General features: G+C 39.9%; 6 protein-coding genes across 7 annotated transcripts; 2 read left to right on the forward strand and 4 right to left on the reverse strand.

Annotated features, from left to right (window-relative positions):
* Positions 1-1,763: 1,763 nt before the first annotated feature.
* tbr1b (T-box brain transcription factor 1b) lies at positions 1,764-5,583 on the forward strand (the record flags this gene model as incomplete). Its single annotated transcript, XM_080037593.1, has 6 exons — positions 1,764-2,464; positions 2,729-2,883; positions 3,082-3,203; positions 3,477-3,635; positions 4,041-4,102; positions 4,728-5,583. 6 exons carry the CDS (start codon positions 1,764-1,766, stop codon positions 5,581-5,583), a joined length of 2,055 nt encoding a protein of 684 aa, XP_079893719.1.
* Positions 5,584-8,973: 3,390 nt separating this feature from the next.
* slc4a10b (solute carrier family 4 member 10b) lies at positions 8,974-32,548 on the forward strand (the record flags this gene model as incomplete). Its single annotated transcript, XM_080038661.1, has 25 exons — positions 8,974-9,021; positions 10,154-10,195; positions 17,345-17,426; positions 19,042-19,194; positions 19,670-19,808; positions 20,361-20,521; positions 21,082-21,267; positions 22,635-22,723; positions 24,415-24,572; positions 24,731-24,818; positions 25,285-25,431; positions 25,528-25,631; positions 26,422-26,596; positions 26,770-26,903; positions 27,244-27,489; positions 27,613-27,718; positions 28,615-28,776; positions 29,037-29,150; positions 29,271-29,432; positions 29,964-30,215; positions 30,473-30,541; positions 31,771-31,944; positions 32,098-32,217; positions 32,313-32,374; positions 32,473-32,548. 25 exons carry the CDS (start codon positions 8,974-8,976, stop codon positions 32,546-32,548), a joined length of 3,249 nt encoding a protein of 1,082 aa, XP_079894787.1.
* A 4,409-nt stretch (positions 32,549-36,957) lies between these two features.
* Positions 36,958-38,203, reverse strand: gcgb (glucagon b; the record flags this gene model as incomplete). The annotated part of the gene is made up of 3 exons (XM_080037781.1): positions 36,958-37,078; positions 37,347-37,502; positions 38,109-38,203. 3 exons carry the CDS (start codon positions 38,201-38,203, stop codon positions 36,958-36,960), a joined length of 372 nt encoding a protein of 123 aa, XP_079893907.1.
* Positions 38,204-39,525: 1,322 nt separating this feature from the next.
* fap (fibroblast activation protein, alpha) lies at positions 39,526-46,790 on the reverse strand. Of its 2 annotated transcripts, XM_080037804.1 has the most exons (27): positions 46,673-46,790; positions 46,487-46,581; positions 46,187-46,268; positions 45,659-45,745; positions 45,447-45,541; positions 45,267-45,341; positions 45,058-45,110; positions 44,758-44,830; positions 44,359-44,479; positions 44,112-44,266; positions 43,842-43,939; positions 43,597-43,726; positions 43,464-43,502; positions 43,270-43,368; positions 43,099-43,169; positions 42,966-43,019; positions 42,727-42,851; positions 42,501-42,551; positions 42,126-42,224; positions 41,808-41,877; positions 41,512-41,706; positions 41,312-41,366; positions 41,126-41,225; positions 40,539-40,597; positions 40,353-40,425; positions 40,094-40,167; positions 39,526-39,975 (listed from the first exon to the last, which is right to left on the reverse strand). In XM_080037804.1, the coding sequence occupies exons 2-27, from the start codon at positions 46,487-46,489 to the stop codon at positions 39,874-39,876; spliced, it is 2,238 nt and encodes a 745-aa protein (XP_079893930.1). In that variant the 5' UTR covers positions 46,490-46,581; positions 46,673-46,790; the 3' UTR covers positions 39,526-39,873. The 2 variants fall into 2 exon arrangements, with proteins under 2 accessions (XP_079893930.1, XP_079893931.1); XM_080037805.1 differs by lacking the exon at positions 46,187-46,268 and having other exon boundaries at positions 46,487-46,783.
* Positions 46,791-46,925: 135 nt separating this feature from the next.
* Positions 46,926-58,181, reverse strand: ifih1 (interferon induced with helicase C domain 1). Its single transcript, XM_080037660.1, has 16 exons — positions 57,675-58,181; positions 57,192-57,366; positions 56,914-57,039; positions 55,693-55,743; positions 53,602-53,828; positions 52,725-52,935; positions 51,525-51,742; positions 50,666-50,767; positions 50,431-50,554; positions 50,120-50,335; positions 49,546-49,802; positions 49,308-49,457; positions 48,756-48,917; positions 48,456-48,649; positions 48,185-48,278; positions 46,926-47,822 (listed from the first exon to the last, which is right to left on the reverse strand). The coding sequence occupies exons 1-16, from the start codon at positions 58,104-58,106 to the stop codon at positions 47,625-47,627; spliced, it is 2,937 nt and encodes a 978-aa protein (XP_079893786.1). The 5' UTR covers positions 58,107-58,181; the 3' UTR covers positions 46,926-47,624.
* Positions 58,182-61,516: 3,335 nt separating this feature from the next.
* kcnh7 (potassium voltage-gated channel subfamily H member 7) lies at positions 61,517-100,905 on the reverse strand (the record flags this gene model as incomplete). Its single annotated transcript, XM_080038444.1, has 15 exons — positions 61,517-61,837; positions 62,521-62,701; positions 64,898-65,054; positions 67,148-67,309; positions 67,472-67,559; positions 69,182-69,387; positions 72,069-72,321; positions 75,138-75,337; positions 75,582-75,981; positions 78,642-79,067; positions 81,386-81,597; positions 83,129-83,563; positions 89,196-89,351; positions 100,234-100,464; positions 100,830-100,905. The coding sequence occupies 15 exons, from the start codon at positions 100,903-100,905 to the stop codon at positions 61,517-61,519; spliced, it is 3,504 nt and encodes a 1,167-aa protein (XP_079894570.1).
* Positions 100,906-144,179: the final 43,274 nt, after the last annotated feature.

Raw genomic sequence — 144,179 nt, forward strand, 5'->3', positions numbered from 1 at the left:
CAGGAATAGATTGCTGGACCCTATAGCCCTACTTTAATGACCCCTCTTGTTAGCATCAGAGATTCATGGCTGTTCATTAGAGATTCAAACTGGCTGGATGTACCTGCCAGTGAAGCAGGCCTTGATCGGTCCTCTATATTAACCCATGCCATGGTTCACATTGGACAATGCACACTTGCTGGTTAATGACAAACTGCAGGATGCTTCACTCAACCAAAAGATGTTCAGTGAAGTGGACTTGATCTGTTTTTCAAGCAAGGGTCAGGGCTTTTAAGTTGAAATTTGTCTTATATCTTGTCTATTTTGTTTATGCGAAAGACATTTGAACTTAATGCTATTGAAAATATCTGCACAAACTACAGTTAAAAAAATGTAATATAATAATTAAATACATATGTATACACAGTATATAGGCCTACGAACTAATTACTGTGTGTTTAAATAGTGTTGAATCAACACTTCTTCGAGACAATCGTCATAAAGGTTGTAGTCTATTATTATCCAGATGGACTGGAAATGTATACATCTAGGGTAAATAATCAAGGCTTTATACAATTGTAGGGTGCCTTGTATGCCCGACCTTCAAAAGCAGTTTGTGTTAACTTAGCAAGTTAGCAAATTGATAAACGAGTTGTTTGTGCTGGCTGCAGCCACTTTCACTTTCTGCACTTTAACTTGTAAACGCCTTCTAATACTTTATTTCATTGTGAGGACTTCTGATCTCACCGAAGATCAGAACGTGTAATTGAATGATGGAACATTTTGAGGGGTTTGCATTAACAATCCACTCAAGCTACTTTTGCTTATTTTAACTCCACTCAGAAATCTTCAAATCCAATTTTTTTTATGTAAGTTTGAAGGTAAAATTAAATTAATTTTTTCTCATGCAGTTCTGATTATAATAACCAGTCAATCAGGCTTAAAATGACTTTTAACTAACATTTGAACTTTTCCAAAAAACAAAGGTGGATTTTATAAAATCAGATTTTAAATCGTAGGCCTATAAAATCAACAGCCCCAAAACCTAGTTGACTTCCCTTCACTTGATGTGAGATTTACTTTGCCTGAAGCAGCTCTGTTATCAGTCCGACGGCTCATAACTTTAAGGCATGAAATATTTACCAGCACTGGGACTCATAAACACATCTTCAGTGGGACGCCATGATTTCACGCTATATCACAAACATTTTAAGGCATCAGATGCACTGCCTGTCATGGGCTGTCATTTTTGGCGTGTTAATAATATATCTTGGTTTCTTCGGCAGACATACTTTGGCACTCATGGCACATAAATAGGTAAATAACGCAGATAAAAACAGGTAAATAACGCAGCTGGAACGTTACGGCTGCCAGCAGAAGACAAAACAGCCTTTATAAGCATAGTACTTTTTATCCTTATTTTTGGGGGATGTTTTTCTTGTTATAAATGAAAATAAACCGTCGGATTCCATAAATTTGAATCCAATATAGGCCCGTGTCACACCACAAACACATCACTTTGCTCACAGCGTTCCACAGATTGTCCTAATTAAGAGCTGTCTAATTAAATTACAGCCTTGAGTTAACCAATTGCATTACTCGTTTCATTAGAAAAGCAGGGGGAGTGATGGAGAGAAAATCCTCCCTGATTGCAGGATGGTGTCAATTGGCTAATTTGCTGCCGTCGGTAAAGTCAAGTCATAGCGAGGCGTTTTTCATAGTGTTGGATTAGAGTAAGGCGTGTGATATAGGGTTGGAGCTGAAAGTGCGCTTCCTATTGAGCTATGCAGGTCGAGAATTGCATCTCGCCAGCGAGTGAACTCTCTAAGAAATGTATGAATGTGGGCAGTGGCTTTTCGAGCTCCGACGGATCATCAGAGCTTTCGTTGCAGGACCATCCTATTATATCTGCGAGTGACAACCTGGAGAGAAGTTCACCTCTGAAAAAAAACTCTAGGGAGATGACGAATCAGTCAGAGGCAGACAATTTTCCCGACTCCAAGGACGCATCAGGGGACGTCCAGAGGGGCAAACTCTCTCCTGATCTTCACGGAGTCTCTGACATTCGTCATAATTTCGATGGATCTGAAGGAGAAAGGTGCATCTATTCTCCGTCATCTACTCAGCCACAGTCAGTCTCAGTAGCAGCTACCAGTGCCATGTTCCCTTACCCGAGCCAGCATGGAACAGCGCACCCGGCTTTCTCCATTGGAAGCCCCAGCCGTTACATGGCCCACCACCCGGTTATAACTAACGGAGCTTATAACAGCCTTCTGAGCAACACTTCTCCTCAAGGCTACGCGGCGGCTGGCTACCCTTACGCGCAACAGTATGGACACACTTACCAAGGAGGGGCTTTTTACCAGTTCTCCTCGGCGCAGGCGGGACTGGTTCCGGGGAAAGCGCAGGTGTATCTGTGCAACAGGGCCCTGTGGCTGAAGTTTCACAGGCACCAAACAGAGATGATCATCACAAAGCAAGGGCGGTAAGTGCGCGCACAAAAAGGTGTTGGGCTAGATTACTTCGATGCTTTTGTTTTCAAAATTCAAATGTGATATGAATAAAAAAATATTATCAACTTTTTCCCCAATAAAGGGGAATATGGACTTTGCATCAAACTAAGTGTCATACGAAAAACTGTGAATGTAATCTGATTTTGTGCTCTTTCCCTCTATTATTATTATTATTTAATGTTTTGTACTTTTTGTTATGAAATGTGTTTTCTAAACCAATGCTCCTTTTTTCACAGACGAATGTTCCCATTTTTAAGCTTCAACATTTCTGGACTTGACCCAACTGCTCACTACAATATATTTGTGGATGTTATACTCGCTGATCCAAATCATTGGCGATTTCAAGGAGGCAAGTGGGTGCCATGTGGAAAGGCAGACACAAATGTAACAGGTATTACAATTTATGAATTCCTACATTTATTGACAGTTGTATTTCCACACTGAAATTGTCTTTTTCAATTGATACAATTTGACCACTGTTAAATCAAACATTCAGAATAAAAAAAATGTTGGTAAACAATTTAAGATGAAGTCAGAAATCACAAATGATGTGTTTAATTTTTGTGTACTTTTGCGTATTCCTTTTTAGGAAATAGGGTTTATATGCACCCGGATTCACCAAATACCGGTGCGCACTGGATGCGTCAAGAAATATCATTTGGAAAGCTTAAGCTCACAAACAACAAAGGTGCATCCAACAACACGGGGCAGGTAATGCAACAACATGTCCAATGCTTAATTGGCTTCAATAATGTTTGCATTATTTATATAACACAAGTTGCAAATATATTTTCCCTATACTTTCTTTCTCTTTTATTAAATCATATATTGTATAGTCTATTTATTTCCCCTTCATCGTTTCCAATTCAAATACAGCTGCCCAATTATAAAATAAGGATCAAATGATATGGAATGCACTGCTTTAATCATTTATCCAAAGTTTGAAGCCGAATTCCTGACGTGCGTCTTTAATTGGATCTCCAGATGGTGGTTCTCCAGTCTCTCCACAAGTACCAGCCCAGGCTCCATGTGGTGGAAGTAAACGAGGATGGGACAGAGGACACCAGCCAACCAGGCAGAGTCCAGACTTTCACCTTCACCGAGACGCAATTCATCGCCGTCACAGCTTACCAGAATACTGATGTACGACCACTTCATATTTAAGACACTGAATCTCCCACCGAAAAGAAAAGAAATAAAAAAAGTCGTAGGCCTATCTATTCGATCAATTACAATATTATTCTAACATGATGAATTTTATGCAATTTCAAATATTAGCCTAGGCTTTTTTAGCTGATTTATTTTGAAACAAAGTAAAGAAACAACAAAAAAACAAAACAACAACAATGCGGATTTAAATGGGAAGCTAGAATACAGGTTCGAACTCTTTGAGAAGTTGAGTGGGAATTACCTCATCCTATTGGCAGCTTTTCCAAAGAAAGGCCACAATAAATATGAACCCTGTTTTTTGTAATTGACGCTGCACTATACATAAACACACGTCTTTGTTTTCTAGTAGCCTAAATGGATTATTTTTTTCACCCACAGATTACGCAACTGAAAATTGACCACAATCCGTTTGCCAAAGGATTTCGGGACAACTATGACACGTAAGATTACGTTTCTTTCAGTATTTTCACGACTTTTATTCGATTGCAATTTTGTTTATTGTATTGTTTATTATTTTGTTATATTATGATGTCATCTGAATCTATAAAGTATCTGGGTTACCTCTTATTTTTCTTCGAAAAAATAAGATTAAATTCTATATTGTCTTTCATATGTTATCTAAATTAGAAAAGGCTCATACGATTTCGAAAATCCATCTGACACGGCCCTTTTAAGCTACTTTTGAATGATCCAAATATTCGTTCAGATGATTCCGTGGTTCAGAGAGCATTCATTTTTCATGACTTTGTCTTGTCTTGTACTGTAAACAAGTGCATGTTGAAGGAGCAATTTTAATATTGATCCGTAAAATGAAGATTTGAACATGTAACTAGTTTTTGGTGTGTGAGAATTTTGATGTGTTTTTTTCTGTATGTGAGGCAGAATGCCTATTTCGAAAGCCCCCAAATGTTGCTATTGGTTATTAGTTGTGAACATCTGCTTAACAAAGTCATTGGGGAAAATTAAATGGATATTGAACTTAACGTCTTTGGTTTTTAGACAAACAGCCATGACGTACGCTTCAGTCTCTGAATTGTTTCTCTGTTTTCCTCTCCATCTTTTCAGTGTCTACACAGGCTGCGACATCGACCGCTTAACTCCATCGCCGGGTGACTCTCCGCGTTCACAGATCGTGCCGGGTGCGAGATATGCCATGCCTAGCTCGTTCCTGCAGGACCAATTTGTCAGCACTTATGCCAAATCTCGCTTTCACCCTGGCGTGGGGACCGGTCCTGGCACGGAGCGCAGCGTCCCACTCGGCAACAGCTTGCTCTCCCCGCAGCAAAGCGAGGAGCCCACTGTTGCCACCCCCCCGCAGCGATGGTTTGTCACCCCTGCCAACAACCGACTGGACTTTGCTGCCTCGGCATACGACGCCGCTGATTTCGCCGGTAACGCGGCCACCTTGCTATCCTACGCAGCGGCCGGAGTGAAAGCTCTTCCGCTGCCGACTGCAGCCTGCTCCAACCGGCCTCTTGGCTATTACGCAGACCCGTCGGGCTGGGGAGGACGCACGCCGCCGCAGTACTGTGGCGTCAACAGCAAACCCAGCTCGGTCTTTTCATGCTGGCCCGCCGCCAACTCTATCGGTGGCCGAGCGGGCACCATGAACTACCTGGCCGAGGAGGTAGACTCCATACCGACGGAGAGGTCACCCATAGGCGGCGGCTCGGAGGAGGCCAAACCCAAGGACATGACGTCAGAGTCGAGCTGGATAGAGACTACGCCGTCCTCCATAAAGTCAATCGACTCCAGCGACTCTGGCATCTTTGAACAGGCGAAACGGAGGAGAATCTCACCTTCTGCCACGCCAGTTTCAGAGACAGTGTCCCCGTTAAAGTCGGAGCTGCTGGCACCGAGAGAGTGCGAGAAGAACTGCACAAAGGACATTGGCTACTACAGTTTCTATCCTCACAGTTAAATAAGTGTATCTATCTATCTATCTATCTATCTATCTATCTATCTATCTATCTATCTATCTATCTATCTATCTATCTATCTATCTATCTATCTATCTATCTATCTATCTATCTATCTATCTATCTATCTATCTATCTATCTATCTATCTATCTATCTATCTATCTATCTATCTATCTATCTATCTATCTATCTATCTATCATTAAACAAGATAAAAAGGACTGTCACCTAAAGGCCAAAGTGTACATTATTGCACTACTGACTGCTCTGTTCTGTCATGCGTTGGGCGCCATGTTTCCACAGTAATGTCAGAAAAAAAACCCACTGTAATTATGAATATAATGTAAATGATACTGAACATTTGGTGATAGTGATTTGGATGTATACAGCATAGATAAAAATCAGATTAGTGTTTAAAGAAAGCGAACCCCCTTCTGTTAAGTATAGCCTTAACTATTAGTAAATAAATATAATCATGTAAATGAAATGTTCTTGTGTAGCATAAACTGGCATAATTATCCCTGTCAGTTGAAAAAAATAAATGTATTTTGTACTTTATCAAAGCTCTAGGCTACCAGACCTTCAAGACGCTACTGTTAAAGAAGTTATTATTAATGTTGGTAATGTAGCCTTACAGTCTTTTTTATGTCTATCTGTTCATCTCAGCCGGTTATTTTACATAACCCGTATGCTATATGCTTTTGTGCAAATCTCTGTATCTGCTGTAATGTGATTAAATAAATAATAAATTATGTTATTATCAGGAAAAGTAAGTTATTATTTTTCTATTAGCCTATATTAACCCCGTGGCCCTATTAAAACGAGTTGTTTTAAAATTGACATTGAACAAACGTGATTGACCTATGTTTCATGTACTCATCGTGTGGAGCATCTCTCGTGAAATAAAGAGCGGAGGTTAGCTACATAACTGTAAAGGTGCTCGATAAAGGCTAAATAATATTTTAATCTGACTATGATCACAAGAAATAATGTAAATTAGTTAATGAGATAATAATGTTCTCTGCGCGCATGAGGCACACAAGGAAACCATTAGGCCTACGCTTTCTTGCGTTTGCAGATTGGTCCAGAATATGAAAAACAAAAACAAAAAAAAATGTAAAGGTCAATTTAATGACACTTTCACCTGGCAAAACACAAACTAAAAAAACGAGTGCCTTATAATGGAAAACACAGCAGGAGCGACTCGATACATCAACGTGTAATTTATCAATCATTCCTCGAAGTGATGCTGGATTAACAGTAGAAGGCTAACCCTTCTTGACTCAATGGATCCACCGTTACATTTGGTTTGGAATGACTTGGAAAACACTTGTTTTTTGAAGGACTTTGTGTGCCAATAGAGGGTAACAAAGCTAAATTGCTAAATGTTATCTTAGGCAACCAAAAGGAAGTGACACACCAAAAGAAAAGTATTTCTCGTGGGGGAAAAAGTGCAAAGGACCAGAATAGGTAAAGGCATAAAATAGCCTATGTAGTAAATAGGTGGTAAAAAAGGTAGCTTTTCTTCTCCAGGCCTATTTGACTGATGGCTGTATAAAGATCAATTATTCAACGCCTATTTATGTTCCGCTTTAATCATCCGATTTTTAATTGCGATATTTTAAAGATTATTGTGCACTGATATCAAACTAATGAAGTTAAGAAATGTAATTAAAAACAGATGCATAAAAAACTCAATGTGCACTTAATTGGAATTTTAGTGCGAAGAAGATGCTCACAGCTGTCAATAAGACGTGGGGGTTTTTAGTCATACAGCGCGCGTGTGTGTGTGTGCGTGTGTTTAAAATACTCACTCTGACCGTCAGCGATAGGCCTTCCCAGGGATAAACAGCAGATGGCGATAACTGAATGCAGGTCCTGTCACCATGCAGCTCTCAAGGGGCCACTCCAGTCCAGAGGCAGCTATGAGAACATGGATGTTTACAAATGGCTACCTTTGAATAAAAAAGCTTCTATTCATGACTCAATTAAGCGTGCTCCTGCGGTTTGCCTCTCGATACACACGTATTGAGATCATTCACACCAGATGGAGACAAACAAAATCAGAAATCCCTGTGGTAAAGAAAATCCATAAGAGCAGAACAAAATCCAAAAGAGTCACAATTTAAATTCAAGCTTAAACAACAATTTTCTTTATTATAAATGTTTTGTATTGGTAAGGATGGCCGCACCCTATAGGTCAAGAACTATACGTTCATCCTCAAGTTCAGTTCTTTCACACACACCTTGTTAATCATTCCCAGTCTGCATCATGTCCTACACGCTCTGTGTGCGTTGAAAAAAAAGATGGTGTTTATACACAGCCTAGCAACATGCCCGCAGAGCTATAGGCTGTGTTTTAACACTTGGTTTTTTCAGTGCACACACAAAGTAGGCCTAGATACAATTAGCGGATTCTGAGGAGATATTTACTACATTTAAAAAAAAAGTTATTTTGATAACAAGCATTCTCCAGAAGTCACTTTTCCCCAAATCATTTTTAAAGCCATCAAAAAATTATGCAATTTACTGAATGACTATAGGAATATGGTTACAAATTATAGTTCATTATACAATTCCATTAACATCATCATTATCACATAGGTATTAAAGGTGCAGTATGTAGTTTCAGAGGAGGAGTTTTCTTTTACATTTGCAGATCCTGCAGCCAGGTTACAAAGCACATTTACTCTACATGTAATTCTTATTATTGAAAAATTCTATCAACATAAATCAAACGAAAATATGCCAAACTGTAGGCCGTGCTGCTGTAAACAACAACAGTGAAACGGTAACTTTTCAGGAAGCTTTCTAACAACAACAAATCTTCAAGGGATCACATTTTCCTGTGAGGAAAGTTTCTTTATTAAGTTATGAGAAAATACCTTAGAAAATGTTAACTTCTCTCACACATTTAAAGTTACATAGTGCACCTTTAATGAAAGATTAGTGAGCTATTCTATAGGTGTAGCATGTTCTTGTAGAATGAGTAAGCCTTTGCGCAGTGATTCACAGTCCAACAAAAAACAAAAACACAATAATAGTGTAATATAACTTGCAGTGACAGATAGCACAACTCACAGAAAATGTTACGCAGAAAACACAGCTCCCACAAAAAAACACAGTCTAAACGACCTCGGCGTCTGCAACAACAGCTAAACACTTCCTGAGTGACGCGTCAGATGCGCGTACCTTGATGAACGCGAGGGGCAGCGCGAGGGGCGCAAATCACCGCCGAGCTGCTGAGCTGACCGACACACATGTAATCATGAGACAGCTGTGAGTGCTCGCTCAGTTACTCCTGGATACAACCATAGCATATATACAACATACACAGCGGAGGTTTCTGCTCCATCACTCCGACACGGTGAGCTGCTTAAGGGAGGAACGTCATGGACACCACGGACCAAGGTGCTCAGGTTGAGCCTCTGCTGCCCACGGTAAAGAGCCCTGATCTTTGCGGGGGGATTCTACTTGTGTGGATTCATATTTACAAGACGCTTTAGATTTGTCCTGAGTGTCAAAATGAATGTGCTGTATAATATTAGAAGACTGTTGGTAACATTTAAATGGTGTTAAAAATGCAGCAATTTCTACAAGAGGCAGATTGAAGAAGCCACCTGTGGAGGTTTGGGCAGCTGCAGCTCACCTGCACATACTTTTTCTCTCTGATCAAGAGGGATGCCAGTGTGTCAGTTGGCTATATGATAGTGCATTATAATGTACTTTATTTTGTATTATTTTATTCAATCCATTGTCGAGTGAACCAACATGTGACTTAATCGTACTGAGGCATGACATGAAAAGTCAATCTGTATTGAAAAAGGCACAACCAAGCCAGGCTTTCACATGGCCAACATGTAAGCTGAAGGAGTGATTAAGTGAAGTCTCATTGCTTTGCCCTATATCATTTTATATAGGCTATGTAAAATCCCTGTAAGGAAAGATGCCCTATTACAGTAAATTCAGACAAAATCTATACCTTGTGACATGACAATGCAAGTTGTACACACATTTTGATATAGACTAAGGTATGTGTTAAATACTGTGAATGTACTGTGTGGTGATGCTGTCATGACTATTATACAGGCTGTACAAATGCTACTCACACATGCACATGCTTTTTTTCTTTTTTTGGGGGGAGGGGTAAATCATGCTGATATAAAAGCAAAATAAAGTCTGTAAGGGGAAGCACTCAGAAACACTGGTCATTTCAGAGATTTGTTGTCATTATCCATTTGCTGTTTACACACAAACAGATTTTTCCATTTAGCTGGAGGTTTAAGACGAGGAGGATTTTGGCTGAGAGTTTCTCTGCTCTGGTACTACTTTTAGAGCCACATGGCTTTTGGTTTCAAAATGTCGGGTCACAACCTGCCCTGAAAAGTCAGCAAACATTTAAGAATTTAAAAATAACGCAAGTTCATCTTGGGGTGAAAAAAAACCATTTGATTTCGAAAATGCTTTGAGTGGCTGGTTCCAGAAAGTTGGAATTTGAACGATTACACTGAATACTGCATTAATTACCTCAATATTAAACTAAAGTAATATATTTTTTTTAATATCTTTCAGCTACATTCTTCCTTCAGCTCATCAATTGTGCGTAGGAGTTTGGTGAGTAACTCAGTTACATTCTTTCAAAACTAATAACAAATAAAAATGTATATTGTTGATGCTTTTGGGTAATTTATTTTTTCTTTGATCAAATCCTAAAGAGTTTAAAAGTGGAGTCAGTGATTCCGGAAAATGTTTGTTATCAAAATCACTTCTTGTCCAAATCAGCAAATATCTCCACACGATACACTATCTGTCTGTACTGGGTGTCCTGAAAGAAAATCCAGGGTTAATACACAGCCTAGGCTCTGTAAACGAGCACGTTGCTAGCTATGGTGGGCCTGTTTGTTTACACCCACTTTCCTTTGCATACCAGCAGTTAACATAGCCTAGGTGTATTTACACTGGATTTTTTCACACAGTACAGACAGATATCGGAACGTGAGAAGGTATTCACTGATTTTGACATAAAGTTTTCTCCAGAATGGTTGTCTCCATCTTTAAGCAGGGTGGAGCTGCAGAAACTCTCTCTTTCTCTCTTGTTTTGATTACCTTGTGACAAGCTTATCCGATAGCTTTACTTTACAAAGAAGAACAAGAGGAGACACAGTATGATCAAGCTTGGCCTCTGTTAAAGGGATAGTTTGGAATTTTGGACATAGGGCCTGATTCCCAAGTTAGCCTAAGTGTTCTTTATCATTGGAGACAGTTTTCAACACATTTCATTCAGTCCTTCTAGTTGCAGAGTTTGCTCGTGCTAGGCTAGCGCACATGATTGGGGTCTAATTAGCCTGCTACTAAAACAGTCTCACCAACTCCACAGTACACCTGAGGCCAATCAATTATAACGCTAGACTATCGATGTAAATGTCTGTGTTGATAGAATAATGTTAGAAATAAAACCAACCTTGCATATTGCATTTTGAGGGGCTTGCTGTGTCTCAGCAGCAGCGTTATATTCCTGGTAGTAGGCTTCGGTAGCGGCGGACTTACCTAGGTTACAGGCTCTATAATAGTTTGTTTATCTGCCGCTGTCATTGCTACAGACGCAGAGTACAGTGCACGAAGGAATTTTATTAGCCTATTCAATTAACAAGATATGGCCACGTTTGGAGGACTTAGCGATGCGTCTGCTTTTGAAGACGATTATGAGGAATTTGCTGTATCCAACACTAATCTCCACTAACGTTATCATCAATCTGTCAGTAGGCTAACATTATGAAAGGGGCCAGCTTTATTAGCTAGTGTAGCCTACCAAAAGTTATTACCTGTTCATCAGTGGCTGTTGGTGCATCTGAAAAGACGGATGGCACCGCTTTCGTTTTCAGTGATTTATTGCTCTTTTGATTGCGGGGGTTTCTCGAAGTCATCCGGTCTGAAATTATCGTTATAAATACTCTGTTTGCGAACAGTTTCCACCTGTGTTTTTATGTCCAAACCAACAGCAACAAGCCACTGGAAATTGGCGGAAATAGGGTTTATTTTTACAATTCATAAATGCACACTGAACCACCGTGTTGCCTAGTCCTTCGTTTCCGCTTCTGTCCCACGCTGCTCTGTTTACTTTCTGTTGTAGTGATTCAGACAGTTACACAACTAGCCGGAGCAAAGTAAAATTCCGCTGCTGCTGAGAAAGTAGTCCCTCAAAATGCGATGTTTCATGCGATGCGAGGTTGGTTTTATTTCTAATATTATTCTATCAACACAGACATTTACATCGATAGTCTAGCGTTATAATTGATTGGCCTCGGGTGTACTGTGGAGTGGGTAAGACTGTTTTAGTAGCAGGCTAATTAGACCCCAATCATGTGCGCTAGCCTAGCACGAGCAAACTCTGCAACTAGAAGGACTGAATGAAATGTGTTGAAAACTGTCTCCAATGATAAAGAACACTTAGGCTAACTTGGGAATCAGGCCCTATGTCCAAAATTCCAAACTATCCCTTTAAGATGTTGATGCCGTGCAGCAGTGTTGCTGTCACAGCTGTAATCCCGCAGAGAGATTTTGGGTGGCTCTCTGTCCATAGATGCTCAATGACAAATTACAGTTGTCTCGTCTGACATCACAGAAGGGAATCAACGCCCCCAGACATGGTGTGAAGCAGGGCAGAGAGGATTTACACTTTAACACTGTGTCACTCAGTCTTAACTGATTGTACTGCAGAGGACACAGAGGAGAAGCTCATGTATTCTAACTCGGAGGCTCCTTGGCTCTTTAAATATCAGGTAGGGCAAGACTTGATTTTAACCTCGACTGTTATAACATCATCATGACTAATGTAAGCATGCTCAACAGAGAGAAAGCTGTGTTTTACAAGACAGCATCTTGTGAAGCACTTGACATCTTGACATTTTGTAGATTCATTGGGACTCTTCTCTCACAAGGTGTACGAGAAGAGTGTAAAATCCTTTGCAAAAGTGGCTTACTGTGACTGATGCATGTCGCAGTTGGGAGATGGAGGTATTAAGTCTGCCAAAAGCAGAGCTGCAAAACACCTTATCGGAGCTGAAAAAAGAGAAATGAGTACTAATGAGTCCCCGTAAAAGGATGTTAAAGTTTATAGCAGAAACATTCAAGAATTATAATGCATTTTGTGTCACACAAAAGCCTGCAGTTAATAATACTGCTGCCACTAATGGTTCCAAAATTGCCTCAGCCATCTGTAGGGATCATATCCAAATATGTGTGCCACATCCTGTGATATCATTTCAGCTGCGCGGTTTGCCAGTCCCATAAGGTAATCTTTCGCTGGCAAAATTGGACCACAATACCTTTTATTGAGAATTTTTTTTTCTTTGTCACGAAAAGTTTATTTATCTGGCTTTTTTTTAATGCCTTGTCTGAATTAGTAGAACAGCCTGTCATTTCCCTGTCCAATCATCCCCTCTAAAACAGCAATGCCATCATAAAATCCTTGTATGAGTCTGTTCATATGATTTTATACATAACCATTATGGCAGTTTCTTCAAGTTGGCCTTTGTTTCAAAAGGGCTCAGTAAGGAATATAAAAAATTGTATAGTAGAAAGAGATTCTACTCACCTTCAGCATCCTGGCTTGGTTTGGCTCCCTGAGTGAGGTGAACAAAGGTCCCCTCAACAGGATCATAAAGTTGAGTGGGAAGATCATTGGACAGCCACAGACCACCCTCACAGCCATATTTGAAAAACAGGCCATCAGGAAAAGTAGACGGATCATATCGGACCCCACCCATAACCTCAACAACCAGTACCACCTGCTACCTTCAGGAAGGAGACTTCGTTCCCTGCCCCTAAGAACCAAACGAGCCATGTCCACCTTTGTTCCAGCATCCATCAGGCTGTTGAATAAACAGTAGGCCCGCCAAACCCAACCCATTACTCCAGGCTTCAACCTATTGAAGCCTTCTCCCTACCCACAGGGTTTTTAGCTTTTAAGAATTTATTTATTCTCGTACATGATACTGACTATTTATTGTTGAAGTATGTCTTGTTTGTATGTGCCTGACCACAAATGAAGTTCCCTCACGGGAAAAATGAAGTTATTTGAATTGAATTGAAAGAGATTGCTCTGCTCCTGGGAACATTTAATTTAGCAATTTAAAATGATGGTGGTGTAGCTGGACATTCGCTGTAGTACTAGTTCACTTTTTTGATCATGTTTACAGAGTTATTTTCACCAGCCTGCAGCTCAGCACTAATGCAACCAACATATAACTAAGTGTCTTAGTGATTGCAGTAATGCCTATACATGTTCACTACAGATAGATCAGTGTTAGCCAACCCTGTCTCCTGCAGGTTGCCACACGCTCTCATCCACATCACGCCTCTCCTGCGTGTCTGGGTTGAATATTCCAATATTCCCTTGCAAAATTGAACTAAGACTTTTAAAATGTTTGTTACAGACAGTAGAAAATACTGTGATACTGTCAAGAAATGTAACCATTGTATGTGAGCACATGTGCACATTTAATACAGGCTAATGTGGTATTTTATTCTGTAACAAATATTGGCAGTTAAATCTGAGCTGGGATGGTGAAGCATGCCCTGTAGTATTTGTAGATAGATTATCAACATCTGCCCATCTGGCACCACAGCTGTGAACAGCAGTGCCTTTCATTATCATAATGCCTCGATGGTCAACTGGTGCTCAAGGTAGCTCAGGGAAAAGCAAGCTTTCAGGATAGAAAGACCTACTCTTATAAGTTGAACCTGCAGAACTCTCTCAAGCAGTAAGGGCCCAGTTTGTATTTCTGCTTTTGTTATGTCAATCTCATCTTTTTCTGCTTGGATTTACAGTAAATGACAGTACCAAATGGAAAACACCAGCATGCTGCCCTACTCTAATAAGTAATTACATCTTAATATTGGTAATATTTTTAAATTACACATTTCACCTATTGTTTGGCAAGAATTGTAGAAGGTCAGGTGCTTAATGAATGCTTGCAGTAATAATGGTAGTCATTCTTATGGTTTTATTTATTCATTATTTTTATTTTTTTATCAGCTACGTGCTTCAAGTGTAACATTACCATAAGAGGCATCTGTTCTACACCAGACTACCTGTGTTGATTTGCAATGGCAGCTTAGTCGGTCAGTCACTTTGGACCACTATGAAAAATGGAGACAACAGGATTTTCATGACAATTGGACATTATATTGGTCGATTGAGGATAAATCCTATACAACACCTTGGTGAAGCCCATTGCGCCCCACCAATATACACAGATTCCTTTCTTGTATGAAAACATAGGTAGGCTAATTGAATTATTAGCCAAGTGTAATGATTTACTATGGACTAGGAAATCATAGAGGTTAAACATACTATAATAGTTAAAACTCAACCCCCCCTTACATTGCCAGTTTTTTGTTTTTGCACTCTTTTTTTTACTGATAAACCCCAACATGATAGCCTACAGCCTTTTATAAGTTGGCAGATGTAATGCTTTATGCTAAACTAAGCTAAGCTAACTATCTATCAGTAGCTGAATGGACAAATATGACAGAGGCATCAGTTTTATCATCTAATTCTTCTTGAAATAATATTATGGCCTTTCATCCACTAGGCTAATTTTAGAGATATAAGAACAGCACATATTTTCTGTGCTGTGTTTGTGTATGTTTTTAAATGGAAGGGACAGCTGAGGCATTTAACCAACATTCAACATTCGTTAAGTGTTTTCTCCTTTAAAACCAGGCCTACTGTTTTTTTTTAAATACTTTGGAGAGAACAAACATAAATCCCACCTTTATGTCGCTTGTCAAAGTTCGCTTTCGAATAGCCTACTACGTTATGGTCTTTTGTTGCCCCTTCTGTCCGTCTGAAAAAAAAACAGTCATTAGGCTACTATTGACTTTTCAATAGCCTACTAACTACCAGCAATGAGTCCGTGAAGGCTACGTGCGCCACAACGAGGTGAAAAAGCAGCAACTCAAAAAAAACGTGGATAAGAGAAGGAAAGGTGACATTGTTGTTTTATCCGTGTTTATCATAAGTGTTCTAAACTGTATTTGGGTTTTACAAGAAAAAATACTTACGAGGGAAGAATAACTGGTGAAACCTACCATGTTTTTCAGGGAAGGAGTCAAATGGAGATACTATTTTTTCTCTATGAGGAACCAATTGCACGCGACCATAGACTGAACGTGACCCCCTTGGACCCGCTCGTCACAAAACTGTTGCAGTTGACAGGCAAAACTAGCAATTATTAGCTGGTAAAGAAAGTGTTGCACTGTTGCAGTTATCCAAGAGGCAACTATTGATACAGATACAGTGGCGAAATGGGAACGCGATACAATATTTGCAACATTCAGGGGACAGAAACACCAGTGGTCAATTATCTTTTTGAGATATGGCTACCTATGGTCAACTCTTTGATTCAAGTGGGCTAAAGACCAAATCAGAGCTAAAAGGAGAATGAATAATGGATTTATTTATCAAATGACTGCAATGCTGCAGCTGCACCATGTCTGCTGTATGATTAGCGTGTTAAAGAGTTCAGCCACCCAGGGTTTAAGAAACAGTTCTCCTATGTTCAAGTTACCTAGATTAAAACAAAAAGTATGTATTTTTTTTGTTGCTGTGTGCTGCCTGGTGCCTTCAGTAGCTTCAATGTTAGCGCCGGAATGTGGTTGTTTTTTGAACAGTGTTCGTCAATGTAATTTTAAATGTAAATGTTTTCATCCATGCGTGCACTGTAAAACAAAAACAAATGATTTCTGCTGGTTTTTACAGATTTCCTCTCACCACCACCTACTCTCTTTCATCTTCCTTCTTGTTTATTACATAAGCAGGACCGACATTCACACCAAAGCGTTCTCTGACTCTAGTCAAATAGATCCATTTCGTCCAAGCCGTCGGCTGCTATGCCTTCATGCCCTGCTGCAGGTCTCTTGTTGAGCCGTCAGAGAGTGTAACTGGTTGTGGTAAACTGCTTACTGTTGTCACAGGTGGATTGGGAGTCCACTACACTATGAGCATGGTGGTTATGTAGCTGTCATTCATTAGTCTCTCTAGTAATCTGACAAAAGCTCTGCCCTTAGGATTATGTTCTCTTCCAAATGCATGCTTGCTACCACGTTCGTATTTTAATTTCTTTGTGACCTTTATAAAAAACATTAGACATAGCCAGTTTGCATAACCTCCACATTGACCTGTGGTATAACCTGCACGCTTGTTGCATTGACAATCAGTAACGTGATATCAAAACTGATAGTCATAAAACTGTCATTTATTTGGAATAAAGCCTGATAATGTGTTTCTCTCTCCCCTCAAGAACAAGTGTCATGTTTAGTTGTGACTGGATCAGTGTGGATGGGTGATGAAGAAAAAACTAAAATAAAAAATAAGAACATTTCAAGTAGCCTAGTAGTTCACCCTTTTACCAATAACACAGTAGTACAGGTCATTGCAGGAGTACAACTTTAGTTGTGGGTGGTAGTGGTAATATATTATTCCCATGACGAAAAGCTTTGTGCTGATACTCTTTTCTCTTCAAGATGAGACTGCAATGCAATTAGTATCCGTGGAAATCACTCTATTCGGTTAGATAATGTGTGTGCTCATAATGCCCTTTGACTGTGAGGCAGCACAGAGTGAGCAAACATTTTATATCATGCTATGTTCAGGATACATTAGTTATTTTCAGCTTTTTTGTCGACTCTGTGCTCTTGTAATTTGCATAACGTTATAATGATGCAGAAATATGTGTTTGCAACTCGTGTTTCCAACAGAGGAATGATGACGAGGCCGTGGTGGACAGAGGGGGAGCACGATCCCAACAGGGCACCAACTTTGAGCAGGAGGATCTTGAAGGTATCCCGACAGACCCTGAATGCATCTGGAGTACAAACAAATAACTGGATGCTGCAGCTGAGTCCGCCTACTCCGTCGTTAAAACTGCTGCTCTTTCTCTCAATAGCTTCTTCTTTTTTGTCTTTTTAAGTAAAAAGAAAAAAGCAGCGTGGGAGGTAGAAACTGTGGGTGAGCTGTGTTTGCATCAGTCATGTCATAATCGCTGAAAAACTAGGACAATCAAAACAAACACTACAGTTGAGAAACCTTGGTCGACTAAAGGCACAGTTTCCTTCCAGCTCATTCTTTATATTTTAATTAAATACGGTCCATCATCTTTGTAGTGAATGAACTATTTAGATACTGCAAAGCACACTTTTTCCAGACATGTAAGCAGTTGTATAAATGGTTGTACTGTTAGTGTTAATGGCATTTTTTCAAAGAATGCAGCTTTATTAACCTGATGCATTTAAAAAAAAAGGTTGATTCATCCGCTAATATAGTGCTGACAATATTCTGAACGACATGGTTATGGCATTTTTTGTTTTTAAAGTTAAAATACCAAATACAGAGTGAGCTCAATTATTTATTTGTGTTATTGGTGCAGTCATTCCAGAGAGCACTGTGTGTATTGTGCAGGCTGCTTGAATCCTCATGTCACACTGCAGTGAACTGAGTGGGCTGACTTACAAGTGCAAACACAGACCTGCTCTCTCTCACTTGCGCTCTGTCTCACACCTGCACAAACACAAAAATCAACTCACGCTAAGTTGCGCAGGGCATTCGAAAAGTAAAAGAATTGGGGTATGTGAATTAACACCTGGGCAAATTCCCACGGTCGTGGGACATGAGTATATACACAGTAATTTAGAGCATATACAATGATAAATCCTCCATTATTAGGTAACTGCAACATTACATCTTACACATCATGTTTGAGTGTGAAGCCCACACACTACATAATAGTCAAACATTTGTTTGCATGGACCTGATAAAGATTATGATATGTCCTGTTTCATTGTATACAGAACCAGGGAAACAATGACGACTATTGAGAACTCTTTCATGAAGGCTTGGTACTACTTCTGTTGATTTTCTTTTTAGCAAAAGCCTTGCTATCCCCAAGAATCTCCTTTTCCCACAACAGTTTCTATGTTGTTTTCTTGTTAAACACAACTATTGAATATCCTTATTTTCATCCGGCAAAGCTCATTCTGATAATGCTTCATTGTAAAGCCATAACAGGTGGATTCATGTATGGTATTATGTATGGCATTATGGTATGCTATATAGCAGCAGTAAGCATTCTATTATTACGTATTGATCCAGTTGATGCACTTCATCACACTTAAAACACTCTGCATGCAGCAGAAACCCATGATAGATAATATAAAGCTTAACAGAGTAACAAAGAAGTAGTGCTAAACACTGTAAAATCATTCTGATTATCTGTAAAGCTTCTGAGAGTACACGCACACACACATACGCAAGTACACACACACACACACACACACACACACACACACACACACACACACACACACACACACACACACACACACACACACAAACACACTTTAACAGACAGACATGTTGCGGTTGATCCTCCTCTAACCACTGTGCAATGTGTCCTCAGGCCACAGGACTCTCTACATCGGGGTCCATGTGCCCTTGGGCAGCACCAGGCACCACAGCCATCGCAGGCACCGTAACCATGGAAACAAACACAGGAAGAGGAGCAGGGATCGGGCCCCCACCTTGGTAGAGGGGAGAGAGTCTCCTAATTATGGTACTGCTGACCACCATCATGGACATGCTTACATCACATCAGAGAAACTAAGCATTTATGCACCTCCTCAAGTTACTCAGTGACCATTTAAAGGCGCAGTTAGCAATTCTGAAGTATGCTTATTGTCAAAATCCCTTTTTGTCAAAATCAGTAAATTATTTTCATGATCCGTACCTGTCCTAACTGTGTGCGTGCTGAATATGTATTAATACACTACCTAGACTCTGTAAATGGGCATGTTGCTAGCAACAGTGGGCCACCTTTGTTTACATAGTCTTTGTTTACAGAGCCTAGGCTGTGTATAACCTCCAGATTTGTATTTGCGCACACACAGTACGGACAGGTAACAGGGTCGTGAAGAGATATGAATTGATTTTGACAAAAAGTGATTTTGACAACAAGCATTCTTCAGAACTGCTGGCTCCACCTTTCAGTTTGAACCAATCACGTGCAATCCCCTTGTGTTTCTTCTCAGACACTCCCTCCCAGAGAGTGCAGTTTCTGTTGGGCACGGAAGATGACGACGAGGAGCACATTCCTCACGACCTCTTCACGGAGATGGATGAGATCTGTGTGAGGGATGGAGAGGATTCTGAGTGGAGGGAGAGCGCCAGGTAGGCTACTGTTAGACTGCCACTGTCATTAACGCAACATCTACACACACCGCCGTGACCCACATGTCAGCACTCAAAGCTCTGATTGAATGGAGCGGTCAGGACCCCTCTTACACTAATGAGAGATGTAACCTGGGTTGCTCATGTTTGTGTTGCATTAAGTAATTGAAATGTATTTGTGTAACTTTGTTTACATACCAGTGTACATAGCCTAGGCTTTGTATTAACCCCAGATTTATTTTCAGTGAACAAACAGTACAGACGGGTAGCAGATTGTGGGGAGATATTCACTGTTTTTGACAACAAGTGTTGACTCAACCTTTAATACCAGAGCGTCCCCCTAGAGGCTCAGTCCTTATCGCAGCAGACCCCGTTCAAATCTGACCCGTGGTCGGTTCGCTGCATGTCCCTTCCTCTTTGCCCCATTTCAACTTGCTCTCCCAAAAATCTGTCTAATAAAGTGAAAAAACACCCAAAAAATAATCTTTAAATAAAACACAGAACAAGAGAGAGAGATATGACAGTGAGTGGAACCTCAAACTCCTGTTACAGGTGGCTGAAGTTTGAGGAGGACGTGGAGGACGGGGGAGAGCGCTGGAGTAAACCCTACGTGGCCACCCTGTCTCTGCACAGCCTGTTTGAGCTGCGAAGCTGCATCATCAACAGCACCGTGCTCCTCGACATGAGGGCTAATACCATTGAAGAGATTGCAGGTAACTCCTGTTATTTTTCGATTCAGTTGAAAGGAGGATTACAGGATCTACTCCAGTCCACTACGTGCTAAGAGGCATTGTGGCAAATTATGGCATGAAAGCAAATTAAAGTCCATGTCTTAACTATCTTAATTTAAGTCTATTTTAATGTTAAGCTTATAATGCATGTGATTTTAAGGCAAGTCAACATTACCGGCGGCAGCAAAATACTTAAAAAAAAGAAAATCGCAATAATCTAATAATAATGGCATAGGAAAGATAGGAATCACAATTTTTATCTGAATCGATTTTTTCCACCACCCCTACAGTTGTAACACGTTGCTGCTTTGGTCAACATACGACCTCTCAACTCACCAAATATCGTCTTGGTGACACTTTGTTAACCTGAACTGTAGCTTTTGAGGGTAAACATTTGTGCTCCTTACAACCATTTGATGCACTGTTTCTAATGTAGGAGGAATATTAGGCTCCTTATTCATTGCACTAAAAGTTCAGTGTCACAGTCACAGACAGGACCTTCCAACATAACATTCCAAATAGCTTGTCTGTGTCTATTTTAGATATGGTCTTGGACCACCAGGAGTTATACGCACCCCTGGGAGATGAACTCAGGGAGATGGTGCGTGACACACTGCTGAAGCAGCACCATCATCAGAACCAGAAGAAGTTGGCCAATCGCCTGCCGATAGTACGCTCTATCGCTGACATGGGTCGACGGGCATCGGAGCTCCACCTGGACAAGAATGGTGAGAAAACCAGAGAACTGGGATAATGTCCTGTGTTCAGCTGATTAACTGCATGGGGAGAGGAGGTTATCACACTTCTACTATGCAATTTATATTCAAATTAGCTTTTTCTGGGTTAATTTTACTCCACAGGCTTATTATTATTATTATTATTATTATTATTATTATTATTATTATTATTATTATTATTATTATTATTATTATTATTATTATTATTATTATTATTATTATTATTATTATTATTATTATTATTATTAAAGGGCATACTAACCTATATTGAATAAAACATTCAGACAGGAAAAATCAACTCTTACCTAAAAGTTACTCTGAGAAGGGGATCCATGAAACACATCACTTTTCAAGTCAAAAACATTGGGAACTACAGTTTTACAGGATTCTGTCATGAATCTGGTGAGGAGTGATTAAGTCTGGAGGCTCTGTAAATCTGGGATATGAGTGTACGTGTCTTATAAGCATATGGCCATAACTTGCGTACGTTCTTCATTCCCGATTCTATCCAACACCTACCATCTGCCCACCCACCTGCCACAGCCCAAATGAAGTCAACAGGTGCTGGTTTGTACAGTTCACCTTTGCCCATTCACCAGCTTATACTTACATAACATATTGTAGAGGCGAGTATTTTCGTGATTCACATCGATACTGGCTACTCAAAATAGGCTGCTTTTGTTGATTTGAAGTGATTGTGTTAAAGAAACAGGTCTAAAAACAATGTTCCATAGTATGCTCTATAAATATACAAAATTATTTTGCTGTTGGTTTTCACGGCACATTGTCTATGAGGTTTAATTCCGGGCAAAATTTAGTCCAGGACAGCCTTGTAGTTGGAAGCATTACCTACTGTATTGGCCAACTACATTTAATAAGCATCAGGTTTGCCAATTTTCTATGACAAAATTAGCTACACCAAACTGTTCGTTAAATAGTTTTTTATTTATTTACTAGAAATCCCATCATGCTCTTTAGGAACAGTTTAATTTCACTGGTTTTCGATGTCTTTTTAAGCAAGAACCGCAGGCAACCTCTCTATAAACTCATTAACCTCTATAATTGGTGTTCATTTTTAAGCTTGCTGTTTGATGAATAAATGAATTAGGCCGGACCTGTCAGTTATCTTGTCAGCATGTGCCTGATATTTTTTTGTTGTTGTTACCCACAACAGCAGTGGTAAACACACGGGCCTTTGACATCTGAGTGTGATCCTCACTTTTGTTTTCCTTTCCTACAGAATCTCTGTATACTTGGTTAGTCTCCGTATATTAAGGGAAATCCTTAGTTGCTGATTTTTCTGAAATGTTAATAATGGTTTGGATTTGATAAAGAATTCTCCTGTGTGGATCATCCAGGCCAGCTGATGTCCTCGCAGTCTCAGTTAGCGAATCCAGACGGGAAAGGGGACCCAAGCAGAGAGAACAGTTCTGTGGACTTCAGCAAGGTAGGTATAGTGCATTTGCACTGTAACGCATGCTTTAGTTCAGTATTTCTACGTCATACTACTTTTTATTTCCAGGGGAAAGATAATACATTTTATGCAACTAAATTCATACAGTATCACAGGTTCACTTTTCAAACCAATGAGTTGTTAATTCTCTTACTCAAGTACATTGTGAATGATAGTCTTTTACGTCTAATAATTAACAATATTTATTTGTACCCCACTTTACAATAAGGACGTATTGTACTTCTATCACAGTGGCTATTATAGCATGGAGCTGTTTGGAAATTGTAGCATAAATATAGCAGTATAGCCTGAATGTATTATCGTTATATTTAAGGTATATGAGCAGACTGTTACCTAATTGTATTCATGGAAAAATGGACAGGAATAAGTCGCTGCTATTTTTCTTTCTATAATTTCTTATTTTTAAAAAAAAAAAATTTGGGGGGCATTTTCAAGGTTTATTTGACAGTACTGAGTTGAAATGGGGAGAAAGAGAGAGAGGGGGGATGACATGCAGTAAAGGTCCATGAGTCGGACTTGAACCCGCGACTGCTGCAACAAAGCCCGGAGCCAATATGGTACGCACTCTATCCACAACGCCACCGGAGCGCCCCGAGTCGTTGCTATTTTTAATGCAAAATTAATTTAGTAAGGGATTAGGATTAAAACCATGTAAGCATTATAAAAATTAACCACATGTGCAGCAAATACAAGGATAACATCGTCATTGAACTATTTAGCATAATGTACCGTATATGAGTTTAACCCTTTGTCCAGATCAGTATTTGAACTGGGTTTGAATGTACTTTGTCCTGTTCATTCATATACATGAATGAAATAGGTTTTTCCTTCACAGAGTGTTCTTTTATGGAGTGTTTGTGTGTGTGTGTGTGTGTGTTGCACTACCAAATCATCCACAGTAGCCTCTTTCTTAATGAACACAATGTATTACGCCATTAATGAACATGGCTGCATATTATTATTTGCTGACTGCCCATAGTAACATGATTAGTACTATTTACCTTGAGATTAATAAAAAAGCTGTATACTATTTTTATGACCCATAAATATATCAAACTATTCATTTGTATGTTTCTGAACAGTCGGCCTACAGCCATGTGTACTCTATGAAGGAACGGACAACACTTGTGAACTCCACATAATTATCACTGGAAAATCAACACCTTTATCTTCCAAATGTTCTCGTACAATTCAGTTCCACTACTTCGAAGAGTGGAAAGCAGATAAGTTAACGCTTCTGTTAGAGGTTTTGTTTCAAGGTCTGGGATTCAGCTTTTATACGCATTTGGAAGCATACTTGTGAGAAATAAAAGATTGAACTATGACACATATAAACACGTCAAACTAATATCTACTTTGACTAATCTCCATTTCAATAATCTTTTGTAATATTTGATTTTTTAACACATCTGCGACTCAGCTGGATGTTACGACGTATGACACACACAGGCTTCGGAGAGCTGGGTAACTGATATTCCACTCAAAGGATTTCATTTGAGACTAAATTTGAGGGCAAACGATCAACAAAATACCATATTTATAGAATGCCCTTTGAACACGAACAATTTTTTTCAACTTTTCAAAGCATGCTCTCAGTCAAAGCAGCTTAGACGATAAGCTACTTGAACAACCTTTTACTTTGTGCCTCTCTGCCCCTCTTTCAGATAGATCTTCATTTCATGAAGAAGATCCCAGCAGGGGCCGAGGCATGTAATGTTTTAGTGGGAGAGCTGGAATTTCTCAACAAGCCAGTGGTAGCGTTTGTCCGCCTTTCACCAGCGGTCCTACTCAATGGGATTACTGAAGTCCCCATCGCCACAAGGTCACTGCTTGCTGATTCAACTAAACCAGCTCAACTTCTATGAATACATATGTCTTATTTATCTAGCTGAACCCTGTATTTTATTTAGTAAATATGCATTTAGTCTTGATACAGATTTGATTCGAAGCTTTATTAAAAACATCTGTTTTTGCCTTTAGGTTTCTATTTATTCTTTTAGGACCCTTGGGTAGAGGGCCTCAGTATCATGAGATTGGAAGGTCCATTGCAACACTTATGACAGATGAGGTAAGAATTGACTACATTGTTACTATGTAAGCATCCTGTAGGGGTTCATTTATTCCTTACTTTTTTTAAATGGGTGGACTGGTTCGAATGTCAACCAGATGTCGTACTCAGATTTGACTGCATGCACTTTGCATGCATTCATTGGCCAGCAGAACACTGCAAAAAAAGTCATGGAACATTTTTCAGCATGAAACACAGTGTAGAGCTTTTATGACAAGCTTTTGGTGATTAGTCAGCCCCTCATGTCCTAATTTTTTTTGTCTGGGATTTAAGCTGCCATCCTTCAGCACTGTGGAAAAGGTGGGCTTTGATAAAGTCCAAACCTCGTGACACTCTCTTTGGAATGGGTAGATAGATTTCACTAAACTGGGTATTTTACAAAAGAGAAATTGGAGTGGCGAGTCAAGGACTCAGGAGTCAGGAGTGCGAAGTGAAACTAAACTTCCATGTTTTTTGCTGTTTCCAGGTTTTCCATGATGTTGCCTATAAAGCTAAAGACCGCAACGATCTGATCGCTGGCATTGATGAATTCCTCGACCAAGTGACAGTCCTGCCTCCAGGAGAATGGGACCCCTCCATACGGATAGAGCCACCAAAAAATGTTCCTTCACAGGTTAGCAGGAGCTTTGTTCACTAGTTGGTTTGCCTTCTTTTTCTTCTCCTTTTGGTTTCTATGACATGTACCATTGTGGATTATTTTGTTCAACAGGCGAATAGGAAGAAAAGTAACATTTTACCCAACGGATTGATAGAGGGTGATGAGGAGGAGGAGGGGGACGGCCATGGTGGTCCAGAACTGCAGCGCACAGGAAGGTGGGGCATCACAAAGAAAAGCTTTTCTGTCTTAAGGGCATTCTGATCACCAGTAAAAGGGGGCAACGTCTTCATACAGAAGTTAAGACATACAATTTAAAATAAATATGTCTATTCTCCATGGCTTAAATCTACGGTGCATTATTATTTTGTTATAATTTAATATATAAAGAAGAATTTAGATGGAACCTGCAGTGCAGTTAAATATAATATGGGAATTTGGAAGTGTGCCTATTTAACTGGATCATTTGAAAGAAATTGTCTTATGTGTCTGATAGATTGCTTAACTGTTGTAAAATGCATGTGTCGTGCATGTGTTTTGTGAATAAATTACAATAGAAATGGGTATTATTTGAGGTAATACATTGCAGCTTGGGTTATTTAGACATCAGCCTTCTCTTTTTCTATATTGCCAAATGTACTGAGGTCTTTTCTACAATCAAGCCAGAAACTGAAAATGATCACATTTCTTCAAAATGCACACTCTGATGCTGATAGGCTATTTCTGGGTAAACTTGGTCTGTAGTTGTAGTCATGAAATGGTTTCCATAGAGACATCTTTCCTTTATTTGCAGCTAGACTGTTCTGTCTTCGAAGCATATCAACAAGCCGGATAACATTTATTTTTAATTTGTGGGGGGGTTCGGGGTAAGAGAAAACATGAAAGGCACGATTTACTCATTATTTGAGATTAAGGCATCCAAAAATGAAAACGTTATGTTTGTGCGGAATTTGTTACGTTTTTCGAAAATGAAAAGGGGAATGATTGTTTTTATTTTTATTTTTCCAGGTGGTTTGGTGGTCTCTTTCTAGACATCAAACGCAAGGTCCCGCACTACCTGTCCGACTACACTGATGCTTTGAGTTTACAGTGTGTGGCCTCTTGCCTGTTCCTATACTGTGCCTGCATGTCCCCCGTCATCACCTTTGGAGGATTACTGGGCGAGGCAACAGAAGGACGCATAGTAAGGCCCATGCCCTTTTCCTCACACAGTTCATAATGTTATGCCAAGGTCAGCTGCTGTACACTGCACTAGCCTTTTTTTAATACATTCAACCAGACTACAGTGTATGTTATATATATTAAAGATTAAAAACTACTATCCATCAATCTATCTGTCCTTGTCCCGCTCCACAGAGTGCAATTGAGTCGCTTTTCGGAGCCTCACTGACTGGAATAGCCTATTCCCTGTTCGCCGGGCAGCCCCTCACCATTCTGGGTAGCACGGGGCCAGTGCTTGTATTTGAAAAGATATTGTTCAAATTCTGCAAGTATGTTTTATTTTTCATGTGACATTTTTCAGTTTACACATCACTCATTATCTCACTAAACCACCAGTGACTTCAGGTTCATTCCATATTTACATTACATGATTTTGTGATTACATTGTCTTATATGGTTAGAGCAAACCCTCTCTCAAACCTCTGGCCGCCTATAGACCATTAGATATTGTGATGGTATCGACAAAATCCTTAATATTTAATTGTGATAATGGCTTCTCCGATACACCACAATGCAAACCGGTAATAACGTTTACATTTTATTATATAATACATGATCCAATATATCCCTACAGTGATTTTTTTTCTCCCTCTTTTTATCTCCACATAGGGAGTACGGCTTGTCCTATCTGTCACTGAGGGCGTGCATTGGTCTGTGGACAGCTTTCCTTTGCCTCCTGCTGGTGGCCACAGATGCCAGTGCCCTGGTCTGTTACATCACCCGTTTCACAGAGGAAGCCTTCGCCTCACTCATCTGCATCATCTTCATCTACGAGGCCTTGGAGAAACTCATCCACCTCGGAGTCCACTATCCCTTCAACAAGAACAACAACCTGGACAAACTCACCATGTATTCGTATGTGGACACTGGTTTTCACACAATATGCCATTAAAAAGTAGCCACAGAATGTAACCACTAAGTACGTCTATGATGATGAGGGGATTATTTGGTCACCCAGATGTTCGTGTGCTTCCACAGATGTTCCTGTGTGGAGCCCTCTGACCCCACCAATGGCACCCTTAAGTATTGGGAGATCAACAACGTCACTGCCTCGGAAATCTACTGGGAAGCACTGGAGGTCAAGGTACACAGTGGAATAAAACACTATAAAAATAAATCTGCCATGGAGGTTTTATATGCACACCAAAGCAGGCTTTATTGAGTTACACAAAGAGACACAGAATACATTTAGGTTGCCCACCATAAAGTGGCATGCTCTCCCTGATGGAGGAAGCTGAACACAGGAGATTAAGGGCATGGGGGTTGGATTATATTGGATTACTCATTCCAAATCACTGTAAAAGCATATTCTTTTGTATTCGGTTAAGTTTTATTTTTTCGGACATGGACTCTCATTTGTTTAGTTTGGTTTAAGTTTTTTATTTCAACAATTGAGAAATAAATAAATAATGGGAACATTAAAAAAGAACATTTCGTTTTTTTTGTGAAAAAATAAACTAAATAGATAAATAAACCAAGAAAATCCTTAATCAATCTAACATGTCTGGTAAGGAGTTGTTTGAAGTATATACTTCTTTAATACTACCCCTACTCCACACTCCATAATTAATAATCATGTATTGACTTCCATTTTGAATCATTTTCATAATGTATTGTTTAGACCTATTGCCCATTTAATGCATATTCATGAAAATGCTAACTATACATACGGTACACCCACATATATACATATTATATGCACACATAACATTCATCTGCATATATGCATACATACATCTTCTCATACATACTGCTAAATCCAAGTGTATATACTCCCATGAACCATCATAAGTAGGCCTACATAATACAACGAAAAAATTGATAAATAATGAAAATTATTAATAATAGTCTGTGCTAACACCAAGGGCTTTTAAAACTGTGTCAAACTTGTAAATTGACTATACTCATGTAGCCCCTCTGTTGACAGGTTTTTCTGCTAATCATATGGTAATTTAGGATAACTCCTACCTGTTGTTGCAGGACTGTATTGAAAAGCGCGGGGAGTTTGTGGGCAGCGCCTGCGGCCCTAAAGGACCCTATGTCCCTGATGTCCTCTTCTGGTGTGTCATTCTCTTCTTTTCCACCGTCTTGATGTCCGCCTTCCTCAAAGAGTTCAAGTTCAGCAAATTTTTCCCCACAAAGGTATTGTTCCTCACACATTACCATCACATTAGAGTGCATTAATATCAAAGCATGAGGACTAAACTGGGAAGCTGCTAAACGTGGCTTTGGTTATGTAGCATTGTGCAGGGGTGCACTCTAGTGGTCAAATGTGGGTCTTACTGCCTATAGAAACAAGGGAATGTGTCTCCTGTAACCTCTTTTGTCTGCGTTTACATAGTGTATTATCAAACTGAATGGGTCAGGTGAATTTAAAATCAATTTAATAATTTTTCCATCAGGTGAGGTCCATTATCAGTGACTTTGCCGTTTTCTTCGCCATCCTTATCATGGTCTTAGTCGACTATGCCTTAGGGATCCCCTCGCCCAAACTAAAGGTTCCCAGTGTGTTTAAGGTAAGCTACGCCACAATAGAAATTGTTTACCAAAATTGATCAACATATTGCTAAGTAACATTATCCATTCTCAACAAGCGCCTAATTAACCTAACAAGCAGCCATCTTTTCTTTCATCAGCCAACCAGAGACGACCGAGGTTGGTTTATCCACCCACTCGGGCCCAACCCCTGGTGGACTGCAGTCATTACACTGATCCCAGCTCTGCTTTGTACCATCCTGATCTTCATGGACCAGCAGATCACAGCTGTCATCATCAACAGGAAGGAACACAAACTCAAGGTACTTTTCCTGCCCTGCCTTATACTTCTGGTTGAGGAATGCATTGATGAGATGACTTGTTTAGCGCCTCATATTCTGAAAATTATTAATACTTTACTTAATTATTCACATATAAACCTAACATAACACACATTTACAAACAAACATACAGTACATACATACATAAATGTACTAAATCTTTACAATTAAAGGTGCTCCGAGGAACATTCAGTTTGGGTTAATTCTTGCACACCCTTTGGTCAAAAGAGGTAGTGTTTTTACGCCAGCTGTCGTTCTTGGGTGAGCGTACCAATGACAAAGGCATTAAGAAATCTACATAAAAATAGCATTCTTTGCACTGAGGGTCTCGTTTACTGTTACATGTATGAATTTATGATCATCAGAGGAAACATTTGACTATATTTTCCTACAGAAATATTTAAAAGTTCCTCGTTGCACCTTTAAATAAGAAAACATATTTATCCACATTCATATTATGAAGTAATTCATCGTATTGCAGGAAATAAACATTATTTACTTTCCCCCTTTCAGAAAGGCTGTGGCTATCACCTGGATCTGTTCATGGTGGGGGTGATGCTGGGGGTGTGTTCTCTAATGGGCCTGCCCTGGTTCGTAGCAGCCACCGTCCTCTCCATCAGCCACGTCAACAGTCTGAAGCTGGAGTCAGAGTGCTCGGCCCCCGGGGAGCAGCCCAAGTTCCTCGGCATCAGAGAACAACGCTTTACCGGCCTCATGATCTTCACCCTCATGGGCTGCTCTGTCTTCATGACGTCTGTGCTGAAGGTCACACACACATGCACGCACGCTTGCCCGCACGGACGGACAGACAGACAGACAGACAGACAGACAGACAGACAGACAGACAGACAGACAGACAGACAGACAGACAGACAGACAGACAGACAGACAGACACACACACACACACACACACACACACACACACACACACACACACACACACGTTGTCTTTTTTTTGTTATTTGTTCATTCCTTCCTTATATGTTGCAGTATGTTGGCTGACTTTATTTTTCACCCCCAGTTTATTCCCATGCCTGTGTTGTATGGAGTATTCCTTTACATGGGAGCATCTTCTCTCAGAGGCATTCAGGTAAAATCATTTGATTCTTCACTGTATTTAATGAATCTTTTACCGCTCACATTGTGTCCCTACACGAGGACTCGTATGGCATCAACGCAGACATTCAACATCAGTGACATGCACTTCAAATGTGATTATTTCACAGTTTAGGACCCGTGAAGAATTTCAGTTGTAAACATGAAACCTTTTATCTGCATAGCTGATATTAGACAGACAGTTTGTCTGTGTGGTTAAGTTTTCTAATTTGCACACGCCGGATTTATCTGTGTCTACTGTTCATTCTTACTAAGCCATGATAGGGGATCGCCTCCATATCGTCTGGCTGCCCAGATAGAAAGTGTTAATTGGCCTCTAGTGTGTTCCCAGTATCTAAAGAACACCTGACTGTCATTTAATTGCCCTGTTTACTTCTCACTTTCTTCACTTTAAAGTACTTGCTGATTGGTTTTGAAAAATTATATTTATCAGTGATTCTTGAGAAGTGGGACAAAACAGGGTGCAATGTTGAAAAAATACAAAATTGTTTGGGTAAATTAAATAAATAAACCAGCCATCAGCTTTTGTTTGCCGGGAACTGAAAGTTAAGGCACCCTTTTTGAATAATTAAGATACTGTGCAGTTACCCATTAGCTTATTCATGAAAATGTGACATGAACAAATATTTAAATGCTTTGCTAGAGAAGCTAAAAATCAAAGTTTTTGTGTTTTATCTGATACTGATACTAGAATTGTTATTATCAGTTTATCAGTTAATGTGTTAGAAGCTCTCAATGACAGTCAGTGAGGTTGGCTGAAACTATGTTAAACCAGACCTGCCTTCAACTGTGTCTGAGTCTTCACCTGAAAGTGTTCTCTGCAAGTAACTATGCTAAGGAGCGAATAGTTCAATAGTTCGTATTGAACAGCAGAATCTGATTTGACTGACTGAGTCGGGTCCAGCCCTGCTATCTGACGGTAATGTCCAAAGTGTTACTGTAAATTAAACCTTTAAGTAGAGAAAATGTTATCTCTTGCACAGCTGAACTGTCCTGTAATTTGTGAGTTGCACCAAATCAGATCTTTATTTGATGATCCCATAGTAGTGAAACAACTTAATTTGCCTCACCATTGTGTGTAAACCATGCAGCATTGTGTGGTTCCGTCTGCAGCAGCAATTTTTTAATACCAACAATGCAAAAACAGTGGCCAAAAATGTTATTGCCGGTTTAATTGTTGTGTATTTAATTTATTCTCTCCAGTTATTTGACCGCCTGAGACTGTTCGGTATGCCAGCTAAGCACCAGCCAGACTTGATCTACCTACGACACGTGCCGCTGAGGAAGGTGCACCTCTTCACCATCATCCAGCTCAGCTGTCTAATTATGCTCTGGGTCATCAAGACCTCCAAATACGCCATTGTCTTTCCCATGATGGTTAGTAAACAGTCCTTTAATACCATCTGCAGGACACTGACACACACACCTAAACTCAGCACACACACACCTAAACTAAGTGCAAACAGGGCTCAGAGTACAGGGACGTTACTGCGGTGAATTAAATCGGCTCAATCTGTGTCATTTCTGCAGGTGTTGGCTCTGGTGTTTATCAGGAAGCTAATGGACTTCTTGTTTACCAAGAGAGAGATGAGCTGGCTGGATGACCTCATGCCAGAGAGCAAGAAGAAGAAGCTGGAGGATGCTGCAGAGGTGCTGTTGACGACATGCATGGGTCAACGTAAATTTCCTTTGATTAATATTGACATGCATTTAAAGTGTGTATTTTTCTTCTTCTAAACCTTCAGGAGGAGGAAGAGCAGAGTATACTGGAAGAAGATGAGGGCGTAGCGCAAGTACCATTTGAAGGGTAACAGCAAGTTATAAAATAATTTGCCATTTATGAACAGCAATATATTTAAATGTTTGGATAAAGGTGATTGAGTAAATTGTCTTCCCTTTTCACAGAGGAATACCCATCATCAATATAACAGATGAAATGTCAAAAGGTTCATTTGGAAATACTTGGAATGCCAACAGCTGAGACATTAAAGAAAGACTCGAGACCTCCAAACAATATGGTAAGACACTTTACATTTCTGAATATACAGTACACTCACTCATGTGTGCATCAAATCTGCACTGCAGAGTTCTCACTCTTAACTTTGTATATAATAAATTAACACAGGTATGTACATCGGTGTGGGAAATAAACAAAGTATATTAACTATCGTATTTTCTACCTTTTCCCCGATCTCATCATTCAATATTTGTATAATAATGTAAACAATTCTGGAAGGCTACGTTCTACATATTATTTTACTCTCTATACTTTAAATACATTGTGCTGACAATACTTGTTTTCCTTTTTAAGGTTATTTTTGTATACCCAAATTTTACTAGGAAGAGTACTTTGTCCACCAATACCTCTAACAATTTTTCTTTAAGAGAATATACATTATGCTCAGTATATGTCTACTACTCTATAATTAAACATTGTTTTTTTCCCTCATTCAAACAGTTCCATTCACCACGCACAGTATTTCAGAACACTTGACTGCAAGATGAGAAATGTAAGATGAAGAAGACGTAGGGCAGAGCTGCGAGTCTATTAGTGACTGTCCCTTAAGTGTGTCCGTAAACAAATGTGTATTTTTTGCTGCGGTTTATCAATCCTTCAAATTCAGTCTTGTAAATCTGTGTGCGTAAGTATAAGTATAACTGTATTATCCTTATTTTTAAAATACCATCATATTGAACATATCCTTGGATTTCTTATCTATTAATATACTGCTTCCCCATGATTCTCTATCCTTTGACTTCTCTTGAAAATATGATGTAGAATTACCCATAAAGATCTAATAAATATCTTAATAGCCGAAGGTAATTCTGGACTATGCATAGCCATACATAAATATTAAAAAACATATATAACATGAAAAGCCTGTGAAATACCGATTTATAATGTTTGTTTTTGAGATGGGATCATTTGAAATTCATGTAATTGATTGTGGCTGAAGGGAATTAGTGTTTTAATGTTATTGATATTAGGAAAATATGCATACATCTCTTAAGAACCAAATGCAATAGCACTTTCTGCCAGAATGTCAATACTCAGTATGTTTATATGAGAAATTATTTATCTATCTATTTATTTTGTGGAATAAAATGAACATGTTTGCTACTGAATACCTTCATGTTTGTATAACGTGTAGTGAATCATACATTGAAAAATATGTCATCATGAACTCATGTAAGTAACCCTAAAAATATATTTAATTTCTCTTACATGTATCTGAGGATTTCAATGCCAGTTTAGAGTATATAATAAATACTAGCGATGGGTTGGGAAAATAAATACACAAACAATTTTATTATGTATATCTTGTCAATGTTATTTTAACAGAATACATTTCTATGAGCACTCTTGTTTTTCTCTTTCTCATTGCCACACATACAGTCAGTACTAATAGTGTTACTGTTTCATTATATGCTTGAATTAGTGAGGGGTGTGTCATAGATCACAGATTTTCCATTAGAAAATGACAAAGTCTCTATGAGATGTGAAAGTAACTAGGATAACTTATGTACTCCCAATTGTCCATTTAATTTGGCCTAGATATTAATGTCTGCTCAAATAGGAAGACATGATACATCATGACTCATGTCATGCAATAGTTATGCATTAGTTCAGCATCTTTTTTCTACCCTAATTAATCGTGAGATATGCTGTCTCAGCAGCATTTCTCGCAGCTGCCACTGCTGCATACTTTAAGAGAAACCATTCAAATGTTTTTTTCAAAAGCTTCAACATTTTATTTAATATAGAAGTGATTGTCAATCTCGTCAAACCCTCTTTGCTCTACAGCAATGCTCTTTTGAATTAATTTCTAAAATGTTAGCCCCCCGACGGTAACAGGAGCTTACAGTGGAGGGGGAAAGCACTTTGTTGATTTTTCAACATAAAAGCTCCTATACAGTAACTGGAGTTTTCTAGGAGGCAATGCGGGCCTTATTTTCTGCTATACTGTGGAATGCTCCAAAGGGTAGCAGGAGCTTATGGAAATTCCCATTTGTTTCTCCTACTTTAAAGCTAAAGTGCGTAACTTCCGTTGTCCGCATGAATAATCTACGTTAGGTAAGCGTGGATTTTTGCGTGGATTTTATTCCTCCTTCTTGATGTCCAGGTTTTTTCTTAGCAGTAGAATCAACAACTGAAACATTTCTCGGGTGCTTCTTGGGATTTTTCTGAACTCCTGGGCCAGTGTCAAGGGGTGACAGCAGTTTGTAAAAGCTGCCATACTGAGAAATACAGAGAGAGTTTATGGCGGACCGAATAGGATGAATCAACTTTTTGTCAACACGTTTGGTGTTGGCTTGAATGTAACTGATATTCATTTGTATGAAAAAGTAACGCACAATAGCTTTAAAGGTGCTGTAAGCGGAATGGTTCTTTTAGCTAACTTCCTGTCAGTTACTGCAGTTAGCAGTCCCCTCGCTCATCCCTACGTCACCACATTAATGCACTGCGGTCTTCAAGCAGCGAGTTATCTAGCATCATCTCAGATCCATACGTGTGATAAAACATGATAAAAATCATCAAAACAGACATTGGGAAGGCGAATAAACATTCACGCATCTGTCGGTCTGGCGTGCACCGGCAGTGAGACCATGAGTGAGACGGGTGTCGGTTTGTAGCGTTCTCTCTTGTGATTGGATATACATTTCGGGATCCTCCAATAAGTTTATTTGCCGATTACATGCAGAGCAGCTGACTGAGAGATCGGCTTTATGAAATGCGCACATTATGTAAGTGATCACTGTATGAACAAAGAGCGATTCAAAACTTATATTAACATAAATAAACTGCTTACTTCACCTTTAAGTAGACTTAATTTCTTGACAATCAACTCTCAACTCTTCTCAGAGCTTACACTTCACCCGCTTCCAGGTTTTTCAGCTGTGTACAGTGCAGTGCAGTGCAGTGCAGTGCAGTTCAGTGCATTTGAGCTTAAAGATTTTTCCCTTTGGCCATTCTTTTATTTTCAGCATTCACATTTCTGCAGGTAATACATTTAGTAGTTAGAAATTGTTACTGAAAGATGTTTTCTTCATCATATACATATTCTTTCATTGTATCCCCAAGACTCTGTGAGTTCTTTTTAGGCTCAAGTCACATACAATCAGAACTGTCAAATGATTCAGTATGTGCCATGTGTGGTGACGTGAGAGAAACAAAATTAGTGTCAGTGCTTGCTAACTGGATCAATGTCCAACTGATAAGCCCTTAGAGATTTGGCCCTACAAACTGAGTGAAGTGGGCACAGGTTCCTTGTAATCAACAGATGGTTTGACGCACTACGGAATGACAGCTCAGAGAGGTGGCACATCCCTGAGCATGTCAAGCTGCTGGCCCATGTGAATAACTGTTTTTTGTCTTAGTGCCAGTATAGGGAAGTGGAGCGTGTTGTCGACCCAGCCATTGTTCCCAACAAGTCCGGAGCTGATTGACATGATTGCCTTTGGTTTACCGTGGCCCTGGTTGGCCTGCTGTCAGAGTGAACAACTGACGGGTGACACACATCATCTTGTTACCTGGTGGAAATCCCACTGCATGCTAGCCCCCGGAGAGTGATGTGTAGATGGATTTCTGTTCTGCCTTCATAAACAGAAGGATTAGGAAAGCGTGACAGGTACACACCAGTGGTGCAGGCTGTCAAACCATGTTTTCCTGGCCCTAAATTAACACTTGTGTTAACGATATTCCTGGGTGAAGTCACTTAACAGCTTTTTTTTCTAACCCCATTGACCAATCAACTATATAGAAAATGTTCTCTTTAAAAATATTACTATTGATGAAAATTACCTTGCGTTTTAATTATATTCATGATGGACATTTACAGGAGGCCCCTATGTATTCCCTGAGATAGGTTTATGTATGTATGTATGTGATTTGTCAACACTTTTATACACTAAGATGTACATCATTGCCAAACAAACATTTCAAAAGAGGATCACGTTTCTTAAAGATGGAACTCGTAAGCATTGTACACATTTCTTTATTGAAAACTAAATATGACTTTTATCTGAATAATATAAGAAAATTGAGACTCTCCAAATCTGATTGTTAGTTTCATTTTAAGATCAATAATGTGATCGCAAAATATTCTTATGAATGTATGTGAGAATGAAGATGGAATATTCGAAAATGTGAAATGTGAATAAAAATGAAGCATGATGGCAGTCTTTGATGGAAAATCCACACAGCTTTTATGATTGAGACACAATTCAAACATACTGTGAATAGTTTTGCATTTTCACATATCCAGCAGAGCTTCTTATGAAGGGGGAATTTAATAGCAAGAAAAAGGCTTGTACAGAGTGTGGAACATAGAAGAACACAGAATCAGTGTGGACTGTTGCATTATTTAGGGGCCCTCTTGGGAGTTGACTTTACTCTCTTCTGCCTCGGCCGGCCTTAAGCCAGGTCACAAACTCCTTGGCCGCCTGGTCCTGCAGGTAGGAGCTCACATCACTGGTGTAGGTGCCGTCTGCGTGGCGTCTAAATACACTCCTACAGAAACAGACGTAGTCACAATTACTGTACGGAATTGTTTTGTGAAATACTATGGAAGAGTTCCATTCAGAATGTTCAGATAAAACATCATTTGGCGACCCTCAAGAAATCACAACCGTCCAGCACCAGGGGCATTGAGCAATCTACAGTATTAGTGTAATTAAAGCCAGACTTGCAGTTTTCTCTTCATATTACAGACTTCTTATATTAAATACAGTGATGGCTCCAAGTCGAATAGATTCAGAAAGAAATGAGGCAAACTCACCCGTTTCTTTTCGAGTTCTTTAGCCACTGGACAAAGTCTTGTGCTCTTCTCGTCTCCAGGTATTTGCTGTAGTCGTTAGAAAAGGTTCCCTCTGAATGTCTCTTCATGTTTGAGAGCTCAACGGGCTCGCTCAGCATGGAGTTTTCGGTCAAAAGCCTGGAATTGATGGAGATGATTAGGCTTAAGCTGACACAGTCGATTCTCTATAAATCTCTGTCCTTTATCTCTCTAGTAGAGCACTCTATGGGGCGGTCTTCCCCACAACACTACTGTTTATCCTGCTTTATTCTTCTCATGTACCAACTGCTAATAATACATTTCATAAAATGCCTAATGTCTCATGATGTCTCAATACATGACAAAAAAGAAGGTGCAAAAATATCATTGAGCGTAAACCCCTTCCACATCAAATCACTAACTTCCCAAAAAATGCTAATAAAAATTAACTTTTCCTACCGGTTTTCTTATTGAGAATTTAAATGGACATAACACTAATTCCATTTGCTCCATTTGCACCTTTCATTTGCAAAAACAAACACAAAAATAGAATAAATTTAAATTCACCAAAAAGGGAATACGAAACCTTAATAAAAAAAAGTTAGTTTCTATTATCCTGCAATGCCCAAAGGTATATTCTAATGATCTGAAACACCCTCTCACACCCTTACGTTAAAAACGAAAGGGTGTGAGATATGCCAAATCCTCTCATCAAGGATCTCCTGATTTCTGGTCAATGTGAAGGACACTATACGCAGATCTTACATGGAGTTGCGGTCTGTGTCCTGGTCAGGCACCTGCCAGCTGCTTTGGATGATGATGAGGAGCAGGAGTCCAGCCAAAGAGTGAGCACCTTTCATTGTTTCAACTTCTGAAAGATGAGCAGAGAGAGAGAGAGAGAGAGAGAGAGAGAGAGAGAGAGAGAGAGAGAGAGAGAGAGAGAGAGAGAGAGAGAATTTCAATACAGTTTGAGAGATTGCAATAATATGAAGACATTTTCTGGAAGTTTGAGAGCAAGATGGTTCACAAATTCTCACCTGTGTCTGTCGAGCTTCTGAAAGAGGGATTGTCACAGTGTGTGGATAGTTGTCCTTCCGTCCCTCTTGGCTTCTCAAGCTGTTTTATGGTCCCCCTCTTGATCAGCCCAGCCTTATATAGCGGAGCTGAGGAGCGTTCTCCAAGGTGACTCCCCCGTCACAGAAAAAACCTCAGCATATCCTCTGTTACCCTCAACCCATTAGTCAGCTTCCGTCACACTCCACTGAATGTATTTGAGTTTGTTTAGAGGGGGAAAAAAACTCCAGCAAAATGGGTGGTAAAAGCTACCGGGCGTTATAATCAAACATGACCTCTACCTTGACAAACAAATACTGACAAAGACTGGCACCCACACCTCTTTAAATGAATGTATCAGTGTCATGAAAAATCAAAACAGAAAAATGTCAGTCAGTCGAAATATGTGTGATCTAATCATTTAGATTTATAGCAGAGCTACATTTTTTCTAAATAATATTGTCTAGTATTCTATCTACAATGTAGATGGAATACTGTGTGTAGATTATACATTATTAAAATCTAAATTGAGCCATAAAGGTAGACACTGCAGGTGTATAGGGTTAATGTTCAACATATAGATATCATCATGAAACGATGCCAAATAATTACTTGCATTAAAACTATTATTTTTTGTATAACAATTTTCTTTTAGAAATGTTTGAATGAATATTTTTATTTGGCAAAATATGATTATGTGTAATTTTGCATCTCTCTAAAATACTAACATGTAGATGTTGGATAAAGCCAGAGTTACAATCTTTATTGAATTACTGACGCCAACAGACAAGGTTTAATAAGATCAAAACCTAAATGTACTGTCTAAACCCATCTTAGACCTATTTAAACTAGTAGGAAAGAAGACATGTTACGCAAGCACAATAGCCCAAAATCTCCAAATTAGCCTGTGCTTTTCAATGTTAGCAAACATTTTCTTACCTGCTGAGTCTTGCCTTAAAACTTATTTGAAGTTATGTTCTTATATTAAAATTCATGTGACCACATTAAAACATGTTGGGTGTTTATTGAGAGACAAATTATGCATACCTTATTTATTGTTGTTATGTGTATTCCATAAGGGTGTGTGCAAAAATCCCAATATTCTTGAGAAATAAATCAACTGTTATACTGTATTCAAAACAATGTTTATTTCACTTTAAGAAGGACATGACTCCAACAAATCACAACACTCCACAACAAATCAGTGCAGTGCAATGTAGCTATTGTTATTGTTATTATATTCACATAACAAACTGCCTTCAACCATAAAAGCATGCAAGGACTTGTAGTATGACTTCAATTTTAGATGCCAGATGTCTTGACAAAAGTTTCATTATTCAACAAAAAATAAAAATGCTCATTATTCAACACAAAAATAGAAATGTACAGAGTTCAACCTGACACTTTAATATCAATAAGATATATAAAAAAATGATAATGATAATGTTCACTATAAATGATGTCACATTCTTCACATCTATTTGGGATGAAGGAGGCATTTCTGCAGGAAGTGACTCATGAGGTTGTAGTTGTGATAGTAGGCTGATCCTCTGAGAGCGTGGTCCCTGTCAGTGTACCACTGAAATTAACACCAAAATCACATTAGTACATGGGCCACTTTTTTCCCATTTAAAACATTCAGTAAGTCAACACCATCGAGGCCAATATGAGTCCCACTTCCCTGAGCCAATATTTACCATTGTCTCAAAGTCCACTTTCTCCTCCACTAGAGCTCTGGAGATATGTGCTGCCTGCTGGAAATGGACATTGTCTACAGGAAAGAGTGTGTTCACTACGTGACTTAACATCAAAGCTCAGGTTTCCATTAAGACAAATATAGAGTCCATTTGTGCAAGGCTTTACCGTGCTACCTGGTACACTGTTGAGAAAGTGGCCTACAACATGCTCAGAAACAACAGAAAAATAAGTGTATTTGGAAGAAATGACTGAACCTACCATCTGCTGTGCCATGAACCAATAGATAGTCGACTGTTTTGAAGTTCTTTGCTCTGGCTGTCACGGTGGAATTCTTATAAGCAAAATACACATGTTATTGTTTATGTTAAATTGTAAAACACAGAGGTCTAAATGTGTAGTGGTTTGAAAGGATTATTGTAAAAGAGGTGAATTGTCTTTTATTACCAAGTAAGAGTCTGAATTCTCTGTGGGATTGCCCATGTAGCGCTCAGTGTACACTGCATCTGCAAAAGACAATTGGGAGGAACATTATACAAACCCCCAAAAGAAAACAAAGTTTTTAGATTGTTGAACGATGAACCAATGAGTACGATGAACTTTTAAATATTTCTGAAACAGTCTCATTATTCCTCTGATATGATAAATGACATGTAACAGCAAACGAGACCATCAGTGCAAGGAATGCTATTTTTATATAGTTTTTCTTAATGCCTTTGTCATGGATACGCTCACCACCAGGGAACAACAGCTGTCATTGTAAAAACACTACCAATTTTGTCCAAAAGGGGGGGAAAAATGAACACAAACTGAAAGTTCCTCGGACAAATTTGAATCCTTAAAGGAAACTCCACATATCAAACAGCTGACTATCGAGAGTAAAACAATTTTATTGAAGTGTAAATCGGTGGAGTACCCTTTTAAGTGCACTTCAAAAATTACTTAAAAGAAAGAATAAAGTGCTCTCAGAACAAACTGTAGAAATACATATACAGAATACTATATAATACAGTATGTATTGTATGCAAACCAACCATAATACTCCCACTTGGCTACTGGGGCAACTGCTATTCCACACTTGAGGAGTCCAGTTCCAGCACCCAAGGCCATTGAGGTGACGTAACCACCATATGACTAAAGGTCAGAAATGGTTACATTTTAGAGAATGCAAAACCATAAAAGATAGAAAAGTGAAAGGGGGAGAAAGCGATAAGACGTACCCAGCCCCAAATTGCTATTCTGTCTTTGTCGATAAAACCCATGTCGATGAATTTCCTGCAACACAGATACAGTATAATTTATTTCTGGCAATTTTTTTGTTTGTTTGCTGATTCAATCACCTTTATTAAGATTAATAAGACATTGTGAATTAAACAGAAGGATGCATGTGATGTCAAAGAGGTGATTGAAGGCCTTTTACCTCACAGCTGTTAGCTGATCTTCCACTTCAAACGTTCCAAGGCGCATGTAGATTGCGTGCAATATGTCATCACCTTGGTAACCGCTTCCCCTTCCATCAAAGCTGGCGACAATGATTCCATGAGTACTGGAGAGGTACGTTCCCCAGTTCAGCTTGAAACGGTAGTCCACCCGCTGACTACAGGGGCCACCGTACCTGCACAGGCCAGAGACAGCATGCGCCATCAAATGTTAACAGACAGTTCTTTGAATGAAATTGAACTGGAAAGGGGTCGCTGAGGAGTGTTGTTTACTCACACATCAATGAGAAGAGGATATTTCTTAGACCTCTTGAAATTGGGTGGTAACATCATTTGATACCAAAGATCTGTTGGCAAAACAAACAAAACTTCAGTAATACTGAAGTGTACAGTGCACTAATACTGAGAATGGACTTTTTCAGTAAAGTAGGAGACAGAAGTTTTTTTGCAAAAAAGAATGGAAATCTTTTTTTTTCTCTGTGTGGAAAAACCAGACCAACATATTCGTATTTATATTATTATCAAAACTTATTTTTTAAAATTACTATAATATGACTTTGAATGTTTTGGAGGGGATCTTAAAAACACGTCTCACCAAATCCTGCAACTCTTAAGGTGCCATACTCCATTGTTGGCATTTGGAATTCGGACAACATGTTTTCCAATTCTTTGTTGTCTTCAAGAACGGATAGCTCTGAAAAAAATATATAACAGTTTAAAAACTATTGCCATACAGGAAATAAGTGAGGTGAATAAATAAAACTAATATAAGAGTGAAAAATGAGTGTGTTAAGTACAGAAAAGAGCCTCGCCATCACACAGTGTACACAGGACACAGAGCGTTTTATCAGAAAAACTGAACCATTTGTATGGCACACTGACTGACATGATAAAATTATAAAATAATTTGCAAAAGATGATACAACAATGGGCTCAGGCTAAATGCATAAAACTTCACAAGCATCCAGACCTGCAGTTGGGCCTCTGTTGTCCCTGAGTGTGTACAGGGGAAATCCAGGTCCTGGTAAACACGAAAACATTGTTTTTAAATGGACACATAGTTGATTTGACGTGAACTCTTCTGGAAGTGTTGGAAGTTGGTATTTATTCATGGTCTTGGCACAGATTATCCTTCCCAGATGCTACCCTTTGACCGTGGATGACTTATTGCATAGGGAGGAGTGGGTGTAACTGACCGTAGCAGTCCATTCGGTAGAAAGAGGCGTCAAAGCTGAAGTAAGCCGAGTTGTACTGACACCTGTCCTTATTCAGGCTGCAGGTGAGGCACTCAGGGATAGAAGGGATGCTTTCAATCATAACCCTGACCAACAAACAACAAATAGCATCTCAAGTCAGTTTTGCCATTCGGTTCATGTCAGTTTGTAAAATTTGTGTCTTTGCTTCTGTCATCGCACAGATAAGAAGAATGTCTTACTTGTAAAGATTTCTCTTTACGGCTATTCCTTGGTACTCGTTGCTACAATAATATCTGTAAAAAAAGAGTCATGTATTTTCTTTGCCATTAGTGTAATTTTCTTAGAAATGTACTGTAAGGTACTTTCACTCACATGGCATCTTTAGTCAACTTGGATATGTAGATGACTTCCCACTTCCCAGAGGTTACGGGTGTCGCTTTGCCCTTGAGAAAATGCCTTTAGTGAGTATAACACTCTTCCCCAAAGACAGCTGAAAGCTACATGTCAGCTGATTATAAGTAAATATAATTGAGAAATACTTACATCTTTCACATAATGGATATGTTTGTAGCCCTTAGTGTCACTCATCACTTTGTAAAAACTGAGTTTATCTTCAGCAAAGAATAGAGGCAAGGGCACGTACTGAAAAACAAGGGATTTATCTTTTGGTCATACACCATTATCAAACAATTCACTTACAATCAATAATCTACGGTTGTAACGTTTTGGGAACTTACGTGGCCGACCCAGCCTGTCTTGCTTCTCTGCTCAAAATTCTATAGAGAGTGGGGACATGTATTGGTGTTAATCAGCGTTTCAGTGCCATGACCATGAAGTCAGCTTATGATCTCGTGACCGCTTACAGCGTACCTGGTTCTCTTTCCAGCTGTTTCCGTCTAAGTCGTAGATTTGCACGACCACATAATTCTGTTTCCTCGTGAGCCACTGCACAGCGACGCGTTCGTCTGTGAGCCAGTTCACCGAGCACAAAATGTGATCACTGAGCAAAGGAGACAGAAAGTGACAAGGTTCACTTGTAAGACACATGTGTATTGCATTTGCCTCAAAACAGGTAATACAGTTTGATGGAAGCCATGTTAAAGATTTTTACAGACCCAGATGCAATAGAAGCGGGGGCGGCCACCTGTGTGCGCAGGGATGGGTCTGTGGTGTCTACAACAAACAGCTTCACCTTGGTAAGGGTCGACCCAGCCTTCACCAAAGACAATAAAATGTTACTTTCTTAATGAAGAGGGTGAGGAAGATCAAGTATGGAGTAGACAATGTGAACAGTGCACTGGCTATATAATTTCTGCTTTATAAATAAATATTGACTCATCATCAGTGCAGGATATTGCATGCAATCTCCACATAAAAAAACCCACCTTTGGGTACGGAACCGCAACTGTTTCAGGATACTGCTTGTATCCATACCAGGAGAACTCCACTTTTTGAACGTCCGTGTCGTTAAACTCTATGTAGGCCAAGCGTTTTCCAGTTGATGACCACCATATCGCCCCGTTTGCTGCAAACACTTCCTCTGAAATTGTCGTGAGAAAAGACAACCTGTAACCATCTTCCGAGCAGAGACACACAGATCCACACCCTTTGAATTGGGGGAACGTCGCTTACCTTCGTATACCCAGTCAGAGACACCGTTAAGGATCTCATTCTTTTTCCCATTGTGGGTCACTTGAACAGCTTGGGCCGTGACATCGGATTTGATATAAATGTTGAAGTCTGAGACGTAAGCCTGCAAAACAGAATGTTGTAAGTAGTTTTTGGTGATTTCATATGACAAAATACAGTAAGACGCCATACTTCAGATAATAACTTCTCTCCGTCGAATACACTTATACTACAATCTTGCAGGGCCTCATATTTATTGAGCAAAAAACAACAAGTGCCATGTTGCCTGACATACCAAGGCAATTTACAGGATGTCATGTAAGCCAGTGAGGTCAAAGGAGATGTAATACTAGTCACTCCAACTTAATGTGAAGGGTGCATGGTAACATGGTGTTAACTTACATATGCGTTTCCTGTTGTGGCCCAAGTAAAGTACTGCACAACGGTTGGAAGATTAGCAGGCATTACAAAAGTTCTGGAAAGAAATATGAAAATTATTTAGTCTGATACCAAGTAAATCACTGCCTAATTAGTGTGAGGTGTCTGTCCATACAGGGTTAAACAATGCACTTTATCACTATGGAAGAATTTGATAGATTATCAGTGTAAAAGCCACAATGCACCATCAGTTCCCTTATGTTTGAGTTTACATAATCCTGCAGTTTATGAGTGACAAGATCACAATGAAACAAGGCAACTTACGAACTCTCCCTGTTGTATATGGAGTAAGAGGCGGTGTATGAATGTCTCCATTTCTGTTGGTTTCCAAACATAAAACATATTTCGAGACTTTTGTCAATCACTTTTATTTTATAAAAAGCTTAGGGGACATTTGCAGTGAACCACAGGAACTGTTTGAATGACTTGACAAACAGACGCTGACTGGGGAACATTCACTAGGAGTTTCTCACCTTTGTGTAATTGCTTTCGAAAGCTATGTATTTATAATCACCCGATAACATGTAATCCGTGGCATCCACTTGAGCCTACAATGACAATGATTATGGAAATATTAGTGTAAAATATAATTTATTATTCATTTGACAAAAAGAGGTTTGTATGTACTAAGTGTTCATATGTGAATAAATTACAAAGGTTGAATTGCTCAAATATAGAGACTCTTCGTTTGTTTCAGCATCATGGAGGAAGACGTTCCCATCTCTTGTTTTATGCAGATACTCTTTGTCTGCAGGTAGAAAAGACAGGAAATTCACTTTTGAAAGATTTGTTGACGACATGAAGATTTATATATTGTCTGGCCATAAAAAAACAGAGTAGAAATAGAAAAGAGGTGACTCCATACCTGATATCCAATACAAATTGTAGGATTTCCACCTAATGGTGTCATTGAAGTAATCTTCAAGGGTGAATGGCCTTTTGTTATCAGGGTCTGAAATGAAGCACATATTGCATTTATTTTGTCAACACCAGAGCTTGTTGAAATATAAAAAATTTGAAATGTTGGTATGAAAAATAAAAACACCCATGCACACGTTAGTCACGCGGTGGCGCAATTTGAATTGCATCTTCCAGAAGCATGCTTTTAAACTGATGATCCACTCGCAGCCAGAGCAATTTATCATATCATTGTTGAAAGTTGTTCATAGATAGATTTGAAAAGGAAATAAGTCAGGAAAGCAACTTAATTACACATATTTAGATAGTAAACATTTAAAAAGAAAATAGTAAATTATTTAACACACGAAAAAAGCTTTTCTAGTTGAAAAAATTTAATCAAACTCAACACGTGCACCCACCCACATTAAAGAACTGTGCGCGCGCGCACACACAAACCAAACACACACACACACAGGCCCAAGTTACAACTTACTGCTGAAATAAACTGCTGGGATTGTTATTAACGTGATGACGACAACCGCCCCCACCACCCCCCACAGCACCTTGTTGCAGCCCTGTGAAAGGTGAAAAAAAAGTTGCAAAAAAACATCACACACACAACATAAGCTGCCGGTTCACGTTCTCCCGCTGTAGTCTTTTCATTTATCCGAACAATGAGTTCCATTCTCTCCACAGTGAGTACTCCTGCATCTTTACAAAGGATTATCTTTGTATTTTTAGTCGACTTTCTTTTCTTTCCACCACTGAAGCTGATGATAAAACGTTTACTGACCATGATGCAGAAGAAGTCTCCGTGAAGCTCCCAGTCTCTAATAATCCTTAAAGGTCGATGATATGAAGTTCAAAGTGACCTCTTGGACAATCAGCCTGGTAAACATAATCGCTCTGATAAACAACGACCCGTAACAATGGCTTTAAACTTAATATGGCAATATAAGCCAACTGAGCACCGTCCTACTTTAGCTGAAGCGGGCTTCTCACAGTTCTCGCTGCATTCCTGAGGAGTCCGACACCAGACAGATGCCTCTCTCAAGTCAGCAGCCTGTACAACTTTCCAAGAGCGCACAACTTGCTGGTATTTAGGAAGTGGCTTTTTCACCGAAGGCGCAAGTCATTCACTCGAGTTTTTCCTCCCCCTTTGTCATATTTTCCAGTTGTAAAAATACCATAGAAGTAAAATAGAACAAAGTCGGGTAGTTAGTTATAGGGTCAGACTTTATTGTATTGTGGGTTCATTATAAAGAGCATTAATGCAGTACAAAATTACAGTACGTAATTAAATCCAGACAATGGACACACCTTTAGAGCTGCAGGATCCATGCATCATGGGTCTATGCGCATGTCTAATCTGATCATATCAGACAAAAATTTTGTTAAACAAATGTTCTAAAAATAGCAGGTCTGACTGGTTCGACAGTAGTGACTCACTAACGATTGGATGGGAAATCACAAGCACCTGTTTGTCTGCTTGTGTGTTGACAGGTGGGCTCTGAGGGGCTATCACAGGCTCAGTGGCTCCCATATCATGAGACCACAGGGGTTTGAGAGGATGTTTTTTGTTAATACATTTTTCCCCAGTTTATAGTGAAGCATGCTTGATACATTTAATTATTTTTACAGAATCCAAGAAGAAAATAACATGTATATTATCCAGTACACCAACAATCCCAGGGCAAATTCATATTTTGACAAATATACATACCAATTAAATAAGCCCTTTACAGATAAAATGGAACATTACAAACTTAAATCCACCACCACCACAAGTGACTCTAGTTATCATGACAGCAAGCATTGCATTCAGCAGAGTGATGGGTCAGTTGTTATGCAGTGAAAGCTACATAGTTCAAATAAAAATGCATCAGAAATCAGTGTTGATGTGGTTATTTGTGAATCGCCATAGATTTGACTTATTGGGTTTCTTCGTCATCTGAGCTCTTTGCCACGCGTTCCGCATGTTCAGCGTAGTCGAAGGCAGGGAACTTGACGGGGAGCTCATTCCACCTGGTGCATTTGCTTATCTTCTCTCCTCTGAACGTCACGACAAAGTGTTTCACATGTAGACTAGGGCAGTCGATCCCGCGATAGAGCATCATCGAGCCCCATCTCTGCAACAATCATTTTGTTAGGAGGTTAGACGGAACAGAAACATTTGGTAGTATATGTAGGTCTATACATCATGTGAGAAAAAGGTGTGTTGATGCCTAGTCTGGACCCATTTCCCACTTCTCCCTGGGGAGATTTTCTGTCAGCTGCATGACAACACATAAACCAATCCCTTTATATTGGATGGGCAGATATTCAAATGATATCAATACTCTATAATAATCTAACTCTTGGCAAGAAAGAAAAGGTGCATTTTCCAAGATGCCAAACTATTGTTTTGAGATGTAGCCTTTGAGGGGATCTGCTTTTTTCTCTAACCAATCCCCAAGAAAAAAACTAAAAATATTTATATAAATACATTTACCTGCCCACAGTCTTTACATGCTATGTAGAGATTGGTTTCGTAATCTAGAAGTCGTTCTTGAAGAGTGGTGTTTTCTCTCTGAATGAAAAGTTCACTGGAACAAAAATAATTGTCAGCATCTGATTTTATTTTGGACCACATTTGCTTTGCATTAGGTGTATAATTCATTGTCAGCATGTCCTTTAAATTATGGCATACACTTTACAGGTCACCCAACACCCACAAATATAATGTAATGTGATGTAATCTTAAACTGAATTATAATTTGTACCTGAACTCTGATGTGACATTGACTCTGTGCATATCTTCTATGATCTGGATGTCTTGGCCGTTGCAGACAGGTTTGCTGCAGCCCCGACAGCTAAACTTGACTTCAGACGGTTTCTCATTCCTTATGTCTTTCTGCTTCTTCTTTTTTGTTCTCACCTTCTCCTCCATTACAGCCTGTAGCTGAAATTCTGTGATCTGATCAAAGGAAAAATCATCACTGCGTAGTGAGTATCACAGCGAAGTGGGTTTAAGTTTAACTGACAAAAAAAGAAAATAAAGAAATCGTTTGACTTGAACATACCCGTTTGTCATAGTCTGCTGGAACTAAGTCCCTGATTTTGTCAATGGCTTTGTCCATCATGTTCTTGCGGTACTCATTGACCTGCTCCTTCTCAGTCACCCCAGAGTTCTTCACTCCGACCACTGTGTAACTGCTGTCCTCAGCTCTTCCTCTGCCTTGAGACTGCAAGGTAAAAAATAAAGTCACTGGTAAGCAACCACTTTAATATTACTGTAATACAGTATGGTGGTGACAAAATTACTAGACATGCAGTGGCAATAAAAAGTAAGTGCATAAGAGTTAATTGAACCATTTGTTGGATATTCTAAAATCAGGTTGGAAAAAGAAAGTAAATTCCTTTAGAAATAGGTCTAACCTAATTTATCAGCAATGTTACAGCATTGCATTAGTTTGTATATGACTTTGATGAAGACGAGACCACATGTTATGGATGAATTAAGCATAAATGTTGGCAATTCCAAAGGGTTCACTTTTTCTATTTCTTGGCACTTTAGAAGTGGTAAATGTTTTCAAACAGAGGTCAATACTCATTTGACAACTGACATCACTCACCTGAATCATAGAAATCTCATTGGTCACAAGGCCGTACCGGATAACCACATTGCACTTTGGTATGTCCAAACCCTCTTCTGCCACTGAAGTAGCAACCAGCAGATTGATGTCACCATTGCGGAATTTGTTCAACACATCCTTTTGCTCTGCCTGATATACAAAAGTTTACATTGAGACAGTTAAGTATGTAGTGCGCATGATGCTGCAGGCAAATGTTTGCAATGTAAAGTGCACTTACAAAGGTCATTGGTTTAACAAGACTCTGGTCTCCTCCTCCAATGACATATGCCGCTTTTACGCCGATATCAGCACACTTGGGGTTTTCCTGAATCCACTGACTTAGAGCAATCGCACTCCGACGTGTTTTGGTGAAAATGATCCCTCGGGCCTCATCTCTGCTGCTGAACTCTTGCAGTATTGTTGTTCTTAGTTTTGACAGACTGTCATTTTCATACTCTGGTTTCTCTGCAAGCATCTCCAGCTCCTTCTTGTTATCTGCCAGACAAAGATTTCAAAGAACCGAGGTAAATGCTTTGTGTCATTGTTTAAAGAGTCTTTTGATATTTTGGGGGATTCAGATATTTCCTTTCTCGATGGAAAGATCACAACTGTTCTCATGTCTGTGTATATACAGCTTCAGTAGGCAGCAGGTTAGCTTAATTTAGTAGAAAGACTAGAGAAGAGCTAGCCAGAATCCACCTTATAGCACTTTAAAGGCGTACTATGCAGAATATTCTTTAAAAAACAAAGTATATAGTCACACAAACTGCAGATAAACACACCACTTGGACTTCTGCCCAATGATACAATACCTTTAAATATATTGAAGAGGAATAACTCGGTATCTGTGATTTTTATACTGTGCTCATCGTCTGTTGATTGTTTCCTCTTCATCTCCTCCGTGTGGTATTGGCTCAGGAAACCAAGGGAATCCCGCATGCGAATGGTGCTGCAGAGATTCAGGCCCTCGCTGTACTGTCGAAGGTGCTCTGCGCAAACTCGCACGTCCTGATCTTCCTCTTTTGCAGCTAGAAATGGATTGAGAGACGTTTTTTAGATCCCAACAAGACAGGTAGCTTGGGCAAAGGGTTAGTAGGTAATGAAGGTAAAAAGTCCTGCTCACCTGTTCGCTCTTTTTGAACAACCCACTGTTCATAATTCTGAGAGCCAAGCTCAGCGGAAGGGCTCTGTCCAGCATGGGCGTGAATGGCGCTCATGATTTTTTTGATAACATCCCCAAATGGATCCTGAAAAGGATATTTGTTTGTATAAACATATACAACATAATGCCATGCCTTAGAGAGACGACCTGATGAATGAATAAAGTTATTAAATCAATCTTTATAAAAACGCCTTACCTCTTTTCTGTCCTCAAAAGGAATTGTTGTTTTTCTTTGCCCCTTTGTGAATTCCCCAAGTGTCCCTGTCATTATTTTGGAAGCGTCTAAGTTTGCACAAATCTGTGAAAAAGACACATAATAAAAAATAATATGAATCCCTCTTGGTGATACACACACTATTTGATGCACAAACTATTTGTACCACATTACTTTACTGAGTGCATAGGCAGTGGGAACATTGGGAATAGCCTGGCTTTGATTCAACAGGATCCTTGATGACTACAGTAAATTTAAGGTAAGTTACTTTATTAGTCAATTGTTACATTGACATATGTCTTTCCATATATCCCCTCTCAAGTTACCACACTTGGGTCAGCTGTAGTACAGCACCCGTGGAGCAGTTTGGGGCTAAGTGCCTTGCTCAAGGACACAATGGTAGAGATGGTGGGCACCGTACACATACTACCAACCACTACTAGTTCTACAACTAACACCCTTCTGTCCAGTGCCAGGGATCGAACCAGCGACCTTATGGTTACTGGTCGGACACTTTTCCTCTAGGCCATCCTACCACCCTCAGAAAAGCTGATAAAACTGCGGTAGGATTTACAAAAGTTGAAAATGTAACACTAAGAAAAAAAATTCAGTTTTTCATGTTGATCTGAATATAGTAGGCTTGGACGCAATTAAAGCAATGACTAACATTTTATGCAATCCATGAAAAGTATTATTTTGTGAAGCCGACAATGAGGAGACTGTGTCAAAATAAGTAAATTCAATTCTACAGAAATGTTCTGGTGTAGCAAATATTGAGTATGCATAGGCTTATATGTGCTAACATTTTTGGTGCAGACACAATGCTGAGAATAGTATTTACGCGCAGTATGTGGTCCACAGCTTTCTTCATCACCGTGGCTCCGCCGACCCCTGGTGAAGCAGTCAGGCCCAGAATCTGAGGGAGGGGCATGGGCTCCTTCTCCTCCTTCTTCAGCCTTTTATTCTTTTGCTTCTGCTTCAGGAAGCGCATCATTATGTGGTTGTAGACACCTCCTTTCTGAGTGTGGTGACACTCATCTATCACGATCAGTGTCAGATCTACAGTACATGAGCAAAAAAAATGATAGAATGTATTGCATGTGATACACAGTATTCCGTGGATAATATTCTAGTTGTAATGGAGGAACAACACAGTAAGAATATTGTTGTGGAGTAAGATTACAGCTTGCCTTCTTAAAACAATAACATTCTCATTTTGGCATTTCTCCCTCTGACATTATCGTCCATTATAAGAAATGCTCCAATTTTCTTAACCAGGCAGCGCTATTTTTGTGTCATTATTTGTTTCTTAAACAAAAAGGTGATTATCACTCACAGATTATAACATCTTCTGTAAGCGAGATTCTCCCACACAAACCAACACTTTTTCTAGGAACCTGATACAGCATTTCAAGCCACTGAAAACTGCTGAAAAACCGCTACTTAAAAAAAATTCAAACGTGTAAGTATGTGAAGTGAATTACAATCATTCACATGTACAAGTTTAACCAGAGTAATACAAATGTGTCCCAGGAGGAAAAGAGTAGGAGAGTGGCAGCTTGACGTGCTGTGGGTGATAGATGCTCTCATGTGGATTTGATCAGCCAGACACTGATGGCTTGAACAGACGTGTGGCCTGGAAAGTAAGAGGTAGGAAAAAAAAAGAAAAAAAGAAGCTCTCAGGCGTTTCAACAAACAGCATATGTTCCACTGAGGTGGCTATTCCACCTTGGACCGGTGAGTGCCAACAAGAGTGAACAGCAGAGCCAGAAGACTTTGACAATATCCTGTCAGGTATTATCAGGGGAGATATCATGAGTCCTCCGGGTGGTTTCTACTCCAATACCTGTCAGTGTCTGGGGTTTAAGCCTGGAAAGTTTTTTAACCAATGGTTTTATGAAACCCTTTAAAAACAAAAATCCAGAAATTTTAATTTTTCAAAAGCTCAATTTCACTCAAATCAAAGGTTAATTGCGCCAAGATAAACATTATTTCTATCTTTTGATATTTAGTTTTTCGAGCACTTTTTGTAAAACCATACCGCTTAAGTTCACCCCTTCGTCTTCTCCAGTGTCAGCCCTCTCCAAGTAATTCTCCAGAATCTGGGCTGTGCAAATGATGACGTCATTTTTCTCCACAATGTCTGTGAAAGAGATCTTGAGCTGGGAGTCTCCGCTGACTCTTTCCACTTTGTAAGTGTCCTTCAGAAACGGCAGAAACTCTTCGGAAAAATGCTGCTCGACCAGGGGAATCTACAGTACAAAGAGCACATCCAAGTTTACGATGTTGATCCTACAAAGTCAAAGTTTAACTAAACAAATAACTCTGATTAAGAGAGGCCTGTGTTGTTACTATAAACTCCCGATGATTTGTTTGGATACCAATGATTGCAGTGTTATGAATGTATTGACTACAGTCTGGTACAAATAAATATGTCCACACTTTTTTTAAGGCAGGGTTTCAAATTACTTGTGCAATGACTTCGAAGATGTACTGTTCATTGTTTAAGGCTCAGGGAAAGACACTCCCTTTTCTGCAGAAAACAACTAACCAAGTTATACTCTTTTATTTTCAGTGTTGAAGAATGAGCCACAAGGATCGGTCTCATGCCATCACTATTTCCGTTTTAAAACTCAACTAAATCGTTTAATAGCTGGAAAACCTGTAATCCAAAATGAGGTTAAGTAGTGATTTTTTCCAGTGCGGAGCAAATCACACCCCAGAGCCAAATAGTTACAAAGTGCAGGGGAATATCCAAACCTTATGGCATGCAATTTGTGCTGAGCTGACCCACATGTGCAAATTAACTGAAAGATAGAATGTTTTCGTTGGATTTGAAAGGGACATAAGTAGGTTACCATAATAGCACATAGTCTTACAGTTGGTCAGTATGGTATGCCAGACTTGGGCTGTAATACCTTGTTCACCAGGACAACCACTTTCCCTGATCTTCCCTCTGCCTTCCTGTGGTCCAGATGTTCTTTGGTAATATAAACTGCAACTCTGGTTTTACCACTTCCTGTTGGGAGGCATATGATGATGTTTTCCCCCTCCAAGGCTGGTCTTGCGACTTCCATCTGATAATCTCTTAGAACAATATGAGCTTTTTCTGGGCCTTCAGTTGCTGCTACCGAGTAAGTTCCATCTGTAATGCAGAGCAGAGGTTCAGACAGACTAAACTTCTGTCCATGTCAGCAAACCACAATTACAGGCATTGCCAGCAGGAAATGACTGTGCGTGTCATTGTTTGTGGCATTGGTCCTGTAGTGGAATGTGTTCTTAGAGCTCCTATTAAATAGGAAAAACGGACTGTATACATACACAGCGGATTCATTGTAAATGTTCTACTTACATTTAGCATTGTTAACCCACTGAATTTAAATCTACACTGACATAAGAAGTTTTCTGGAGCAACTTTTACAACATGCACTATAAATCATTGTCCCTGCACTATTGTACCGTATTTGCTTAATTCAAACCAAAAAGTCCAAAGATTTAAAAACTGTGCCATGTCCAACAGATGTACAAAAAATATATGTAATCTGGCCTTGTTAATCTAAAACGGGAAATCACATCAAAAGGGGGCCGATTCAACTGCCAAAGAATAATCATACCAATCAGGTACCAAATGTCCTAGTACAAAAAAGCATCTGTGTGCATCTATCAATCATTTCATCACATGGGATTTTTTTCTTGTTATCTATTGTTGCAGCATTTTGTATTATACTCCTGTTTGCAAGGACAGCTGATTACTATGATCCACTTCAGTCAGACTTTAAATTACTAGCAGCCTATGACTCATTAGCTCTGTCTGGGCTAAGGATAAAACATGACTAAGGCACCATGCAAATGTGCAAATACCCCCCTTCTCCACTCCCCTCTCCCCTCAAAGTTCTACATTCCCCCAATTATGAGTTCAAATCTTCAAAAACGTATCTCTTTTCTCAGCACAGACAGCTTTTAATTTCCCTCTTCCCTCTTTGTATGCCAGAGGTTAAAGTGTCGCTTCAGGCAAAACATTTAGATAGAAGTAAATACATGTCTGTGCCGATGGAGAGATAGAGCTTTAACAACAATAAGGAGTAAACACTAGACTGTGTATGCACTACATTTTTTCCAGCAGTTCCCAGACTCTCAACTTATTAGGGTAGGAAAGTCAACAATAAGCTTTGTTTAATACCGATCCAATAAGAACTGAAACCCCTTTTTTTGTGCAGTGAAACTAGGTTCATTTCCGAAAGACCTACAAGTAATGTTTCACTGTAACTTTTTTTGCAGGCTGGTGGAAAAATCGTTCTGTTTGAAGCATGCACTAGACAGGATTATGGCAAAACTCAAAATATTTATACAAACCGTATAACCTCATTTTTAGAATATAAAAGACACTTTCCCTGTTTCTTCTTGTCATATCATTATTTCCACTGCCTCATTAGTCCACATGCACTTCCTTTTGTGCCGCTCCTCTGCTCTCGGTTGATTATCCCTCCTAAAGCAATCATTTATTATGTGAACCCAATGTCAGGAGGCACACAGTATGAGCACAGTGCAGCGAGAGAAGAAGCTGAGGCAGTAGCTGCTGACATAATCAAACAAATTGAGCACGATATAAGCCTAGAGCAAAAAAGGAAGGCCCCTCTCTACGGCCACATGAATATGAACTGTTCCTTTACAATACTTTACAATCTGCCAATATAGAGTCAGCATGTGGTTTTCATTTTTAACTCTGGCTTTTGTCCTGTCCTCTTTGACCTCTATGTGGTTCATCATGGTTCACACATGGAACATATTCTTTGGTGTCAGGCAGCAAGGAGAAATGTTCCACTTGCAACACGTTCCAAAACACACTCGTTGTGCATTTATGATGCTATAAGAAGTCTACAGGACCCGTGTTCACTTTTCTAGCTGTGACTTGAGTTTGTTTTTTCATGTGTGGTCTAACGGGCCAGAACAAAAACGGACTTTCTAGACTTCTATCATACTTTAAATAGTTAAGGGTGAACTCATCCCACCTTGTAGTGATGGTAGTTTTCTGGATTCAGCGCTTTCTCCTTGGTATAGGTCTGAAAAGATATCAAAAAAGGAGGAACAATTACAGTCAAGAAAGACAAATCTTCACCTTGTTAACTGGGGTTAAGTGTAACAACTTACCAAAAAGCTAATTTCACCATTCATAGCTGGTAGTATCTAACCATGCAGGTAGTTACAGATGAACTTGCTATCAGGAAAGGTGAATTTATTTCAATGAACAATTCCCACTAGAGCGGGTTGGCCAATGATCCAAGAGTTGGCGGTTCGATCCCCACTCTGCCATCTGTGTCATGGTTGTTGTGTCCTTGGGCAAGACACTTAACACACCTTGCCTGGTGTGAATGTGTATGACTGCTATATGTTTGAGGTGGTGGTCGGAGGGGCCGTAGGCGCTGAATGGCAGCCACGCTTCCGTCAGTCTGCCCCAGGGCAGCTGTGGCTACTATCGTAGTTTACCACCACCAGTATGACTGTGTGTGAATGAATGGGACCTGGAACCCAAAGCGTCTTTGAGTGCCTTGAAACACGCTATATAAATCCAATCCATTAGAGTATTTGTTTGTCTTTCAGTTTTAGATATGTGACTTCTGTTTTTTTTTAATCTACTGTACTTACACACATTTTGATTAATATGTCCCCATAAACCTTTGCAAATTAAAGTTATCTCCATAGACAAACACACATAACAGAAAACTGCCTATTGGATAGTAGTATTAATGTCCAAATCATGTTATTTGGCTTAAAGTAGAGTAGGCAATTCTGGAGAATGCTTGTTGTCAAAATCACTTTGTCAAAATCAGTGAATATCTCTTCACGATCCGCTAACTGTCTGTACTGTGTGTGTGCAGTACAGACAGATCCAGTGTTAATCACACAGCCTAGGCTTTGTAAACGGGTATGTTGCTAGCTACGGTGGGCCCCCTTAGTTTACATACACTTTATTTATATACCCGATTACAGAACCTAGGCTGTGTATTAACACTGGATTTTTTTCAGCACACACACAGTACGGACAGGTGAGGGGATATTCACTGATTTTGACAAAAAGTGATCTTGACAACAAGTATTTTCCAGAATTGTTGACTCAACCTTTAATTTTTCAATACATTCTGAGTCAGGACCCTGAGTTATGTTAGCTGTTATCACTGTCTGATATCGATAGATATTTTTTTATTGATCATTTAACAGATGTGTGTTGTGACCTGTGGCTTCATCCTGAGGGCTGTCTGTAATGGTGGTGCTGCATTCAGATACTGCTGGATTCCTCTCTGTGGCAGCCTCACTCCCTGCATGCTCATCTTTCACTGGAGGCAGCTTCTCACCTGAGCCTAATAATAAATACATAAATCACACATTGGACGGTACTCAAACTAATTGTCTATAATTCAGTTGTAATAAGGACTCTACAGTTGTAGTTACCCACAACATTGACTCATTTGCATTCCATGTGAAGGGCGTGTGCTCCAGTAAAGTTAGTCACCTTTCTTGTCAGAGTCAAATGGGCCTCCAGTCAGCTCATTCAGGAGGACGTGGTGTCCAGTTGTACGCAGAATTTCAAGAAATGTAGAAAACCATCCTGGTTCACCTCTCACAATGCATCTGAGAAGTTCACTGGCTCCACTCATTCTTCCTAGGTTTTTTGTTGCAGCGTCAATCTAGAACACGAGCACAGTAACTGGAGAGGACTGGTTGTGCAATCAGAGTGAGGTGCAGTTATTTGCAAAACAGTTGAGCATATTTGTCTGCCACCTTGTGGTCAACCACTGCAATTACATCTAAAGGAAAAAGTTGAACAGTAAAAAGCCCACAAACTGCACAGAAGACATGCTGACAATTTGTTTATAATACATATTATGACCCTCTGAGGCTTTCATTATTCTCTGGGATTATAGTTGAGGTGCTGATCAACTCAAAGTGAACAATTATTAGCAGTAGATGCTTGACAACAGTGTAGGCTACTTACAATCTCTTTCTCATTTTCTGTGATCAGGTCTTTCGATGCACAGTGCATGCACACCTCCTCCGTCTTCATGTCCACAAGACTGGGACACAGTAATTCAATTAACCGGACATAGGAATCATTATCTGCCTCCACTTCAGGATCTGGTAGCTTGAGCTGCATGATATTCGCAGCATAGTTAAAACCTGCATTTTCCAACGCGTCTACAAATTCCCTGAACCAGCCAGGGCTTCGCTTCTTCTGGACCACGGTAAGGAGTTGATCAACGCCCGCTGAATTTCCCTCGTTGGTTGCCTTTTTTCGGATCCGTTCCTTTAGGTCCTTATCGATAGAGGGTAGAAAATCCAGCACCCGCTCAACCACTATATACTTTCGCAACCTCGGCCTAAAAGATTCAATGAGACGCTCGTCTACATCATCATTATCAGAAGCCATAATGACCCACCGTACCTATCGCCTATTTCTGATTACAACAGTGTGTTACAGACCTCAAAACAAAACACAGGCAGCTTAAACGATGACTCACTTCGCTTGTGTCGAGGAAACGAAACTGTTTCACTTTCGTTTCTCCCTAAATATCAATAGTTAAACTCGCCACTGGGTGTCAGTATTGGAGCGCAGTTGGACAGTCGCACAGGCCTGCAAACATTTTCATGTTTTAAACTGAGGCTGTTTTCTTTTGACACTTAAGTCAAATGTTTCTCATAACTCTAACAGTGAAATAAGGAGATTTTTAGTAGGCTACTTAGCTGTTAATTGTGCCGTTGAATTTGTGCATCTTCCTCTGCATCACTAGAATTTAGAATTATTGGAGGAACTTCTTTACAGGTCAATATAGCCTACTACTGTAAGTAGCCTATCCCAAGTTTAATTAAAGGCCCTGTGTACATTCACACAGGTGTTTTCAATCGAGGCTGATTAGGCCTCTCCCTCATGGTGGTGTGGCGTTTGATTGACTTTTCCCTGACTCATGTTGTAGCCTACCTAGAAAGGCGGGCAATTTGCACCTTCATCAGCATTGTTATTGTTACATTGACCTCAGTTTATACTATCTAAAACTATCTTGCCTTGGCCTCCTAAAAACTCTACTGCTACCAACACCAGCAACCAAGTATGTATCCTACCAACAATCCCTGGGCTGTCAATGTCTGTGAATCCTGAACCCCCGGGATGGTTAATTATGTCTCTCTTATCCTGTTGAAGTAACAACAGTATATTCATTGTCAATACACCTCCATGGATTTAAAAAAAGGAGCATCTGGTGACACAACTATACCTGTGTTTTAATTTATTGCTCCCACAGCTTCAAAAACATATATGCTACTGTTCAAGAGTTTCTCATACATTGTATTCAGTTTAAAAAAACAAACATCTGGCAATAGGATTTCTTTATTTTCTAACAATTGTCTAACAACATTTAAACGTTAATGTACATTGCAAACAAAAAAGGTACAGGGAAACGATGTGTTTCATTGATGGTATGGTTAGTTATACATGAAGATGCTGACTTAGCTTTTGGATTGGTTTGTATAGGCACAAGACCCTCCTCGAGGGCCCGTTTTGTGCAAGTACTAACTGTCCTTTCCCCCCCAACACACATTTTAATTGCATCCTACGATACAAGTATGCTGACATCATTTTAATGTGCTACTTTGGGCTCATAAGCAGTGCAAAACAGTAAATATATATAGATATAAAACACATGCACTGCTTTGTAGAAATACCTACAGCATACTTGTTTGTTGGAGGCCTAGCTCTGACATAACAGCAGAATTCTTATACATCTGCATGTTATTATATGTGCCCATGCAGGCATGTATAGTGCATTCCGTTCCGCATTTTTTTTAGTTTATGCATGTCAGCGGCTGCAGTAATAATGCACATTGTTTAAAGAAGAAAATGACAGTATACTTGATACTGTACGGTATATTGTAGTGCAGTTGTCCATAACCCCTGAGTCTCACTTCAGAGAATACAGGCATACAATAATGATAAGATTTCTCTCAAACCTTTGTGATAATGCTGTATTACATGAATAGCTGCAGAAGATAGTTTGTGTATGCGGTTCATATACATGCGTCAGGTCCTCTATGTTTGTTGGTGTAGGTGTTGCACACAGGCTTAGAGTAACAGCAATGGCCAGGATAATTAGTGATTTTTCTCAGGTATGATTTTGGCTCAGAGTCAAGGGTGCTGAGCAAAGATTTCAGCAACTGGAGGATGAATGTCTGTCACCATTTTCCTGTCTCACTACTTTCCCCCTTCCCTCGTGCTTTAGGTATTAATGCATGCATGTATAATGGGACTACACAAAGCAGTTCAGGGCCTAGGCTTTGGCTCATGTTATTGCCTCCCAAGTCTCAGGCTGCACTTGCCAACTGTCCGGACAACAAGTGTTTGTCCACAAGCTGCCAGACTGCCTCGTGCAAGCTGTGGGCTGCCCTCCATCCAGCAATTTACAATCTTTTGTCACAGACTCCATCTCTACTCACCTGTAGCACTGACTGGAGTATAGGAAGCATGAGTGATCAAATGCTAAGCCCCGACTCTAGGGCCACTTTGGCAGTGAGTGGTACAGTAGCTGACACTCAGCTACTGGGGATATCATCTTTTCTCTCTGCTGACTACAGACATGCAAGGGTGGTGAAAAGTTTGATAGGTTTGTTGGAAGGATTTCTGTCCAAAGAAATGATTGCTGTCAACAATGCAAAAGGCATTTCAAAATTTCATCAGCAGATGGACTGGAAACTCTCCTGGCAGTGTTTGTCCTAGAACTCCAGATCTGTGTTATGTCCTTGATTTGTATCTGACTGTGTGTGGCCTTTATCCGCCCCACTCTGGTAGTCAAGGATTGGTTTGCTTCTGATTGTCACCTTGTCCGTCCGGTGACTTACCTTCTCTTGGCCTGCACTCACCTTCTGCTGAACCAAAAAGGACATGTTTTTGAGGGTCTGCTTTTGGACTAAGTCCCTGTTTTTGGTGTCTCCCTGGGTCCTTGCCACAGATACTTTACCAGGGGTGATTTTGAGGAGCAGTTGGCTTGAGCCATACTGTGCATGTTCTTCCTGGTTTGTTCGGCCATCCTCCCAGCTCTGCAGCTGACACCAAGAAAAAAAAAACACTGTGGTGCACTGATGCCCATAGTTCTGGACAATGGTACCCGTCTAGAATGAGGTAGGTCAAAAAGCTCTGCTTGCTTAGCAAGTTATGATAGGGAAGGACCCATCTCTCTGATTGTAAAGACTGTCAGGGCCCTTCTACCAGGACCTTTCTTTATGTGTTATGACATAGTATATTGTTATAATAGGGAAAGGGTACAGAGCCCACAAGGTCCAAAAGCCTGTGTGAAACAGATATTTAGTTAGGTGTTTGAGTGATTAATCTATCACAACCAGGTGGAACCCTTTAACCAGAATCCCTGTGTATTAAGAAGAAATCAGTTAAAAAGCATAGTTAAGTACTGTCTCCCTATAGGGCCACCCTCTGGGGATGTAAAGGTTCCTCCCGATTGGTTGGGCATCTGCATGTCCAATTTTGAATTTGTGAATCTGTGAAGGTGAGTGATGATGCTTAAAGAGTCCATCAGAGGATTTCTGTGTTGATGGAACCGCTGTTACAATATGTAACCGTTTATTACACTGGTAACTGCAGGAAACAGTCTGTTAACACATTGTTATCTGCAGCAAACAGTATTTTATCCACATGCATATTGTACTAAAAAAACAGACATCTTACTTCTATTACCAAACCATTGCAAATGAACAATAGCATGCTGATAAAAAGCTTCTACTTAGTAATTACAGCATTTCAACCCAGATGTTTAGAACACCGCAGTGCTGGGAGGTTCATGGCCTGGGAAACTCTGGGTCTGAGACAGGTCCATGGAGTCCGCTGGCGTTAAGGTTGGAGTCACAAGGGGTTGGGGAGGAAGAAGAGGTTTCAGTTGGAAGAAGGATCAGTGCAGACTGTTGATGCCCTGTGATCTGTTGTTGTGGTTGCTGCTGCTGCTGCTGCTGTTGTTGTTGTTGTGGTGGTGGTGATGGCTCTCTATGTCTTTGTACAAGCAGTGCTGTAAGGCTGTCCTCGATGGGTGCATTCACGTTGGCCAAGCTCGACAGAGAGTCTTTGGATTCCTGAATGGCCCTCTCCAGTCTGAGGCTGGGGCCCTAAGAAGAGGAGTGGCAGAATATATACAAATGAGTTAGCTGCATCAGAGTAAATGGACCTGCATTTACTCTTAAGCTGAATCAGGTTTTACTCATGCAACATTTTTGTACTCTTCCATATTGTGTTTTCACTTGGTAACCTATTTTTGTTTTAGAGTTCAGAAATAAAAGGTAGAATTGTTATTGAAATAATAAAAAGAAAAAAATACAGAAACTTCAGTATGTACATTTTTTTGTTTTACAATACAGACCAATTGGCTATCCAGCTAAGCGTCACATCTCACCATACTAAAATCCTGAATACTTGTTTTAGCCTGTTTTGAATTCCATATGGGCAAGGTGTACAGCATGTCTGGGAATAACACGTGACAATGTCTCAGTTTCTCTCCGATGATTGTCCAGACTTTCTTGCAAACCCTGTAGCAGCCCAATCAACCAAGACATTCGGCGGTAACAGCGGAACGCAGGTAAGAGCGAAGCATTATGAAACAGCGGGAGCTTGTCGAATTACAGAGATCGCCTCGTCGTCTCATCGAACATCCCTGATGACAATGTGGTTTGTTAATTTAAAACCTAACAGATGCACAACTACAGTGCTCGCCGCTCAGCCAAGACAAAATCCAAAATCCGATTCATGTACATTTGTGCAAAGATAACTTGAAAAGATATAGCCCCCTCCTTACCTGAGTTGCTACAAGGCCGAAGAAATGGCTGGTGGACAGAGCGACTGGCTGAACCTTCACAGCGGGTCTGTGATAGTCTGGACTGGCTGTCACCGTGCTGTAGGCTGGAGGGCCCAGTGTCGGCTGCCTTTGCAACAGCTGCAGAATGGTTTGCATGTCTGACACCAGCTGAGTCTCCAGCCTAAAACAGAACAGAAAAAAGAGTTGGTGAGTTGAAGGTAAGAAAGAAAGACAGTTAAAACACAAACAAGAGGGGGATGTATATGTATAATTCTGACGAGTCTCAACATGTTGTACTTGACTGAGCACTATATAGAGCTTGTGGTACTCAGTGGATAAATTAAGAGTTGGTCACAGCTGAGTGGTACAGAGGACGCTTGTCTTGCAATCAACTATAAAGAGTTGTGGATGGGAGGTGTGAATACAGCTTCTATTGTGGAAATGACTATAACAATCATTTGGTCAATGTAATTATGCCTAGATTTTGTACAAGCTCTGTATTTAGCATCAAGCTAAATCGGTAGCTTCTAGAACACCTTTCAATTACCTGTATTCCTTCTGATATAATGTACAAAGGCATGGTCAAATGTGGTAAGTTACTGGGTTATTGTAGTAATGCAGCATTTGTTTACAAGGTCATGACTGACGAGGGTTGAAGTAAAAGCAGTCGCACAGTAGACATCCATTGCAGGTGCAGCAAACCGAATTATTTTTGTCTTTTTATATGGATTTTTTTGAAGAGAATGCCACTCCAACATTTTTCTTCCCCCTGTCATATCATTTCAAACTATTCAAGGCAATGGTAACACAAAATGACACAGAGGTGCTGCTCATCCTGCAGCCAGCTAGCATTAGGGAGAAAAACCCCAAGGTCAGTTAGAGTACAATGAATAACATACTATTTATGCTTAATGAAATGAGCCTGCCCAATCCATCCAGTTAAACGGATGCTGTCTGTCTTTCTCTGTGATAATTCCAGCTAAGAATACCACCTGCTGTTCATTTGTGTGTCTATTTCAGCTGTCATCCATGGCTGCAGGTGTGCTGTTCAAACATGGCCAATGTGGTTTTCCGCTACAGAAAATAATGAGGCTCAAATGCAATGTATTCATTCCGTGAGGTGGTATACTTGCAAGATTTCAGACAAAGCTGTTGGACCACTGTAGAACAAAAGCGTCTGCCAGCTAGTTGCCTTCCTCCACCTACTCATGTATGTTGGCAATTGCAATACACATTGCCGGTTAATCTCAGAGGAAGTGTCGCTCACTTTTAGCAGTGTGGGAGGTGATACATTAATAAAAAAATCCATAATCATTGAGTCACCAACTAAAAATGAATTTTAGGATAATCAAAAAGAATGATCACAATTTAAATGTGTTACTGTACTTACTAAGAACACCAGAAAAACTGTAAATATGCCCTGCCCTAGCACCTAGAATCTTGCAAGAAAATTACAAATTTCTGCACTGCCCTTTTTTATCCATCCCACATCTGATTTCCAACAAAAAACATTTACGGTAGTTAATTTACTTTGGTAAACTGCATGTGTACTGCCCTAATGACTTTTTATGGTATCAAAATCAATGCTTACATTGTTATTCAGCCATTTATAATAATAAGCTACTTTAAGAGGATCTTACTGTATTCAGCCTGAAGCCACTGCTAGTAAAATATAAAGCCTGTTGAAGAGCTCACCTGCTGCTTTATTGCTTTAATCATCAGTATTAGTGTTTTTGGTTTCATATCAGATAACATACTGACACCATAACATACCATTTCAGATTATAGATAGAAATACATCTTATTCCTCTATGTATTCACATTCTGTGCATCAGTATACACACAATTCAGTCAAATTTAGCCTCACGTCTTTGGTATATTTGGGAACTTTAGGATCTCCCAAGAATTTGAAAAAAAACCTAGTGTGTTAGAATACTAACATGCAACAAGTCAGACAGCATTCATAATACGTCCCATTAAAAAAAAAAAAAAAAAAAAGCAACAGTGGAGGCACATGACTTTGGTTTTTATGGAGTCAATCGTGCCTCCTGGCTCCTTCCGTTGTAATTTATGCAGTTTAAATGATGATATCAACCATCATTTGATAAGAGTATCCAGGTACTGTAAAATTGGTGTTACTAGTCTGCACCAAAAGCAGACCCATATGCTGCAAACCAACATGACCGTTTGACACAAGTTATCAGTGTCAAATTATAATGCTTTATTAAAGAAAAGATTTATAAATAAATGAAAAGCCTTTTTATTTTAATGAGATATTGCTTTATAAACTGGTACAATTCACATGTTTGGGTTACTCAGGGTTTATGAAAGTCCAATGAGGATCAACCCTTGGTACACTGACCCTAAAAATATTTACCTGTTTAAGTGCTCTTGAAGCTGACCTAGTCGCTGGTCCACTTCTCCATACGTTATTTCGCTGGCAGAATTATCGTCCTCTCGCAGGTCCTGGAATGGTGCTGACTCATCCATGAAGTCCGCAGGCTTCCTACAAGCCCATTTATCACAGCACAGATCTGGAGAGACCAAACCAACACACATGCTTTACATGTGGGTCAGAGCAACGTCACCACTAAACAGAAAAACCCACGAAAATAGAATGCAATTAATCTCTGTAGGAGAGCTGAGTGTAGGTTCTTTGCGTGTAATTTATCAGGCCCTTTGTACTGGGAGAAGTGCTAATGCAATGATTTCCAGTAGCAAACTGACCCTGTTGTTATCTCTTCTGGGCACCTGCTAGTACTGAGCTTGCTGTCCAGTGATACGTGTCGAGCCTCTTTTGTGATGTTTAACACAGGGATCGTTAGTACTGTGATCACGCTATCTGGTCCAACAGTCTGTGTAGGTGGGTTTGCACCACCATGATGAGCTGTCCTGATATGAGGTTCCTTGTTGGAGGTTGTGTGTGCCTTTACCATGAATGGCACCTTTGCCCTCATGCCGCGTGTTTTCTGTATCCTTCTAGCAATAGAGGCAACAGCCCAGTTTTTCTTTCCTCCATATGTCCAACTGTTTGAATTGTAGTGCATGACTTGTCCGTCTTATCAGTAAGACGTGCTGTGCCCAGGGCCGCCTTAATGCACGGGCTTACCTGGGCTGAAGCCCCAGGGCCTACAAGGATCAGGGGCCTCTAAAAAAAAAAAATTTTTTTTTTTTTTTTTTTTTTACTGTCTCAATATAGGCCCCTGATCTAAGAAGGCCCCGCACATTGTCATTTAAATAAATTATTGACTGGCTCATGATAGGCCCCTGATCTTAGGGGGGCGTAGAGAGATCAGGGGCCCATCATGAACCAGTAAAGAAAAAGGAAAAAAAAATCACATTATTTTTGGCCTACGAAGATCGAGGGGCCTATCATTCACCAGTACATTTGTTATTTTTGTTTAAATAACATTGTTCGGGGCAACGCAGATCAAGGGCCTATATTGAGATGAGCCATTAAAAACAAAACGAAGAATTCAAAGAGAGAAGTAGCTTTGGGATAAGGGATTATAAAAAAAAATTGGAATGCTGACTGACTGGATTTTTTAAACCTGTATATTTTTGTTTCTGCTTTTTGGTATTTCTGTGTCTCCAAATGATTTCAGAAAATAGCTCACATAGGACACAGTTGATTTAGCCTTAGTTTTCTTCTCAAAGTGCACCAGATTGATGCATTTTACTTTAAAAGGTTCAAATTTTTCTTCCGGGGGGGCATGCCCCCGGACCCCCCTAGAAGGTCCTGGGTCCCCACCGCTGTCTCTTCAATAACTTGGAAAAACACAGTAACCAACCATGTGTGTTTGGTTATTAAAAGTCACTAGACCAGGAGGGGGTTTAAGTACATGTTACCTTAAGTGATTTTGTATTTCATCAATAGAGATATTGTGGTGTAGACTAACATGGCTTTAACGCATCTGTATTGTAAGACCGCCGCCCGGGGGGGCCTACAAACCCTCTCAGCCCCAGGGCCTAGTGGCAGGTAAAAGCAGCCCTGGCTGTGCCCGTACAAAAGCCTGCTATTTCTATACAGGTTGTCATTGTCGTGATTTATAGATCTCCAAGACTGACTGCTCTGGGAAAAGCTTTGGCTTTTATTGAATGTGTAAGATAAATGGATGATGAATCTATAAAGCAATATTTTGTGAATGGCTATTGTCGCAATGTGTGGTCCTTCCCATTACTAATCCAGAACAACATAATAGAAAAATGGCAGCTTTTATTATTCCTTTCAATGAAAGTATTGGGATTGGCTATCATTTGTGAACATCATTGGTAATTCTACCATCTACCTTACACTTCCGAGACGGAGGATACAATAACTGTGGCTTTGATAACTGTCCAGAGAGTTATGACATTCTGTCTTGTAGTATTCTAAACTGTGCAGTGTTTTGGACTAAGGTAGTCCTTTTATGGCCATGGATCTAACACTTTGGAGCCTGGGAAGATCTTAACCCCATCTATACATTTGCTCCAACCAACTGAGAGGAGTTGCTGTTGGGACATGATCCCCCACTGGCTTTTCTGTTTCTTGCATCACTTAGCAACTACTAGCAATAGTTATTGTCAAAAGAGTAAAGAATATGTTCACGTAATACTTATCATTAGTCAGTCAAATGAAATATATTACCTTCAAAAGATGGTTTTCTCACCAAGCTGTCTCTGACCATACGATCTGAGTCCAGTACTGGGGGACTGGGTGGAGAGGGACCCAGGACTTCTGAAGATCTCCTTAGGCTAGAGTTAGACTCTGACGCCATCCCCAGGTCTTTAACTGCTTCCTCGGTTTCCCCTGTAGAACAGCAATCAGTAGGAGTCAGTGGAATAATACTGCGCTGCATTCCACATGGAGTATAGATGTTCCACTCACTGAACAACAACAAAGAAGACATTTGCAAACGCAAAGCAATGTGGAGAGAGGCTATAGCAACTGAGCAGATTTTTTTCTACTTACCTTTAGATAGATCTGGTGTGAAGGAAATCCTTCTTTTATTGGTCTTAGTACCCTCGGCATCCAAATCAAAGCCTTGGGGAATTGAGGGCTGCAACAATATGAGCATTAGATTATATGTATACAATTAAAGGTGAAGTCAGCGATTCAGCTTGTTGTCAAAATAACTTTTTGTCAAAATCAGTAGCCCCTTTTACACAGAGATTGCGGCATATTGACAGAACAAAAGAGTGGCAATTTGCCGGCTCTGCTTGGTTAGGTGTTATTTACACAGAACCAAGCAACGCCGGCATGTTGGCGCATCAGTAGCCCCTTTTACATAGCGTTCCGGAATGAAAGAGGTGCTTGTAAACAGTGTCAGGTGTGACGTAAACATTTAGCACCGCGCCGGTCAGCTGCTTTACAACAACAACACTGGCCGGTGAATTGAGAGCAGGAGTGCTGGGGCTTGCAGTAAGAGGGCCGTATTTTACTGTCCCCATGATGTGCCCGTTAATCTCGCTACGCGCTGAGTCCAACATCTCTGGGACAGTTAACCAAACTGACAACATCACTCCGCTCACTGCGTCACCTGTGTGTGTGTGTGTGTCTGTGTGACAAGTTGGCTGTGAGCGAGTCTCTTTGAGAGCAGTGCTCTGCTATTCAGACATACACATACACACAGTGTGTGAAGTCACGTTACTGTAGACAGAAATATAGTGTGGATATACGCTCAGATTTAGGATAATAATAGCGGCGGCGATCTCGCTACGCGCTGAGTCCAACGTCTCTGGGACAGTTAACAACCAAACTGACAAAATCATTCGGCTCACTGCGTCAACTAACTGTCTGTGTGTCTGTGTGTTTGTGTGACAGGTTGGCTGTGAGCGAGTCTCTTTGGGGGCAGTCCATTCAGACATACACATACACACAGTGTGTGAAGTCACGTTACTGTAGACAGAAATAAAGTGTGGATATACGCTCAGACTTAGGATAATAATAGCGGCGGCGATCCGGTAGCAGCCTAGCTTAGCCTAGCCTAGCTTAGCCTAGCTTTCCCATTGTACAACTTCCCCTGGGCAGAAATAGACTTTGGATTGAGCAGCGGACCTTAAGACCAGCTAGATTATACGCCGTTCCTTTTATTTGGTGATTTTTACGGGACATCAGGCCGCCGTGGTAATGTTAAACACACGTCCTTCAACTGCTAACATGGTCGCATGTTTAGAACGTAGGCTATGGAACGTCAAACGCCCCCCTATTCCGCATCAACAAGCTGGCCGCATTTAAACAGAGAGGCGGAACTGATTGTGTCGGGAATCTTACTACCCCCCGAGGTAGTACAATTCCCGGAACAATTTCTCGCACCTTTCTTCCCCCGTTCCGCAACGGTCGCATTTATACAGCAGGGCGGAGGTCCGAAAGGCCGGCATATTCCCGGCTTTCACTGGCTGTGTAAAAGGGGCTAGTGAATATCTCCTCCCGATCCCCTACCGTTTGTGTACTGTGTGCGCTGAAAAAAAAATCCAGTGTTTATACACAGCCTAGGCTCTGTAAACGCTGTACATTTTTGACAACAATCATTCTGCAGAATCGCTGATTCCACCCGGTCAATTTTTGTTAATTTTTGAATTGCTTAAAGTATCATTGTGAATGTCAATAGTCAAGGTGAATACATGTTAAAAGACAATCAACTCAACATGTAGGAGCTATAACACTGGTGTGACATTGCACCTTTGCAGACTCATCTCTGAGGTTGAAGGTAAGCTCCAAGTTCTTGAAGAAGCAGTCGGCAAACTCCGGGTACATGTCTAGCACCTCCAGCAGATCTTCTCTTTGAATAGTGCTCAGGTCACAGTAACTCAGCGCTCGCACATCTGCATTGGACTTCCCCGGCTTGGCAAGTAGATGGATCATTTCTCCGAAGATGTCATTCTTTCCTGGTATCAACACACACATATGCACAAAATAAATCCTCTCACAAGGTTCACCTGGACAGAGAAAAAAATGCCAACTTACCCTTTAATTACCTCTACAAGTTGTCATAGAGAATAATTTGGGGACTTATCTCACTGTTACCCAGTGCTAATACAAAAGGGCAACTTAAATTTAAATTTTTAGTGGAAGATAAAAAACAAACAACCGTTCCTCCTTGCGTTAGACGTTCTCCCAGGGCCCATGCACCAGTTCTCTTTTTATCTTTGATCCATTATTGACACAGAGGAATAACTGCAAATTCAAAGCAACTTTGATGTGGAGGGAAAAGGAGGGTTTGATGGTGATGGACACCACTTGTTGTGTACTTCAAAGTAAAAAAGAAAATGGGTTGATATTCACGACTTTCAAGTAATTAAGCCAACTCAGGATATCTACCACAGGTTTAGTTTTACAACTTATAAATATAAAAGAGTTTCCTCGCTGAAATCAGAGTCAACTTAGCTAAAGGTCTAGGGTCTGTTTTAAAGGCCATGATGAAAAATCCCTTTGTTGGTCCCGGGGTACGCTTTATGCCAACACTGTAAACAGGGTTTGGTAGATAGGATACGTTATGTTGGCCGCCAGTGTGCCTTTCACAGCATGCACCGGACACCTTTCAACTACAGAGGACAGCCTCACGCAGAGTGGTGGATATGTCCCCCACATACAGCTCTAAGCACATGGATTTAGATAGTCATTAGCCTGAATGGCATTGTGAGAAAGGTATTCCTCACCCGTGGTACAACACTAGTAACCTTGTTGGACTCAATTACGAGATGCTTCAGCACCATAGACTGACAACTACCTTATTAGAGGCAGGGATAGGGTGGCGAGTGATAACAAGCTAAACAAAGTAGGGGAGAACGGGGTAATATGTCACACGTGTCGGTTGTCACAATCGTTATATCTCGGAACCAGAAGGTGCTGTCTGTTAAATTTTGGTATGTAAATATCCACAACTGGGATAAGAGGTCACCTACATAGTCTTCCTTGGAGTTGGACTGCTGAATATGAGGTCAGAGGACTGTTAGTGTTTTTCATGTCAAATTGAAAATATTTAGCTCTTCAGTATTTTTCTTCTACGCTTTTACACAATGGGTTTATAACAAAACACTTGTTACCCTAAAAAAGTGTGAAGGGTAAGCTATAGTTTAGATTGTTTTTAGCAAGCATACAGTTATGTAGGCCTATTTTTCAACTTGACAATGAAATTAAACTTTCAAATTTAGTTCCGCTTTCTTGCCTTCTTTTTAAGATTTTTCCCATTAAGATAACATTGTGACAAACAACCTCATAGTGTGTGACAACCGACCCCTTGATGGGGTTGGTTGTCACAATGTGTTAGAGTGTCTTTGATGGTAAATTTCTTCTTTATTACAATAAGTTAGAAAAAGTGAGGGGTTCACATTTCAAGCCAACACCTTAAGCTTCAATTTAATGTAGGAATGACTATTGAAAGATGTTTAGGTGATGGGCAATTCTCACTAGAGTAAAAAGTGTGCCTACTTACCCCGGTCTCCCCTACATGTTTTTTTACAAACAAACTGGAGCAAACATTGTGCTAATTGAACATTTACGTTTGTATCAAATACAAACGGGCTGATCAGTGAGATCAGTGACTTTTCCAGTGTGTTTGTTATTAATAGGTTTTGCGTGATGCAGCAGCTTTTGCTAAGCTTAACCCCCATTCTGTTAGGTACAGCTTTGGTGAGCATTCATCTCATGAATCATGACAAATTTAATCCTGGCTTGGTCTATAGCACCTAGTTGTGGTGCACCCATGGAGAAAAAAGATACATACTCATTATTCCAATAAGAGTAATATGTGTTCAGTATCACTTTGTTACTAAAGCAAAAACATTATTTCAACTTAAGTTTTGGCAATTGTTTTACTCTAGACCTTGACTGTCTTTTTTTTTTACATAATCTGTGTTTTGCCGCTTTAACTAAATTCCCTGTGCTGTCAGAAGAACGTGGCAGCTATTTCACTGTGTTCTTTGAAATTGCAAAACAACCTTTCATGGAGCAACTTAATAGAAATGTCAGTGTCAGAAACCTGCCACACGAACAGCCCTATTGCCCAGACGAGAGAAATGAAGGGAGGCAGGGACACTTTGCCAGTCTCGTCAAATGTGTGAACATGATGTGGTTTAGCTGCTGTAATAACTGAAAAATGCACTCACATTATAACATTTGATTATTTGATGTGCACACAAGTCATGCTTAGCCCCTTTGCAAGCATTATGCTATAAAGCAATGCAATTTCTTTGGGAAATTGCACTGCATAATGTATCTTTTTTTCCATTTCATTTTGAACCACCTTTTCCTTCTTTTTCAAGATCAGATGTGTTTTGTCTTTGTCTCGACAGGTTTGATTCAGCTGAGACTTCACCTATAACAACAGGGGGGTTTCTTTTACAGTTTTTCACACCTCTCTGTGACGGGTGGAGGTTTTGAAAGCAATATACAGCAGACTGCCACTACATCTAAGATACTGGCAATGGACACTGGAAAAAGTCTTCCTTCATCTTTTGCAATTTCAGTTTTAATAGGACAGACATAGATGTTTTTTATTCATTTAGTACCCATTACCTAGGGTTAAATTTTGTTAAACTTAATATTATCAACAAGGGATTATATTTACCCAAGATGGCGACCACAATGTCATCTTTCAAGATCTCAATAGAGCCACGGGAGATAAAGTAGAGAGCAGTGAGGACATCCCCGCTGTGGACCAGAGTGTCTCCTGGCGGGGCATGAGTTGTTTTGAAGTGCATGGCCAGGGCCCTCAGGCAGCCTTTGGTGGATCCTTCGAACGCTTTGCAGTCTTGAAGAAGACTCTGGTTGAGGTGAAGGCAGATATCCGCTTGCAGGCACTCAGGAAAACCTTTTAACACCTGCAATGCAGACAAAATCTCTGAGTAAAATGCACAAAATATTGTCCCGATAGCCTCAACGAGATGCACTTAGATAATCAGATAGGCCTTTCACACCAAAATGAACCAAGAGTCAGTTCCAGGCTGGTGTTGGGGTCAGTTCAAAACTGGTTACAGCCTTATCCCAGTTATGAACCGGTTGGTTTCACATCGACCGAAGACAGCCATGGAGCCGGCAAGAGAGCAACGTCATGACGTCACTGTAAACATGTGTGTACGTCACCCGACGCCGCTGCTCTTGTGGCTAACGCTAAAGCTACCGCTAACTTTAAGCACAACAACAGCGGCGAATACGTCTTATTTTTACACTTGTTGGCTCTCGCTTTGCTTTCATAAGCAAACAGGACCCATACAGCGTATTCTCGCCGGTCAATTTGATCGCTACGTTCGGTAATTATGTTATGTTTACGTCTCGTAGTAGCGGTGTTTTTAAATATGGCGGGCATGAGGTTTGAGTTGCTCTGGTTGGTCAGGATAATCCCTCCCCCAACCGTTCGCGCAAGCAGTTCTTATCAAACCCTGCTCAATCCTGGGGTATGAGTTCCCCCGGTTTTTACGGCCCGGAGCAGGCTCTCTGGCGGTGTGAAACCAAAACACTGGCTCTAACTCCGAACAAGCCCAGAACTAGCTCCGATTTTGCGGCGGTGTGAAAGGCCTATTAGTGTGACCCAGTCGAAGCTCTGAGCAGCAAATGTGTTAAGACGGATGTACTTTTCCTATAGGAGAAGTACAGAGTCATAGTCCTATTAAACACAGCTGGATGCCTATACTGTACGTCACACCATTAGTGTATTATAAGGAGAAGCTTAAATGTAATGGGGTAGACCAGTGGTTCTCATTTATTTTCTGTCATGCCCCCACTAGGGGACAGAAATGTTTTCGCACCCCCCCTAAATTGAAATACTATTGAGAACCTGCTAATATTTATCTATTTATCTGTAAAAAACCACTGTATGAGTTTCTGGCACGAGCATTCTGCATACAATCACCTTATTATCAAATTAGATAACAAATTAGCTGAGATAACTTCTGCAGCAAAAAAAATCAAAGTTCAGTTTATTAGCTCAATTTGTAACATTTAAACAAGACTGCTCAGTCTGTGTGAATCTCAGGACAGAGCAACAAGAGCAAATGATTCACTGAGGTTTGCATTTCATTCAAAACATTTTTAAACTGTAAACATATATAGGTGGTGTTTTATTTATTATTATAGGCCAATAGGTCTTCTGTGATGCGATAACCAATTATTCATTAATGTTATTATTAGTCTACTTGCTTGATTTATTTTTAAATAGCCTACATAGACACTTGGAGACACATGTGGACATTTATTTATTGCAAATCGCAGCCTTTCGCGTGGATATGACCATACACAAGCACACATCGCGCTTGTAAGCACTTAAAAAAATAAATAAAATAAATATATATATATATATATATATTTTTTTTTGGTCAGTTGGAAATCAAGGCAGCCCGCGCCCCCCCGCCTGACAACTCACGGCGCCCCCCCAGGGGGGCGCGCCCCACCATTTGAGAAGCACTGGGGTAGACACTGTTTCTTATATGTTCTCATATACATTACATCTATTAAATCAATTGCAGTTTTTGTAGGGTTTTCATGACAAATGTAGTGTGTAAAAATAACTGCTACCTGCATTTATGTAACCACCCTCTGAGGCCAAAACACAGCACAATGCCTTCCTAGTTTTGGCTTCGTCTCTCTCTTTTTCTTGAATTGGTGACAAACAGTGCCGGAGTGAGGAGACCAGCTTTGTTTGATAGATGCGAGCAGCAAAGAAGCAACAATATTTATTACCAAAATCCATCCATGTGTAGGAGCCAAGGATTAAATCCAGACTTTTGATGTAGCCTATATTCACTTAAAAGGAGAGAACTGACTGCATGCATTGTTATTTTCACATGACATTAAACCGGAAAATATCCACACTCGGTAGGCTCATGATGTTTATGCTTTATCCCTCTTATTTTTAGGGTATACAACATATTATATTATCATTGTTATAAGATTCATGCAAATTCAAACTGTACTTTCAAGTAAGTGGGGGGGGGGGGGATTCATAATGTCTGCAGGAAAGCTTGCACTGCTACAATCTCGCATTTATATATATTCACAATATATTTACATAAAAGTAAAAATTAAGCACAACATTATTTTGGTAATATAGTTGTTTTATTGCTGAAACTAATTGTAAAAACATTTTTAGATTAAATAGAATTTAGACAGAATCAAGTAATATCATTGCCTTTTCATTACATGCGAATAGTTTTACTATTACATAGTTGATCTAAAATGTATTTATTTGCTTTAAGACATGAAACTCTGCTATAGTATATAAACCTACATGTCTTACTATCTCTTAAGCGCAATTTCTAATGTCTAATCGTGATGTATTTTATACCCCTGTAAAGCACTTTGAATTGTGTCTGAATTGTGCTATATAAATTAACTTGCCTTGCCTTGCAATGCCTATACCAATTAGATAAATTCACAAGGAAATAATGAAAAAGTGTTTCTTACATTTCTTACATGGATACTTGTGATCAATTTGGCCATTACCAAGACAAGAAATAAAAAATATGTACCTCCTGCTCTTACCAATGCAGTGATGGTAATCCGGATGAAAAGCAGGCAAGAGAAGAAAAAAGGCTCTTTTTAGAATATAGCAGTTACAATATTTATTTCATCATGCAATGGGATCAGTTAATGCTATCGGGGATCCTGTCCAGTTACAGTAGTATTATCCTTTTTTATTTACCGTGTTCATATCGATGCCATTGGTGTAGGTCCAGGAGTGTTGGAAGTACTCCTCCAGCCTCTGCCTCAGTGGGTTGGGAATCTGGTGAAAGCGTATGAACTCCTTGACCCGTAACATTTGAGCATGATAACGGGCCGTACCAGAGTACAACCTCTGGATGATGGCAGAGACATTTCCAAAAATACTGGCATACATGAGGGCTGAAATACAGAAGAATGGGAGAAAAAAGGATGAGATACGTATGCACACTGATTTGCATGCTTCTTGCATCTTATCCACAGGGACACGCTGTCAACTTGAATTAATGTGAACAAGCGCTGCTATAAGCACAGACAATGTGTTGTCTGGGATCTGTTAAAAACAAGTTTAAGCCTTCAACCATTTCAAGCGCTGTGCCGGATAAAAGCAGTACAACTCAAAAGATAAAGACCAAAACATACTCACAGCCAATCAGCATGACGCAGATGGAAAAGATCTTCTCCGAGTTGGTGTTTGGGGAAACATTCCCAAAGCCTACACTGGTCAGACTACTGAAGGTGAAGTACAGCGCTGTGACATATTTGTCCTTGATAGAGGGTCCAGAGTTAGGATCGCTGTAGTTGTACCTCTTTCCTATGGACACGCCCAGATTGTCCAGCCAGCCAATCTTATGCTCCAAATAGGGCTTCTCCACATTACCGATGGCGTACCATATGCAGGCCAGCCAGTGGGCGATGAGGGCAAAGATGCACATGAGCAGCATCAGGACTGCAGCACCGTACTCAGAGTAGCGGTCCAACTTCCTGGCTACACGCACCAAGCGCAGGAGCCTAGCTGTCTTCAATAGGCCAATCAGAGTGGTAGTCTAAACAAGATGTACAGTACAGACATTTTATTAGTAATAGCAACAAGGTTAATGTGTCAGACTAACACATCTGGGACAGTATTACAGTACAATAACATGTATCTCATTTGAGCATTAGATAATTTCATTCAAACGTAGCGATGCTCTGACAAGTTGTATTTGTTAACAAATGTCATGTGACAGATAAGCAAGTCATTTCACAAACTGAAGCAATGAGTTTCCTCAACAGTGAAAGGCTAAAATACTCTCTAGTGGCAACTCTCCACAGTTATTTTGTCAGAGGCAGAGAACACAGAAGTGAAGGCCCCAGCAGCCCAAAGATAAATCCTCATTTATTCCATACCAAACAGGAACAACACTCACTAAGTGGATTCCTGGGAGTTTTTTGCAGCTTCTGTGTCATCAAATTGCCACCTGAGTGCCATCAGTATGGCCATTTATCTACCTGACAATTACTGAATGACCTTTGAAAATGGAGTTAATGTCCACACATGAAAGAGACTCTCCTTCCTAACCACTTGGTTAGTGTTGTGTTAGTGGAAAACAAAATCCATTTGACACCTGCCTTATTCTGTTTTGTTACTGGAAGGATTAAAAGTTATTTAAAGACATAATGAGAATAACTGTGTTCACCACATCCACACCACAGCGGTTGACCACTGTAAAATGGGTTCATACTAAACACAGTCTAGTTGGACAGTTGTTTATTTAATCAGAATTTAATCAGCCTATTTTACATCTTGGTTTTACAAATATCACATAACAAATAATAACAAATTGGAAAACATGTACATTTAATATTAAAAAAACAAATATTAAATTCAGCCATTGAAATCCAATATTTATTTATTTTATTTTATTTTATTTTATTTTATTTTATTTTATTTTATTTTATTTTATTTTATTTTATTTTATTTTATTTTATTTTATTTTATTTTATTTTATTTTATTTTTCTTTCGGACAATTCTACACAATACACAATTTTCTCCTTCATATATTCATACATCTTACTTTGTGTTGTCCGAAGGGTGACGGAAGAAGCCAAAGGCTTATCGGGTCCCGCCCCCATAAATAATATCAGTTAACTATCAAATGAAGCTTTGGGGCGACCGTGGCTCAGGTGGTTAAGCGGGTTGGCCAATGATCCAAGGGTTGGCGGTTCGATCCCCGCCCGGCCACCTGTGTCATGGTTGTTGTGTCCTTGGGCAAGACACTTCACCCACCTTGCCTCGTGTGAATGTGTATGTTTGAGGTGGTGGTCGGCAGCCACGCTTCCGTCAGTCTGCCCCAGGGCAGCTTTGGCTACTATGGTAGTTTACAACCACCAGTATGACTGTGTGTGAATGAATGGAACCTGGAACCCTGTAAAGCGTCTTTGAGTGCCTTGAAAAGCGCTATATAAATCCAATCCATTATTAATAAAGTCCTTAATGTACCTGCATAAGCAACTGCATAACACAGCTGCACAGCACTATAGGACCCTTCCCTCTCTGTCTATGTATTCCTCTCTGATTGGAACAACGTTTCAGGGGTTCAAGTTGGGACAAACCACTTATCTCCTTTTCTGCCTGAAAACAGCTTGAAATTAATCTTTTGTTATTCAATTTCTATCTGATTATTATAAACAAAACACTGCACACAGTGCCAATTTTGAGCAATGCCTCACATTATGTTCAATCTTCTGCTGTGAAAGCAACAAGACGTTGATCGACATCTTTTTTCAAATATATTCCTGCTCTGGTCAAAAGGCTTACTTGAGCACTTGTAGGATAAAGCTGTCTTATTAAGCTGCTAAATTAAATGAGCCTTGTGAAAACCATCTGCACTGTCTTAGTTGCTTTTATTTTATGAATGAAAATGCAGTCGAGCGGGACTTTGCACGTTCACTCTGAAAACCAAGCTCTAAAGCTAAACATGAAAGCAATGAATCAGCCTGTTCACACATCATATTATATTCCAGTTATCTTAAAAGGGAAACGAAGAGTTTTCCCCTTCAATAATTACTTTTGTGAATGAAAATCAAATTAATAGTGTCAAATATTCATGGTTTGCATTGATTTCCCTGAGGCAAAATATATTTTACTTGCAACTTATTGTGCATAATTTGCATGGACTGATTCTTGATTGGCTTGTTACACTGTGCTGGGAGAGAAACCAACATCCATTTTCTTTTTTTATTTGTTGTCATTCACTAAACTGACTCAACAGTGGCAGTGGCAGAAGATGATTATGGTTTATAATCAGGGGCTTTCCTGGTGTAATGGAGTGCCTACAAAGCACGATAAAGCACTGAAGTGGATCCCGGTCCCGAGGGGACATTCCCTACCAACAAACAAGCCAGCAGGCCTGGCAGCCAGCCTACCAATTGCCATCTCACATCTGCATGTAAGCTGTGCACACAGCACTGTTGGCCTGCTCCTCACATAAATGCATCATTGATTGCCATTTGGTAAGCCATTAATCCGTGTAAATGGATTCTAGAATGAGGACCATTCAAAAAAAAGGAAAAGAAAAAAAAACATGCAATTTTAAGTAATCCTTTCAGAGCAGAGACAGAAAGATTCATGCTGTAGCCGCCCAGGGGCACAAGTCTGGACATGGGCCTGATGTGCAGTTAAGCTCCCTGGGAGAAAAAATATATGCATTAGCAATAACATACCTCATCGGATCCTGAGCCAAAGATAAGAAGGTCAAAGGGGATTGCTGCCACCATGTCTATAAGGAACCAGCCTTTAAAGTAATGGATCGCTATCTTGGCTGGATCGCTGACCACCTCCTCGTTCTGGTTTACATATGTGGTCCGGAAGTTTATGAGGATGTCAATGATGAACATGATGTCCACCATTAAATCCACTAAATTCAGTGGGTTGCAGGAGTATCCACATTCACGCCTCTTATGCTCCCCCTGGTCGTTGAGAAGAAAAGCAGCAGAGTAGGGAGTGAGGATTGCCGTGTAGATGACCAGCAGCAGGATCAGCCAGTCCCACACAGCTTTGAAGGGACTGTAGTGGAGGATGGTGAACTTGTCAATGCGGGCAGTCTGCAGTTTGTACTCTGGCAGCACATCAGCTCCGAGTGACAGGACCTGAAGGAGTGGTAAGAGAGGGTCAGATAGTACGGCAAAGCACCTGATCGCGCCGCTCCACTTTGATAAGGTTTCAGAAAAATGTCTCTAATTAATTTTTACAGGGGTCAACCTCTTAGTTGAACAGGATCATTGATAATAAGAACATTTTATTCGCTGTCACCTGTTTGAATTGATGTTGATAGTGTACTGTGTAGTGTACTCTTGACCCTCATCAATGACAGTTCCAAGTAATTCATTTTTATGATAATGATGGCTAAAGCACATCAGGTAATTTAGCCAGCTGCCAGACATTCAAGGTCTGATCTGACAGCAACTGTGACTTACTAAAGTAAGTGCTCTGCAGTCAAACAGTATTAGGTAAAGGCAGGCAGGCGCTCTAGTATGACAAGTAGATTGCCAATGTCCCGGCACCATGAACAATTTGACTGCTATTGACTTGCCCCAGATTTGGAAGAGGTACATTCTGTAAACTTGGAGAAAAAAAAACTTTACTGTTCAAATGATGAGTTGGGAAGAAAACTTAGATATCTGTGCCGATATACATTTTTATACATATATTTTTGGCAAGCAAACATTTGTCTTAATTTCCCCCAATATGAATGGACTGAATGGTAAATTATTCAGGTTGCCCAGCTTCCCTCGTTTTTTGGCCTAATAAGCAGTGGCATACAAAGAGAAAGGGGCTCTCTTATGGCAGAACATTGTGTAGGAGAGAGGATGAGGGCAGCAGGTCTTTCAATTAATTTCAGCACATCCCCCTATCTTCAACACATGAATTATAGATGTCCCCATACTGGCAGTCTTGAAGTATCGATGGCAGTGTTCACATCTCAGCCATGTCCCTAAACTCCAAAACTAAAGTCGGCAGAGAGGGGGAGCATTTAATCAGGAAATCATTGAAATGTGTTCAAATGAATGGCTATTTCTACACAGAGAATTCAAATGAAATAGATTTATCAGAATGGCTCAGTTTAACCTAAACTATGAACCTGTGTATTTCGGATTTCTATTGTAATCAGATGAAACATACTGTATGTCTTCAAGAATCAAAATGGCCATGGATGCCTGCACTCTTAGCTGTCCTTGGCAAGCTGGCATCAGGTGTGCTGCTAAGTCTTGTCTGGGGAATTCTGCCACCAGATTAGCCTCGTTTCAGCGATATGACAGGAAGTGTTGGTCCTGCTGCATTTTCCTTGGGCAAGAAACCGAATCCCTGCTGAATTCACATGTGGTCTGATTGCACCTTCACTAAGATAATGATGATGATTTAATGGTTTATTTGAAGCTAATGTACTGATATGATTCTTGCTGTTCTGGGTTTGTCCCCTCATGGTTGAATGAACTTATTGGAAGTCGCTTCGTATAAAGCTAAATGAAATGTAATGTAATTCCTGCATGTCACAAGCTCAGCTGACAGCGGGGGGAACAGGGATTGGACGCGGGCGGAGACACACGAGGCAGTAGGTTGAATGAAGAGTGATTTATTGAAGATTAATATAAACAGTTTATAAGGCTTACTGGCAGGTATAGGTTGAGGTATGCTGGTACATGGACAGGAACACAAGCCAGGAATACAGACCGGAACACAAAGACAATGTCAAATCCAACAAGACTGACAAAGCCAAGAAAACGTTAAAACTAACAACGCTGACCAAGTTAACTCTGAGGAGTAGTCCAATTAATGAGGTGTAAGGCTGATGACAGATTGTGACAAAGGTAAAGAGTTCAGTGGGGCAAGCCAGGTGTTTACAGTGCCGCTGAGGGAAGTGTGAACAGGTATGGTGGGGATGGATGAGAAAGTCAGGTGATGTGAACTGGAGGGGAACGTCAGAACGAAGGCCTCTGGTTGTTGGGTGTGAGAGACAGAGTGGCAGCCATAACACTGCAGAAGCTTAATGAACCTGCATTGATTGGGCACACTAGTAAAGATGAATTTACTTTATGAGCAATCAGTGGAAATGTCCTTTCTCGCCCTTTTCCGACACAAGCTAATGTTGATGAGAATATTTGACCTTTTCGTTCCTCAATATCACTTTCACTTTCTCTGCAATTAAGAATGCCCAATTACCTTTCAGTCTTTTCCTTAATGTCACTGTCACAGTTTTCCCCTCCTGTCAGCAAGACATTTCACTGACCATATGTTTTATGTGCTGTGTATCAGTGACTCGTGCTTTCCCACAATCCTTGTTGTAGGCTCTAACCAGTGACTACAGTAGGAGTCACTAGTGCAGAGACAAAGACATCCCTTTTCCACCTCCCCCACACATTGCATGGTAATACTGCAATTTCAATCAGAGTAGAACTTCCTGACTTACCTGTGTGACTTTTTCTGTGACGTTGTGAGTTCTGTCTTTGACCTTTGGTGCTATGATGGCTGTCTCAGATGTCGGTGGAGAATGGGTCTTCTTATCAGCCCCCTCAGAGAAGTGGAGTGCAATCAGGGGGATCCTGGTGATGGTGCTATACTTGTTGATGTTAGAATCAGAGGTTGAGCCCAGCAGGCTGGATTTCATGTGATTAAAAGGGCCTGGTGGTAGAGAACAAAATATGCAAAGTCCCATTAGTACCCAACCTATTTTATCTTGGTTAGCTTTGCTATATTCTGTAAAATTGGTCATTAATCTTACATAATTCTGAGTGCGTCCATTGATAGGGGATGAAATTATACAGTCACAACCCAAGTTGTCACTATTTGACGGGCTTTTTGAAAAATGTGAAGTCTGGCATTCTGCTCACTTGATTTATTGAGCAAAATTACTTAAGCAATTACAGCTAATATGTTAGTTAAATAATTCAGTTTTGGGTTTTGCAAAAATTGATAGAGCAGAGATAACGCTTATTACGCTTCACTGATGGAAAACCTTATTTACAGATTTAGGTTTTAGGGTTTTTAGATATTAGACATTTATGAATTGATGTAGACTACAGAAGAGGATGAACAGTAATGTTGACTTAAGTATGCTGGCATCATTGGATAGTTGAAGAGTTACAGCGAATGTTTAGCTATTTGTTCAAATGGGAAATGCACCACAGCTTAGCTTATGTGGTTTAGAAAAAACTCTGGCAACTAGAACTGGACTCGGCAGTGAATTGGAACAAATTTCAAATTTATAATAACTTTTGTTTTATTTAGAAACAGAATCATTTAAATTTCAAATATTCAAAAAAGCAAAATGTTCACCTACTAAAAACCTCGGAGTTTATCACCGGTTAGCGGTCACACATGCATCAACACACAGGTGTTAACAGTATGGTGGAAAAAGAGCATGCAACTCTTGCTGGCATACTTGTATAGGAAATAAAAAGTCTGGCAACAGAAAGCTGCTGAGTACAGTGTTTCTGTAACCTAACACTATGTTAGTGTATGGCAAGCTCTGAAATGGTTTAAGATTGTTTCACAGATACTGCATGCTTAATGGCTAGTGTAGCTTGGAATAGCTAATCCACAGAGTTTCTATGGTATCACATAACACAAGCATATATTCATGCGGGTCCATTTAGAAGCAATGCTTTGATTAACATATGATGAGACCAGATATGAGGCTTATTCGGTCATATGATTGTATAGACTACTGATCCCTACATTGGTCTAGTATACAATCATTTCACATGAGTGCAGTAATCCCATTCAAGGTATCCATCAAACGTGGATCTGTGGAGAGCATTCATGCTGATTGTCTTGCATGAAAATCATGCTCGAACAGCACTGAGCGACCAAATCATGGGCAGAAAAACAGGATTACCTCTACCATTGTCTAAAAGCAGCATTTTATGGACAAAACAAATAAAGAAGAAACATTTTAATGAACCAACACACATTTAAGAAATTATGATGACAGCATAGACAAAATTTAAGTTAATAAAACATTAACGGTGTCTCTTCTACATGCATTTGAAGAGCAAATCTTTAGTCATAGACTTTGCCTTGTTGATCCCAGTTGAGTTAAAATTGCTCTGCATTCTAATGCCAACTCAATCATAATGTGATGGCTTAGCCAGTCGGTCATTGTATACTAATTGCAGTTTGAAGCTGTATGCTTTTATACTGTAGTAAATACCTTCACTTGTATGACGATCCCTGAATATGCTTTTGGAATTTGAGCTGTATGCTTCAATTTCATGAACGGATGAGGCTCGTCTCATGCTGTTGATGCTGCCTCTGGGAAAGGTGTTGGACAGGGTGGTAGAGGACGGCTGAGGCTCAGCGCGGTACAGCTTCTCCCAGGGGAGTTTAGGGGATGAATGGTCAACAGGTTCAGGACCGATGCTAGCCTTGGAAGAATGGTGGCTTGAGCATATGAGGCCATGCTTGTCATTGGCCTCAATGGGGCTGCAAATGCTCTTGGTGGGTGAGGGGAAGTTATGCAGGGCCACTGAGTCCTCATTCTCTTTGGGCGAGTCAACCATCACAGCATCTGGGTCCTCTTGTGGAAGAGATTGCTTGGTATTCATCAGGCTCAAAGCGGCCTGGCGGAAGCGGAAGAATCTACTCCCTAAAAATTGAGGAAAAACAATGAGAGAGCTTGTTAAGTTCTTACTGTATGGAACTGAGAAAAAAGAAATATTCAAAAAGCGTCACATCATTTTCTTACATAATGAACAAAGACATTCATGGTGAGAGTTTTATTCTGCCTAGAAACATATGAGGGAAAATGATAAAAAAAAGAAAAGAAAAGAAAACCAGTGGAGAACAACACTGATTTCCCTGACTAAATAAACTATTATGTAAGTTTTATCTTTATTAAAGTTATTTTGGCAAATTGGCATTTCAGCTGCAAGATAATTACTTTAAAAGAACATGAAGGCCCCATTGTTGAGAACGGCATGTGCTGAAACGTGTCTGCTAATAAATAATGAAATTAACATATTTTGGCTCCGCTTCCTACATTGTGCAGGCCTCTACATTTGAATTAATCTGTTATAAGATGTACAAACTGTAATCGCCCCTAGACAAACCGGTATTGAAGTTCTGTGAGAACATAATTTTAATACAAAACTGTGTTGAGCAGAACACTTTTCCCTGTGAGAAGACAAGTGCACTCAGCTATGAAAACGAAGACAAATCCAATGAGATTGCACAGCTGAATTATAATGTCTCATTGATCTGAGACAGGAAGCCAATTCTGGTACAGAAGCCACATTATAAGATTGGACTCATTAACAAATGTTAATGACCCCTTAGGACAGAGTGAAAGTTTTGGCTCATTAAAGATAGATAAAGAGTGAAAAGTGAACCCTGCTTCACTCGTGAGACACCAATCCCCAAAGTGCCCCCCTTGCATAACATCATTGCCATCTGTTTCCATTCCCTGGCCAAATGTGCTGATGTTACAACTATAGTAGCTTACAATAGAGCTGTGACACTCAACAACTTTCCTGGAGAGGAACCTAATGACATCCTGAGCTAGCAGGAGATATGGATAACCTTCCTGACTCTTTGTACAGACACTGTTTCATCTGTACTCAGACGGTGCTCCATTCAGGTTTGTTGTTAGTGGGCTGAGTTGCTTAAGGAATTAAATGTTCTTATTGTTCAATGTAAATCACCGACATACAATGATGTCTTCATTAAGATGATCGGCCAGGATTTGATGGTAATGAATGTCCTATGATCTGCTTCACATCCACACAGTTCGGCTGTTAAACACAGATCACACACTGTGCCCCACAGACCTTCTAGGCTAGCATGGCTGTTGTCGCTCTGTTTTTAAAAGTGAAGGCAGATACAGCCATAATTCTACCAGGCTTCAACAGTTCTTTACATTTGCATTTCCTGGTTTTTCACACCTTCACGTGCCACGTCACATGTGAGTCGGTATAAGGTCATGTGAGAATGATCAGAGTGCCAATGAGTGAGTATAGCAGCCCACCCTCCTTTTTTGTCTTCTCTGTCCAAAATATTGGCACTGCTGTCCTCAAAGGAGTGCCGTTATTGTTGTTTATATGGGCAGACCTGATTAGTTGGCCACAATGGGCCATATCAGGATTGTTATGTGTTTTTTTTTCTTGTTGATGTATGGGTATGTATATTCATGCTTTAATTGGATTGACTATCATTGTTGTTGTGCTTATATTTGGTTTCATGACCATGGCAGTGGATTGCAGTGGTTAATGAAGATCCTCCTACATTTTCAGAGCACTCCATCTTTGAAGGCTATTGAATGACTATGTTATCATAATAATAATACACTTTATTTAATGAGCCCTTTTCAAACGCAGCAACAAAGTGCTTTACAACTCATTAAAAACAAATGAGTAACTCAGCACATTATACTCACAAATACAGTAAAAATAAAATTAAAACATAAAATCACTGAATAGCAGTTATAAAAAAGTTGGTTTTAAGAGTCATATAAAAAGTGTAAGGAAAGTGACTTTGAGGTGGTTTTAGACTAATTCCAACACAGTTATTAATGGCACTGTGACGACTCAGTCTCACACATCAATGTCATTTGGTTTTAACAATTCAAATATGGCCCTAAAAGACTCGCATGAGTAGATTCAGTAGTAGGATTCAGTGACAACCTGTCCAGTAGCCTATAAATCAGTTCTTCTAAATACCCTAGTACATGGATGACCTATGTGTTACAAGGAGGGCTGATCTCTGCGAATAAGGACGGAAACATGTTGACCTATTCTCCCCAAAATATGTTTATCTGTTCATGGTCCCGTTTTTTTGGTTCATACTTGCAGAGCTGATATTCCTAGGGGTAGAACTAATTGCTGCTGAACTACATTTGTTTTCCTACACCACAATTAATTAACGCACCTTGCAAGAACATCATGAAAGAGGCAAATCAATAGATCTGCTCTCTAACTAAGTTTAAGTGTTAAACATAAAAGCAAATAAAGAAAGAAAGAAGATAGGGACAAGGAAGAAGCAAACAAGATTCAGTCCCCTTTAGTATTGAGCAGTTTTGGTTCTAAAATGTATATGGGCGCTCCAGTCACTACACGCCCCATGTGTGTATTATCTAATGCTAATACCACCTATTGTACAACTGTAGCGCATGGATTTAGTTTACTGTATTTCTTATTTGATTAATTTTTCTCTTTCAAGCCAGTTCTCATGTTTGTTTCGACCTCGAAATATACACTCTTTTTTTAACCATGACTAGATGGGGGAACTACACACCCCTTGAGTTGTGAGTGTGTCATTACTTCAAGTGAAGTAGCTCTATAGGTCTCGATCCAATGTGATGGTAAGATGGAGAAGGAGCGTAACAATGCAATGTCGAACAATGCAACATTAGTAGTGACATGGATTTTGTGTTGGACTGCTGTGGTGAAAAAACAAAGTTATAAATGAATCTCTCAATTTTCCCTGTTGATTTAATTTTCAGTCTTTAGTTTATATGCTCATGAGCTTTATTAAAGAGATAGTGCATATTAGAAAGAAAGATAAAATACTTTATTCATCCCCAAGGGGAAGTTATTAAAATATACGTACATGTAAATAAATAACTAAATTAAGTAAATTGAAATTAAGCAGCTCGACTGTGCCTCTATTTTGAAAGCTCATTGATTGTAATTCAGTTTCTGGAAAACCGCTGACAAAAACATAAGTGTCAGATTTCTATGTACACTGCAACTTAAATGTGCTTCTTCCATAACAGAATTTAGCTAGATCTTACTGAAAAATATAATCAACCCATTAATTGCCCAACTTGTTGACTGCAACAGCGTAATTTGCGCTCATGCAAGAGAAATGACAGAGTTGACAAACAATGTATTGTATCCATCCAGTTGTAGATTGAGCAGTAAAAAGAAGTCCCTGAGCACCAACAGTGTATCTTTCTAATGAGTAATTTGTAACAATTCCCTCTGGTTTGGGGCATTGAAGGCATGTTAAAGCTGCTGCATGGTGCCTTCTAGATGGCAGCTCAGGGAAAGAGGGATTACTTTCTTCCAGGCTCAATATTGTGCCGGTTGACACCCGCAGGTTTATTGCCTGCTGTCAACACCGGATCATAATTAGCCCCCCAATGTACAGAAAAAAGCTCTCTACACAGGCTACAACACTCAAATGTAAGTAAGACTATGTGGAAATGTTCTTCATGATCATTTCAGTTACAAGGCTAAACATATTATACATCTATTTTTTGATATGTGTAAAGCCCCATTCCATGCAGCTTTATTGTAAAACGATTAGCATCAGTCTTTAAAACCTTATTTAAATCTGACCAAATGTAGCCTAAAGTTACACCTTCATGCCCTAGTGTTTTCTAGAGGCTGAGACTATTGTAAGGTCATATTTTAAGTGTGAAGTGCGCATGTAGTCAATACTGTTTCTAAACATAAGTCACATCATATGTTAAAATGCCCCATCTACCCACAGGTTCCCTTGCTGAGGCACTGTCACAAGCAATCAACTCTGATTAGCAATGTTAGCAACAGACACAGGCACTCGCTCACACTTGAGCAGATTCCACATGCATGCACGCGCGCATCCACTTATACACACACGGTAAAGCACAGGCGGAATGCCAGTGCCTTGGAGGAATTCATGCTAAGTGAAGTGGATGGCTGAGCTGCGGTCAGAGAAGAGAGGCTGAGTGTCTCTAATCAGAGAGGAGCTGGAATGTCTCAATGGCATTTACTACCATACGTACCATTTACAAAAATGTATTGAGCAGTATATGCTAAAAAAAAAAGCTGGCAACATGAGGCCTGTTTCAGGTAGCTGGTTTTACATACTCTGAGTTGAATCCTGCGCTCTGAGTATAAGCAACTCCGGGTTTTCGGTTTCAGAACAGTGGATCACCGTTGGGTCAATCAACTCTGAGCGTGTTCACTCTGGGTGGAGCGTGTGCGTAAAAGCCATCGTCAATGGATCGCTGATAACATGATTCACCATGGAAACAGGATAAACAAATGATTGATCCTCCCACTTCTCCTCCCACTAGAGTTAGAAATATTAACGAATGAGCATATGGTATGGAGAAGAATTAACGGGGATATTGTCTCATAACTCTGATCTAATCTCCTCGGCAATTCAGAAAAAAACAGAGCAAACATTTTTTGTCAAGAGAATCATTTCGCTTCCGTATGAGAAGCCATAGTCTATTTTAAAAAGTTACGCATATCAGCAGTAAAGTATTAAGCTGGCGCGGCACAGCATTGCTGACAGTGTTTTATCGCTGTATAATATGTTGGCAAGCTATAGCCTAATACTGTGCAGTAAACAGACACATTAGGTGACAGTTTCCATTTAAGAGCCTGAATTATTACCAGATCCATTTTCCTCAAGTGATCACAGTTTAAATTATTATATAATTTTATATTCATATTAGGCTATTTAACAAGGCTCGTCTGTGACTTTAGGATCGCACAAGTGAACTGTAACGATAGGTTACAACCATACAATACAAATAGGTTTATTAATCTGAATGTAGAGCATGTCACGATGTGTTAGGTGGCCGCCTATATGAACGGCTGAGAACAAGGCTACTGATCAGATAAATGATCGGTCAAACGTAAAATCATCAGTACATGATAAAAACATCCCGATGGAGATTTCTATGGAGTGATTTTGCTTCAAACTGTACAGGGACGCGTGTGACAGTGACACTCTTTCTTCAGTCGGAGCTGCAGCGTAAAGTGAAAACAAACTCAGGGTAGGTCTAACCACCTCCCGAGCAGGTTAGACCCATGGCGTATGTTGCCGCAGTAACTGACTCTCGGTTGCGCTGAACCTGCTACCTGAAACGGAAAACCCAGAGTTTCCACTAACTCAGAGCGAACAAACTCTGGGTTGCCTCAAAACCAGCTACCTGAAACAGGCCTCTGATTAGATACTGAGCATGACATTCAAAAACAAAAGTGTCAACAGATGTATTGGGCAAATTTAACAAATGATCTCAATTAGTGTGAGTGAGTGAGGATTAAGTGTTTTTCAGAAAGCTGCCATCGCACAAATCATGCGTAGGTTTAAAATGAAAAAAAAAGACAAAATATGACTAAAACATGACAGACACAATGCAAGAATGCATAATATTTTGTTACAGCATTATGTCAATAATATTGTTTAGCTTTGGTAATGAGAGAGTTACCAAGGCAATACCTATATGTGGAGGGAGACATTTCACTTCATGGTAAAGAAAGAATGGTAAATCAAATACTCACTTTGATCTGACTTTGTAGGGGATGTTGGGCTTATCTTCTCTGTGGAGTTGTCACTTTCCTCATCCACAACGTAATCAAAATTTAAGATGAACATCATCACCAGGCCCTCCTCATTTTTCACAGGGATTATGTGGATGTAACACTGAAAGTCAGAACCTGAAAGAGAAACAAAGTGACAATGTCAAAATGTTAACAAGAAATCTCAACATAATCAAAACCTTACCCTGATTTCGCAATAATGTTACGAAAAGTTGTTCTGAGCCAATGCCTGTATGTCAGAACACATTAAGTAAGCCGAGGGTGTTTTCACTTATAAAGATGCACCACATGGATTTGAGTGAGCCGTACACAGCATGAAAATAAAGAAGCTTGCAGAAGCTGGACAACTATGATGTAAGAGCCACAGTAAGGCGCAGACAGCAGGTTTCAGAAGAATACATCAAACTGGCGGGACAGATTATGGCCAATTAAGAGGATTCCAATGTGGTCATATTAATAATCACTAGAGCTGAGCATCGTGTGAGGCAGTGGCGCAGAAACAATCAGTGATCTAAATTTAGCCCAGAATATCCCAATTTCTCAACTGCTCATGGCTGTGTTAGTGAGAGCTATCAGTGCCTTGGGGCACACAACTGCCTACCAATGCATACTCTTTCACTTATTGGACCCCTAAAAACAACACAGTAGCTGCTGTACAGCTAGGTTGACACTCAATATGTGACTGTCTCTGGTGAAGGAGGTATGTATGTATGTATGTATGTATGTATGTATGTATGTATGTATGTATGTATGTATGTATGTATGTATGTATGTATGTATGTATGTATGTATGTATGTATGTATGTATGTATGTATGTATGTATGTATGTATGTATGTATGTATGTATGTATGTATGTATGTATGTATGTATGTATGTATGTATGTTTTTCTGTTATTTCGGCACATATACATAAAAAACTAATTAAATGTATTTACAAAATATGTAATGTAAAAGGATAAATTAACTATATTTACCATCTGACACTGGCCTATAAAATTAAAATGTCTCAATCCAACTGTCCCCTTGTCTGTAAGTCTTTTTTTGCCTGGCTTGTTGTGCTGCTCCTTCTCACAGAGGACACATATTACCAGCGCTGACTGTAATCTCTGCAGGGCTCACAGACACCCTGCCAGCAGCATTCATTAGCTGTAGACTCGCTGCCTGACTAAATATAACAAGCTTGGTCTGCCTCAACATGCCAGAGTTCTGTTGGAAGGATTTCTGCATCAAAACTCCCAATAGTAATGCTGCATTGTCACTACTGCGGATATGAAAATGGGATTACATTACAATGGCGACATCGATTATGACGGGTATTTGACAAATACAGGTGGAATTTTTTTGTCAGATGAATTCATGGTGCACAGCATACAGTGGTGTATATGCCCTGAATGTGGATAATAAGACCAGTGGATGTGCACTCTACACCCACCTTGCCTTGTGTCATGGTTGCCGGTTTAGTATATGTTGTAAAGTGGAAGAGCGGCGCTTAGCGAGCTGGGGAACTGTGAGTCCTTCCCCCAGAAAATCCCTTTTTCATGAAAAAAGCACTTTCCTGCATTTCCCATAAATCCTTCCCTTAATTCTACATTGTCCCGTCTATGAAAGGGAATCTTTTTGTGTTTTGACTTTGATCTGTTTGATTGTACCATGCACCCATTTTGAAAAGCAGAGGGAGAACTTAAGTAAGCGAGAGAGCTATTCAGAGTCAACTCTTTAATTATCTGGTAAATCCTGCAGGAATTAAAAATTAATGATACCTCCTTAAAATCCTAGAGTTATTTTTTGGAGAACTTTCACTTCATAATATATAGTAATGAAAGTATAACAAGAATACACTGACAGATTTTCTTATTGCTCTTATCAGAGCAATAAGAGCATGATATTACTCACATATTCTTTTTTTTATTTCTCAACCAAAATGTACCATGAAGGAACTTGTGTAGCCATACCCCCACCTTTCTACTGTGCCACTCAATTTAAGCAAACACATGTATATGTGATATAATATGGTAATTATTATAGTTCTTCAAATGCCAAGTTATTAAAAATATGAAATGCTCAGCAATGTGTTATCCAGGTAAGATGACAAGAGATGATTTCCCTGTCTGAGATTTCACATATTGTACAGAGTGGGGCAGAGGCGAGTATATGTAGAAAGGACAAATGAGAATATGAATTTCAACATCTCTCCTCCTTATGTGTGGAAAACGATGCAGATTTCCCCTTTTTGGCTTTACTCAGGCATGCGAGTACGTTTGACAGGGCCGACAGACTGCGGGGGAAAGTGCGACAGTCACGGGGGGGCCCAAGGCAGAGGGGGGCCCATCAGATTTTTTTTTTTTTTTTTTTTTTTAACAAGCCCCGATCTTCGAAGGCCCTGAACAATGCCATTCCAAAAGAAGAAATAATTGACTGGCTCATGATAGGCCCCTGACCCTTGCAAGGAGATCAGGGGCCTGCGCATGACTAAGGCATGTGTGCGGGAGAGTAAGCAGGAGCAAGCAATTGTAATTCTTCTTCACGGCAACACTTTCCTTGCAAATTAAACAGACACATTTCCCCTCAGAGCCGGCCCAAGCCTCCAAGCAGAATTTGATTAGGGGGCCCTCTCCAATGTTAGCGCTGCCCAAATCATTGACTATTGTTAGATGCCTTCAGACACCCAGTGTTTTCTGCTATTGCCTCCAATGTCCAGCTGGGTGAAAATAGTAGGCTGCTGAGTTCACGACCTTGCTAGGGGGTTCCGGGGGTATGCCCCCCCGGGAGATTTTTTTTTAACTTTTTAAAGTGAAATGCATGAATCTGGTGCACTTTGAGAGTAAAATCAAGAGGCTTAATCTGAAGAATTTTGTGTGAAAAAATAATTTGGAGACACTGTGTCAGATGAATTAGAAGCTATTGAAGAAGGACACATGGATTTTCCATAATAATATTAATTTAAAATAAAATATTATGCAGGGTCCTCTGGGATGGGCTTGCTGCTCTTTTTCTTTTATGAGACATATTTATCTGTAATATAATGAATGCATTTAACTAAAAGGGCCTTATTACATTATATTTTTTAAATGTGCCGCGGGCCAATCAATCAGTTTTGACACCCCTGCACAAGTGGGTTCATAAAAAATAAAAATAAAACATTTATTAAATCGGCCGCGGGCCAATAAAAAGCCGGCCGTAGTTTGGACACCCCTGATTTAGTGTGTCTGTGTGTCATAGTATTGCACCAAAACAGTAGAAGTTTTCTTTAATTGTGTTTTGTACTGTCTGTAAAAATTTACCTGCACATAGCAAACAAAATTGCACAACTGTAAGGTCAGTGTCTGTTGTATTTTTGTATTAAAATAAACAGTTGTTTATTTCTATAGTGCGCATTGGCATCTTTGAGCAAAATACCCCCAGAATTTTCGCAGCGGTGCGCCTCCTGTGACCCTGGCCAGTGACCACCTTGACTAAGACATTTTCTGGGGGAAACACTGGTAAAAGTAATTATTTGGTCATTCCTCAAATAAATATATTGTGGAGTTGTCTGGCTCAGAGAGCCGTGTGTATTGTAAGACCGCCTTTCAGGGGGCCCATCAGGACTTTTTGTATAGGGGCCCAGAATTTGGTGCTACGCCCCTGACGCTTGATATAAATTTTGCTCTCTGTCAGTGGTTCCCTTAAGTTTTCTGAGCAGAGCAATAACCCCTGCATTAAATATGAAATACTCAAGTTCACTGAATGCAGCTGTCAGCAGCATGAATAAAAAATGGCTTTTTGTTAACAGCATCAGGGTTTCCCCTGCTACATGGTTGAATGCTTCCATGTCAACATATCCGTTCTCTTAAGCATATTTGTCTCGACAGAATATTTTAAACAATGAAATGATTATGTGTCGCATTACAGTAGAGTGATGTTGGCTGGATGTAAATTTACAAGGAATGCAAAATATGAACAAAATGCTGTAAAAATGGCAACATGCAAATAGAGAAAAAATAGGAGTAGTGTACTGAAATTGTTTTAGTTATTAGTTAATAACATCATAAATCGTGAATAAATGATTCACACCATATGCTGTGTGTACAGCCATGATTTCTGGGCTGAAGTTTACCTTAGCAGATGGGAAAACAATGGTAAAGGGCCATAGGGGTTCCTTCTCATCTGGTCTCCTGCTGAATGTCACCTCTACCAAAATGGATCAAAGGAAAGTGTCTGTAGAGTATAGCTCCTATGGTTAATTCTAAAAAAGCTCTTATCACTATATTATGTTTTCTGTAATATTACTTTGTAAACTTTAAAATTCCCACAGTGTTCTTGTCCTGACAAACAATAAGAACTTTGTGAACATAACAGGAAGCGATTTTCTTCCCACCACCTAAAATAAGTGGAAGTAAGCCATGTGATCAGCAGAGCTACTCATGATAAGAAAGTAAGAAGGCCTCTGTACTTCATTGGGAACAACTGCGTTATTCATCTTCTTTTTGGCTTCCAACAAAGGACAACAGACTATTGAAGGTATTCTGGTGGGAAGAATGATGTAAACCCAAAGCTTTAATATCACTTTTCTTCCCATTTGTGATGATCCTTCTTCAACTAAACCTTATTTCAGATCCCCAGCATTCAATTATACTTGTGTAAATGAAAACAAAAAATAGATTTTTGTAAAATGATTTTATTTCATTATTTAAAGGTTTTTTTTAGATCATGCAAGACCTTTAAAGCAACAATGATTTCTGCATTTTAAAAATAGTGTTATGTATATGTAATGGTTTATAATGAGATCTTAAACCAAATGTCATTAACCTTTGTGTGATAACACCTTTAAAACCAATATTTGCATTTCAAGTCAAACTTAAGCCATGAGAATGAACACTGATCTCAGATGGAAATCCCCCTTTATAGATCTGTGATGCAGCCCCCCTGTTGACTGACAGATTGCCTCGGCAGACGTGACTTCTCGGCGTCTGCCAAGGTGTCATGATGAACAAAGCTGTCAGACAGTTTTATGAGGAGGAGGAGCTATGATCCTTTCAGAAACACTATTAATAATATATAGTAGTATACACTTTTTTAGATCACCATTAGCGGAGCCACGGCTGTGTTTAAAGGCCCAGGTTTTGTTTCCGGCGTACGTTGGAAAGGTAGCGGATGGTGAATAGTTATTAGCTTGTTTTGCCAAAAAGTGTTCTGGATTATTATTGCTTAGTATGCCTTTAAACCGTGAACAGGCAACACTTTGTATCAGAAATTAAAATAAATCTTCACTCCACATTGAAAACCCCCGAATACAACAGTAAAAACTACTAACCGCAATTAGATCAGAGGGGTATTTCAGGTAGCAGGGTTTACAAACTGTGAGTTTAATGAGCAACTCTGGGTGATCGGTTTCAGAACAGTGGATCAGCGTTGGGTCAATCAACTCTGAGCGTGTTCACTCTGGGTTGAGCGCGTGCGTAAAAGCCATCGTCAATGGATCGCTGATAACATGATTCACCATGGACACAGGAGAAACAAATGCTTGATCCTCCCACTTCTCCGCTCTTCCCACTAGAGTAAGAAATATTAACGAATGAGTGTATGGTATGGAGCAGAATTAACGGGGATATTATCTCATAACTCTGATCTAATCACCTCGGCAATTCTTCCTGACAATAAATCTGTTCAGTGGCACAGACGTTAAAAAACTCATGTTAATAAAAAAAGAATGATATACATACAATACAAATAGGTTTATTAATCTGAACGTAGAGCATGTTCACGATGTGTAAGGTGGCCGCTTATATGAATCAGATAATTGATCGTTCAAACGTAAAATCATCAGTACATGATAAAAACATCCTGATTTATATGGAGTGATTTTGCTTTAAACTGTACAGGGATGCGTTGTGACAGTGACACTTTCTTCAGTCGGTGCGGCAGCGTAACAAACTCAGGGTAGCTCTAACCACCTATCCAGCAGGTTAGACCCACGGCGTATGTTGCCGCAGTAACTGACTCTGAGGTGCGCTGAACCTGCTTCCTGAAACGGAAAACCCAGAGTTTCCACTAACTCGGAGCGAACAAACTCTGAGTTGCCTCAAAACCCACTTCCTGAAACACCCCTCAGGCGTTCAACAAACTTTCTCCACACTGTGACAAATGGGGGCTCTTTCGGGAAATAAGGAAACACATTCACAAATTTGAGAAAAAAACACACAGCAAAATTAGAAAACGCAAGCAAATATAGAAATGCTGCAAGTGTCACAGAAAGATACAGATATGACAAAAGGAGTTAGTTTCGGGGGGCCACTAATGAACACGCTTTAGAAAGGGAAAAGGCTATGAAGGTGAAGGAAACAACTCCAGCTCGCAACCCAACATCATCCAGAAGCGGTCATCTGTTTTTATTGTTCCTGGAAACATATTATTCTGTTTTAGCTCAGTTTTTACCATTATATTGGACATGATTCGATTCTGACCCTGGTCAAAATATGAATACAAATAAGATGTATCAAGTATAAGGACTTGTGCAGACTGCTGACCATGTGGGTGTTGTCCAATCCATCCTTTCCCATTCTACTATGACACCAAACTCAGCACAAGACAATACTTTCCAAAAATGGCCATAGCTGCTGGACACATTTAACATCTTGACAGTTGAGCAGTTTGGACCAGTGTGCGTCCATTTATTCTCTGACCTTTATGAAGCCTGTTTTCCTGTTAGCCAAGACATGTTATTTACACCTTCTTGAATGAATAGATGGTGTGTTACTACTCGCTCCCTCTTTTCATGATGGAAATTTCATTAACTGTAGATTCTATTTCCACCATTAATTATTTAAACATTGCTGCTTAATCAAGTGATCCTTCAGACACTCTTTTGAGGATGACTCACAGGTCAAAAAGAGTTAAAATGTGTCTTAGAAATACAAATGTATTTACAGTAGTAATGTTCATATTTATGTAGCAGTCTGAGAGCCACTATATAATTTTAAACTTTTTTCCAAAATAGAAGCTATTTTGATTTAAAATGTATGTATTGAGGCTTTGTTTTTATAAGCACAAGATGACCTTTTTCATGCAGAAACACGAGTAATATAGGTAGGCGTTGATTTATTTTTATTTTTTTATCTCTACACAACTGCATCTTTTAAACAACACAGCCCCACTGCCTGGTAGTTAGTCCTGTATAATGAAACCTGACATGTTTCTTGTTTAAGGCAGATTCTACTCAGGCCAATACACAGCGTTACTGGGGCACAGCCAATTGGGACTAGGGCATGTATGTAGGGAAAGGCCAACCCTTTGTTGAGAGTCCTTGGGCCTTGTGGCAATATCTCGCCTTAGTGAAGCTGCGGTTAGCTACACAGCATGGCCTAATTTCATCTTCGATCAGTGTCTCCAGAGCCATCAGGAATAACTAACATCGCCGGCTCCAACTACATTTCAGTTGTGTTTACATTTATCAATTCAGGATATTTTGCTCCGTGATCCTTTATTCCGTTTAATTTAGCACAAACACGTTGGCGGATTAAATGCAACGGATGGGAAAATATATATAAGTTAGCGTACAATGACTGATTAAGAGAAAAACACAGATGGTTAGGAGAAGAATATTAGATCACCTCCAGGAGCATCCCATGAGATAAAAATAGCCTGTGGATGAACATTCCAATCCAATGCGATGTGAGACCCACATTGTTATAGTGTTCAAAGCTCCATCTGCTCCTTCCCGGTACCAATAAACTTATTTTACATATGTTCTAATGGGTAGCAGGGGAAGCAAACCCCTCCATTATTTGAATTAACATGCATATGATCCTACGAAACAAGCTGACATTCATGTCTTCTCTTTGAAATAAGCTTAAATTATAGCATGTTATCCACACTTGCGCCGAAGCACAGGGACGGAAAGCCTTGACTGTGCTGTTTTTAATTTTTCTTTTACATCTAGTTGGACAAGCTGATAAAAGAAACGGAACCTGATAAGGAAAAGCTCTGTATGTGTTTCATTACACACAGCAAGACACAAAAGAGCGTGATTAAACATGGATGTGCTCTTTTGCAATCGTGGGCCTTCAAGTGTCCCGTGGCACACCTTGACCTTGTGCACTGTAGACGTTCCGTCTCTCATGTCCAATCGCTCCCCTTACACTAAACCCTCAGCAGGGGTACACGGCCCGGGGACTCACCTATGAAACCCTGCACCCACGCAAACCACATGTCCCAGACCATTCAGCGCATGGTTAGCTAAGCTGCGGCTGTTATGGAGCCATTATCCATTTAACTTCTCTCCGCGCGGTGTCAGCTTCCTTTTGTTAAGACTCATTCAGGTACAAAGTATTATTACACCCCGTGCAATAGGATAGCTATATAGAGCCATCGAGGGAAAGCATTTACCTCATTGATAATGCATATTTGCTGCAGGATTTGTGTGCATACCTGTGGTATCTTCTCTCATAGCCCATTTGGTTGTTCAAACAGAGAGGAACACGACTAAACTAAAATGCCCTTGTGCTAAAGGAATATGCTGGCCTTTAGCACAAAGCTAGTGTCCCCATTGTTCCTCTGCCTTTAATTTAGACGCATACACGTAAGCAGCTTAACTTTTTCGCCTTTTAAGTGAAAAAAGCAAGAGCTTTGTAGCTCCTGGTGTGTCCTGACTTTCTTAAATCCTGACCGTACTTTTGTAAGATGTACCACTATAGTTATTGATGGGAGAGGAAAAACATACTACTTTTGTCACATCACAATTCCTCTAAACACTGGCATTTAAAGCATGTCCGTTGATCATCATTCAACTAACATTTAGAGTGAATACAGTGGAGGAATAGATAATAGAGCGGGGACTGGTAACATATCTCAGCCAATGCTAGTTTATATTACATCCATTTGTGACGTACAGTAGGTGTATGGAAAATGGTGGGATTTAATGCAAAGGATTAACTGATTTGCATGAGGGCTGATAACTTCAAATGCAGTTAGGAGAGGAGACATTCACTTCCTGCCCATCAGCTTCAATTTGCGGAGTGTCTTGAATCAATATGGCCATCACTCTCAAGGATGCCATGAATCTTTGATCCCCCTATAGCAGCGGCAGCAGGAGCCTGTGGATTGTGTCCTCTATACCAGTTTAATGCATTTACTCTGTAAGCTGCTCATTCCCAGTCACTGTGCTGTCAGCCCTGACATCTTTATTCATGAGCCCACATGCTCACTGTAAATTCCTCTGAGGAGTATTAAGAGAGGTGTCTTGAAGCAGCGATATGCACACTGGGGGGAGGGGGTGGGGGGACTGAGAGCGGCCGTGGCTCTCATCTGCCACGCTTTAAACATTACAGGCACATTGCGTTTCAACGGAGTGCAGTGCATGCTGGTAAGCTCGGAGGATGTGTAAAACTTAAAGTTGCACTCGCTTTTAAAATCCGACTTGTCAGAATCCAAGCTGCTCATGCTCTCGTAAACAGACCCACTAGAGTGTTTTGTGTAATTGTCTTGCAGCAGCTGGCTCCTGTTTTCTTCCTAATTAGCAAAGAAACTAAACAAGACATAACACAGAGTTGAGGCTGATGGCTGCTGATGGTAGATTAAAAATGTATCCATGGCCTAGAATCTAATCAAACTCACAATTAAAAATTAAAGGCCTGGCTCCCTATGATTAAATAAAATATAAGGTTTCCTCTTTTTTTACAGCTGAGTCTCTTCAAATACTGCTGTATGTACATGGCTTGGAAGTAATCGCACAATAAAGAATACGAATTGGAAACGACTACAAAAATGTCAGTCTCTTGTTGGTGCAGACACTTGCACAAAATTAAAAGAAAAGGCGTGTTCTTGTTGGAGAACTTTCGTATTGACTCTGTACAGCTTCCTCATGCTGGCCATAAAAAGCTCATGTGAGAGCATGGTAGGAGATGGTCAAATCGGGGATTCATGCCACTGAGCGGTTACATCATATTAATTCTCTCTTACATAGGATTGCTGTCTTCTGTGCACCATTCAATCATTCGGGTACAAGGATTGGCCAAAAATTAATGACAAACACGGGTCTAGCATTAAAAGGAGAAGATTTTTTTATGCAAAGCTGTAGCCTATCAAATGTGGAGCAGTTTTACAGATTAGTGGATTGATCCGCTGCCTGCTAAAGCTGCCGTACACCTTTTGCAGCAAACAACAACATGCCCAAATGAATCAAGGATCTCCAAATACACAGCGAGCACACATTATTTGAAAGTGCAAAGCCGATGGATTCATGGTGAAGTAGGAAAACACAACAAACTGGCGAGCTCCGTCTCTCCAATGCACTCACCTGACATAACTGTCGCCCTGTATCTATTTATAAATATTACATTAAAAACTAAGAGGATGTGCGCCCCATATTTTGGCAGCCAGACTTTTTCCTGTGTTACCCAGACACACAACACTGTAAGTCCAAGCAGGTGCAAAAAAGATGTGTCCACAATTCTACCACTGTGATTCAATACGTCCTCATGGAGTGCTTGTCTGGCACACTGACTGTTATAACTCGTATGTAATGCACATAACCAAACACAACACCATTTTCTAGTGTGTTATTGTTAAAATGTGGACGTTATCTCTCTTTTGAAATCTATATAATACATACACGAACACCGGCATACATGTACACAAAGGAGTCATTTTAAAGGTGTACTCTGCTGTTTCAGGGGGGGGGGGGGGGGGGGGGCTGGGGGGATTTGTTTACGTTTGCAGAGTTCAGTTAGTTTACAAAACACATTTTCTCTACATTTAATTCTTAGTGTTGAATAATTCTAGCATCATAAGTCAAAACAAAATACATTTTAAGGCACCTAGACCCAAATGTAAGACCAGAATATGTTCGTAAAACAAAATTGTGGGCCTTGCTGCTGTACACAAAAACAGTGAAAAGGTAACTTTTATGGTAGCTTATTGTGGACTTCAAACAGTGTTCCAGGGATCCAATTTTCACAATAGACCCATCTCAGCATACTGACACGGTTTGACAGCCACACTATGGCGCCAGGTCACAGACTTACCATCTTTACGGTAGTAGGTGATCTCCACCTTGCGCTCCTCTGACCCAGTCACAGCCCCGGACACCAGGCCAATGGCCTCTTTGTCAGTCAGGTCCCCGTGGAGGAAGTCACAGGTGCATGGCTTCTGCATGATGTCTGATCTGGAGAAGCCCGTCATATCACAAAAGCCTTCGTTGCAGTATATGATGGCGCAGTTCTCCACCCTGGCATTGGCTATCACAAATTTTCGGTCTGCAAGTAAAAAGGAAAAAAAGCATTGTCTGACCTGACCTCTGCACCATATTGTCAGCTCACAAAAAAAAAATCAATTAGCAATTAAGCTCACTGTAACATTCATTTAAAATTTTTTCTGACGGCTGATGATCTTTCTATAGCAAACATCATATTATAACACCTTGACAATTCATTTTATTTGTTTTGTCTTATGAAAGAAAGTCATCCAAAATTTTCATTTATTTATTTATTTTTATTGAAAGGAACAATGTGAAAACAGGATAAAGTTGAATCTATTTTTTGATTATTTTTCTAAACATTTACTTTAATTTAATGTTCCTTTTTATCTGGCTACATCATTTGAAAAAGAAGAAGATACTTACTCTGACCCTCGAATTTCCGAATAATTAATCCGAGGAATGTATTTTGTGGCGCAACGTGACCTCTTCGCACAGGCATGTTTACACACTGGATACCCCACGATCTCCTCCGAAAGCGCCTTTACAAGTAAACCCCTAAGTTACAGATGTTGGCTCTTTGTGCTGCCTCCTTCGTCACAGACCATAGCCGACGCGAGCGCTCTTTCCACTTTAAATGACCTTCCCACTTCGCCTGAGGAGTTCTTTAGCCCGCTTGTATGCCTGAGCATGTGAATGTCTCCTCGCCGAGATGCGCGGAATCGGGGAGGATTGCTCGAGTACTCTGATTCAGTTCGCGGAGCATTTCGCGTTGTGTATGAGGTGCGATTCTGACGTCCTCTGTTGTGGTGTGTTGGGTGCAAACGGCGGACAGTGGTTGATATGGCAAGAGGAGTGACGTTGCTACGAGGGGGCTTAGTTCCCTCCACCTCCGGTGAGGATAAATCAGCACCCAGGCTGAGCATTATTCGAATATGCGCTCACTTGGAATTTTGTGCCCCACAATATACTGCACTGTATGAAAAACTGAAAAATAAATTCTTCCCATAGGCTACTTATAATAGGGCCTACTCGTTTAGTGAAGTCTTTTAAAGAAAAGTAGCCTACACTGATGTAGTGGTGCTTTCGTGATGAAAGCGTTGCTGAACCTGTATCCTATTGTAGAGTGAATTAATTGAAAGGACTATTTTATTTTTATTTACAATTTTTTGATTTTTTTTAACAAAGAAGAAAACGTTTATTGTGTAGCCTAACTTCTAGGCTACGTGCAATTCTAATCTGGGGTGATTTTCACACGCTTCACAAAGGCATAGCCTACTACTTAAAAGTAGGCTATACCGTCTTCTTTGTACTTCTCTTACTATTCTGTTTCAGGTACTTTAAGAGTAGCCTACACATTGCTTTGAGTAGAATATGTGTATAAGCACACTTTTAATGAAGCCCATAGCATACATATTCTCACACCTCATTGTAAACAATGGGTTAATGAGTAGCCTAAATATTAAAGGAGTTGTTTAACATTTTGGGAAATTTCTTATTTGCTTTCCTTTCCACTAATACATATCTCATTACAGAAACCAACAGTGGGGTTTATATGCAAGAGTAGACTACTTGAGAGATCTAGTTGGGGAATTATGTTACCGATAGAGAGAACCAGGCTAGCTGTTTCCCATTTATATGCTAAGCTAAGGTAACTGGCTGTTGGCTGTAGCTTTACATTGGAGGGACATAGATTAAATCAGCATCTTGTGAGCTAACTCTTGCCAAGAAAACCAATACGTCTATTCCCTAAAATGTTAAACGATCCCTCTGATATTTACTCAATGGAAATTAAATAAGCATGAAATAGGCTATTCAGAAATATTGATAACAGTAATGGAATTTCCATCAAAATCAATACTGTATTTTATATTGAAGGCAATATTGGGGTAGCTTCATATTCTGCAGAATATTAAGCATCATTTTCATAACACAAGTTTCATTTAGTAAAGATTTAAGTAATTTACTGCCAATTAATGTGAAGAATTAATGTAATTTTTTTCATTCATGCACAGTCGGTCGTCAAGGCTAAGGCTACATTCACACAGAAAGCCTTATTAGTGCTCTATCCGGATCTATTGTTTGCCTGTTAACATCATTTTCTGAAGTTTGCCAACATCAGATTCCAGTTTAAACTGATGCCGGTCCTGAACTTGATGGGTAAGACTACTTTTACTTACGTATATCGGTCTTACCCGGTGCACCACCGCAGATTTGTGAGGAATGTTCACCTACAGTGATGTAGAGTCACATGAATGACTATTCAGACTTCAGTCTTGCAACATAACAATCTGAAACTGTTACAGATTTAGGACCACATATGAAAGTGTAACAAATTGTGAGTGACCGACAAAAATAGAAAAACATTTCTATAAGGAGAAACCTGCTTACAGAAAAAATAAATCTATCAATCTATCTATCTATATATTAACGTCAAACAGCCCAAAAAAAATACCCTCAAATTAAATTAACATTGGAAACACGAGAGAAACACCAAAACAGAAGTGCTCCATGTAACGGCTGGATCAGGAGGACACAGGCGCGGAGACAGTATCAGTGTAGAAGATTTATTTTGGAAGTAACCAGCAGGGGGTTAGGACCGTGATCCGGGGGGGGGGAAGCTGGCTGTCATGGGGCTCCAGGGAGAGAGCAACGGGGCAAGTCCAGGGAGCTGAGTGTGAGCAGGCTAGAGCAGGCAGGCAGAGGGGTCCGGGAGGAAGTGCTGGCTGGCGAGGGCTGGAGCTGGTGGCTGGAGTCAGGCCGGGAGAGCTGTGGCAGAAAAAACAGGAGTTAGCCAGGAAAAATGCAAAAAGCGGAGCTGCAAACAGGTTAGCTTAGAGAGAGGACTGACTGTGTGGAAACAGAATCTACAATCTGGCAGTGTCTGGAAGGTAGGGCCGGGTATATGAAGAGCAGTTGATTGATGATTGATGGCAGCTGTGAATGCTGGTGATTGACTCCAGCACACCTGACTCCAACCCTGCAATTAGACCAGAACATAGACAAGGGTAAAAGGGAAAAACAACACAAGGGCTTGAGGCCCAAGCAGGATCATAACACTCCAGGCCTCTAGGTTGAGCGCTAAGTGAAACAAGCGGATTTTTGAACCGAGAAAGAGAGACCAGACAAGAGAAATGTGTTTGTTTTTGAAGTGGGACGATATTGTAAAGGACTATAAGAAAAAAACAAAAAACAATTACATATTTATTCAAATGTGCATTGTTTCTGTAATTGCTTTCTGCACCATGTTTCTTCCAGCGGAAATGTTTTGCCCTTATCGATCAGATTTGAAATATCTACCGATGTTAACTGAAACACTTGTTACAATAAGATAAGCAGGTATTAATTTCCAAAGGATGATCTTGACCCATTTGTGAATGTTTTTCGAAGAGCACGACACAATATGTATGCAGTGCCCTACACCAACACCTAGAATACACTCTACAGTGTTTTTCACCTACCTATTCTTTAACAAACTTCTCTCAGAACCGTGTGGGTGTCTACAGGTTGTACTTGATTGATATCTTCCCTACTTTACTGTTAGCTTGATAGACCTGCAAGTGCGGCACACAAATGATAAAATCACACTTTAAGTATGCTGAACATATTAACTTTAATGACTTCCTATTGTTATCAGCATTTGATCCAGCTTCCACCTGAGCAGAGGTTTATTCAGCCAGAGTAACTAAAAACACTTTATGAGCCAGTTCAGTCATTTTACTGCCAAAAGCTTCTTAAAGTTGCTGTCCGTGGTGCTCAAGAGGATGAAGAATTCAGGTTATGACAGAAAATCCTGATTGGACTTATTTCTTCACACATGTAGGTTTCTTTCAGCCCCAATCAGCTTTTCCTAAAGTGGTATAAGAAAAGAACCCGGTTTTATTCAGTTTACTATGCATCTGTTCTACTGTGTGTGGCTGATTCGTTTACTGTTCCTGGTTCACATCGATACTGTGCAGCTGAAGCATGAAGTGTTTTTTTAAGGAGATCCATTTACATTATAGATTGAAACTAGTGTTCCTTCTGAGGGTTCACACTTGTTGTCACTGTAGCGCTGCTGTTTAACAATCCTCAGTCCCCAACACTGTGAATCACATGGATATGAAATCCAGTATTCAGTAGTGTTTTAGTTTTAGCTTTATCATGTATCAACTGATTTTATTCTAAGCTCAACATATTCCTGAAGCGCTGTCCATGGTGCTGCAGTTTCAGTAGCACTTCATGTATGTGAACTAATGTGCAACCGCCTGTGCACAGTCACACAAACGCACACACTGTACTTTTTCCTTTAGTCATTCATGGATTTATTTAATGAATGGGTGCAATTTAAAGCTGAGAAATAAAGGTTCATCTGTGGACACAACAGTCAAACAGCCGGGTGGTGGAAAAAAAAATCTTTGCGTAATGCGAATCCTCTCTTAATAGTGCTACAACATCTGTCCCGGTATTTCAGTTCTGGCTCATCAACCATCTGGCCAATTGAGACTGAGAGAACACATTGAATGAATGCACATATAGAAACAAAGATCATATTTGGACCTGGATGCTGTGTATCATGGTGACAGCTTACAGAGGAGAGCCAGTAGCATCAGCATGGACACACAACACATCCAGGACACTGTCTGTTTGTCCCCTTGCCATCTGGGAAAAGATACAGCAGCACTATCAAAACCCGAAATAACAAGACTGAGGAACAGCTTCTTCCCCAGAGCTGTAGCCTAACCCCCCCCCCCCCCCACTCCCCCTCCCCCCACACACACACAGACACGTGCACACTGACCTGCAAATACAACCTTTATCTGATAAAAAAAATACTGTCACAAACTGTGACAGCACTATTGCACCTGAAAAGGTCCATATGGCCACTATGTCCAATGCCTTTTTCATAATTCGTAATTACGTGTATGCATACAATAACAATAAAGTCTCTTGAATATCTAGAGATCATACATATTTCACAAATATCAAGATGACCTGGGTATGAATTTGTCTTTAATCAATTATCAACCAATATATGTTTTCATGTCATCAGCATGTATTATTAAATGACCTTATACATTTTCTTGGGTGGAGCTGCAGGTATTTGTTTTTTGGTTAAAACAAAACAAAAAACAAAACACTCCAGGATTTAGATTGGTTTCTTTCAGTTTTATTGGCTTACGCAAAGAAGATTGTGGCAAAAACCTTGGGACATTATCAGTTCTATTGTTTTGCACTGCTCTGCGAAAAGGGTTTATTTTAAAGGTCATTGTTTCTCCTCCTGTACCCATACACAGCCATTACACACAGAGCTCCCCAGGTCACAGTGCTTTGTCTTCTTGTCTGTATTTTATTGAATCACTGTTGCATTAAGCCAATTTGCGGCTCATATCTGTTACTCACAACACAGCTACAGTTTTACCTTTTAGAGGACAACCATTATTCACCAACAATCAAGTTAGAAAATCATGACGTGTCTTTTTTTTCTGTTTGTTCAGCTCAACATTTTAGGATGAAAAATGTAGTTGTCTGTCCTGCGACCTAGAGCCCAAACTACAGTACCATGAATAATGTGCCAAATATAATTATTGTATGCATGTGCGTTCTGAAATAGTACTTGATTAATACTGGCATATGTGCTGACTAGTTAAAGCAAAGGGGAGCAATGGGTGGGTGAGGGGTGATACTAACTGAGTGCTGCACACAGGGGAAACAATGTCCCATGGAGAGCCTCTGTGCCTCTGGGTAAAGGTATATTGTGGTGTACCACTGCTGTGTGTTCTCATCTCACAAAGCATCTGCAGCATGGATGCCAATTACACTTGACAGAGTATCTTTCTCTGTCAGAGCAATTTCTTCTAATTTTTAATGGATAAAAAAAAGCAAAGGGTTACAAACAGTATTGATTTGACCTTTACATTTTGAGAAGGATTTTGTTTGCTGTTACATTAATCATCTTATTTATTGAATTCTGAGTGGTTTGCGAGTTTCAAAAATATGAAATACTGTATGATGTCATGCTAAGGGTTAGCTTTAAATACTATATCTGAAATGAGAGTAAAGAGGATAAAAGTTGGGATCAGCAATCTGACGAACAGACAGCAGTCCACTCAACTATGAGGAATGAAATTCAGTGAGTGAAACCCCAAACCCGTACCACGCAGGTCTTATTATGCTGTTGTTTAGAGAGCATTGACTCCTAATGGCATGGGACCTAATCCTGTTTCTTTGAGTGGGGCAACTCAAACAAGATTTATGAATGGATTAAATCTTCCATCAATGACTGGTAGTGGTGTTTGTGACTGAAGATGTTGACATTCATCGCACTGTGGCTACAGCATTGGTAATTGGTCTGTTTGCAATACAAATGGACGGTGCTTTGGACAAGATGGAGCACCCAGATTCCAACATTATAGCCAAAAAGTATCCATCCACAAAGTGAATGTCTACCTGTGATTTACTATGTGTAGGGGGGAAAGAGGGAAGACAATTTCTAATGACAAACCTGATGTCATATTACATAATTATTATTATATCATGGGATATATAAATCTGTGCAGTTTACTGTAAAAAACACTGGACACTGCATGTTTGTTTTGAGAATCACGTTGCCATTCACTCGTTTGGTCATTCATTCATTCTGCATAATCTCTGAGAATTTAGAGCAATTTGAAAAACAGCTGCAGCCATGGCAGCATCCACCATTCAGAGCCTAATCCAGGTCTCACGGCACTCTGGAGTACAGCTCTCTCTCTCTCTCTCTCTCTCTCTCTCTCTCTCTCTCTCTCTCTCTCTCTCTCTCTTCTTTCCTCACTGACACTCTCTCTCTCTCTCTCTTACTGTGACACATGCACAAGCACCCACTGAGTACAGTTGCAGGGCTTACTCATTGTCCACATAAACCATTACGGTCCTGTCTCAGAGAATAATCCACTAGTGCAAAACACTGGATTGTTATTTCTGCTGTGCCTTACCCCCCACGTGCCACTGCACACATTCACCACCATCTGCCCTCAATGGAAAAAAAGGAGCAAAAAATGCGCTTAGTATTCGACTTTACAATATCATTTAATCTGCTGGATGTCAGTGTTCTGTCCCTTAGGCCTTATTTAAAGGCTTAGACCTGGCACATGGGGTGACAACTTTACTTTGGGAAAGGGTTCCTCAATGTTACATAAGAACATGGCTCAGAGATTGTTTTGAACAACCGTATATCCCATGTCTCCATTAATTTGCATGGCCAGACAGACTGCAGCATCTGTCCCATGTGTCTCTTCTCTGAAGGGAAGTTAGGCCCTTGGTGTGTGCAGCTGTAGTCTCTCTGGGCACAAGTACCATATGTTGCCACCCAGAAATAGGCTGCAAAGTCTTTATAGAATGCACTGTACAAAGCCTGTGTAACGTCATGCTTTGCATTTTGCAGTTGTCCGCGATGTGACTGCTGATTCATTACAATACCAGGCAGATTCAGTATGGTCAGCCATCCTTTTTTGTTTATCAAACAATCATTGGAAAGAGAATCAGTCTTGATTACTTGATTACCTCGAAGCCATCAATAATCCTCCATCATCCCTCATACTCCCTTACCAGCACACATTCTCAATATACCTATATATTTGCCTTAGTATTCTATTATACTGTATTTTACTCTGTTATATTTGAACAAAACTATATTTCATTCCCTCTTTATAACTTTGCACTATTATGGCTTGGATTGCGTTTTTCACTTGCCTGATTTTCTTTAGAGATTTCTATGTTGCATCGCTGGAGGGAGCTGAGAACCAAGAATTCCATTGCCACGATTGCTTCACTAGATGTGCATATGACAAACAAAATAACTTTGAACCATTAATTATGGTGCATTAAAAGGAACTCTGTGATATCAAAGCCTTTCATCTTTTTCTCCTGGTAGGAATTTCCTGCTGAGGTCAGTAACCGCATCTTTTTTTCTTTTTTCTATGGCGCAAATGGCTCTCCACCACTACAGCTAAACATCATTATATAGATCGTTTATTCAGTGTTATGCCAGATGACGTGTAAAGGGCACCGCCACTGAACAATTTACAATCTACCTTTATGGGTGATTAAAATGTCGCCCACTTAAAATCCAACGCCAGCCAAAAGAGAGGCATTCCAAATCATTATTATGACCTTCTGATCCAACTGCAGATTAATCATTGAAGAGGAAATGAAGTAGTATGTGTGCTGCTACGACAGCAGCAGTAAACAAAATACATTGCTCAGTGTGGAGCCTTAAATAGTTCAGAAAAACCAAGTCATTGGTTGCATTAATAAATTGACAGTAATAGCATTTGTATTTGCCTAAATGACTAAGTATTGAGATGACTATACCACTCCTCACTTTATTTTCATGCTGTGTGCAGATTAAATGCTAGAGAGAAATGTGAATATGTCAGTCATGTCAGATAATGACCCCTCTGAACTCTTAAAATATATCTAATACTCAATAGTACTAAACGTTTGAAGGAAAACAAATGACAGCCTACTTTTTTTGGATCTCGGGTGGAGTCTGGTAAAACAAATGTCAACTAGATATGAAAAATCTCCAGACATTTTTGGAGGGGAGCAGTAGGCTACATTACTACTGTTGTCAAAATTGCTGGCAGAGCTCAATGGAGTGATTACCTCAGTTATCCCCTCTGTGATCAGGGGTAACCATGGAAACTGGTGTGCCCCAGTGGATGTGCCACTACCCCCCTCTCCCCCCTGGTATATCTACCTTTCATAAGATGGCTCAATGGCTGTGTTTTCCTTATAGATGTTTTTCATCATAAGTAATTGAGTGCTGGAAAATGAAATACACTACCATGCCCTTGATTTTTAGCCACAGGTGGAGCTGGCAAACATAGGAACTGTATTAATAAGATTGACAGAGCTTAACGTCTGTTCAGTATTTCAAACCTTCATGGCACTGTGTAGCCTACTTGATGACAGTAGTTTGAGGGTGTGTTGTCCCACTGTATTAAGAAAAGCCCCATCTCTGCTTGCTCTGTCTGCTTGGCTTAGTCCCTCTCCACATTCAAACCTACAAACAGATTTTGTCATGCATTACACAGCCAGACTACACACCATAATGCATTTGTCGATGTATCCTCATTTATAAGCCAACATTGTATACAATGACATTTTGAATTTATTTTTTTTATATATGCATTAAGACAGACAGTTTAATGCATGAATACCCAGTCCCCACTTTGGATACATGCAGCCACTACCACCACAGTAGAAAATGTTTGCTTTACATTTAAAGGTGGAGTAGGCGATTCTGGAGAAAGATTGTTGTCAAAATCCATTTGTGTCAAAATCAGTGAATAACTCCTCCTCAAGATCTGTTACCTGTCCGTACTGTGTGTGTGCACTGAACACAAATCCAGTGTTAATAAACAGCCTAGACTCTGTATGGGCATGTTGCTAGCTGGAGTGGGCCCCATTTGTTTGTATTACCTTTGTTTATATACCAGTTTATAAAGTCTAGGCCATGTATTACCACCAGACCTTGAACACACACAGTACGGATGGGTAGCTGATCGTGAGGTATTCATTGATTTTGACAACAAGCATTCTCCAGAATTGCCGTCTCCACCTTTAACGTTCATGAATCATTGAGACTGAAAAGAAGGCATGGGCCTTAATATCTAGGTCGTTAGAAAGGTGTGTTTATAAATAGCAATACAGCCTGCCTAAGCATTATTTGAAATTATTATTCCCTTGTGCCACACATTGCCCATCTTTGATCTTTGTTACTTTCTACTGTAGTGTCAGTGATGCAGATGCAACTATCTAATGACTAAAAATAAAACTTTAGGTTTATTATTTAACTATGTCCAGAGAAAAATTAGGAAGCACTGAGTTGTAACATGTCACTCCCAGCCTTCACCATTTTCAATGCATGCATGATACAGTACATTTTTTTGCAAAGGTTTGTGATTCAAGCTACTTTGTGTGCTGTAGAATCTCAGTGGCACATGTTTAAAAAAAAGTGATTTATTGTATTAGAAACACATTTTGTTGAAATACAATTTAATTGTTCTTATCAAAAGGTATTATTCAGTAGTAACTTACTTCACTAGCTACATTACATACAACCATGAAATGTAACATTGAAGTGCTATTAGTACTTCGAATTAATCTTTAATAAATTAAGGTGGTTTAAAAAAATTGACAGTGAAACTCAGCAACTGAAGAGTCAGGGTTATATGAAGGAAAAGAAAAAATGGCTCTGTGCTGACATCATGTGGTTGTTACTGCAAGTTGCATGTCACATCATTGATGTATCCTTGCCCTGATAATACAATAGCTTATATCCTATAAATTAGTAAAAAAAACGTCATACTTTCTTCACAAATATATATATTTTACCAGACCACTCCAAATGTTCAGTGTCTCTCGTTTTACTATTTATAGGCATATGTTTGAGTAGAATGAACATTTTGGTTGTATTATATAAACCTTTGACAACATTACTACCAAATTCCAATACATTTTTTGTCATCAGAGGATTTTAAATAAGTTATTTGAGAAAAATCCAGACTGGTCTCTTAATTTTTTCCGGAGCTGTATATATATATTCACTCAAGCCCAAAATTATTTATACCCCTGGCACATTTTGACTTAAAGTTACTTTTATTCAACCAGCAAGTTATTTTTTGATTGGAAATGACACAGGTTTCTCCAAGAAGGTAATAAGACGATGTACAAGAGGCATCAATGTGGAAAAAAAAATTCTAAGCTTTTATTAACATTTGAACAAAAATTGGCATGTCCAAAATTATTCGTATACCCTTCTCAATAATCAATAGAAACGCCTTTATTGGCTATTACAGCAATCAAACGCTTCCTATAATTGCTGACCAGCTTTTTGCATGTCTCCACTAGTATTTCTGCCCATTCATATTTGGTGATGAGCTCCAACTCTTTCAGTTTGGAGGGTCTCCTTGCCATCACCCTGATCTTTAGCTCCCTCCACAGATTCTCAGTTGGATTCAAGTCAGGACTCTGGCTGGGCCACTGTAAAACGTTAAGGTGTTTGTCCACTAACCATTTCTTCACCACTTTTGCTGTGTGTTTTCGTCCGTTTTCCTGCTAAAATGTCCACTGGTGCCCAAGGCCAAGTGTCTCTGCCAACTGCCTGATAAGAATCTTTATGTATTGCTCTTTTTTCATGATGCTGTTTACTTTGATAAGGTTCCCTGGTCCATTTTCACCTCTCTCACTATCCTCCTGGCCAGCACAGGTGTCACTTTTGGCTTCCGACCACGTCCTCTGAGATTTTCCACAGTGCGGAACGTCTTGTATTTTTTAATAATACTTTGCACTGTAGCCACTGGAACTTGAAACATTTAGATATGGCCTCATAGCCCTTTCCTGACTTGTGGGCAGCCACAATGCACAGCCACAGGTCCTCAGAGAGCTCCTTTGTCTTAGCCATGACTGTCCACAAACCAACTGCAGAGAGCTGCTGTGTTTCGCCTGTTGAGTTGATTAAACCAGCTGTTCCTATGAATCAGGGTTATTAGGATGCTTCAGAACAGCTAGGACTATTTGGAATGGTTAAAACTTTGGTTCATTTTCTTGTTAACACATATCACATGGCAGCAACTCAATGCATGTAGGCATGTAGACCTGAACAGGACAACTTATTGAAGTTAAAACCGACCATCAGAATGGGGAAGAAAGGGGGTTCAAGTGACTTTGAACATAGCAATGTTGATGGTGCCAGAAGGGCTAGTCTGAGTATTTCAGAAACTGCTGATCTACTGGGATTTTCACGCACAAATATCTCTAGGGCTTACAGAGAATGGACCGAAAAAGAAAAAATATCCAGTGAGCGGCATTTGTGTGGACGAAAATGCCTTGTTGATGTCAGAGGTCAGAGGAGGATGGGCATACTGGTTCAAGATGATAGAAAGGCAACAGTAACTCAAATAGCCACTCGTTACAACCAGGGTATGCAGAATACCATCTCTGGACGCAAAACACGACCAACTTCGAAGCAGATGGGCTACAGCAGCAGAAGACCCCACCGGGTGCCACTCATGTCAGCTAAGAACAGGACACTGAGGCTACAATTCGCACAGGCTCACCAAAATTGGACAATAAAATGTTTGAAAAATGTTGCCTGGTCTGATGAATCTCAATTTCAGTTGCGAGAATCAGATGGTAGGGCCAGAATTAGTCATAAACAACATGAAAGCATGGATCCAGACTGCCTTGCACCATCAACCATGCAACATTAAAAGTAACCTAAATCCCCTTTCTTCCCCATTCTGATGCTCGGTTTTAACTTCAGCAAGTTGTCTTGACCACGTCTACATGCCTAAATGCATTGAGTTGCGGCCATGTGATTAGAAGATTAGCATCTTGTTTTTATAAGCAATTGTACAGGTGTACCTAATAAAGTGGCCGTATTATATATACAATATAATATGTGAAAAGAAAATGCATAGCTTTCATATCTTCTGATTCACTGACTGTCTGCTAACAATGCTCAAACTTTTTTCACAGTGGAATTGCGTTAAACCGTCCCAGTTAAAACTTTCAAATATAGACCCCATGAGCTATTTAATTTGACAGTGTCGGACTTTACTGTCAAGAAATTACCTGTAATTTGAGCGGTTTTGCTTACAGCTGCACAAATGCTTCCAGCAATTACACATAGGCCTATCCCAGTCTTCCATCCTTCTACGCTCGTCTTTTTTCCTTAACTGCAAATACACATGCAGTTACCATTATTTCGTTAAGCGTTTCCTAAGTTTCTTGATAATATATGTCTACTGCAATGTGTTTCAGAAATGTACTGAAAATCGGTCATTTACTATAGTGGCATGAGGAGTAGGCCTATGTAAATTTCAAGACAAACCAACAGACAGTGTAGAACTCAAATGAATAGGACATGGCTGTAGAGCCATTTGGAGCTGGCAAACATAGGAACTGTATATAATCGATAGAGCTTAACATCCGTTCAGTATTAAAAATCTTCATGTCACTGTATACTTGTTGACAATCAATCCAATCTTAATAACACAAATGCTGTCATGCATTGATTACACAGACAGCCTACATTCCATGTGCCAAGAATATTTGTCTTCATATATAAGCCAAAAATGAATAAAATGACATTGCCTACTGCAATGTTTATCACAAATGTCCTGGAAATGGTCACATTAACACATTCTAATTGCACTCGCTCATTTACTACAGTGGCATAATCTACAGTCTAAACTCATAAAGATGAAGTTACACAATATAACTACATTAATTATTGTTGATTAACTGTATGACCAAAAGCCAAGACAGTTTTGTGACTGCCAAAGGATGTGTAGGCATAACCTTCTTTCATTTTTGTAGTTATAGTAAAGTCACTGACCTGACTATTTAGACATTTTGGTGCCCAACAGTTTGAATTCAAATGCGATAGTGTGGTTAGACCAGGGTAAACATAATCATAATTTGTCCACATTAAAGCCAATGTAAAAGCATCAATCAAATTGACTTGTAAACATTTTGATCTGATGTGGTTATTATTGATTTTATAAATGCATTGGATCTGACTTGAAACATGATAAGTGAACAAAACATGTACATTTCTTTCATTACATTTATTAAAGGGCAAAAAAGCATTGTTTTAAATGTGATAATTGTGTGTATGCAGATTTGTGTGTGTTTGTGTGTGTGTGTGTGTGTGTGTGTGTGTGTGTGTGAACTTCATTTTCTTCCAAATTAAACACTGGGAACATTGGTAAGACATAGTTTTCCGATTTAAGCACATGCCAAGCAATTTAAAGCCTAATAAACAACTACGGTCATGTTTAATGGTCATGTTTAACTGAGTTTTGATATTAAATTCTCCTTTTATGGTTTTACGTTTTCTTTCTTATTTGTATTTACAAATACTGATAACCATGGCACATGAACAAAACAGTAAAAACGGTAACACTTTACAATAAGGTACACAAAATTGTAGTAGCTACTACATACCTACTACATAGATATGTGTTACCTACTACATAGGTTTTTTTTGTGTTACCTACTACATAGGTTTTTTTTGTGCTACCTATGTGTTAGGTAGCACAAAAAAAACCCTATGTGCTACCTAACACATAGGTTTTTTTTTTGTGCTACCTAACACATAGGTAGCACAAAAAAAAACCTATGTAGTAGGTAACACAATAAAAAAAACCCTATGTGCCACCTAACACATAGGGTTTTTTTTTGTGCTACCTAACACATAGGTAGCACAAAAAAAACTATGTAGTAGGTAACACAAAAAAAACCTATGTAGTAGGTAACACAAAAAAAACCCTATGTGCTACCTAACACATAGGGTTTTTTTTGTGCTACCTAACACATAGGTAGCACAAAATAAACACAATAAAAAAAACCCTATGTGTTACCTAACACATAGGGTTTTTGTTGTGCTACCTAACACATAGGTAGCACAAAAAAAACCTATGTAGTAGGTAGCACAAAAAAAAAACCCTATGTGCTACCTAACACATAGGGTTTTTTTTGTGCTACCTAACACATAGGTAGCACAAAAAAAACCTATGTAGTAGGTAACACAAAAATAAAACCTATGTAGTAGGTAACACAAAAAAAAAACCCTATGTGCTACCTAACACATAGGGGTTTTTTTTTGTGCTACCTAACACATAGGTAGCACAAAAAAAACCTATGTAGTAGGTAACACATATCTATGTAGTAGGTATGTAGTAGCTACTACAATTTTGTGTACCTTAATGTAAAGTGTTACCGTAAAAACTTATTTGTACATAATTGCCCCCCATGCCATCTTAAGTCAGGCCAAATGAATGGAAGCTTGTGTGCACCTTCATTCTAATTGAAACACGTTTTCCTATAGAAAATAAGGGAGAGGAGTACGTGAGTAACAGGGCTGTGGTGAGTCATGTCAGTTGGAGTCTAAATTAAGCTGTCTAGAATAGGTTTGCCCAGCATTGATACTCCCCCCACCCCTCCCATCTCTGTACCATTTAGTGCCAGTGTCCTTGAACTGTTAAACTGGGCTCGCTCATTTGTGTGAAGATATATCGTGATCTACCAAAGACAAACTCTGCTACATAGCACAGTTTTTCTCAGTCGCTTTGGTGCTGTTCTCACATCACTATTAACATTTGCACAGCAGTTAGTGCATTTCTCAAAACAATTAGTGCAAACTGCAAAACCTAGTGGATAACCTGCAAAAGTACGTCACTTGCTCAAAATGGATAGTCTATTCCTCAAAAGCAAGTATTCATGTCAATGAAACTGCCAGTGTCATCAAAATGAGAAGTCTTGACACCATCGTTTATGAACAAGATAGTCAAATGGCTTTGTCATGTTTTCATTATGACAGTTTATTCTCTCAGTGTTTTCCAATGCAAAAAAAAGGTCAGAACTCGTGACACTACCTGAAAATGCTCAAGACAGCACTATACACTACTTGTACAGCCATTTGAAAACTACAGTAAAGTTACACATTCCTGTAGTTAGGGGAGTAAGTGAGTACAAGACACTGAATACCTATGTTTCACATTTTTACTGTTCTACAGCATTGCGCAAAAGAAAAATACACTTCAGTCACTTATTTAGAACAAACCCTTTTGGTAGAGCTGTGCACAAATGTGAACAATATAACAGGACATATTGTAACTGAACATATATAGGTAAATCATTCTGGCACATCCAGACGTTCCTGTCTGGCTGGCCACATATTTTCATCTACATCACAACGGATATTATCCCTTGCAATGCAGGGAGGAAAGCAACTATAATAAAGAAAAGGTATAAAATTTGCTTGACAGAATTTGATAACTATTTCAACAATTTTGTATGTAATGACTCAAGCAATGAAATGAAGACTATTAGTTTTATTGAGAACGACTATTCATCATCCATAAGTATAGTTCATTTTGACTGACATGACATAAGCGAATGACAATGTTATAAAACAGCAGAGAATTGTATGAAAGCAACTGATACATGTCCAAAAGCATTTGCAATTTGTTCAGAGGAAGGAGAAATTGCTACTATGATGTGCTCAAATGACTAAATGTTGCGGAGGTTGAACTAATAGTTATGAGAATTTTCATTCTGATCTGAGAAAAGCACCAAAGAGACGTGAAAAACTGTAATATAACAATCAACTGTTGAACAGAAGATGGCAGTGTTGACCAAGATACATCTAAGAAGCCAGCGAATGGAACTGGTCCAACAGTTCAGTTTATTTTATTGCAGTTGAAAAGCTTTGCTGCTGGACATTCTCTGTGAATTGTAGGTCTGTATGAATTGCAAAATGTCCAAACAAATAAAAATAACAACACATCCTTTTTTATAACCTCCAAACCCCACCATGGTCAATGCATTCTCATGCCACATTTGCACCATGTTTCAATACTTGCATGCAAGACAGAGGTTATGGATCATGACACATGCATGCAAACATACATTCTGCATTAACATGACACTCATTTCAAGCTTGAGTTTATTATTGCTTAGGACTGATGCTCTCAGAGTGACCTGACTGAAGGGACCAAACCTGTGGCACTGTGTGAGTTGGATTACCACACTGGGAATTAACAGAGGAAGGTTATAAGCCTGTCTAGGCTTGCCAAAGGCAGGGTGAGAGCTTCAGACACAGCTAGAGACACAGCCTGACAAAAGATGTGAAGATGGAGACAGACAGCCAAGTGGACGGACGGATAGATATATAGATATAGATAGAAAAATAGCTAGATGGATAGCTAGATGGATAGCTAGATATATAGATAGATAGATAGATAGATAGATAGATAGATAGATAGATAGATAGATAGATAGATAGATAGATAGATAGATAGATAGATAGATAGATAGATAGATAGATAGATAGATAGATAGATAGATAGATAGATAGATATATGGATAGACATATGGATAGACATATAGATAGATAGATAGATAGATAGATAGATAGATAGATAGATAGATAGATAGATAGATAGATAGATAGATAGATAGATAGATAGATAGATAGATAGATAGATAGATAGATAGATAGATAGATAGATAGATACAACATTCAACATTTTAAATATGATTCATGCCTTAAGCTGAAACATGGTTAATAATTGTGTCAATGTCATGCAAATCCTTCCTAGTTGGGTTGATTCTTAGTGAGAGATCCGTGTTAGGGAGCAGAGTGAGTAGACTTTGAAGTTGCCTCTCCAATGAAGAAAGGTGGCCAGTGTTAAAAGTCATTCTTAAGTGTGCCAGTGATGATAGAAAGTTGTTCTTGTGAGGAAGGGGGGGGGCAATGGTGCCATACCTATGTAACATTCATATAATTTGAATTATGAATCAGAGTAAGGAGAACTCTATGTTCTAAGCCGCTGAATATTTAAAGGATTGAGTACAGATCATCATATTGACAAAGGGAGAATACTAATGTCCTATTCTCTGAGTCTGATTAGAGGTTAAGCAGAATGCAAACTGCATAATTTATTTTCATTCTTGCATTTTTGTTCCTTTTGATTTGTCTCCCCTTTTTGAGGTTTGATAACTTCTTTGTGCAGAAGTCCATCCCTTTAAAAAAAACTGAAATATGGCAAGGTAGAGCATGCAAATGGGGAATAATTGGTGTCATTTGTGTTTAGCGTGTCAAAGAAAGTTAGAGAAGTGCTTTCTTTATGCAAAACGTTTTATGTGCCGCACACGGACCACCTACTCTGTGACGTAAAGTACAATACGAGTCTTTCATTTTCCAGGCCCGCGCTCCAAGTAGTTGACATACACAAAGTGCACACTGTCCCCCACTGACACAGACATTGTCCACAGTCTATTAAATTGAATGTTGTATTTAACTGGTTTGGAGACCTGGGGCAATGTTACATGCCTTTGTATCATTCTTAACTCCTCTCTCTCTGGTGGAATGTGCTGCTTATTTCAGGAAGAGGGAGAAAGTGGGAGTAGTGAGAGAGCCCTATGCAGGTGAGAGTGTCTCACAGTGAGGAAATCAATATGATGTAAATTATTAAGAGCTCAGGAATGCGTCTGACCCCTACTGTCTTGCAGCAGACTGGGCTCTGAAGGCTGGCAGGTGGACGCGATGCTTGGACTCTCCCTCTAACACTCATTAGTGGCTGGGAGCCGGGGCTCCTTGTGAGTGGGAAGGCAGGGATCACAGCGGGGAAGTGATGGCCCAGGCCTCTCACATCCCCGGCTCAGCCTTCGCTCCGGCTCTGCCAGCCTCTCCCTGGAAGCTCATTAGTAAGTGCACTGATGCATAAGAGCTAGTCATTAGCTGGGCTTTTTTTCTCCCCGTCTTCATCTCTATTCCCCCCCCCCCCCCCCCCCCCCGACACCATGTCTGATCCTTAAGACCGATGGCAGTGCTGGTTTTAAAAAAAGACGAGAGAGAAGTCCACATTACCGCAGGTAGTCCAGACATATGGGTATGAGACAATGGTAGCCATCAGATTAAAAAAAATGTATTGGGGGTGTAGGATGGGGGTGTCAATTTGGAGTTCTTCTTCAAATGGAGTCCATCCATAGTCCTTCAAACCCAAAGAGTAAACATTAGCGCTTGACCAGGACTTTGGCTGAGCGCCCCTTTCTTCCTCTTCAGTTGGTTTTGATCTGGGGTATTTGCTTTTGCTGCTGGCCAGATCCCCCTCAGCACCTGATGGTTGCCTAGGCTCTGAGTAAATAAGATCTGGGGCCCAGGCCTCTTTTGGGGCTGCTGGGTAAATAAGGTCTCTGGTGTGTGTAGCTTGCCTGGCAGCAGGGTGAACACTTGTGTGGAGGGCCTCCAGAGACACACCATCCCCCTTTTCTATATCTAGCCGCTTAATTCTGTTATCCTCACTCTCTTCAACTTACTCTATTCTCCCTCCCTACCAACTGACACAGACATACACACACAAAGACACAGACCTCCCTCTCAGCAGGCGTACTGATTAATGTTAGGCAGTTGCACTGATGAGCGTTTATGGCTTCTAAAGCACTTGGAACAGGACCCTTGAGTGTCCAATATCAGGAAATTTACTTGATCAGGCAGATTTCTCCAAATAAAAAGGAAACAAACCATTTGAGAATGGTCAAGGCAATACCCAAGATTATTCACATTTGTTTTCCTGAGCCTCTGTTACGATTGGAGTTTGCAGATGTCCACTAATAGACTTTAAAAATCCTGTAATTAAAAGTGCTTTAACAACACATACAATCAAGTTCCTGTCTCTGAGGAACATTTTGGCATTTCGTAAGTCTTTAAATGTCAGAAAGATAAATGATGATGATAGCACCTGTAATAATGTAATTACTTTCTCAATGGTAATCTTCCAGGGCAACAAACAAATGGATTTCATATACTACTGAAAGATTAAACAATTTAACAACGGATGTCTCCATGACTTATTAAAACTAAAATGGGACAAGGGGGACCTGCAAAATATTGTAGTCATTATATTGCTCAACCAACAGACTGGGTACCTTGTTGCCCTCAGCTTGTCTTAACAAAAGCCTACAATTGCCTTTAGTAAAAGACTATGTTTATGTTCAAGTTTCCCAGTAAGTGTATGTTGTTCTGCAGCTGACGTAATACTGTATTTGAATGTCTTTTAAGTGGTGGACTTACAGGTAAAAATGTTTTATGTCTATACGCTATAGTGTCATTCAACCACATTAACGAGGGATTTGCCTTTGTGAAAGTTTACTGAGTCAAATCTCATCAGCTTAATGTGATTTGGCGCAAACCATGCTGGATCCCCTTATGCCAATTACTCCAGGTTGTAACTCACAGACTCCTGCTGACCAATTCACATCCATTGTTGATAGTTGTTGGCTGCAGGAGCCTCAAACCCCCTTGTAAGAGCCAAAAACCACAAGAAACCCACCACCTCTTTCAGCCCCATCATATTGTCTGTTGATTGCCTGCAATTAGTAAAGCCAGGCGGGTTGAGAAATGACAAGATGGGCCATGGCTATTGCAATGCATGGGCGTCGTTGGCTCACACGCCAGCTGAAAGGCTTGACAATGTTTGCTAACCCCAGGGGTCACCACTGATTCACCAGTGCAGACAGAAAACAAGATTTATGTAGCACAAATCAATACGCAGTCCGACTTTTACCATTGTGGAGCGCCAATCCAGGCACTTCTCTCTATCAGTCCGACATGACGCTAATGTGCTTTTATTCCTGTTTAACCCAGCCAGTGATGAATCTGTTGGCAGGCCAAGACGGAGACGGTAAGAAGCAGGCATGCCCTTGATTAGTTGGAGAACACATGGCAACACGCAGAGTCTGATGCGGTGGCATGTCACAGTAGCAATGGCCTATCAGTCTTCAGGTTTCCAGCTGGGGGGTTCTTTATCCACTCACTGTTTATTCATTGTGTGAGATAAATCAGAAATTTACATCCCGGTGCCCGACAGTGTAACAAATGGACTAATGACAGTGTACTTAGGTCCCTCTCAGCGATGTCTTCTTTAGTCAATTAGAATGAATGCACTTCCTCCAGTTGTCCCCGCAAGAAGTGTTCACTAACCAACCTGAGTGGCCTTCTTTATTCTCCCTGCCATCAGCTCTGATTTCATTAATGTTACTTTTCAACCCAGCACGAAAGGACACACGCACCTGGCAGAAAAACACGCTGCAAAACAACTGCAGAGGACATTATTGTACATAAGGAATCCTCCTCTTACAAGCTGGCAGGCCAATAATGTTAAAATGTTGTTTAGCCTCCTCCTCGCTTACCCTGTTAAAAAAGGGGGGGAGGGGGTTGGAAAGTGACATGAGTGACAGTTGGTATTCTCTGGGCATTGACCAGCAGGCACAATGGCGGAGTTGAGACTGGTGCCAAGTTCTATTTCAGAGGCATGCATTCCAATTGATTAGGAGGCTTGTGAAACAAACTCTGGTGACAAAAACGAAAGTGCGGCCCTGGCCACTGTTGGGCACTGTGCCAAATGTACAGTCTTTTCCTTAGCAGAATGTCCCCCTCTCTCTCTCTCTTCTCTCTGTCCCATACGCACATTAGTGACAGATTAACGACAGCCACAATGTGACCACCGGGATAATTTAGCAGCATTATCTCTCTGCATGTGATTATGTATTGGACCAGCTTTTATTTGTTCCCTTTAAATTCCAGTGATGCAGTGGTTGTGAGCCAGGACTCTTCAGCAGTATATATTTAATCTGGTTCATTTTATTTTATCTTATTGGATTTGTGGTAGGGGAGAACGGGGGAATGTGAGCCATCGGGTAATGTGAGACACCCCCTGTATCTAGGCAATGGAACACATTTTTGGTCATGTGAGATACGTATATGTTTTCAAGCCCCTCTCATTTCCCCTTGGCCATGAAGGAGAGGACCTCATGGTGATGTTGTAAGCATGTTTTTTTCACAAAAAATTCTTTTTTGCATGTAAAAGAAAATGTTCTTGCTGTCAACTTAATCGATTGTTGTGCCAAAGCAAATTGATTCAGGTAGAAAAACTTCTATCATACATATTGATGAACTACCAACATATGAAACCATGTGATGATGATAACTGAAGATTAGCCTGATTTGCTAAGAGAGGTAGTTTTTTCTCAAATTGTGGCAGTGGGGTAAAGTGAGACAAATGCTGTGTGGTAAAGTGAGACAGTGTCTGTGCCCTCTTTTAATGAATCCATTATATTTGAGGTAGCGAGGAGTCTAGTTTGAATAAGACAAAAGACAATGTGGGCTGGAGGTGGGGGTTGATGGTTGAAGGGGTGTCAGCAAGGGCATGGTTTGGCACGTATGTATGTGGGGGACAGGAGAGTGACCTTTAACACCAATAGACTCTAAGTAATATGTCTTTATTCAGTGAATGATCCCAATAAAACAAATGCAGAAGAATATTAATCAAAGACTCAAAAGATGGAAAATGACAGCTGGGTCTAGTCCTTTGTTCTGAGTCCCAGGGTGTTCTAGCTGGTTATGATTGTTCTTTGCTCTGACCCCCAGACACTAGCTGGCTCTAAGGGTCCTGTGTTCTGACCCCCAGACTGTGTTCTATCTGTCATTTGAATGTTAATTATTGAATATGAATTATATGGTGTATTTGATCAGAGTTACTTTCAAGTGTTTAGAAAATGTTTTTCTTAATTGACCAAACCCCATGATTCTGTTACTCGTCCGACATTAGTTTTGGAATATTTGGTTTTCAAGCTAGCTGTCAGGATTCTAACTGTTACAATTTGTGTTGTTATGGTAGTTTCAGAGTGGAGAAAGCAAGTGGATCAGTTTACCCCCTTGATTTCTCTGGTCTGTCTCAGTTTACCCCACAGCTGGGGTAAACTGAGACACAAGACAACTTTTCTTAAAACAATCATATTTTCACTGCCCTTTGTCATGAATAAATTCTGCTTATGCCCTTTTCTAGGAAACATATTGAATTAATGGGAAATGTGTAAATTTGACTGATGAATAATTTTTGCTCGCCAAGAGGAGAGCAAATGTAAAAAGTGTCTCACATTACCCTGTTCTCCCCTATACATAATTATTTCTTGATTTGCATTAAACTTGGTCCTTGACAATGTGTCCTGAATTGGGCTTCAGTCAAGTAGAGTTTTCAAGTGCTTTTGAGTATACTTTTGGCCAGAACTTCAAACTACAGGTATATCAATCCATGAATGTGAGTGTGTGGCAGCATGGTAATATTGACTGTGAGTTTGTGCGTGTCTGTGTGTACGTGTGTAAGGGTAAGTGGGTAGTGGGTACATGTGTGCATATGCCAGGCCTGAGTAGCAGTACACTGTAAACCCTGGCTCGTCTTCATAGTGAAGTTGATGATTGGATAAACAGTCTGAGTCTGGATTATTGTACTGGAAAATTAAAGCATATGCACAATTTGCATTTTAATGAGCAAATGAGCATTATAAAACAAATTGTCCGGGCAACAGCAACTCTTTCAATAAAGGTGTGGCTTGATTTGGCGTTTAAAGATTGTATAAACACTCCGTAAATCAGTTTCCATCACAATTTACAGTGTAAACACTCATGATGCATGCAGAGTTTATCTAAAATAATTTTTTATATATAAAATAAAGGTTCAGGTTTTTTTTGGATCATGTTTTGGTTTACTGTGTATTCAATATACACCAAGTCATGTGTTGCTTTCTTGCTCTGCTTTTATTGTGACACATATGAATCAGTCATGCATAAAATGTATGCATGGCTGACGCAGAGTTCAGTAGGCCTGCGCCAAACAAAACGCTGTTCAATTAAAAGGGAAGTAATGGCACCATATATAATAAAGGATATGTGTGCATACATAAACTGACAGAAAAGCACAATGGCTCATTCACGTCATGCTATGTAATTTAGTTAATGCATTTCCCCATGCTCTTTAAAACACTTGCACATTCAAATTTGCCATCATAATCTCTATGACAGAGGACATTAATTATGTTCGTTGGCTGATCGCTGTTTCTTCACAACATCTCTGATTAAAATTTCACACATTGTAATGATGTGCTTCAGAGCTAGAAGCTGTGAAATTTACTAAGCAGTCAGTGGGCTTGGATCCTTATTCTTGGGAGGTTTGTCCAGCTAGAAAAAACAAAACACAAAAAAAAACACATATCATCCAAATCAAAGCTGTTAAGTGCTGGAGGAAAAGCTTTATTTACATGAAAATGGCAATATATCTAAGCAACATGTTCATTAAAATACTGTGCAAATGAGGGAACAACAAAGCAGTAACTTCTCTCCAGATATGTGGGTTCAAATTTCATATTTGGGAAGTTTAATTAAGCAATAGATTATATTTTGAAAGGGATGTTCACTTTAATGAATCCCCAGAGACCGCAGATAAACACTGCAATGGTATCAAAGCATTCATCTCCTTAATGGATGTGAAAATTAAGGATGTAAATGGATTTGAGCCTTTATTTTCATTGCCCGCGGGAATATTTATCGGGGGGAAAAAACGACACTTATGTAACCTACATTGTACGTACACTTTCATTTTTGGACACCACATAGTGCTCAGCCATTTTTCAAGGACAAACACTAAATACTTATTTAAAGTATGCTTTGAACTGCTGCACCTGTCGAATACAAATTGAAGTAGACTTTTCTGCTTTATTTAACCTAATTCCCTGTAGATTTGAATATGTGCATCTTAAACATAATCGTACAACACTTCTTGCTGAAGTGTCTTATTCTCATTCTTCTTTTTCGGCTGAGCTCTCACTACACACACACACACACATATATATGTATATATATATATATATATATATATATATCGAGAGAGAGAGAGAGAGAGAGAGAGAGAGAGAGAGAGAGAGAGAGAGAGAGAGAGAGAGAGAGAGAGAGAGAGAGAGAGAACCACTGGTCATTTGAGCTTTTTCAATAAGATGTTTGCCTGAGTGTGGCTCTATATTCTGCAATCCCGGAACAGTGCAGAGTCAGTGAACCCTGGTACATTGTGTGATGGAGGAGTGCTACGTGTCCAACATTCACCTCTGAGAGGCCGGCTGTTGTTTTCCCCCTGTAATGTCCATTTTATTGGGAATCTCAGCAAGCCTTCACACTACCTGCTGTGCTCAGCAGTGTGGAGAAGCCAGGGCCAGTAGAGTGGTTGTCAGTGCCTGTCAATCACAATCACAAGGATCAGTTAGCAGCCATCAGTCTGAGAAGCCGTATCCAGATGTTGTCTGTCTTCCATCTCCTCATGTTCTACCCCCGTAGCCTGTCCTTTTTCCATTACTTGTTGTCTAATCTTTCTACCTTTATCCTTTATCAAAAACAACTTTTCAGACGATTTTGATCATTTTATTCTGTGCTTCTTTTTTGTGTATGTGTGTAATTCACACAATAAATATATTCATTCGGCTAAAAAAACATGTGGAATGTGGAAAACATGTTATTTTTAACCTCATGGGAGGCAGTTTGTTTCTGTGTTTTGGTCGGGGTCTATAAAGGGGAGTGCTGATGTTCGGTAAGAGAGCAGTCAGGGGTGATAAAAAGGGAACACCACAATATACTCTGGGCGCTGGAAAACAAACACATAACATTGATTATATCATCTTTACTCACACCCAAAGCTCATAGTGGGGTTGATGTTTACCTGACACGAAGTAAACAGCACGTTGGACTGCAGACTTCCACTCTGCATTTCATTTTCTGCCATGCCCCCGGTATATGTACGTCTGTGACCTGTTCCCGCCCCTAATTTCCTCCATCACATTCAGAGCAGACTTGCCAACGGTCAGCTTCATTACAGCCAATATCTTAAATCACCTCTCATGTATTTCCTACCAGTTTGGAGCTTGGTCTCCTCTGAATCGCAGTCATTTAAATGTTCCTGTGCTGATTGCGGGTGCAGGTGGTAATACATTAAGGGACTGAGACAGCCAGTGGCAGAGTGCTGAAAGACCTTTATCCATTTGCGCTAAGTTTCCCCTCACATTCAGAGGCATGTCGGTCTAATTAGGCCAATGGTTTTGACTAAGGCCAGATTCATATGGGACAGCTCACTTTAAGTTGTACAACAAGGTGATTCTACATCATATATACTCCACCAGGCCAATAGATTATACCATGGTCCAGGGAATTTCGAGAAGAAATTGTACATTAATGAAAGCGGAGAATGGCTGCGGAGAATAATGACGACGGGGTTATTGCTCTTTTTCCTCTCCGTCTTTAAAGTAAGTAAGGAGTCTCAGATCTCATGAGAGGTGAAGATATACAAGCTGTAAAATAGTACTGATGATGCCTCATTGTTCCTGTGGCTGTGCACATGCGTTTTAAACTACTTAAGATGACAGTCTATATACTGATTGTATATGACACATCCAACAGGTACTCTTATTTGAAGAAACTTCTTTTTCTACTTTTTACAGCTCTTCATGTCAAATCAAAGGCAATGGTTCAATTTTATAAAAAGAACTTGTCTGTCTGTGTTTGAACCTCAGTGAGTTCCCAGTACGTCTCTGTCTCTCAATGATGAGCTCTTGGAGCAGGTAAAAGCTTCAGAAAGCCCTCGGTCCATTTCCATTCTAGCTTCCAGCAGTGTGAGTGGTGTGACAGCCTCTTGGGGCAAAGGGATTATTAAGATCAGGCCTCCCCCAGCTCTATGCCTCTGGCCCAGCCAGCCAAGCCAGCCCAGTCAGTTCCTGGAGCCCCCCTGGTGCCTTACAGAGCAGCCCACCAGGCGCACAGAGAGCAAAGAGGCACCAGGGACCCCTCTAATTGTCCATGCTTTGGGCGGCTCTCTGGCAAGCCAGCATGAAGAAGGCCCCCAGTCCCAAGGCTGTCCCAGAGCTCCCCGCTCAGCCCTCGCTCACACATTCTGAGGACGAAATATATCTGCTTTGAGGCTTTACGTTTCAGAGGCCATCCTATAGTAGTGCTGGAAATGGTGAATTTCATACGAAAGACTGCTTTCAACATGGTCATGTTACAGCACGGTCGTGTTCTCAACTGCTCAAATGATTCAAATGATACACAGCTTGAACACATTTTTGTATTTGGTTCAGTGTTTCTCTCACAAATATGACCGGATATGTGTTATAGCTTTCGCTGTTATATTGGGCCCATGAGCAAAATGTAAATGGTGGCTTGGAGGGAAAGTATGATTGATATAACAGAATCTAGAATAGAAGTTTAATTTTGAATTTTGAATTTTATTTGACAGAGTTACTAAATGTTTGTCATAAATTGGTTTGACATACAGTAGATATTTCAGTGCATGTTTGATTGTTTTTTTCGAAAAGAATTCTGCCAAAATATATTTGCATGTGTACACTCCCTGGCCACTTTATTAGATATGTTTTAACATCTCAATGTGATTTAACACAACACATCAGACACAAATAAAAAATTACTCTCAATATACCGTCCGGTACATGTACAACAACTGTCAATCAAAACTCAAAATTTTTATATTTACAGTAATTAGAATGTATGACTGAACAATTGTATTGTATAAGATGTTTGCGAATAAAGTGGTGTATAATATACTGTGGCACAGGATATATAGAAAGATTTGCAGTTATACAGTACAAGTTGTTCTTGTGGTCTGATTATTGCTGTTGAAATATTGCTTATCAGTACTGAAATGCAGTGCTTGTTCCTTTATGTTCCAGCTAATATAAATGGAACACACTGGCACAGTCAGTAGATCCTGTTAACAAAGTAGCCATAAACAGCAACCATACGTTTTGTTGATTTAATATATTTTCTTTTGTGGCGTCTTGGAAGTGTATTCCAAGAGGAGTTGCTGTTAACTGAGAGCTTGAGGTATTGGCGAGGCCATGGCAGCTGGGAAGTGGATGAGGACTGACAAGGCCACCCATACAAAGGAAGGGGCAGCCGCTAGTCATCCAATGGGGGAAGGGGAGGGGAGGCAAATGAACATGTATAACCACAATAATAAACAAACAATTACTTTGATACTTGCCGCATGTTTTATTTTTCTGTCCGTATGGATGGTGTTCTTTTATCGATCTAAGAATATGTGTAATTTTTCATTTAATTAACAGCATGTATCAGGAATAGATCCCTATGTTAACTTCTCATCAGGTGTGCACAACATTTACCAGTGTTTGACAGAATAAATAATTTTTTTTTTTAAATGACAACTGTGGAGCAAAAAATTGCAGAGCGTTGCCCTGACAGGCAAGTATTGTGAACAGAATGAAGATGTTGGAAATCTGTTACAGCTTATGTACTGCTTTGGAACTGCATGATCAACCAATTGGAAGTAAAAGCAATTATGAGCCACAATAACATTAAGGTAATCATGCCATTTCTAAGACTGACAAAACATCACAATTATTGTGAATGTATTAACAACTCATTAGCAACGTACATATTGCACAATATCCACAGCCATTTAATTAAAGGGATTTTATCACCCTCCCCCCCACCCCACCCCCACCCTTTTCATTTATAAGCAGAAAATCACCTTGTAGCTCATGAATCCCATCCAAAAACGTGTGTGTGTATATGTGTGTGTGTGTGTGTGTGTGTGTGTGTGTGTGTGTGTGTGTGTGTGTGTGTGTCTACTATTGGGAGCATCTAATAATGATATACTATGATGTTAAATTATTATATGTGCTGTTTCTGTGATTCATTACCTAATACAATATCAGTCTTGGCAAAGAAACATAGAACTAATATTGTAAAAAAAAAGGATTCTGATGGGTTTGAGCCAAACTGTGGCTGCTGTCTTTTTAACTTTCTCTTCCTGAATTCCTCTACAAAATAAATGCTAACGCTCTGCATGTTGTGCACCTATTGAAAAACTTATGAGCACTTAGTAAATAGATGGTTAGGCATGCTGGTGATGCCAGTAACAGCTATGCAAAGGATAGCGAGACAATGGCACCCTAACTGGACTGTGACAGGGTAATTACCGTGCCCACGTAATAAAATTCTCTTTACATAGGTCATTTGGAAAAGTGTAATTAAAAAAGCGTTATAGATTATTTTTATTGAAGCAATTAAACCAAAAAGCAAAAAGTAATTAAGTGTGGAGGTAATAATAGTGTTGGTCAACAGCATTTGTTTTGAGAGAGGGATTTGTCAGCCGCACCTCCCTAATTTACACTCTACGATTTTATTATGTTAAACACTTAAAAAAAACACTGAAACAATTATATTTATAATGCCAAAAACTAGGCAGGATTTAATGAAATCATTATCATGTCTGATAATTGTGAGTAAATGCTAGATTTGAATTATCATCTCCCTCTATGTTCTGAATTAATGGATCATTACTATTCATACTACTGGTTTATAATTATGTTAAATTGGCCGTCTTATCAGCAGTCAAAGACTTGGGATTATCAGCGTTTTGACTGTGTGGACTGTGCCAAATTCCTTGTGGATAAACGCCTGTTCCCTGCACAAAGAAAAAAAGGAGAGATAATATTGGGAGGTTAAACTCCACAATTTTCTCTTAAAAAGATGTAAGGAGAGCTATTGCACAAATGCGCTCCTGCTTTATGAGGGAAATCAGACGGACGGGTCTGCAGGGCATTAACATCCACTTGACTTTGAGTGCAGACGATTTTACAAGCCAACACATACATGTAGCTGACACATCAACTGTGTTGATCTCTGCAATTGTGTCAGGTAACTGAATTCAGATGATATGTTAATGTGGAAGGGGAAATATGTTGCCCTATTAGCATATGGGCCACTTGCATTTCAGAAACTTATTATCATTCAGCCTGCACATTTCTGAAAATCTCAGAAATAATCTAATTGTCAGGTTGGAGGAGAAAAAAAAGGAATCACTTGGCTACGGTAAGGTCAAAGACAATTTTATGAAAAAAAGAAATGGGGGAAGATAGATTTATTTGTGAATGACGTCGTTAAAGGTTTTATCCTCTGTTGTGCGTTTTAATCAACATAAAATAACAGAACATCAAGGAACCAGTGAATAGAAAAAGGAAAGACAAAAAGGAAAGAGAGGGTCAAATAAAGAATTCAAACAAAAACCTCTGCTGCTTCAAGTCTTGAAAAATCTGTACTGCCTCTCAGTATAAACCCCTTTATCTGTGATGGTTTTTAAAGCAAGGATCTGCTCTAAATTACATGATACACTACAATCTTTATCCACAGGTGCCTAATCAGCCACATATACTGCCAGCTTCAACACCACGCCCCCTGCCCACCACCATTATCACTTACATCTACATCATAGGTGTCACTGATGTGTAAGAATAAGAAGTGATAATAACACCTCACATGTGTCCTTTGATTGCTCTATAAATACCCATGTAATCAAGACGCATGTAAAGAAGTTGAAAAAGAAGAAGACAAGGACTTTTCGAGCAAAGGAAATGTGAGTGAAAGGCGGAGCGGGTCGTGCCACTGATTCATCATCAGACTTTGGGCACATCAGTCAAGATTTGAGGGCCAAACTTTTCCCCCGTTCCTATTCCATTTCCTTTTGTTCACTCTCCTGTCATTGGGAATGCGAACAGCAGAGGGCAGCTTGAATACATAAATACAAACTAGCAGGGTGCATCACTCAGTCATCAATGGCATGCACTCTTTTTTACATCTCTGAGCTCCCCCAGCACACACCGCTCAGCTCCTTGTCTGACAGCCCGGCTGGACCACGGAGAACCACAGGGACTGTGATCAGCATCAACCCTATCACAATACCACATGGGGGGGGGGGGGGGGGGGGGGGGGGGGGGGGGGGGGGATGTCAGGGAAATAAAATAATTGAGGACTGACAGGTAATTGACCAACAGCAGAAGCCAGATATAGCAGGTAATGTTTTGAAAAGGCCTTTGTCAATTTGTAAGTCACATAAAATCTTGAGCTCTGTCTTTTTTTGCTGTTGTCGGTCTCTCTCTTTCTCTATCCGCCCTCACTATCTCCTGCAGGTTTCAGAGACAGAGTTACAGCGCCTTGCTGCCGCAGAACAAACCTCAAAGACAACAACTCTATGCTGTTTTTATTGTTAAACCCATGTTCTGCTATTGTCTGCCCCCCCTCCTGAGCTCCATCTCTCTCTCTCTCTCTCTCTCTCTCTCTCTCTCTCTCTCTCTCTCTCTCTCTCTCTCTCTCTCTCTCTCTCTCTCTCTCTCTCACTGTGGCTCAAGATGAATCTGCCAGCATGTGCCCATGCTCTTCATCACTGTCAGGTGCCCCATGGTGGTCCTCCCTCCCTCTTTCTCAAACTGGGCACCAACCGCTGGCTGGAATTATTCCTCACCTCCAAAACTCTCCCCACTGTTTCCAAATAAATGTGGCCGTAGTAACCGAGGAGTGTTGCTCATCCATCTTTACCGTGCGGCGCGCAGGGTGTGTGGAGTGTGTGTGTGTGTGTGTGTGTGTGTGTGTGTGTGTGTGGGTGTGGGTGTGGGTGTGGGTGTGGGTGTGTGTGTGTGTGTGTGTGCAGTGTTTGCTGAACCAGACGGAGAGCCTAATAAGCCACATAGTCAGTGTGAAGACAGTAACAGTGTAAAATGTAATGTATATTAATGTATAAGACTCTTATTTAGGTGTTGTTCTTTACAGTTACAGTTTGTTCTTCCCCTCAATTTAATTTAGTCTCCCCGTGTCAGTGACTTCTCATTCATAATTGATTCACCGTTCATATCCTCAAAAAATCACATAGAATCATCCACATTCACTTTTGTCCATTTACATCAGCTTTTCCCATGTTGTAGCGACCAAATTAGCAGATGTTTTGACAATAACATTAGATTAGACCTGTTAAAAAAAGGCCTGTTGATAGATAAGAGTGTTTTTGTTTCAATTCACACATAAATAATGGCTTATGTTAAATGTCCAATTAAAGCACAAAATACAGCTGCACCATCTGCTGACAGGTTAGGTGCCTGTAGTGTTTGAGAGGGTTAAAATGCATCTGCTTGGTGGGGTGTCGGCTGTTAAGAGTTGACATTGAAAGCAGGCTAAAGATACAAAACTGTATGCTCTGGCTTGAGGACTAAGCACACCTACACACACTGTATCATGCTGCCGCTGTTGAGCAATGTGTGGGGCGATTCCTTCCCTGTGTTTCGTTTTTATTTTCCTTTGAGGTAATTAAGCTCTTTCGTATGAGTGACGTTGTCCTTATTGTCTCCTTCCTTCACGCAAATGTTATTTTCTTCCAATCCTTGGTCACGTTTAGCTGCATATACCTTTTTAACGGAAATGGTGTCTTATTTTCTTTAAACTTTTAGATAAAACCTAAAGAGCACAGAGGCTGTAAGACACTTAAAGAAAGAAAATCACCTGCTATACAACCTGATTAGCAGTTCAATCAAATGACCTGCAAAACTCGACCTCTGGTTGATCTCGTGTGGTTTACATCAGCCAGGATTCATTCCCTTTTCAGAGTGAATCTCATTCCTCAACACAAATATGCACTTATTAAGTTCCCCCAAGTTCAATTCGGAACGGTTTTGTAATTAACAAGTGAGCCAAGCTTTAAAATGTCACATTTATTGTATTTTCCTATCTCTGAAATTCAGTCCTGAAACAGAATGATGTGTGTTTTATAGCAGTTATGATAAGAGGCTTACACAGTCAAAATCTCAATATAGATCATTTGACAAAAGTCGTTGGTGGCCACTCGTTAAATTGGTTTCACCCGCATATTTGGGCCTTATTTAAAAGATATCTTTGAATAATGGTAAGCAGTTTAGCTCCTCTGAAAAGAGGAGGCTGATGCAAATGAACTCCATCTCACTCTGTTGTGTTTAATCTATAACGTTGTAGGTTTTCAGCAGTCTTTTCTCAGAGAGTTTCTTCTATATTGTAGCGTAGATTAATACAGTTTAGGCATACCTATCTTGAATTTAAGTCATCCTAATACTCCTTCTTGCATATCAAGGACACAAGAACATATTATCTGATCAGTCCTTGCATTCATTACATTAATGAATCAAATATGAATAAGTGTGCCTCTTCAGAAAAAAGTGAATTACCATAAACATTAATATTAATGTCATTATGTGGTGATGCCGAGCTGAAATATTTAATGGCATCTTTCAATGTGCTAGTGTTTGCAAAAAGAAAAAAGGAAACGCTTCGTAATTGTCTCTTTAAATAAGCAATTTTTTAACAGTTACAACAATAATTGTGGATAGGTAATGTTTTTTTTTGTAACGCAAAATCTGTTCCACTGATCATGATTAACATGCTTACAGATTGCAGTCTGTCACTGAGTTGCCAGGCAGGTGAGATCCAAAAGGCATTGTCTGCTTTCTGTGTTTTTTGCTTCTCTCTCTCTCTCTCTCTCTCACACACACACACACACACACACACACACACACACACACACACACACACACACACACACACACACACACACACACACACACACACACACACACACACACACACACACACACACACACACACACACACACACACACACACACACACACACACACACACACACACACACACGTCTGTTTGGAATAACAATGTACATCTGTTGAAAATCACTTGATTTTTTTTAAAGCAGCTGCATTTTGAGCTCTGAACATGGGAGATTTGTTTTGGCAAACCACACAACACTTGTATATGACGGAAAAAATAACATGAAATTATCAGAGATTATACAAAAACAAAATTATATTTGACTGACAAGGAGACACAATAAGAATGTTCACATATCAAATCATACTGAATATCTTTGTTCTCCATTAATATGCTTGTTCAATGAAAAACAAAGCTGAACAATTTTTCCCATATATATTTATATATATATAAAAAAAGCTGTTGCACGGTTCCTTTTTTGGTACCAATTGCATCAACAAGCTTGTTGTATATTTTTACTCCTACAGTGAAACGTTGCCTGTCAACAGGGCTCCCATCAAAAGCAGCGTAGCAAACAGTGCCTACAGCCCCTGACTCTGTCCTCTTTTTACAGCCAGACCGGTCTCTGGCAGCTGCACGCATTGCACACTGGCCGAGGTCAAAGCTGTCACTTCAGAGGGCACTGTCAAATCTCAGCCAGCGTTGGATGATGTGGGAGTGCTCCCTACAATCACCCAGATGTTTCCAATCAGCTGGGCTTCCTCCCATCCTTTCCTCCTCACCCACTTTCGGCATTGCACAAATGTGTGAGTGCCACCATCGACCACTGGAAAACATTTCTATGAAACTAACAAGGAGATTTGATTAATGAAATATGTGCTGTGACATTTTCCGATTATAATTTTCAGTTTTTTTTCTACTCTGACTCATCATCTTAACTCTTTGCACATTTCCATTCCTTATCAAAAGGTAGAATGAAAATATTGTGCTGATAATGAGCAATTCATGTTGTGACTGCTGTAACTGCTGTATTGTTTCAATTTGACTATTTTTTAAACTTTATAATATATGAATGTATGTATATATATATATATATATATATATATATATATATATATATATATATATATATATATACACATCAAATTCTGTTTTTGTGTGGCTGATTGTGTGTGTGTGTGTGTGTGTGTGTGTGTGTGTGTGTGTGTGTGTGTGTGTGTGTGTGTGTGGGTGTGTGTGTGTATGTGTTGCTTGGGTTCTGTACGTGACAATGGTTTTTCTGTGCCTCTTAACCTTTTTTTGACTCAATTTTTTATTCAGAATGACTGATAACTAATTAAATTCTTTAATCCCATATATTATTGTTGTGTATCACGGATTATATATTGCTTTGTGGTAAGAACATGTCTTTTAAACAGTTTACAGATTGTGGGAGCAGATATAATACTTCTGCTTCAATCAGTTCTTAGTATTTTACTCCTACCAAAACAATGGCGGTCAACAGAAGTCATAAGCAGCAGTTCCTTTTGTTTTGGTGGCACATAGGCTACAGTATTCCAAGTAATATTTGTATTTAATAAAAACACCATAAGTAATTGACTCCAAGAAAAACCTGGGGGTCTGGATGTACTATTCCAACACAGGAGCAGCTGGTGTATTCTGGGTCCCTGGGAATATAAAGAAGCTGCTATATAGTTATAGTGTACTGTGTGCATTGTGTAGGTACCCTTAGTACAGTGCACAAAGGGTGGTAGTTGAAATTAATTATAGGGGACTAAATGCACCTTTTTGGCCATATCGGTAAATCCAGCCATGAGCGCATCAATATTGTAACAAAGAAGTTCTACTACTCCTTTCACATGTGATGGTCAGTGGTTCCCAAAACTTACAACTGTAGAAATTAGTGCGCCGCTGAAAGCACATGCATTACATGTGACGGATGTCATTATTTAATTCTGGATATTTGTTCCTCAAGGAGCAAAAATGAATCATCCTTGACTTCACAACGGCACAACAGTGAGACAAGGCGTGCCTCAACCATCTATTGCAAATTACCACAATTTAAAGCGTTGTATTCAGCGGGAGACCATCGCTAAATGGTCAGACGAGCTAGTCACAGTTATTAAAATAAATTATGTCTAATTTGAATTTTAGTCACGCTACATTAACTAATAGAAAGTTATTAACATTTCAAAAGAGAGAGAAAAAAAAGCTTTTGCCTGCTAAATTAACAGTGGCTGGGCTGACCTGTAAGCCATGCAGTCTGATCACTGTAATGACAGCGTAATGGCATATTTACATTAAAATCTGGGCAGCTAATATGGGATTCAGAATGGGAGGCTCAGTTAAGGATTATTTAGTCTGGCCTGCTGGCCTCTCGTTGAATGTTTCTTTCTTAAACTTCAATACAAAGCAGAAAGTTCTCATTTCATGACCGTTTATGTGGCATGGTCTCTGTGGCTTGCCTTCCCTCTCTCCTCCCTAATGTTCTCTTTAGCTCCAACCTTTTATCTCCCATCGCCTCACTCTTTTCCCTCCTTGGTCTTTAAAGGCAATTATCATTTAACTTGAGAAATGTCAGAATCCTACACTTCACTTGCATCTTGAGGAGCCTTGTTGGGATGAATGGACTTCTTCACCGACAGAGATGAGTGCCCTCCCCCCAACCCCCCCCCCCCCCATCAATGCTGAATATCTGATATCGCAGCCTTTTAAACAAGAGAAGAATTTCTTTGCAGTTTAAATATTCCTAATTTATATCCCCTACTTTGATATCCTCCAAGAAACTGCTGTGCTCTTTCAAGATAGGATGTGACACGTGAGCACAGAAGTGATGGGAGTGCACTGGTAGAGAGATTTTAGGTTTCAGGTTTAATTGGTGTGAAAGCAGTGATGGAATAAAACTCTTGTAATATAAATTAGACTGTGGCTGTGTGTGTGAGCGCATGGTTGAATATGAACAGCACCAACTAGGCCTACAATATCACTAGGGATGCAACTTGTCACCGCTAATGATGTGTGATGATATGTTAATGATTAATTTATCAAGTGTTGAACTCTGAAAATGGTGAAAAAGGCAGACTGCTAAATTATTAGCGATAGTTAGTTTACTAGCTACGGATTATTAAGTGGAAGAAGTAAATGTTTATTATTTACCCCCGACTTTCTAAAAATATTAAAAGAAAGAATTATAAAAGAATATTTTGCCATAGTAAACTGTATCTTTCATGTTGGCCACAGCATTTGAAGTTTGCAGTACAAAGCACACCGGAAAACTATAGGCAAAAGCTGACATACGCTGACAACTAGACAGCTTAAAGGAGGCCTTTGTCAGGTGAAGGCTATCGTGTGCAGTAGCCAGAGCTAGCACTAGCTAACAGTAAAGGTAAGGTAGGGGAGAACGGGGGAATCTGAGGCATCGGGTAATGTGAGCCACCCCCTGTATCTAGGCAACGGAAAACATTTGTGGTCATGTGAGATATATGTTTTCAAGACCCTCTCATTTCCCCTTGGCCCTGAAAGAGAGGACCTCATGGTGCTGTGGTAAGCATGTTTTTTTCACCAAAATAGGTATTTTGCATGTAAAAGTAAATTTTCTTGCTGTCAACTTAATCAACTGTTGTGCCAAAGCAAATGTATTCACGTAGAAAAACTTCTATCATACGTGTTGATGAACTACCAACATATGAAACCATGTTTTTCATTTCATTTGACTTTTATTTATCCTCGAGAGACCAATTGAGGGGTGACCCTCATTTTCAATGACGTTGAGTCAAAGTCAATGTGATGCTGATAACTGAAGAGAGGTAGTTTTTTCTCAAATTGTGGTGGTGGGGGAAAGTGAGCCAAATGCTGTGGGGGAAAGTGAGCCACTGTCTCACTTTCCCCCACCATGAGGCACAAGTTAAGTTTAGTCTTAAACATATTTTAATGTAATATTACATAACATATGTTTTATTTTAATGTCATACACATTGTAGAAAAGCCATCATGCCAAGGAAATACACCAGGAAGACGACCTGGGGCAACCACACGGAAAAAGCACCTTCTCATCTTTCCCTGTAACTTTCAGGGCTGGAATGTAGAGTAGGCCTAGTTGTAGAGTATGACAGGCTGATGTTATAATCCAGTTGGGTCTTCTCCTGTGTTCTGAGTCCCAGGCTGTTCTCGCTGGTTCTGATTTTCCTATGCTTTGACCCCCAGACACTAGCTGGCTCTAAGGGTCCTGTGTTCTGACCCCCAGACTGTGTTCTAATCTAACTGGTTATATATTTCATTTGAATCTTATTAAAACCTTTTGAATTATAATATGTTGTATTTGATTTTGTTCAGAGTTACTTTCAAGTGTTTAGAAAATTTGCTTTGCTTAATTGACCAAACCCCATCATTCTTTTACTAGTCCGACATTAGTTCTGGAAGGTGTGGCTAGCTTTCAGGAATCTTACTGTTACAATATGTGTTGTTATGGTAGTTTCAGAGTGGAAAAAGTAAGTGGATCAGTTTACCCCACAGCTGTGGTAAAGTGAGCCACATGACAACTTTTTTTAAAACAATCATATTTTCACTGCACTTTGTCTTGAAAAAATCTGCTAATGCCCATTTCTAGGAAACATCCTGAATTAATGTGAAATGTGTAAATTTGAGTGATAAATCATTTTAGCTCGCTTAGAGGGGAGCAAATGTAAAAAGTGGCTCAGATTACCCCGTTCTCCCCTACTTATTTTTCCCTAGCAGTTTTCTGTGAATGAAAAATATCCACTTTGGTTGAGCTGAGATATTGGTTAATTAGTGTCACTCCAAATAATTCAAAAAGGCAGTAAATTAATCAATACATGATGGAGAAAAAAAACTGCTGTTTAACTGCAATTGTAGCAGATCTCAGTACTCACCATATTAATTTTTACTAATGCAAATTTCATGTGACTTGGTCGAATTATCTTCTTTTTGCATTATAAATATTTAGAAACCATTCGATAACTATAAATGTATGTATTTATATAGTATATGTATTATATATTAATAAGTATAATGGTGCTCTATTGCCCTCACTTCACCTTATGCTGAATTTTTCCTAGTGATTTTTTTAGAAACAAATCTATTATTGCCACATGTACTCAACATGACTGCTAGCTGGGCATATTGGACTCTGACATCCTTCAGGTGGGAGGAGGTGATGTGTATTTAAAAATGCAAAATGACATCTAATGTTTAGCGTTGCTACTTGTTTCCCAGACCCTGGGCGGACCTGACCATCTGCTCCCCTGGTCAGATGGAGCTATGCTTTTTGGCAGAGCTCCGAGCTGTTCCATCGGCCTCCATCTCAAAGGACACCCAGTATTATCAGATTTCTCTCCCTAGAAAAACGGAGGCAGTGGCACTGTAAGAATAACAATATGCTTGGAGAAGGACAGGGGGGGGGAGTGGGGGCGTGGAGGACAAAATGGGTGGAATGGAGGGACAACAACAATAACTACAAGTTGTCTCGCTAGCAGCCAGATACTGTCACATTACGGATGGAATCACTTCACAAACACGGAGAATTAATATCCTAATGAAGCTTGGAGTGGCCATTAGGTGTGTGTAATGTGGCTCCAGGGGGCTGGAATAGATGTCCAGCAGCTTTAGGCCCTTATTTGCGCGCAGTCACCTCAGCGGTAGCTTTTATTAGGGTAACATTAGAGGAAAATGGAAAAATGCCACCGAAAGATAGCGTTTTATTACTCTGGCTCCCAGGGAGCCATACTCTACCTGTCACAGGAACACAAAGCATGCTGTTTTAGTTCATTTTACAGCTAAATATCGCTGTTACAAATGTCTCTGTCTATGGAACAACATTTGGACTATTATCACTAAAGTATTCCAGCGCTGTCTGCAGTTGAGTTATTTGTGGTAATGTTTCAAATTATGTGAAAGGATTTCTGTGCACACAGCCGCGAATAAACATTTCATTCACATTTTTTATTCTCGCTAATACACTCCATTTTTCTCCTATTTTCCACATCTCTCTCGCTCTCTATCTCTCTTTCTTTAGACAGGATGCATGCCTCTGCTTTTTATCCCCTTACATTTTCAGGGAATAAATGGATCTCAACTGTCACTGGGCTCTGGCCCAGAATTCATTTTTAGTGGGTCAAATGTTTCAGAATGTCATCTTTGGCAGCACGATGAATACAAGGAAAGACGCGGCCTGCTGATTTTTTTCAGTTCGATCACTGCATACACTTAAAGCATGGTAACCACGCAGCGCACAAAGCACAGGTACAGAGTGTCTATGTTGAAATCAATATTGAATTAAAACACTCCCCATTCATGAATAAAAACTAAAATGAAAAATGGTAAAGGGGCTATTGGAACTGCAGGACTCTACAGTCAGCTAATGAAGGTTATGTTGCGTGGCAGTATTCAGTAATTGCACCGCACAAGTGAGGTATTAGACAGGATGTAGCTAATGGAAAACAATCACATTTAACATGGCTCCTTGGTTCTAGCTGTTCAATAAGTGAGCAGCAGGCTGGCACACAGCAAACAGGAGGCGATGGGGTGGAGGTGGGGGTGTAAGGCGGGGGGGGGGGGGTTTGCACTGCACAGGGTTTTAATGTGATCGGACTATAACAGACAATCTATTTACAGTGTGCTCTGGGGAGCTAATAAACAAATGTTGAGTAATTTCAGCCAGCAGTAATTACCCTTGCAGCTGACAAGGAGAGTGTGATACTCTCTCCTTCACCTCCGGCTCGGTCCAGGAGGTGTGGGCTCTTCAGAGTGGTCCTCCTCTGCTCATATACATGTGGCTGCTGGCCAGCCCTCAACTGCACACCATCATTTACAGTACACTGCTTCTCTCTGTGCACCGGGGTGTCAGAATCTACACCCTTGTTCTGTTTTGCTTTGGCAATAGCCAGACGCAAATGAGCATGATCAAACTGGAGAATATGTGAATTTGTTGAAAATGCAGAGATTCACAACTCGTTTCTATGGATGTGTTAGAATAGTTTTCATTTAATCCAATTAAACAGAAACCAGAGCAGCAGGTTACCAACTCGAGTGGTAATTAAGGTTTGTATATGATCTCAGTGAGGTTCCCTCACTTCCTTTAGCCACATGCTATTGCACTCTAACCCCATTTCTAAATCAGAGGAGGGAGAGAACAAATATTAAGTATAGGAAGCAAACAAATTACTTTGTAGGTTAGATGGGCGAGAAGGCCAATGGCGTCTTTATCCAGGGAGCTCAGTCTTGATCCTTCGGTTACGGTGAAATAGATTTTTATGCAAATATGTCTCTATCGATCGCTGTGCCTTCTCTTTGATGGGGCGGGATGCAGGAAAACTGCGTGTAATTAGATTGAGATAATCATTACAGAATAATCATTAATGGAACATCAGCGTAGAAAAACACAATCTTTTGCACACTTCTCTTTTTAGCAGTTTATAATACTCATGAAGCACAATTTTAGTGTACAATTTCCCCATTACAATGTGCTTACAGGGTTTTGTGTTGTAAGCAGCTTGTGCCAAACAGCGATATATTTTCTGCTGCAAATCGTGCCTACAGCGCATTACCTCTGTCTTTCCGACCAGTATGGCATAATAAACAATGCCACATATCAGATCCCTGCATTCTCTCCAGAATAAGAAGGAGGGAGTAGAGCGGTGATGTGCGGGGTCTGGTCTGAGGGGCTGACAGACGGACAGTGAGCCAGCCTGTCCCTTATCCTCAGACAGGCAGATGTCCCCTTTCCCTGCGTGGCCGGCTGCTGACCAGGGGAGGGCCAGGCGGCTGCTGAAATGAAGAAACTTGAGAGCTCCTCGGGGGGTGAGCTGGTCATTTGATGTCCAGCACAAGGGCAGGGTGTGATGCTGAATGAGCTGAGGGAGAGAGGCAGCCTCTGCAGTCTGTTACAAAGACCCGGCCTGACGGGCAGGGGAAGCAGGGAAAAATACCCGGCACAGACAGACCATTACTGTATTTCATCTGTTTTGCCGGAGAGGGAAAATTGTGGTGAAGCACATTTCAGAATTTGACTCGAGGCATACATGGGGACATTTTGTTTCTTAAATCCACACATGAAAATCCGTTCAAAAAAACAATAAACTCATAATAATGATAATTATTATCTATCCGCTAATAAGACACTGGACAATGGGGGAGTGCTACTGACACTATCTACAACTCAAGTCCCATTGAAATACGTGAAGTACAGTCACAAAGGAGCCATGGCATATTTCTTACCTGGCCTAGGTCCAGTCTTGCAGGCAGTGCAGAGCCCTTTGAAGGCTACAGAGAGACTGAGATGAGAGGAAGCTCTGCCTGCAGAGGGATCAACCATGTCGAAGTGCCAGCGCCACAGTGCTGTAATTAATCGCCAGCGATGGCAGCCTTAGTCCTGCAGCCCTGCTCAACTTCTCCCTCACGACAAAACCTGCGGTCAGGAGACGTTAGGCAACATTAACTACTGGTAGCATTTCCATTTTCTGAGAAAGGGAGGGTTGTGGTTGGGGGGGGGGGGGGGTGGGGGGGTGGGGTGGAGGTGTCCTGGGGTAGGTCTGTAGATATAGGACTACCGTGGGGGCGAGGAGAGCGACGGTGCATAAGCCATGGCTATGTACCTTTCATCTTGGAGGAGATTTGGAGAGGTTTCAGACCACAGAGACTTCTTAATTCTCACTAATTCATTTGCGTTCCAGATTCACTGGGCCCGGGATAACCTGAGAATGATAATGAACTCGCAAGGGGAGTGCATGGTCCCTTGCCTTTGAATGTGCTCGGAATAGATTCAGATAATCTTTCCTTGTGAATCTTTCTGGAGGAGTATAGACTCCTGTTAAGAGTGATTTCTTGTCATGAGATATCTTCCGAGTTGGGGAGGTTTAACTTGTGGACACACAGACCATGCTGTTTGAGGAGGTAACCTTAACACAGTTCTTTTAAAGTACAAAAATGCAATATGGATGTTTCCACGAAAAAAAAGAAGAAAAAAAAATAGATCCGTGCATCTTTCGATTTTAAAATCATACTTTATAATGAATATTTATTTGCAAGCCGCATGAATCCTCAATCAATACATTCTACCCACCAGCTTAAGGTATATAAATAAATGAAAAAGTGTTTTTTTCTCTCTCCTTGGATATCAAGCTTCGTCCACTATACAATATATTATCATCACAAATGAGGGAGCAAGGTATTTACATTTATGGATTGAAATGCCACATGTTCAATACCACACACAAGCAAGTATAGACCTACATGTTTGCATCCTAAATGCAAGTATTGCTTGCAGTCCAAAAACGTGTTACCGCTATTTATTTACTTTTTGGCTACATTCTGCATACCTTTATTTTTTATACTTCAGACACATTCTTTCAACTGCAATCAAGCAAACCATGTTCACTTGCTTGCAATTTCACGACTGAAATTTGGACTGAATTTTCAATACCCTTTTTTTTCATAGCGGGCTGACAATGAATAGAGAGATTTTGAAGAGATTTATAGGTCTGCGGAGTTCTAAGGGATAGATTGCAAACTCTTGTGAGAGAAAAAGGAGAGAAAAGCTGCCTCACTTCAGGGCTGGTCTCATCTTTGGTCAAACAGAAATGAGCTTAATTTGTGGGTCTGCCTGGGGAATTTCAAAGGAAAAAAGCTTTGAGTGACGCCAAAGCCTGAGCTCCCTGATGTCAGTGAGATGAATGAAAGCAGGGTCTACAGGCTACAGGCCTTCTCACACTCCCACATTAACGAAGGTCTTTCAAGTTCTCATCAGGATAATTGTATAGGATGCAGTAAAATGCAGGACAGTGTTTTAGAGGAGCCGGGCAGCACCAGCCTGATTAATTAATATATACCACAACATTATCACTTGTGTAGAGATCTCAAGGTTATTATAATGTAAATAACACACAATATGTGATTCATGCTCATAACTAGTGATTATAGACAGCTACTAACAACGTTATTTCATTACAAAAATACGAAGCAACTCAGTAACACTTTACATTAAAAAACAGTATATTAGCAATTCATACATGTTAGAAAGCAGTTGTAAGCACATTGACACAGCATGTACAGTATTCCAGTTAATAATTATACCTTTTCTTGTGAAGATGTATCTGTGTTTGACTGTATGATCATTCATTATCTGTTTATACACCAGCTTCTACTATTGTGTAGCCAGAGGGAGGGTTATGATAGTTGGCAAATACACAAATAAAAACGTATATCTGCTACATTAAACTTAATGACAGTGTTTCATGAACAATATCATTGTTTTATAATTAATATGCTAATTATGAATGCTAAACACATGGACTTAAAATGCTGCCCCAATACATATTTTTTATGTTTTATACTTGTCAGTTATTTGTCCGGATTAAAAATGTGCTATTTGCTCACAGTACTGAGCTATAATATCTAGTGGACAATATAAAGGACACTCATTTCTTAGCAGGTCCCTATTGCAGAAAATACATGAATTCTTTCTGTGGCTCATGGTGTTTTTCAACAGAAGACTTACTGTGCTATTGTATGGGACTGGCTGGCCTTGATAGAATGACCTAACATTTTGACAGGACAAAATATAAAGCGGCTCTTTATTCTGTGGACAATTCACCAGAAGCAGGCATGGGAATGGCTTTAATCAATAGAAATGTGGGTGTACTGCATGATTTATTCCGGGCTTTGCTTTATGTACAAAGAAATCTCGGACATTGCTAAGAGTGCAAGCTATAATAATGGGACCCACTTCCCGGGAGCTTGTGTGGTGATGGTGATGGCTGTTGCTGCGCGTATTTACAAGCGCTATCTGATCAGCCTCCGAGGCTCCCCAACCAGACAGATGATTAGGTGCGGCAAACGAGCCTCATCACCAGCTCAAATTGATGACTCAATGCAGGATGACAGGCAACTCTGTTTGTATCAAGATAAGGCGCTGACAGTTGTGAATCAATGAAAATTGAGTTATTATTGAGCAAAAAAATAAAGCAAAAAAAAGGCATTTGTAATGTCATTAAATCCAGATATGCTTCTCTTCA

This window comes from Ammodytes marinus, assembly GCF_949987685.1.
Source record: "Ammodytes marinus genome assembly, chromosome: 12".
Taxonomy (NCBI): Eukaryota; Metazoa; Chordata; class Actinopteri; order Uranoscopiformes; family Ammodytidae; genus Ammodytes; species Ammodytes marinus.

What these genes read in the sequence shown, in the direction of transcription:
- fap (XM_080037804.1), bottom strand. An exon ending in CCACAACAGGAAACGCATAT is followed by an intron (nt 44,480 to 44,757) that starts GTAAGTTAACAC and finishes TCTGTTTTGCAG; the next exon opens with GCTTACGTCTCAGACTTCAA. An exon ending in CCCGCTTCTATTGCATCTGG is followed by an intron (nt 43,727 to 43,841) that starts GTCTGTAAAAAT and finishes TCCTTTGCTCAG; the next exon opens with TGATCACATTTTGTGCTCGG.
- ifih1 (XM_080037660.1), bottom strand. Translation starts at nt 58,106, where the DNA reads ATGGCTTCTGATAATGATGATGTAGACGAGCGTCTCATTGAATCTTTT. An exon ending in CAGAAAATGAGAAAGAGATT is followed by an intron (nt 57,367 to 57,674) that starts GTAAGTAGCCTA and finishes CTCGTGTTCTAG; the next exon opens with ATTGACGCTGCAACAAAAAA. An exon ending in CAGCAGACTATGACAAACGG is followed by an intron (nt 48,650 to 48,755) that starts GTATGTTCAAGT and finishes TCCTTTGATCAG; the next exon opens with ATCACAGAATTTCAGCTACA.